The 101,496-nt window shown below is 38.2% G+C and overlaps 7 protein-coding genes across 14 annotated transcripts; 3 read left to right on the top strand and 4 right to left on the bottom strand.

The window, feature by feature from the left end:
* Window positions 1-227: 227 nt before the first annotated feature.
* tcf19l (transcription factor 19 (SC1), like) lies at window positions 228-6,871 on the bottom strand. The gene is made up of 4 exons (XM_084424751.1): window positions 6,734-6,871; window positions 5,191-5,806; window positions 2,455-3,385; window positions 228-1,507 (listed from the first exon to the last, which is right to left on the bottom strand). Exons 2-4 carry the CDS (start codon window positions 5,480-5,482, stop codon window positions 1,147-1,149), a joined length of 1,584 nt encoding a protein of 527 aa, XP_084280877.1. The 5' UTR covers window positions 5,483-5,806; window positions 6,734-6,871; the 3' UTR covers window positions 228-1,146.
* Window positions 6,872-10,012: 3,141 nt separating this feature from the next.
* LOC311300245 (uncharacterized protein) lies at window positions 10,013-23,766 on the bottom strand. The gene is made up of 9 exons (XM_084424407.1): window positions 23,555-23,766; window positions 21,332-21,390; window positions 20,381-20,401; window positions 19,973-20,248; window positions 19,118-19,420; window positions 18,104-18,391; window positions 17,814-17,992; window positions 11,820-11,912; window positions 10,013-11,642 (listed from the first exon to the last, which is right to left on the bottom strand). Exons 2-9 carry the CDS (start codon window positions 21,375-21,377, stop codon window positions 11,229-11,231), a joined length of 1,620 nt encoding a protein of 539 aa, XP_084280533.1. The 5' UTR covers window positions 21,378-21,390; window positions 23,555-23,766; the 3' UTR covers window positions 10,013-11,228.
* A 4,558-nt stretch (window positions 23,767-28,324) lies between these two features.
* Window positions 28,325-37,966, top strand: flot1a (flotillin 1a). 2 transcript variants are annotated; one of them, XM_084424167.1, is made up of 13 exons: window positions 28,325-28,472; window positions 29,723-29,806; window positions 29,901-29,976; window positions 30,087-30,177; window positions 30,349-30,492; window positions 31,252-31,371; window positions 31,450-31,545; window positions 31,662-31,814; window positions 32,541-32,722; window positions 34,729-34,774; window positions 34,877-35,014; window positions 36,111-36,275; window positions 36,409-37,966. In XM_084424167.1, exons 2-13 carry the CDS (start codon window positions 29,764-29,766, stop codon window positions 36,424-36,426), a joined length of 1,272 nt encoding a protein of 423 aa, XP_084280293.1. In that variant the 5' UTR covers window positions 28,325-28,472; window positions 29,723-29,763; the 3' UTR covers window positions 36,427-37,966. The 2 variants fall into 2 exon arrangements, with proteins under 2 accessions (XP_084280293.1, XP_084280292.1); XM_084424166.1 differs by having other exon boundaries at window positions 28,331-28,472; window positions 29,757-29,806.
* A 2,854-nt stretch (window positions 37,967-40,820) lies between these two features.
* znf384a (zinc finger protein 384 a) lies at window positions 40,821-55,781 on the bottom strand. 3 transcript variants are annotated; one of them, XM_084424163.1, is made up of 12 exons: window positions 55,641-55,781; window positions 52,212-52,279; window positions 51,576-51,879; window positions 51,361-51,483; window positions 49,835-49,873; window positions 48,912-49,078; window positions 48,590-48,666; window positions 47,594-47,818; window positions 45,402-45,569; window positions 45,114-45,192; window positions 43,923-44,081; window positions 40,821-43,781 (listed from the first exon to the last, which is right to left on the bottom strand). In XM_084424163.1, exons 2-12 carry the CDS (start codon window positions 52,272-52,274, stop codon window positions 43,386-43,388), a joined length of 1,800 nt encoding a protein of 599 aa, XP_084280289.1. In that variant the 5' UTR covers window positions 52,275-52,279; window positions 55,641-55,781; the 3' UTR covers window positions 40,821-43,385. The 3 variants fall into 3 exon arrangements, with proteins under 3 accessions (XP_084280289.1, XP_084280291.1, XP_084280290.1); XM_084424165.1 differs by lacking the exon at window positions 45,402-45,569; XM_084424164.1 differs by lacking the exon at window positions 49,835-49,873.
* Window positions 55,782-56,410: 629 nt separating this feature from the next.
* On the top strand, window positions 56,411-62,370 carry kifc1 (kinesin family member C1). Of its 2 annotated transcripts, none has more exons than XM_084424160.1 (17): window positions 56,411-56,526; window positions 56,846-56,872; window positions 57,144-57,227; window positions 57,340-57,433; window positions 57,520-57,573; window positions 58,087-58,122; window positions 58,238-58,442; window positions 58,531-58,696; window positions 58,792-58,959; window positions 59,481-59,600; window positions 59,900-60,184; window positions 60,332-60,496; window positions 60,785-60,923; window positions 61,093-61,232; window positions 61,500-61,573; window positions 61,699-61,774; window positions 61,862-62,370. In XM_084424160.1, the coding sequence occupies exons 2-17, from the start codon at window positions 56,861-56,863 to the stop codon at window positions 61,904-61,906; spliced, it is 1,863 nt and encodes a 620-aa protein (XP_084280286.1). In that variant the 5' UTR covers window positions 56,411-56,526; window positions 56,846-56,860; the 3' UTR covers window positions 61,907-62,370. The 2 variants fall into 2 exon arrangements, with proteins under 2 accessions (XP_084280286.1, XP_084280285.1); XM_084424159.1 differs by having other exon boundaries at window positions 56,446-56,526; window positions 56,848-56,872; window positions 57,337-57,433.
* Window positions 62,371-63,029: 659 nt separating this feature from the next.
* zbtb22b (zinc finger and BTB domain containing 22b) lies at window positions 63,030-75,283 on the top strand. Its single transcript, XM_084423557.1, has 4 exons — window positions 63,030-63,156; window positions 64,070-64,296; window positions 69,134-70,009; window positions 72,073-75,283. Exons 2-4 carry the CDS (start codon window positions 64,072-64,074, stop codon window positions 73,003-73,005), a joined length of 2,034 nt encoding a protein of 677 aa, XP_084279683.1. The 5' UTR covers window positions 63,030-63,156; window positions 64,070-64,071; the 3' UTR covers window positions 73,006-75,283.
* A 1,081-nt stretch (window positions 75,284-76,364) lies between these two features.
* Window positions 76,365-88,666, bottom strand: daxx (death-domain associated protein). Of its 4 annotated transcripts, none has more exons than XM_084423553.1 (12): window positions 88,575-88,666; window positions 87,801-87,869; window positions 87,340-87,579; window positions 86,754-87,122; window positions 85,884-86,015; window positions 85,462-85,578; window positions 83,636-83,867; window positions 83,279-83,448; window positions 81,909-82,101; window positions 81,296-81,800; window positions 79,755-79,884; window positions 76,365-77,579 (listed from the first exon to the last, which is right to left on the bottom strand). In XM_084423553.1, the coding sequence occupies exons 2-12, from the start codon at window positions 87,813-87,815 to the stop codon at window positions 77,520-77,522; spliced, it is 2,163 nt and encodes a 720-aa protein (XP_084279679.1). In that variant the 5' UTR covers window positions 87,816-87,869; window positions 88,575-88,666; the 3' UTR covers window positions 76,365-77,519. The 4 variants fall into 4 exon arrangements, with proteins under 4 accessions (XP_084279679.1, XP_084279681.1, XP_084279682.1 ...); XM_084423555.1 differs by having other exon boundaries at window positions 87,340-87,633; window positions 88,575-88,627; XM_084423556.1 differs by having other exon boundaries at window positions 87,340-87,633; window positions 88,362-88,580.
* Between the last annotated feature and the right edge of the window lie 12,830 nt (window positions 88,667-101,496).

Genomic DNA, 101,496 nt, shown 5'->3' with positions numbered 1-101,496 from the left:
ATTTAAAATAATAATAAAAATAAATACTAAATACAGCTGAAAAGTTAATATATCTTCATACATTTGTTCAAATTAGATCATGCAAGACAGCAAAATAGAGAAATGCATGTCATAGTATCTTATTGTACATTTATACTGACTAAGTTTTCTTATTATACAAAATGCACTGTCCCATGGTTACTAACAGCTCTTCACTGCACTCTATACATACTGACAAATCATATTTTAAATATAGAATTCTTTATTCAGCCCTTGATTCCCAACAAGACAAACATGGTGACAGAAGTCATTTGTCATTTTTAGAATGTTGAGTTAAAGTGAAGACAGTGAAAGTATCTTTTAACATTCATACCACAGAAATTCTATTCTTATAAACAGTTATACATCTACACAGGGTTAGTCCAGACCAGAATCAAAACTTGAGTTAATAAAAGGCCACATTACAAAAAAACAACTGACAATCGTGTGTGCGATGAAATTTCAAGGTTGAAATGTACATAGAAATGTTTGCACTTATGCATTCAATCAAAAGCTTCTGGAGTGATTTCAGGTTTAGCTGCTCTGATATTAATGCTTATGAAACTCTTGAATAAGACAGCACATCTTCATAACTGCATGCGTATATATTCTCATCACCCATTTAAAACCTTTCATACAGTATTTAATGATAACATATTACATACCAGCCATAATGTTGATAAAGTATGTTTAACCAACTGAATCTAGTTAAAGCCTATACAAGTCTTCCTAGATATTTTAATCAAAAGACCCAGTCTCTTTAATTCATCAATCCATACTTCTGAAAATATAAAATCCCACAAAAAAAGACAGAAATATATTCATACATATTTTTGATTTTTAGCTTTTAGGAGATTACATCCTTGAGTATGTGGAATACATGTATCATAAATTGTTAGAAAGCATCCAGTGTCGAGTTGTAATGGGATGCAGTGTGTATTGAAGCTGGTGTGCAGATCCAACACCCTCATTTGATCCAAATCAGATTAAATCACCATTCAAAGCAATTAGCACCACTGCAGAAAACATTAACTCGCCATCATTCACACGGTGAATGCCAAGAAGCAACATATCTGCCAGTCCCCATGAATTTGATGGTAATAACAACAATGTCTGAGAGCATGTGGTTTATTCCAGAGCTTTGAATGAGGAGGAGGGCGAGTGGCAGCCGCAGTGGAAGTCTGCATTGGGGTCGAACAGCAGCGAGTCTCTGTTGTGTTTGTGTGGCAGGCAGTCGAGGTGATACCAGGCGTCGCAGTCGTCACACTGGATCCACTGCACGGTGTCCTGCTGCGGGAGGCGACAGTGTGCCGCTGCGCACGGTTCCACGCCCTGAGCGACCCCCACGTCAGCGCCATCCTCGTCTTCAGAAGAGGAGGAGGAAGAGGAGGAGGAGGAAGAGGAGGAGCTAGAGGAAGATGATGATGAGGGAGATGGCAGGGAAGGCCGCGGTGGCAGCGGGTGTTTTCTAGGCCTTCCACGTCGTCGCCTGCAGAAAAAGAAATCAGTAAAATGATATATTAATAAATGCAATCAAGTCGTAAAATATACTATTGTTTAAAGAATTAAATCGCTTTATTTTCATAAAATATTTTTTAATTTTTTTAAATTGTAATATACTTGTTTTTATATTTTTAAAACTTATTTTAAAATAAAGATTTTTATTAATTTCCATACATTTTTCAGGCTTGGAAATCATAAATTCCCTGACATTTTACATTAATAAATGCAATTAATTAGAAAAGTATACTACTGACATTCAGAAATATTAATTACTTTATCTATATACAATCATTATGTTATAATAAAAAAAAAAATTCTATTTTCTATTTTATTATATTATTTTATTATAAAATATTTGATTTATTTCTCTCTCTCTCTCTCTCTCTCTATATATATATATATATATATATATATATATATATATATATATATATATAATATTCTCACCCTTAGAAATATTAATTTTATAAAAGACAGGCAGACAAGAATAACGATTTTAATCATTTTCATAAATTTTCTAGGCTTGGAAATTACAAATTGATTCCTGATATTTCATCCATCATATATAAAATGCTATATATTTCCAAGCCTAGAAAATCTATGGAAATTATTCAAATCTTTGTTCTTATCTTATCTATCTATCTATCTATCTATCTATCTATCTATCTATCTATCTATCTATCTATCTATCTATCTATCTATAATATAATTAATTAGATACTAAATAAATTCGAGAGATACTAAATTAGATACTAAAAAATATTAATGACTTTAATTTTAGAATATATATATATATATATATATATATATATATATGTACACTGTATATAAATTCCTATACGAATAGATTATAAATTCCTATATAAATTCCAGATTTTTTCAGGTTATTGATGATCGTGAGGCTCCTGTACGTGACTATCCAGTATCACTCACCCAGTTGAGGCCTGAAAGCGAGAAATCACCCCCCTCGCCTTCTCCGTCTTGCTCATCCTCGCTGATGGGGAGGTCAGGTTGTAATTCTCACTTCCCATCCTCTGGGAAGAGTATATCGGAGAGCTGTTTGCCCTTGGTCTCCTTCCAGGTCCAGACAAGCAGGGCTTCTGTTGGCGGAGGGGAGTCAAATTGATGCTGTTGCCTGTGGTGTGACTGATGTTCACAACATGATTGAACTGCCTGTTCTGTGCCGCATTGAAAATGCTGCCGGTGTGTTTCGACACATCAAACTGTGAGCGGCAACTCTGCTCCAGTTTGGGTAGATGGGGTTGAAACACCTCTGACTCTGATTTGTAAAGTCGTCGTCTTTTCTTTGCTTGTACTCTCCTCCCGTCCTCCAGGTCTCTGCGTCCCGCAGGATCATCTGAACTGTCGTCCTCCAGCAGAACCGTGTGGGCTGACTTGCGTCGGCTCTTTGAAGACGGCGGGACAGACTTGGATGAAATCTCGCCAACAGCCTGGAAAGGAGGCGGGGTTGTGGGCGGGGCCAAAGCGTTGAATGGCGGAGCATTCAAGCTGGTCGTTTTGTCGCTTTTCTTAAAAGTCCAGCAGCTGCCGTTCATCTTGCTCAGGCTGCCGATGGAGTTGAGGATGACCGTGGCTCTGTTGATGGACAGCTTTGAAATGTCCAGAGCGGGTTCCGGTTTACGGTCCGAGGACGTTCTGATCCGGTTCTTAATGTCAGATGAGAAGGAACCCGCTTTGGGCACAGTGATGGCGTCAAAGTCCAGAGGGCGAACCCGTACTTTCTGGAAGAGGAAGTAGAATTCTGGGCTAGCCCGTCCTGATTGGCCACCGATGGTGAGTGTGTCGCCATCAAAGATTTCCTTTAACACCCCTTGTTGGAGGCGTATGTCATTTACCCATGTGCCTGTGGAACAGAGAGAAACTTTTTAGAAAACATTTTACATCAGAGCTTGTAATAATCTACACTTGTCCCAGAATGCAATTGTGTAGGTCATGTTCACATAAAAATACAATTAGGCTATGCATTTAAAGCAAAATATTAAGAAACAAACAATAAATATTGCATTTGTAATATTTTACATATTGAAATCATCATTAACTCTTTCCCCGCCATTGTCAGAATTTTCCGTCATTTATGACAACGCTTCCGATGGAATTTTCCATGTTTTCACTGGTATACGGTAGGGGAAGCTATGACACAGAATCTCCTGATCATAAAAAAAAAAAAAAGCAGAAACAAGCAATAGCAGATGCATTTGTAAAATAACGCTATTATCAACATTAAACAGCATATAAATCAAAACTGCCTAATGTTACCGAATGAAATGTCCAGATTGAGATATAGGACTGTGAAGCTTTAGGGGTGTTGATGGACTCGATCTCGATCTGTGTTTTGACCATCCTTCTGAATCCAATCTGAATGTAGTCTTTGACAAACATGTGTTTTTCTCAGCTTTCTTTTTGCACAAAATGTTGCTTTTTTATAAAACGTACCCATACTCAATTGTTGATAAAAAAAAAGAAGAATGCATTAAGCTAGAATAAAACAGGGTTTTTTCATTTAAAAGCAGAGGCTCTGTTCTTTCCTTTGATATACTGTATGTTCAGATATTTATACAACTAAATATTCTGGAGGCCATGAAAATTTTGTGAAAATGAACAAAAAGACTAGCGGTCGCTGGCAGGCAAATAAAAAAAAAGAAATGCTGTCAAATAGATTAATCGCATCTGACATAAAAGTTTGCAATTTTATTATATATATACACACACACACACACACACACACACGTTAAATCGATTAATCGCATCAAACATAAAAGTTTGTAAACATGTGTGTGTATATATATATATGGGTCATTGACGAATAAGGTTTTTAGAAGTGTAAAAAAATAGAATGGAGATATAACTATATTTGAAACCATTTTTTAGTTTACCTAGGTGTTAACAATAAGATTTTGTGGTTTGTACAATCAGTTAACACTGTTTTTTGTCATTTTTTACAAGATGGAAAAAATTTGTCACCAAAAAAGTCATTCGGTTTAACCACTGATTTGAAAGTTAAACACTGATTTGACATTGATGTTGAGATAGTATATAATGTGTACCACAGAAGAAATATTAAATAAAATGATCACTGATCTTATAAATGTTTTATTGGACTACTCTAAACACTCCAACATATTCAAGTAAAACATTGCACAGGGAAAGGAGAAAAGGGGAAATGTAAAAAAAAAAAGAGCCTTATCTGCTTTATATTTGTATTATTGTAGTTCCTTAGTTATTAAAAACAATATAATTCCATTTAAATATTTACTATATCGGTTTTACCGAATGACCTTTTGACACTTCAAAATCTTTAAAATACCTTTATATGTAGTAAAATATAATTAAAACCTTTTGGATTCAGTAAAAGAGATCAAGTTGTACTACCTTACATACTTTGGATGTTATATATTAGTTTTTTTATTATTATTAAGGCCTTTGGACAAAAAAATTACCCGTCACGTCATTGACCCATATACATACACACACGTGTAGATTATACATATATATATATATAAATATATTTGTGTGTGTGTGTGTGTGTGTGTGTGTGTATGTGTATGTGTATGTATATATGTATGTATATATATATATATATATATATATATATATATATATATAGAGTATGTATGTATGTATATAAAAATTATATAGCACAACACCCACCATAGCTGCTGCGGTCCTTCACTTGAACTTTCCAGCCCTCTTCTCCAGAGGCATCAGTTTCTCTTTCCACATGGAGCTCAGCATGGATACGGGACACAATTGTTGACTCCAGAGTGACGTCACAGAGCTCTGTGGCCCGTCCCAGCCGAAACACACACTGGGCCAGAGCGGGGCGGAAAGTGTACAGGTCAGGCGCAGAGTCAGATGACTCATTTCCATGGGCGTTACTACTGTTTGTATGAGACAATCCAATCCTCAACAGTTGAAAACACGGCTGGACTCCTGACGACATTTTGACATCCCACAAATAAATGGGGAGAAAATCTGCAACACAGCCGGCAACAGCTGGGCCAATCACATAACACTGGGCTACACGTCCTCCATCAAAGACTCGCTACTCAGAAAGACTCTTTTGAGTGTGACCCTTATAAATAAATGATTACGCCCAGTAAATAACATCTGACACACTAGATATTATTAAAATATTTGGAGGACAAGCTAAAAAGTTGCAGCACGGATAGATAGACAGATTTCTGCGCAAAATGTCAAGGTATGTGAATTATTAAAAGTGGATATGCAGTGCCGGGCCAGATGCCGTCACCTGCAGGTCTTCATTCTGGAAAACAGAACAATACAGCGCTTTAGTGACATTACCAATATTAAATTCTTTATTGCACATTCTTTTTTAGCATTTCTACAGTGAAAATTAAAAAATCAAATCAAAGTTCTGATAATAATTAACATGATGCTTTCGTAGTTCTAATCATACACAGACAGACAGACACACACACACACACACACACACACACACACACACACACATATACATATATACAAATACACACACACACACACACACATATACATATATATACACACATACATACATACATACATATATATACATAATACACACATACATATACCATGCATAGTAGTATGCGTTTAAATATTTACATGTATATTTGTATATATAGTTTATTTTAATATACACAATGTTTAGAGATGCTGTATTGATCTTTATACAGAGTAATCCGTGAATAATGTAAGAAATAGCGTACTATTTTCATTATATTAAATACATTTACTATAAACTATTTAAAGAGTCGCTAGTCAACGTGGACCATCGCATTGCCCCACCAATACATTTATAAAAGCTGATAATGTATAGCTTGACCAAATGTCAAAGTTACTTGCGCTCGTCTACAGTATCACCGTCTGATTCTCTGATTTACACCATGCATTGTAGCCTATAGGTTTCTTTATGAAACTTAAAATCATATAGTTGTTCAAAAACGTTTCAAAGCAGTAGTTTATAAAACATGCGGCGTATTTACAAAGCGCAGACGTTTGTTTGATATACATATTTCGCTATAGCACCGTCGCATAAAGAAATGTTAGTGTTTGTGAAGGCTGAGCAGTGGATGGCTCGCGCATGAAGCACATTCACACAAAGCGAGTTGAAAACAGCTGTTTTATAAATACAACCATCTCATTTCGTCGAACATTACGACAATAAAACACTTACAAAAGCATGACATACCTAAATTATGAAGGTATATGTTTAGTAAAACGCTACATGTGTCTTTTATTTGTGCTCCGTGGTAAATCTTATCGCCTCCTCTCCCCAGGAAGTGCTTTGAAATTTGGCGCGCCAGGACCAGGACTCGCTTCCTTGCGCGAAAATCAACGCCACTTCCGTCGATGTTGTGAAGGAGACTGGTGTCACAGTGCAGTTGGTTTTTAATCACAGATGAGCTTTTGTTTTTTTGTTGTTGTTAACATAATCATAGCGATTAATTTATGTAATAACGACACACTTTGATGAATACGCTCATTATTAAAAAAAAATAATAATTCATAATTATACAAAGGAATTATATTTGTATTTAAATATATTCATTATATTTATATAAATACTTAAAAAATACAAATTTTATTTCTTTCATAGACTATTTCTATTTCCCGAGTTAATACCCATTACTGAATAACTGCATGCCTTTGTATATTAACGCTTAAGGATTCATACAGTTTATAGTGTTCATTTAATGTCTAAATAGTAGTAATTATGCATTATAGAAAAAACAAACAGACAAGAACATCAACCATGAGATTGTTAAAGGTCTTTTATTTTCATCTTTCATTCACGAGGAAAAAAACAAAGTTGTGCTTGAAGTCAAACTATGAAGCCACATGTAATACTAAATTAACAAAGCAGCCAAAAAAATATCTTCTGCACCCTACTTTGTACGTGACTGAAGTATTGTTAATATTCATGGTTCTATGGAAGTCAGTTATTTGCCTGTTATCTGGCTTAAAGCATACATCTGTGTGAGTTTCAATGCTCACCCGAAAGAGGAAAAATGCTATAATGATTTTCCAAGACAGCTGCAGATGAATAAAGCACTTTGAGAAACCTGTCTCCTGTCCTGAGAACTCTTAAGCTGACAAACGATCGATTTACCAACGAACTCAGCATAAGTCGATGAGGAAAGCACACACTCCTGAGCTCGTTTGATAATGTGATGCCGACATCTGTGTAAACCGCTGATCAAACCTGAGCAGACTTACAGGATGGACTTGTATTGCTATGGTTCCTTTACCCCAAAATACTGACAAATCTTTTTACCGTGCACTTTTCACTGCGATAAGTGCACTCTTAATTTGATTTATCCAGCTAAAACTGCTCAGGGTAAAGTTCAATTCACCAAACGCAAACGCAAATTTCAACATATTTAAAAGCAATGACCTTTGTAAATCTGACTCGTACTGAACATCGAGAGGTGAATGCATTTGTTCAAGTATAATCAAGTTTAACACCTGCTTATTCTGACTGAACACTAGCTTATCAGAAAAAAGTATTACCATTTCCTTAGCGAGTTTTGATTCTGTTGTGCCCAGTTATGTTTTCTGTTCATGACTGTATTGCATAATCCTAAATTTGACATCCATTATTTGCTAACATTGAAAACAACTTCATATTAGCTGCTAAAATAACATTGACATTAAGAATACTTCTCATCAGAGGCAAAGTAATGCAATGAAATCTCCTTTCTAGCAGGCAACCTCTAGTTTAGCATGCTTCTGTGATGCTTTTAATAGTGTATATAGACTATATCTATGACATCAGCGCATATATAAAGAGAGTATAATTAATAAATAGCAATAATAATAGTCTCAGTGAAATATATCTTGAGTTTTGCATTATCAAAATCATTCTCAAGTGCAAAGATAAAAAGCAGTCAAAGCATTTTGTTTCTTATTTTAGTAAAGCATGGAAGTGCTAAAGGTTTCTTGTTTTTTTTTTTACCTTATTTTAAGGGAAATGCATGAGAATCGAGCAATCATTGGAGTGAAAGAGTATTGATCATTGGCATGCAATATATTTATGTACAGAAGTGTGTCTTGCTTGTGTGTGTGTGGTCTCATTCGGGAAACATGAGCGGAACAAATGCGTGTAAATCAAGAATGAATACATTCTTACATAAAATGTTTCACTGAATTGAGTATAAGCATTATTGCAAAAATGGGTTTATGGACAATTTACAAATAAATCTGCTCTGCTCATGTTTGATAAATGAGGCCCAGTGCTTTCACACTAATATTGCTTCATAAGGCCCAATAACTGCACATTCAGTCATGTGACATAAGAACAAACTGTAACAATACAATTTCTGGAGTGAAGCGAAGGGCATTTAAAAGGCTTGCTAGTCAAAAATCTAGGGCTTGATCATGAAATATATCTAATAAGTATCAATGCAATATATAAAAGTTTTTTTTTACCTTTCATACAATGCTTTAAAATTACAATCTATACCTGTTCTGAATGCAGTTACTAAATCAAAGCAAACATTTAATTTGTAATTTGACCATGTTTTTTCCATATTTTTTTTGCAAACCACTCTATTTACATTAGTTCAAATTTAATTCACATCTTTGCAAGGATTTAGTCCTTTAATTGTGCTTTTTTTGACACCCTGTGTCTTTTTTTGCCAGTTTCCCTTTGTGTCATTCAGACATTAAAACATGAGGTAGCGATCTTACCAACAGACTAAGCCACGCCCCATGATGCAAGACTCCACCCACCGGCTACAGCTCATTTTAATATTGCATTATCATTTACCTGTATAAACACATTTATCCTGTAGAATCAAGTAGTGTTAACCTAAAAATCAAGTGCTGTGAGAAGAATAATGAAAGAGAATAAGAACTATACACTTTTAAAGTTTCCAAAAGGGGGTTTTCGCAGCAATGACAGAGAACCACCAATTTGGGTTTCCCAAGAACCTTTCAGTGAATAGTTCTGCATGGAACCATCGAAGAAAATAAAGATAAGAGTGTATGGTATGAAGAAGGATCAGATAGCTTTGCAAATAAGGTATTTGCAATTATTAAATCTGAAGTATGTGATCATTGTGTTTGAAGAGGATCTATTAGTCTTTTTTACATTTCAAAAGTCACTCCAAAGGGACTTATACTCTGTATCAGTAAGCATCCACTGTTTCTGAACTCCCTGAAACTCCTCCATTATAGTCTTGAGTTTTCTTCTAGAAACGTCACAATATCAATCATTTAAATAATTCCCACCCAAAGCATACGCTTTGGTTGAGTTGCATTAGTAGTGTGTTGAAACTCGCAGTTATTGTAAGCGCCGTGACATTCTCGAAACACACTCAAAGCAGTTGACCAATCACAACACACTGGTCCAACCGACCAATCAGAGCACATTGCGCTATTCAGAAGGAGGGGCTTCATAGAGAGAGGAACTAAACAGAGCATTACTGACAGACTGGGAAGAAATATATGTCAAATATGTGGGGTCCTAGTAGACCTTCCCCCCCAAAAATCCAAGACTTTGTAAAAGGCCATTATACTACCTCTTTAAGCAAAATAGTAATGTTTAACTAGCATGTTACAGCTAGATGTGTTCTATGCCGATTCAAGTGTACTGACAGAAATGCTTCAAACACAAATGATTCAAACCTACATAATAAAACCATAATGTTCCTGTACTCAGCTCCCCCTACACTCAGACATCTCACTAAGTTCATTGCTTCTTATTGCGAATCATTCTTGGTGAATAAATGTCAATGTATGTGATTCTCAAGCCAATTTCTGCAAAGCTCAAAGCAGCTAAAATGTATTCAAATGAGTGAGAATAAAGGATCGCATGAGAAGCGCGAGAAAAGAGATCACCGGAAAGGCCCAGGTTGTGGAGAAACCCCAGTGGAGTCAGCACCTGAAACTGCTGAGACAAGCCGTTTCTTCAGAGGAGTTCCTCTGAACCAGGGCCAAAACCCTCCACCACAGCTGATCCTATTTACAGTGTTAAGCCCCCGTATCAGATACCTGTCATCCATGCGGACCTGATTCTTCAAGGTGTTTAGTTTACCATTGGCAGGGATTATCAGCACAGCACTTCAAAGCCGGAGGCCAATGCAGACGGTCCAGAAGGGAGCATTCACACCAGGAGAAGCGCTGGGAAAGTTTGTTTGCCGGTGAGATGCATTCAGGTTTGGTCTTGAAATCTCAAAAAAGATTCTTTTGGCATTTTGTAGATGAACTGCTTGAAAAATATGTGAGTAAGATACCCATTTACAATCCACTTCAGGTGTTGCTTGAAGCGTCCTTTGAGTTTCAGGAAGTTTGACACTCTCGTAAAAGTTCTAGATAGTGGCATGGCTAAATAAAGTTAAAGAAAAGTATCGTCAAGACTCACAAGTGATGTGTTTTTTTCTTCTTCACATGCACTACATGGCCACTCTAATCTGGCACTTGGCTTTAAACTAGTCAAGAACTCCTCAGTAATTCAAACGCATGCATAGTGCAGGACCGTGTCTGTTCTTCAAAGTTTATTTTTTTATCTTTTTTTTGCTTCTCTTGGATTCTTCTTCTCTTTTTGCTTCTTCGACAAACCATTTGTTAAGCATCAGATGAGTCCAAGCAAGATGTGATTTTAGAAGTGTAAGATGTTGAGATGTTGAAAGTGGCCGCACTAGTGTAATAGATGTTGGTTAGTGTAACTTAATCTACAGTGCTCAGGTTGTGGTTCCATTAGTTGGATCCAATGTAGTGGCTTTCTCAGAATGTGGCGAAGCATCTTTGCTCATCTTTGCATCCAACTCGTTCACCATTTCCTCAGGCGTGGTTGCGCCGATCAAGTCGCCATCTGTCTGAGCCCCAGATTTGGCCGGGACAACAGGGCTGGCGCTCAGAATGGAATCAGGGGTGCGAGTGGCGCTATGGTCGCCCTCAGAAATGGTCGGGGGGACGCCAGCGAGAGTGTCAGGCTCAAGAAGGAGCTTGTGAGAGGTGAGATTGTCGGGGACGTCTGTGTCACTGTCCAGAGGAAGCGCAGACGAGGTGAACTCCACGCCTGAGTCGTTCATATCCAAGAAGTTTTTGTCAGATTGGAGGGCCTGGTACTGACCTGGTTTCGATACCTCAAGACCCTAAAAGTGAAGTTAAATGAGAACCGCAGAACTGTGAGATGAATGTCTGAACTATTCAAATAGTTGTAGAAAAAAACAAGAGAAAGACAACATGAGGGTGAGCAAATGATGACAGAATTACAATTTTTAGGTGAACTATCCCTTTAAGATCATGTTGGCGAAAAAAAAATCACCTACTTTGATCTCAACTTCTGTGCTCTCAGTGGTGTTCTCCCATGTGGACTGCACAGTGGACTCCTCTGTGAATCTAGTATAAACTTCATGAACCACCTGAAAAACATATGTCAAAAACAATCATACTGTGCTGTTGGTGGTCCCACAATAATATCAAAATCATAGCAAGGGCTTTTTCACACTAGAGCTTGTGGTTCGAACCAGAGTCCATGAAAGGCAAGTTTGGTTTGTTGGGTGTGAAAGCTATTTTTGAACTTGTTCCTTCACAAATCTACTTGAAAATGGGAGTATGATGGATGGTTTATGTGGAGTATGGTAGTCATTTTTGCAGAAGTGAACTGCTATTGATATAGTGAAGTGAATTGTCACTTTTTGACAGTCCAAAAAGTGGCCCAATTTACCTGCGTCTTATAATGAATCAGTCATTCCTGTTTGCCTGTAGGAATTGCCTCTGGCATTCTTTGCTTCTCTTGCCATGACAGGCGCAAGTGACGTTAAAATCTGCTAGTGAAAATCAAAGGGACTAAAATATGAATACAACAATAAATATTGAATTTTGCTTTCCATTTTGGCTCGTTCTCCAGAGCTATTATCTAGCTAGAGTGGCAGACAGCTGCTGTTGGCGATCACACTGAGCTGGTGATGCAAACGTATCACAGTTTGGAGCAAAATAATGAAATGTTGAAATGTTGTGTGAAGGCAGGGGGGGGGGGAGGGGGTGGAAATGAATTCAGGTTCAGACCAACCAAATCACACCAAGTGTGAAAACAGCCTGAGAAATCAGCAGATCCAGAATAAATATTCTGCACACACATTAGGGTTGTTGGAAATACTGTATACTGTAACATTGTGAAAACTGGATGAAGTTTGAATAATTTCAAACACACTGTTTAAAGCACAACAACTCTCCTGTATTTGGCCTTTCACAGTGTCACAAAATATATACAGTATGAACACATTGTAAAAACCCTGAGGCACAATAACCCATAATTTGAGGGTAAACACAATGATGTCACAGACAAACACATAGACAACATGAATTTCACTAGGCTGGCAAATGATTAATTACTGGAGTCTATAACTATGTTCAGAATAGCATACTAGCATACTATTACTCTTTCTGCAGTATGCAGGATTTTGTATATTGTGTGCAGAATGCTTGCCATGGTAAGGGACGATAGCAGTGTGAAATTTGATATCAAGTAAAAGAGGGAAATGATATTAACGAAGCAACAGCCTAACCTTATAGTCGCCTAATGAAGAGTTTGCAACTAATGGCAAATTAAATGAACGCATTGACAGCCAAATGTTTTTTACAGACATTTCAAAATTACAGCATACATTACCTTGACAGGAACTGTTGTTCGAAGGGCAGAACAAAAGTCAGTGGCTTATCTGGTTACACAACATACATCTTAATGAAGTGTGTAAAATATTAATACAGTAAACCGAACACCGCAAAGGAATCGTTTGCAAAGAAGTTGCATTTAGAAGTCAAGACCATTATGAGAATGACTGAACACGTGAAACGGATGAGGTTTGGTGAACAACACGCAATTGAATCTGATTGAACGTTCAGTTAAAAATAAGCAAATAAGTCTGAAATCAAGCTTGTAATTGTGAGTTGTTGCGCAACAAATATTTTCCCACATTTGACCACCTAGAATTCAACCAAGAGTATAACCGCGGATATATAGTGGGTTTAAACACGTTTGTGAAAATGAAAATTACGTCATTGTGGCAAGTCTAGGGTGAAGTATGCAATTTTTTACTTCCTTAGCTCATTATTTGATTGGTCTAGCAAGTTTTTAATGTTGTTTTACGCTTTGTCTATGTATGTGGTGTTTTTAATTTGCAGGAAGACAAACCATGTGCACATTCATAAGTCAACGTCATTGGGTGTAGAGTTACATTCAAGCTATTTTAAGGCATTAAGAAAAAAAATTTCACAGGAAAAAACTTTTAAATATGTAATTTTGGTGATCACAGATGAGTTTTAAGGGATAAAAGTATTGACTACAGGAGGACTTTAAACAAAATTTGACTAAAAATGCAAAACAAACGTTTTTATTTTCGATATTTCAAGAGGTCATAGAATAGTGACCAGTAGTATTGTTTTTACGCGTCACATAAATATGGAGTTTAAATGTAAAACAAAATGTAGAAAGTATATACTTTGTAGTATGCAGTATGCTAGTATTCTATTCTGAGCATAGCCTTATTTCTGTTCTGTATCTAATTTGCAAAGCTAAAAACATGAAATGTGAGAGGAAAAATGGTTAACAATTACAAAATCTGCAACAATGTCCAAAGTAATTCAATATAAACAGGATTTGAAGTGACTCCATTAATCACTGCCAACCATATGTACACACTCACACAGCAGCATATAAACAGAAGTCAGCACACATATACACACATACACATAGATTCATATTTACCTCTCCATATTTATTGCGTATGTGCATGTGTGTTTAAAGCACGGCAGAAGCTTTAACACACAGGTGTATGTACCTTTATACCTGTTTACATTAAGAGTTCAAATTAGGATCAGTGCAATACACCTGAAGTTACTCATCTCAGGAGATCTGAGAGGAAGACGAAGGGAACAATGGACAGGTACACAGTCACTACGAGTGACAGAAAGGCTTTTGGGACTCCTATTGCGCTACCACAACACCAATACAGATTCATCAACTCAGCAATATAAGAAAATACGACACCGGAACGCAAATCTCTCTCACCCAGCAGGGACTCCGTCAGATGATCCTTTAGGGGGGAGAAATGGAGTGTTAAGCTAACCACCACAAAACCTCTTTCAAATAACTGTGTTTGGGAGAAATACACACATTCAATCTCACTTTACACACCACAGACAAACAGACAGATTATATTTGTATTGACTGATGGGTGATAATAGATAAGACTGGCAAGATTGGATTGCTTTGTTGTTGGAAAAGGGATGAATTTGCCAGGTTTCTATGGGCTTGAAACAAAAGGAGACGTTTTCTTAAAGCTACAACAACATGCTACAGGAGGTTTTGTCTCGTACGGTAAAAACAGGGTAAAAGGAAACTACAAATTATTCAGTAATAGTCAAAATGATTCAAAATAAGCATTTAAAATTAATAAATAATTAAAAGGGGTTAATCAGAATGAACTGAAAGAATGGACAAAGACAAGAGAAGACACTTATAAACACACAGACACGTAGTTTTGTTCAATCACATTTGCTGAAACTGATTTAATTATCATTATATATTGTATAAACCTACAGTTACGTTTAAAAAAGTTTGGAGTCGGAAATACTTTTTAATGTCTTTGAAAGAAGTCACTTATGCTCACCAAAGCTGCATTTATTTGATACAGTAACAATAGTAATATTGTGAAATATTACTACTATTTAAAATAACTTTTATTTCTGTGATGGCAAAGCTGAATTTTTAGTAGCCATTACTCCAGTCTTCAATGCCACATGGTTATTCTAATAAGTGGATTTGATTCTCAATATATATTTCTTCTTGGTATTATTATCAATGCTAAAAACGGTTGTGCTTCTTAAAGGGGTCATATAATGGTACATGCACTTTTACAAGTTGATTGTACTGAAATGTGTGTTGGCAGTGCCTGTACACAACCATCATAAAATGATAAAAAATTTAAATAATAAAAAATTTGTGTTTTTTTTTTTAAATCTTCTTATATGTTTTCCCCCATCTTTTTTTTTATTATTATTGCAGAACTTACACATAATTACAAGCTTAGGGAAGTTAAGCAAGGTTGCATCTCTTACAATGAACAAACAATGATACGAAAAAATAAAATAAATAAATAATACAAATAAATGAATAAATAAATATCCTGGATTTGCATACAGCACATTATGTAATTATACATACAAAAAAAAGAGAAAAGAAAAGAAAAGAAAAGAAAAGCATAACAACAAGGTTAAGTCATATCTTTGAATAAATCATCATAATGCATCAAAAATTTTGCACTTTTTTTGTTATTTATAAGTCTAAGGGATGAAATAAAAGAATTAAGGTCAGCAAGAAAAAGAGGGAAGCTCAAAGGAGACTTAAGCCATTTTTGCTTGTGGATGAAGTATTTTGCATACAAGATAAGGAAATTAACAACATGCTCAAGGGACATCAGCTTTGGGTTTTTATAATAAAAGATGACCTCTTTGAGAATGAAGGTGTGGGTCACATTTGTAGGGCCAAAAACAAAAACACTCAATTCAGCCCAAAATCTATTGGTTACATTACATTCACAAAATAAATGGGTGACAGTTTCCTCCACAAAACCACAAAAAGAGCAAGTCTCATCAATATCAGAATATTTAGAGATGGATGAGTTAACAGGATAGATTTTATGAAGGATTTTATAATGAATTTCCTTAACTTTGTTGGATACACAAAATGTACTAGGCAAAAGCCAGGCCTTTCTCCAAATTACGTTTGTTACAAGGGATCCCCAATAGAATTTACCCCTTGGAGTAACCTTCCTCTTCATTTGAAAGATTGTGCGAATATATCTGTTGTTGCATTTTCGATCTAAAAAATCTATCTCGCCCAAGCGTAAAGCCGGATAAACACTATTACCTTTACTGAAGTTAAGGTGATTTTTAATTAATCGAATTAAGCCTGCTGGGATAGCTTTTATCAAGGTATTATATTCCTTTGGTGGAACTGGAAAGTTATGGAGATTCAAAAATTGCTTATAAGTTAGAATATGACCAGAATTGTTTCCCCCGTCTCAAATCAAGCCGTTCGATTTTGTGACGTCACAAAATCGACGCCCCTCTCACGATTGTTGATTGACAGCAGCGTTTCAACACAGACCCGCCCTCGCTCGTCCTCGCTCTCAATATTCCCCACGATCAACGTCAATGCTTTCATGTTTGCGCGAATCATTTCACCAGACAGCTTTATAAACGAGAACATTGAAAAAGGTATTAGCTCCTGTCTGAGTATGTGTTGTTTATGTGCCTAATGACTGTCATAGTCTCACAGACTGCTTATTTTTTAAACAGATCAGTAAAATGTGAGTGCTTCAGCCCTGACAGTTGTACCTAACACTGCATAGATAACGTTACGCATCACGGACAAGCCTACATTTGCCGAAAAAAAGTTTTTCATGACCATTAGCTGTAACATCAATCTGTCAATGAACTAACTTATACATCAGTAAACACATAGCGTTCGTATCTCACTGCTCTACCCTGCCAGTACACACAAAGATAGATCAAAGTGACATTACGTTAACCAACCATTCAGAAACGTCCTGTTTTCCGACTCCGGTTCAAATTGAAATGGTTGCACAGTGTCCTCAGAGACTCCCGCTGCCATTCCTCAAAATATAACGTTACCCTCAACTGTTGTCAAGGCAACACTACACGTGTGTTGTTGTGGCAAAACGCCCACAGAACAGAGGGGCGGGGTGAGCAAAGCTCATTATCATTTAAAGACACATGCACTTAAACGGCGTGCTGAAAACAGAGCTGTTTTTGACCAGGTAAAATGAGTGTTTTCTTACAATACTAATGAGAGTTTTTAATTAAAGTATATTACAAACTTTTAATTTAGACCCTAAAGAATCATATTAGCTTGTACAAAAATGGCATTATATGACCCCTTTAATATTTCTGTGGAAATTTTTCAGGATTCTCTGATGAATAAAAAGAACTTGAAGCATTTATTTGAAATGGATTTTTGTAACAATGTCTTTACTTTCACTTTTGACATATTTATTGCATCATTTCTGATTGAAGGTATTCATTTTATAATTATAATTAATTAATAATTAATTAATTTTTTTACACATTTTTAACTGCCCTCAAGCTATTGAGCGACAGAGTATTTTGCAACCTTTAATATACTGTCCAAATGTAGAGGAGCAGCATCCAACATTTATGTGTTTTTATTGAATTTTATTTTGTTCAAAGTAAGTACATTTTACAATGCGTCTGGGGTGTCTGAAGTTGTTTGGTTTTACCTGTCTGAAAGCATCACCGTCGCCCTTGCCCGCCTGCTGAGCGATTAGGGAGAGCTTACGTGCTCTATCTGCCCGGCGGTGAACCTTGATCAGACAGGACAGCAGACACACCAACAGCAGGAACGCCAGCAGAGACACCAAGGAGATGATCGCCACATAGAGCTGTGGAAGCTTATAGGCTGTTATGAGAGAGGAGAGGATCATGGGTACAGGTAATAGACCTCAATTTGTTAGTTATTAAACTCTGATCCAAACGCATTGAGCAGTACGTTCTCAAATTCTCTACTCACGCTCCACGTTAAGGTAGACGTCAGCTATACGGAAGCCTGAGAAGTCCATCACTCGAAAGACACCCATGTCACTGACTTTGACCTTCTTCAGGTAGAATACGGATCCTTCCACAGACGCTCGACCATCAAAAAGAGACTCAACAGACACCGCCAGCTCTCCCTGGTCCATGATGAGTCGTTCTTTGTGGTCAGAGTCCGGGATGTAGACCATTTTGACTTTGGCGTGGTCCACGTAAAGCTTGATCTTCAAGGTTTCAGCATAATTCAAGTGCTCAAAGATATGATGATCTGTGAAATGGAAAAAAGCAATGATAGCTCACACTCAAAATTCTGACTGGATATACACTGATACTGAATGTTGAATTCAATATTAATGCACCAAATTTCTATGTACCTGAAAACAGCTGAGAATATAATCAGAATTATCTGATTAATAATAATAATAATAGTATTATTAAAAATATTATTGGCAATAATAAATGTAATTAAAGTAAAGAAATAAAAGTATGAGTAAATAAATATTTTTTACTAAATATTTTAAATAAAGTTTTTTTTAAAACATTGATGTCCTTTATCATCTCATGCCAAAGAACAACCATTATCTAGGCTATGTTAAAAATAATAATAATAATTGTGGCAAAAGTGACAAAATATTCATTTGTAAGACTCAAGTAATATTTAGATTAGAGCAAAAATAGCATGTCAAAACTAATATCACCATCTTTGTGCTAGTATGGCATTTCTGTATGTTCAGCTTTGTTTTCAGAGTTGATTTTGGATTTATGCAAACTGTTTTAAGAATAAGCAGCAATGTGAACCAAAATTATTACTGATAGTCTAAAGTTTGAGTCTTTTGTGCTTACATGTCCTATTTTTTGCTCCTTTATTCTCGCTTTCCTTCCCTCTTTGTATTTTTACACAATTTTAAGGCTTTGACACATGTAAGGCTTTCTCTTTTATCAAGTGCTGAAACTGTCTCTTCATATAATGCTCACACAAACATTGATTTTGCACCTTTCACGTTGAGGCAGGCCCTCAGTCTGACTTTTTCATCCCTGTCCACGATGGTGTAGCTGCCCTCATCGGTCCCAGTAACCAGAAGGAGGTTGACCCTCTTCTCGCTCATGGTGAGGCGGTTCTCGTACTGTTCCGTGGGGAAGCCGGTCTGATTGAGGAGAACCACAGGTGGTTCCTCTGTGGTCTGGTTAACTGGAGTCAGAGCTCCAGGCCTGAACTCAAGGGTGTATGGACCGATCGCAGGGTTGATCGGGATATGATACGTTTCTCCATATTTCACCACAGTCTCTAGTGCACAGTCTAGAAGAACAACAGAACTGAAGTACATCAACACACCTATGAGGACATTCTTTTTGACTACACACTGTAAAAAAATGGAAGTATATATAGATATATATAGTCTTATAAGATAAGACTGGAGTAATGATAATGAAAATTCAGCTTTGATCACAGGAATAAATTACATTTTATATATATATATATATATATATATATAGAATCATTATGCCAGTCTTCAGATGATCCTTCAGAAATCAGAAATCTTTTTTTGGGAAATCATGATACGGTACCATTCTAAAATTTGGGGTCAGTTATCTTTTCATTACATTTATCAAAGGTGATGGTAAAGATATGTTATAATATTACAGAAGTTTACTATATCAAACGAATGCTGGTCTTTTGCACTTCAGAATCATAACACGCAGCAATTACAGCAATCACTGTTTATATAAAACATGTACCGACCATAACTTTTAATCATCTAAAAAAGCATTTTGCTTATTGAATCCTTTCCTGTCATCTATCAGATAACCAACAGAGGAAGAACTTATTTAGTGGTATTCTAACTTTTACCTCTAACAACGAGAATGATTCGTCTGACATCAGCTGGGGCCGCAGAATTCTTCACCACGTATGTGCCCTCATCCTCCTCGCCCACATCCTCCAGGATCAAATGGCTGATGTGAACGTTCAATTTGGCTCTTTGATCCAGAATTGTCCCGTTCCGCAGGAGAACCCGCTCCAACACCGGCTCCACCCTCGGCTTGAACAACACCTCTGATGTGTCTAAAGCCGACACGGGAATATGAACATCCTCTCCAAAGAAAGCAGTGCGGTGTTCATCTTTAGCTGCATGGTGACAAGAAAGACAGAAAGTCAGACAAAAAAAAATTGAGAAACATATATTAAAAACCAAATTTATATATAAGAGATAAGTAAGTTGCTTTGTAATTAGGCCTATAATAATATCAGAATCATTACCTTTAATGGTTGATGACCAAGCTGGAAAAAAGAGAGAGAAAAAAGGTAAATACAAGTATAATCGAGGCAGACAAGCCATTTCAAACAAGTGTTGTTTTCATTTATGCTACAATAAACTTAAATTCCTGAGTCACCCTCTTGGATTTATTGTGCAAAAAGTATCATTTTAACATCTTTTTTCACTCATTGATACTGTTTTGATTTAATTTTAATTAATGCAGGTGTTTAATAATTGCTCATATCTACGTGCAAATAGAGTTAAAAGAAAACAGTACATCCTATTCAATGATCTAAACTGTTCAGAATGCCACTGGCAATATGAGAGTATATATTTGCTCAGGTGACAGATCAAATTTCTATTAGATCAAATTTAGCTTATCTACAGTATATAACTGCTGCAAAATAGCAATGAATTTGCCCTTATGCTCTCAACAACTAAATCACTTTGGACTTGGAAATCAGCAGTTATGAAGGAGAATAACAAGGAGACAAAGTCTCTCTCTCTTTATGTATATGTATGTAACTCTTAAATATTAACAAAATCTTAAAACCCTGACTGACAAACTACTGTTGAAGCAATTCACTCCTAACTCAAAAGACAAAACAAAGAAAAATGCAAGCATTTCGTGCTTTTAAAAACCCAATGGCCTGAATATACAGGCTCTAAAAATATATGGCTTTTTGCTGACGATAAAAATACACCTATCTGAGAAAAGAGTTTCCCTTCTCTGCAGCATGAACAATATGAAAGGACTATTAGGAATTCTGCCGCGTCAAAACCGCCAACTGTGCACTTTCAGTTCAGCATCTTATGATAAATGATGCTGCAAATGTTGCCCTTGTGAAATAAAGCCATTGCAAATGAAAGGCTAAGTCTAGTATTTGTTGTAGCAACATTTATTTCTATACTTCCTTCAGAAATGTGTTTTAAAGAAGTTTTCAATCAGTTACCTGAGCACATGAGGGTGCTAAAGACGGCCACACAGGTGATGATCATTTCGGCTGGATATCTGTGTAAATAAATGCAACTGTGAAACAACATAAACAAGCACAACTTATTTCCAGCAAGTTATGGGAAGAAATAACAATTAATGATACCTTATATGGCATATATATAAAAAAAAAATGTTGTTCACTGAATTAGAATATGGTGTCTCAAGCTATGCATTTAAAATGAAACCGAATTTTCAATTATTTTCAAAAAAGGATTTCCTAAATTCATGATGCTACAAGATGACACTAAAGAGGCTTTAAAGAGATGCTTGTCATAGTCTAATAGCACTAGTTATTTAACTAAAGGCCTGAATCATTAATGCTAACTGAATTCCCTCTTGTACATCAAGAGACCACTACTGCTTTTAGGTCAAACTCTACAGCAGCGTGACAGTTTGATCAGTGTCTCTTTTGATTGTAGATCTGACTAAGGGAGGAGATTGGTTGGCTGTCTCTCAAACAGTAGCTTTGTAATGGATGCTGACCATAATGCCATGACATCCGGTTTCTGACAGTATACTGTACTTGTTCAGACTGAAGGTGACAGTGCCACTTCTTCCAAAAGCTCTATCTTTCCCTTATAAGATTTAAGGTTTACCTTTCATAGCCTAGCCCTAGACAATCATTCTTAATCTTAACCAGTAGGTTGAGCCTAAAGGTAGCCTAATTATTTCCAGTAGGCTAATAAAAAGTGTTCACTAGTTTCCTACACTAGAATTTTTTTCCACTAACACACTTATTGTGGCAAAATATGGTCCAAAATTGTGAGAGCGAAAGAGAAAAATACAATCTTCTTTGTTCAAGTCCTTTGCCAAAGTAGGCCTACTCTTTGGCCTCATATTATTGAATCAGAACTGAGCGCCTCAGCGTGAAAACGAACTGCATCTGCTCCACTTCCACTTGATTAACAATCGATTTCAGAACACTGCATATTTAGAATAAATCTGCTTGGTTTTTAAGTGCACTTTACCCGAAAGCACGCTCATTTCTAGTTCTTAATAGCGTAAGATATAACGCTAAGACGTTGGCCTTAAAAAATAAAATAAAAATTCAATGGAGTGAGGAGACGCTTTGACTGACGGGTCATGTTTCAGCGCGTGCCTTTTAAATCGCTGACTCAGTGAGATTATTCAAATGACTGTGACTGTAGCCATCTAATTAAACGATCAATAATTATCTTTCATACAGGATTACTTCTGTATAAACACGAAAGTCGCTGTCGCTTTGAAATGGTTAGGCTACACAGCTTATATCGTGGTTTTCAGTCGTGAGGGAACGTTGCGCTTTAGCCGCCTTTTCTCCGTTAACCACACGGGCCCGCGGATGCGACAAGGGTGTGTCACACTCACGGTCTTCTGCTGGACCTGTCCCATCAAAAGGATTCTGAGGACCCCATTTAACCAGAAATATTTTCTTATGCATACAGCCTAAGCTTGAACAAAGCAGGTTATGTATAGAAATGAGAACACGCACGATGTGACGATCTGTTGTCTTATTGAGATGAAGAACAGACATTCAAATAGACTACCGTAATGTCTGTCGGTTCTATTATATAAAAGAGCTGGTGCGTCGCGAAAAAAAATGTGGTTATACAGTAACGCTCAGCGGCGTGGCGATAATAAAGTCACTATAGCTTTGTGTCCACTAGCCTTTGAGAGCAGCATGTCATGGGTAGACAGTAGGCTATTTGATGTCCCATTCAAGAGGAAGCTGCATCAATCTACAATGAACTATGAATCAATATTTTTTCGTGTAACCAATACGGCCACTTCAACTGACAGGCGCTACAACCAAAGGCGCTATAATTATATAAGAATTTATTTTGATACAAACGAGCAATAGGCTATAAATTAGCCTACAGTCACGTCGCTATAAAACTAAAAACTGCGTATAAATAGGCTACAACGTTCAAATAATTGTGCCAAAAGGTTTTACATGTCCACATAGTTCTGCATTTTGCCTAATAACGATTAGCCTACAATGTAAAAAATGTCCCGATGCGAACCGTTTCTTGTTTGATAGTAGGCTATCAATAGAAACGCCCTAAATCATGTTATCATCACTGCATCTAAGAAAGTTATAAAGCAGTAAACGACAAAACGGCATCATTTAACCCTATTATTTATTTTGCCTTATGTGAAAGCATCATTCTTAAATATGATAAAGAAGTGGTGTAGTTACCTTTGGCTATATGAAATCCAAATCTGCAAAAGGATTGGTAGCCTACGCTATATGAAATAAATATGGTTTAAAAGGTTGTTTTTCTTCCTCCTATTTCGCAACCCTTCTTTATCGCCCCCAAACTGCCAAAGAAAGACACTTCCGTTTTTCAAATCGGCGTTATCCAGACTGGAAGACTTCGGCTTATTTCGTTTTAGAGGCAATTTAAGCTCGGCTTTGCTCGGATGTTGTCGTTAATTTCCGGAAAATCACTCTCGCCTATGCTCTACCAGAGCAATCACATTTATAAAGCCTAATATATACGCGTAAATCCGTAGGCTACAGCTCTTGGCAAAGTGAACTTAACAACTGTTATCTCAATTAAATTCAAATAGCTTTATTAGCTTTATATATAATATTGCAAAGGTTTGGAGTAGCCTATTTGCACACACAAGTCTTCATGTATAGGAAATGCAATGATGCCTAAATGGTGCCTTATACTGTATAGTGTATGATCACAATAGTTGATGGACAATATTGTGTGTGTGTGTGTGTGTGTGTGTAAAACAAAGAAAGAGGAAATGTTTTCATATTGTCTTATTCCAAAACCCTGTATATAATAGCCTAATAACAGCACTCCAAAACAATCCAGTCTTTGTGCTCCTGCTCTGCTCACTGCTAAGAGCTGAAGTAGCTTCTGTAAAATATGAGCTGTCAGCATCTTACATTAAAGTACTAAATGATTTAATCTTCTCTAGATCTCAAGAGGAATTAGAAGGGATGGGGAGGGAAAGGAGGACAAAAAGCTATAGGCCTAGCTATTATGTGCATAAGTCCTAATGCACAGAAATAATAATAATAAATAATAGATCATTTTTACCAGTTTCTAGATAGATAGATAGCACGCTGGAGGAATACATTGTGGAGTTTCTTGATCTCTACAATGAGGCGCGCTGGGATGATGATACCCTTGAACAGAATGGACAACATTCTTGGACAGATGCTGCTGATGAGGGAGGAGCACTGTCCCTTTGCAGAGTTCATGGAGTTTGCCTTATGGGTTTGCGGATCCTCCCTCACCATGGAAGTTGCGGAGGACGACGCTATCAACTCCGACTCCCCGGGACTTTCAACACATTTCAAGCAGCCATCTCCTTGTCCACTCCAGATAGGGCTTGTTGTCCCAGCCGGGAGAGTCCCGGACAGCAAGAGAAAACCTCCGCCACAGACCTGATGATGATGCCTGAGGCCGCCACAGAACCAGAGCCTGAGCCCCCTCCAACCACGGAGTCAGAGCCATATCCAGTTGCCATATCCATAGTGCATATCGCTCTGTCCATCACGGACACAGTGCCGTTCAAACAGTTTAACCCAGGGCCAGGGGCGGAGCCAGACGATGTAAACATTCGGGGCTTAGCCTAAACCTAGGGGTGTCCAGGGGCATACTCCCCCGGGGAGATTTTTTCCCCCATTTACGTCAACTAAATGCACTGGTTTTCAGGCTGTTTGAGATAATAGAATGCCTCAAAATCTATACACTATCTGGGAAAATGATGATAGTTGACCCAGTAGAGCCTACAACCTATTTTGTATTTAATTGTTCTCCAGCTGTAGTGAATCCAAAACACCAAAATTGTTAAGGATGACTCATTTTCACCCCTGGCAACTAAAAAGAGGCAACCATTATCTGACTATTTTTAAAGGTGGGGTATGTGATTTGCAAAACGGCCGGCAGATTTTGAAAATACACAACTCAAATGGTCCTACCTTCTTTCCTTTGACTCCACCCATTAGAAGAACATGGACATGGATGGGGAGGGGGGTATGGTACGACCGTTTGATTGACGCACTTACTGTCCAATGATTCTAGGTGGTCTTGGAAATGATTGGCTGGAGTTTTTCGAGTCCTGCCCGTTCCACAGATGATTAAATTGCTTAATTTTCATTTCAGTGCTTCTAACTCAGTGGCTGTAAGTGGGTTAGGAATAGGATTTCAAGTGATTTTGAAAAAATGGCCAAAAAAGAGAATCACATACCCCACCTTTAAGTTAGCCTACATAGGTAAAATTGGAATTTGGTGTAAACATCATTACTAATCTTAAGAGTTCAGTTCTGTTTAGTTTGTGCTTAGCTGACAAATTTGCTACATCAGAATCCATGCCATAATAATTTAGGCTGCTCTACTAGCAAACAGAAAATGCTGCAGTGCCAAGTAAATGTGCTCTTCAATACTCTGAATCGAATATCAGGCCAACAGAAGACCATTTACTAAAATCATATTTCTTTGGGAAATAGCACAGTATGATTAACAACATGACCATTATATTATTGTTACGGTACTTTATTTGTTTGACTACTGCTTCTGAATCTCTCGCCGGCTGGTGAGGTTTACTGTTAGTGTTCCGTATAAAAAACTTTGTTATGGCCATATTAACTTCAGCCGGTTAGCCAGTAAGCCCGCCACGACGCTGGTGAAACATACAACAGCCCGCCAGCCCCTGATGACAACAACGAAGAAGAAGATTTATATTCTTCTTCGTTAGTTTTAATTGGCAGTTGGCAAACAAGCTGAGTGATGCGCGATGCATTACCGTCTGCCACCACGCACGGTAATAGAGCTTTTGTTTCATTTTTTGCCGCTCCAGTCAGAAAGACTGAGAGGAAAGGTAACAAAGTTGAAGTTATTTTAAAAAACCTAAAAGATTCGGGGCTTTTGACAAAACATTCGGGGCTTCAGCCCAATTAGCCACCCCCCCCGCTCCGCCCCTGCCCAGGGCCAGATGAGGATCACTGGCTGGCTCAATAATTTTACAGAGGAGCAAACTCCCACTCTCTCACGCACCCTCGAACTCTCTCCTCCTGGTTAAGCTAGCTATGATTCTGGATATCCCACTCACATTATTCCTGTATTCTATGCTGGCTCCGTTCAGTCCCCTGGACTTGGTCTGTCCTGCAGGTGCCTCGCAGCTCCTTGTCTCCGCCCTCGCTGATGACTCCTGCAAGCTCTTTGGCTCCGCCTTGCAGCTCCTTCACCACCAGCACGACTCTATGAAGTGGATAGAGTCCTTTGGTCTGTGCTCCTCAGGTACACCGTGGTCCGCCATCACTCAGGCTCCACTGGGCTCTGCTCTCCCTCAGGCTCCACCGGGCTCCCTTGTCCCTCCGGCTCCACCTTGGTCACTCATTATCCTCGTTTCGCCACGGACTTCCAGACCTCTGGCTGTGCCTTAGCCTCCACCCCTTCGGCTCCACAGAGTTCCTCCTTCCCACCGGTTCTGCTTTGGTCCTTCCTCCATCAGGTGTCGCCCCGTTCTGCCAAGCCCCCGCCACGATGTCACCTCGGCCCTCCAGGCCTACAATGTCGTCCTCACAGTTTCGCTTGGGTCTCCACCTCGTCCTGTTCCACCGCCGTCGGTCGGTGGTTCGCCCAGGATGACCATCAGAAACATTTCACCTGCCCTCAATGCGAAAAGATTTTTAGAGCAAAAGAAAATCTTAAACGTCACATGAGAATTCACACTGGAGAGAAGCCTTTCAGCTGTCCTCAGTGTGAAAAGTGTTTCGGAGTAAAAGAAAAGCTTAAACGTCACATGAGAATTCACACTGGAGAGAAGCTTTTCTACTCTCTCAGTGCAGAAAGAGTTTCACGCGACAAGGAAATCTTAGGCATCACATGAGAATTTACAGAATTGTAGGCCTGGAGGGCCGAGGTGACATCGTGGCGGGGGCTTGGCAGAACGGGGCGACACCTGATGGAGGAAGGACCAAAGCAGAACCGGTGGGAAAAAATCCTTTCAAGCCTTTCAGTGTGGAAACAGTTTCACGCAACAAGGAAGCCTAAAAGTCACAAGAGAATTCACACTGGAGAGAATTTTATCACTGGAGAGAATGATTCTTGTCATGTTTTTCCAATGCTGGTCATAACCTTATGTTGTGGAAAGAATAACATGCTTCATGCGCAATGCTGAACTGTAACAGATGAAAATAATAACTGCATCATATCCACAATCTTAAGATGAAGAGGTCTCTGTGGTATCCTTACCTTCAAGGACTTCAAGGCACTTTTACGAAGCAGAAAATTCCCATAATTTTTTGTTAAAAGAACGCGTATGTTTCTGTTTATATGCAGTTAGACTCAGAGCTATACGAGTTACACAAAAAAGACTGCTTTTTGTATTAGTTCATTTTCTGCCTCTTGCTCTTCCCCTGCATCGGTCTAATGAAGAGTTAAATTGAAAAAAGTATGAATAACTTAATTGAATATCAGATACAAAATTGTATTCGGCAGAACACCTCTGTATGACAAGACTGTTCACAACTAGCAGCTGCAAAACAGAAAGGCAGTGTGAGTAAATGATAGCTTTAAATAAATAAATTCAAAATGTACCTTGCCATTGTGTCACAGGATTTTCAATAGGATAAGTTTAAACTGAAAGACGATGTGCCTGTTTTTTTAAGTTTTTTTGTTTTTAAGTTGAACTTTAGAAGCTGCGAGCGCAAAGGATAAACAATGGAAAAGCAGCAGGTGGGGTAACGTTAGGCCTACAACAGCAGGAGGTTTGATGATAGGCCTATTCAAAAACGCGTTCCGTGTGAAAACTGAAAACCACTTATTTTAATAATTCAATGCTCATATGTTCCTTCCGATACGCTGGGGCAAACTGCATCGATAACATAATTTTCAAATTATTCATTTAGTCTAGGCCACACTATTCGAAGAACGGCTCTAATTAAGTCTCACCGTGAGATGGCGCCAGTAAGTCTGTGTGACTGGGATCCGGGAGGGGCGCCATCGTCATCATCATCATCATCACTATCATACACTGATGCTAGTTACAGCCTGCTGGATTACTGCGTCTTTATTTTACACCATTTAGAAAATAACCCAATATCGTGCTATTATCAACTCGATTAATATTTACTAACCATTCACCCAACGGTAAGAGTTTTTCCTGATAATTATTTTCCTGTTTTCTATATGCAGTCTGTTCCGAGAGCTTATAACGCTGTCGTGACGTGCTGGATGTAAACACTGGATTAATATCCCTTCTGCCGCCCAATAAAATATTGCGCGATTATAGGCGCAGTTGTTGTTTTTACTTTCAGTCTAGCTGGAAAATACAGTTTAGTGTTGGTGTAATAGGTAAGATAAGGCTATATTTATTTGGATTTAAAACTGTTACACTAATGTGATTATACTAATATGATTATTAAGGCACTCCTAGTCCACCGCAACCGGGATCATATTCAATATTTAAAAAAATATACCATAATTCAAACACACAAAATAAAATAATAATAATATATATAGGCACTATATATATATTGTGAATAAACACTATATATATATTGCGCTAAATTGTGATAAATAACGAGATGTTCGTATTTTACTATCTGTCACGCATAGCACCCTTTAATAAGCTATTAATTTATATGTAATGCTATGGTATTATAAATGCTCTGCAGACGTTTATTTAATAAGCAACCAAGCCAAGCCCACCATTTCCGAGAAGCAAAATCGCATGAGTCGATCGATAACCTAATGCATGGCCAGGTTTATGCAGATTGCAAGATAGGCTATTGTGTGCGTTATTGTACGCTATAAGTACATATAATTCGTTAAATATTTAAGAGTTAAATAGAGTTGTTGTTTAAGAGTTTAATAGAGTTGTTTTTTAAGTGCTCTGTTTGTGGTTTTTGCGGGTCTAATTTGACCTATATTTAAATGAGTTGTTTTCACTTTTGGCGGTTAATGTATGCCATGTAACGTTAGCCTACTAAAATATATGTATAATTCTAATGAATCATGGATCCAAATGATCTCACACATACTGTTCCCTATGATAAAATACAAATGGTCCCTATGTGGGTAAAAAAAATATGTATTTGATGTATTTTTGTTTTCCTATAAAACACTAGGCTACATGGCAGAAAAAAATACCACAGCACTTTCTTAAACACCTGTATTACTGCAGGAATTTGTTTTGCATAAGTACAACAGAACTGATTTATTGTTATGTTTATGCATATAGTGTGTCATAGAATGTTGCAATTACAAAAAATAAATACTCCTTTACTAAAGTGTAAATTACTAAGAGCATAATAATACAGTTGTTGTTATAAAGTATGTGTGAGATATTAGGGAATGAATCCAATTTTCAGAATACTTTTTCCTTTGAATATTTCCAGAATATTTTACCCGCATTCTGCTGTTTTCCCATAGTGTGGAAATGTTTTACACTTGCGGTCCCAATGAGGCAATGGTGGTGTCGGGTAAGACTAAACATCACAGGAATGTGTTTATATAGAGATATATTATCAGTAGAAATCATGAAAACATGTTCTCATGTGTTATTGGACTCCTCAGGTTTCTGCCGCTCTCCACCGCTCATGATATCTGGTGGGAGAGTGTTTGTTGTCCCATGCGTTCAGCAGATTCAAAGGTATTATTCACTCTGTGTGTTTTTGTGTGTAACTGTATATGTACAGTATATGTGTGTGTGTGTGGTTTTGCATAAACAAATCTTAGCTTTTTCTCTCTCTTCCATCACAGGATCTCTCTGAACACTCTGACGCTAAATGTAAAGAGTGATAAAGTCTACACACGTCATGGAGTGCCCATCTCTGTCACTGGAATTGCACAGGTTAACACACACTCTCTAATAAGCTATAAACATCATTTCATATGGGTTTTGGAAATCAGAACCTGTTTTTGTCACAAATGATAAAAGGCTTCATCCGTCTTTAATAACTTTTCTGTAGAAAGTCATTCTTGTTGATTATGTGGCTAAACAGATAATGTGTCTCTCCTACAGATGAAGATTCAGGGCCAGAATAAGCAGATGTTGGCTGCAGCGTGCCAGATGTTCATGGGAAAGTCGGAGGGTGAGATTGCTCACATTGCCTTGGAAACACTGGAGGGCCACCAGAGAGCCATCATTGCTCACCTGACCGTGGAGGTAAATAGATAAAGTGCACAAATAGTTCTCACCTTGCAAATGTATGGCACTCTGCAACATTACAAACAGTAAAACTAGATATAGGGCCAGACTTACTAACAGCTTGCACCAGGGCAAACCCTCTTTTGGTGATAAAAAAAAAAAACAGGATTTACTAAAGAAACAGCGAGAAATTAGCAATGAAAAAGGCATTGGATATTTGTTTTGCTGATGCTTTTGTAGGAGTTTCCCATTCAGACACATCATTTATGGGAGGGAGAGTATTTAAATGAATCTTGCAATGTGTTTTACTAAGGTTTGCGCCATTATTTAACACCCAACAAAAGAATGTCTTAAAGGGGTGGTTGATTATGATTTGACTTTTCTAACTTTAGTTAGTGTGTAATGTTTGTGCATAAACAACATCTGCAAAGTTACGAAGCTCAAAGTTCAAAGCAAAGGGAGATATTTTATTTTACAGAAATCTATTTTTAAGGACTATAACAAATGGCTGGTAGGGACTACAATGAGCTTATCATCTACATCACTAACCCTAGAATGTACATAAACCCCGCCCCCTTGAACGTGAACACGCCCCCTCAGCAGCTCATTTGCATTTAAAGGGACACACACAAAAAAACTGTCCCTATTTTGTAAACCTGGCCCCTAGTATTCAAAATCTGCACTTTCAGTCCTCAGCTTAGTGAAACCTTGATTTCATTTAGCATGATGACATACAAGTAAAGAACTAAGTAAGTGGGTTGTGTGTTTGTTCTTTAGGAGATCTACAAAGACCGCAAGAAGTTCTCCGAACAGGTGTTCAAGGTGGCTTCATCCGACCTTGTCAACATGGGCATCAGTGTGGTCAGCTACACACTCAAGGATGTTCACGATGACCAGGTCTGTTAGTCTGTTTAAATGCTTTAAAACTGTAAAAATGATACTGTGTGAGTGGTGAATCAAGCCCTTTTCTTTCAGGATTACCTGCACTCTTTGGGAAAAGCCCGTACAGCACAAGTGCAGAAGGATGCACGTATTGGGGAAGCCAAGAACAAAAGAGATGCAGTGATCAGGGTGAACCTTTCCTGAACTTTATTTCAAATACAGCCTACTTTCTAAATATCACTGAGGATTTCTGTTAAAATGTTCTCATGTTACGCCTCTCTCATTTGCTCTCTTGCTCTCTGTAGGAGGCCCATGCTATGCAGGAGAAGATATCTGCTCAGTACTTGAATGAGATCGAGATGGCTAAGGCGCAGAGAGACTACGAGCTAAAGAAGGCTGTCTACGACATTGAGGTCTTCACCAAAAAAGCTGAGTCTGAGATGGCCTATCAGCTCCAGGTAAAAAAAACTACAACCAAACATTTTGGTAACCATCAACGATGTGAAAGACTTTCTTGTGCTTCAATGCATCTTTGGGGTTCTTGTTAACTCTTTCCCGCCATTGACAAGTTTTTCCGGCGATCCGTGCACTGTTAGACGGTAGGGGGCGCTGTTACGGATCTTCTGAAATAGTACAGCATCTCTGGATCCAAAAACAAGAGATGTAAAAGATCTGCATAAACAAGAAGGAGCAGATAAAGTTGTTTACGCACAAGTAAGCTAACATGATCACCAATCATTCAACAGCATAAAAATCAAAACTGCCTAACGTTACAGGTGAAAATGTTGAACCCAGGACGAGGACGGTGAAGCTTTGGGGGAGTTGATGGACTCGATCTACGTTTTGATAATCATTCTGAATCCAGACAAAGTCTTTGACAAAAACGCAAATTTCTCAGCTTTTTGTTCGAAACGTTGTTTTTTATGAAATTTAATCACATTCGAGTGTGAATGAAGCTAGACTAAAATTTTTATTTTGTTGTTTGAAAGCAGAAGCTCTGTTCTTTCTTTTTATATGTTGACTGTTTACATATTCATAGGAGAAAATGTTCTAGGTGCCATGAAAGTTTGTGAATATGATCAAAAATGCTGGTGGTGGCTGGCGACTTAAAAATAAAATGCTGGAGTTGTTATCTATTTCTAGGTCTAGGTAATCTTCATCCTGCTGTGTAATTGTCGCATTAGGTGGCGAAGACGAAGCAGCAGATCGAGGAGCAGAAGATGCAGGTGCAAGTGGTGGAGCGCTCGCAACAAATCATGCTTCAGGAACAGGAGATCACACGCAAGGAGAAAGAGCTGGAGGCCAAAGTCATGAAACCAGCCGATGCCGAGCGATACCGGCTGGAGAAACTGGCACATGCCGAGCGGTGAGCTGGATGTGCCTTCAGTTCAGATATCTGTTTGTTTTAAAGGGGTCATTGGATGCCCATTTTCCACAAGTTGGTATGATTCTTTAGGGTCTTCATGTAAAGTTTGTAACATACTTTGGTTAAAATTCCTCAATGGTTGCGTAAAACAACACCCTTTTTACCTCCTCAAAAACAGCGACCCGTTTCGGTGCATGTCTCTTTAAATGATAATGAGCAACTGCTCACCCCACCCCTCTCTTCCATGGGGGGTGTCGACACAAGACACGTAAAGTGCTGCTTTGTCGGACCGTATACAGATGGCTTAAATATACATGGCATAAATATGCTAATACGGGACAGTCCGTCAGTGGTCGTGGGCGGAGCATGAGCAATATGACATCATATTGCTCAGAAAATCCAAACTGCTTGATTACTGAGAGTGTTTAGACTTTTTGAGGATTAAAAAAAGGAGTGAATGGATTTGTTTCATTATATGGGGGTTGTGTCCACACACTGCAAAGACACATTTATATGCAAACACCATATACAAGTAGCCTGGCTAACGTCAGACCTCGTCTCATTGAGACGTGGTCTGGGAACCACATGTTCATTTTCTCGTATTTGAGGCGTGGTTTACGAATGCCCAGAGCCGTTTATTGGGTGCTACGAATGTCTATCAAATGCGCCTGTACGTAGCTCATAGCCAATCGTTTCAATTATACCAGATGACGTATGTAGAGCGACAGAAATTCGACGAGGAAGAAGACGAAATAAACTTGCGTTCTAAACTACTTAGAACACTTTCTAAGGCTGCATCGAAAGGTAACTTCGCGTCTAATGCCATGTTGGATCCATAGGTATAAACAAACTGCTTCGGTGTGTCGCATAGACGTCGTCATCGTCTTGCTGCTCCCTCCTCGTTCTGTGATTGGTTCCCTTTTTGAGGGGAAAATCTGGTCCATGGTGTCCAGGCTGCCTAGCAGCGTGAATAAAATCGCGCTGCACGCAAGGCAGCATGGGGAAACCCAGGCTAATATACAAGTGAATTTTGCATCCGATGACCCCTTTAACATATATTAAGTGAAGGTCAATTTCCACAAACATTTACCAATTACTTTTGTGTGTACTAGTGTGTAATTTCTGCACTAGTGTCATACAAAATAGCAAAAAGACTATTTTAGCATAGAAGTGCCCCTACTATGCTTGTTCAGATTTTACCTTACATGTAGTGTGTATTATAGCTGTTTGTAAATGAAAAAGGTCTGCACATTTCCAAAGGTCAAAGAACATGACAAATATTGTCTCCTAAAAGAAATAATCAAGTCTGAACTGCCTGAAACGTCAATTTCAGTGCAGGTTTGTAACAAATTTACGTAATGCTTGCTTATGTTCTCCATTGATTGCTTGCGAATATCATCTACTTTGGCCTGGTTTCAAACACTGTAGATTTAGCTGAGACCTGGAAAAGTTTGGTTTGTGCTGTTGAAATGTTGAGAAGATGCTCAACTTTGCATGTGCTTCCAACAGATGAGGACTTGAGTTCATATGGTAAAATTACACCATTGTTACTGTTTGTATCACTGTATATATAAGTGCTGAAGAAGCCCTCAGAGCTGTAATTCAGATGTGCTGTTAGCAGTAGATCAATCATAACAGACTGGGCCATCTGACCAATCAGAGCAGAGTAGCTCGCGGAAAGGAGGGATTTAGACTGAATCCTTTATCGATCCATTTCAGACAGTGTCAGAAAAGAGGAGATATTGCAATGTATATTTTGAGAAAATGTGAGTGTTTCTTAACCTTGGATGCATGTAAACCTATTGTAGGAGACCTTCAAAATTAGGAACCTTTAAAATAGCATAAAAGGGACACTTCACAAGCATTAAAACCGCATATATTAATAACAGTAGTTTTTAATTAGTTAATAAGTTAGGTTAATATAGGTAAATATATTGAATGTGTAAGTTATGACTGTAAAGTGTTCTCTCTCTGACATCATCTGGCCTTTTTATGCTCTCCACCAGTCTTCAGCTAATCATGGAGGCAGAAGCTGAGGCCGAATCCATCAAAGTAAGTGATCCGCCATCTCTAATAATAAGACCCTATATTTAAAACAAAACTTTTTGTGTTTGTAAATTAAGATATGTTAGCTCACACACTTGCTCTGATCAGGTGAGAGGAGAGGCCGAAGCGTACGCCGTGGAGGCTAAAGGTCGTGCCGAGGCCGAGCAGATGGCGAAGAAGGCTGAGGCCTTCCAGCAATACAAAGAAGGAGCTATGGTGGACATGCTGCTGGAGAAACTGCCACTGGTGAGAGGGTGTTGTAGAGGGAATTACATTTTTAGTGTGTATGCAAATGCAATACACAGAAATATATAGCATTTACTGCAAGAAAGGGAATCATCCTGGGTTACACTTTATTTTGATGGTCCACTTTAGATATTCTACTAACTATAAGTAACTTTGCATCTACATTATGCAAAGTTAACTGTTCGGGTTAGATGTTCGGGTTCGGGTTAGTAGAATTAGTTGGCATTTAGTTGCAAAGTTAGGGTGTGTTCACACTTGTAGTTCGGTTCGCTTGGTTAGTTTGGTCTGGACCCATTTTCCAAAACCCATTTAGTTCTAGTCTGCTTAGCGTTCACATTGGCATTTTAACACTGAACCTAAAGATGCCAAAACTAAAGGCATAGGGATACGTTCACAACCTGATTGGTCAGCTTCTATGATGTATATTTTGAGACGGGACTTACCGAACATTCAAAACAATGCTGTGTTCTGGGCTAAATGCGCTCGCTGTATGTGCGTAGCCTACATATGATGGTGTTTTGACCAGCTGAGAACTCGTGAAGAGCTTATAAAATGTGTAAAGGAGTCAAAACAGCGACAGGAATCCCTCTGTCACACACACAAATGAAGATCTGCTGCGAGGAGACGCGGTTCTGACGCCTGTACCGAACTGTGATGGGCAACATCTCGACTATGACCAGAAAAAAAACAGGTATTCTTGAGCATTCTGTCCTTTTTAGGGTCGCATCTTGTGACATCATGTCCTGTTTTTGGTTCGTTTGCATGTCTTTGGTCCTTGTTGCATTAGTATTTCAGGAAATGGATCGAGACCCATCTTATCAGCGGTCTCGGTCCACTTGTTTGATGCACACTAGGGTTCAGATGGCAGCGTTCACACTTATTCAAATGAACCGCACTAACAGAGCAATCGCACCAGGGTTTCGTTTTAATTGAACCAAACATACCAAGTGCGTAAGTCATAGCTAGTATGTCTAAAGTGGACCATCGAAATAAAGTGTTACCTCATCCTGCAAGGACTACAAATCCACATCGAGCAGAAAGCAGTTTGAGCTGACGTTGCGTATTGATGGCGAATTGTGTTTTTTCTATCCATTAGATGGCCGAGGAAATCAGTAAGCCTCTGTCAGCTGCCAATAAAGTCACCATGGTTTCCAGCGGAGGTGCAGAGATTGGCGCGGCCAAGCTGACAGGTGAAGTGCTCGACATCATGACCAAACTGCCTGAAACCATCGAGAAACTGACCGGCATCAGTATTTCCCAGGTGAAAACCGCATTTCAGATAATCCAAATACAAAAGTTGCTTTCATGCAAATGATCATGACTTTATTTTGTTCATCATGTCATTTGTGCATATTTTTGCAAGTATAATAGACAGAATTTCTCTTCTCCTTTAGGTGGCCCGAACCGGTTGAACCCAACGTGACATCACTGTATGCATGCTTTATGGATCTTTCCTTTTATAATTCTCTCACTTTTCTCTGTTTCTTTCTTAAACTCACCTCTTTCTGTAACAATGTATTGCTCCTTGTATCGTTCTTGTCTTCTACTCCGCATCTCCTTTGTTTACTCTTTCTCATGTTTCTCTCTCTCGAGTCTCGACTTACACTTCCTGTCTGTCTTGCCTTGCTGCCAAAACCCAAAGTGCATTTTAATCTAAAACTCCAGGGAAGAATGCTGTTCTTTGTATTTTTAATGCAATCATCATAAGAAGAACGTGAAGTCCAGGGATCTGTTGAACGGCATTAGACACTGCAGCTTTTGACATTTTGAAATGTTACATTCACCTTCAGTTTTTCGTATAGGTATGTGCACATTATACTTGAGCTTTCCATTAGTTAACCTTTTGGAAGCCAAAGTAACATGAAGGGAAACATATTTATTATGACTGATGCTGTTGTCACTTGTTTCTGTGGGTTTCACTCTCACTTTACCTCAACGGTGTGTTTTAGCTGTATTAGATGGACATTATTGTGTAGGAATTCTAGCTTCAAATGGTACTGTGCTTTGAAATCTGAAAATACTGCCAATAATCTCAGATCATCATTATATACGTTTAAGTGTTTATTCAAATGAACAATCAAATGTCGTTATATGTAATGCTGAAGTATAGGTCAGTAAATATTCTGTTTGTAACTTATTTCACAAATATTATTTGTAGGATTTTTGTATTTGAAGTGTTTTCATTGCACGATTCAAGGGTACGATCAGATATTATACATTTCATCTTAAAGGAGACCATATTGTGTTCATCAAATCCTTATGAAAATAGTTTCAATACCCCTTTTAACTTGTTTCATTAAAAAAAGGGATGTTAAGGAGTTTAGTAAAAAAACAGAACTCCAGAATGTTTTTTTGTGTGATTATACAGTATTTAATTTACAAACATTATTGTGATGAATGTTCTTTTTTCAAATGTTTAAATGTCAGTACAATATGTTGACACTTGACTTTTCATTAGATAAGCTTTCACAATTCATAAACAGTAATGACAATTTGTCCCTTACATTTAATAATTACTAACAGTATGACTGATGTGTAAACACTGTTATGGTACTATAGATGTTGTATGTAATGCAGACTGAACTAACCACACATTATCACACTTTTGTATTTGTTTCTACAATCTTCATGACTAATATTTTTGAAGTAGAGAGCATTACTTGAAGGCTTTATTATTGGTGGGCAGATATTAGCTAAGCCTATACAGTAATATTTGGATTGATGTAGTATGCAGGGCATTAGGTAGACTACTGTTATGCTGTAGGCTAGGGCTGCTATGTTAGTGTGCTGAAAGAAAAGTATTTTTTGTCAATAGAAACTTTTTCTATTCTATACAATTATCTAAACAAATCTCCAATTTCATCTGTTTCAGCATGCATGCAAAGACTAACAAACCAAAACCTTTGTGTTGTCTGTTTGTGCTTATGATGCCTTAAAGTAACAAGTAACATGCCTACTAAAATAAACATTTAACTATTTGTTCAGGCTAAATCAATTCATTTCAACACACGTTCCCTGCAGGAGAACGCCAAACCCTAGTAAACGTGAACTTGGTAAAGTGATTGATGGCCTAAGCTTGCGGCCCAAAGTTTACTGAAACCTTTTCAACCACATTAAATCTAGTTAATTGAATGCCACCATATTAAACTCAATTACCTAGCCATATTGAGGTCTCATTGCTTGACAAACTAGAACACCCGTGCATATACACTCACCTAAAGGATTATTAGGAACACCATACTAATACTGTGTTTGACCCCCTTTCGCCTTCAGAACTGCCTTAATTCTTCGTGGCATTGATTCAACAAGGTGCTGAAAGCATTCTTTAGAAATGTTGGCCCATATTGATAGGATAGCATCTTGCAGTTGATGGAGATTTGTGGGATGCACATCCAGGGCACGAAGCTCCCGTTCCACCACATCCCAAAGATGCTCTATTGGGTTGAGATCTGGTGACTGTGGGGGCCATTTTAGTACAGTGAACTCATTGTCATGTTCAAGAAACCAATTTGAAATGATTCGAGCTTCGTGACATGGTGCATTATCCTGCTGGAAGTAGCCATCAGAGGATGGGTACATGGTGGTCATAAAGGGATGGACATGGTCAGAAACAATGCTCATTTAAACGATGCCCAATTGGCACTAAGGGGTCTAAAGTGTGCCAAGAAAACATCTCCCACACCATTACACCACCACCACCAGCCTGCACAGTGGTAACAAGGCATGATGGATCCATGTTCTCATTCTGTTTACGCCAAATTCTGACTCTACCATCTGAATGTCTCAACAGAAATCGAGACTCATCAGACCAGGCAACATTTTTCCAGTCTTCAACTGTCCAATTTTGGTGAGCTCGTGCAAATTGTAGCCTCTTTTTCCTATTTGTAGTGGAGATGAGTGGTACCCGGTGGGGTCTTCTGCTGTTGTAGCCATTCCGCCTCAAGGTTGTGTTGTGGCTTCACAAATGCTTTGCTGCATACCTCGGTTGAAACGAGTGGTTATTTCAGTCAACGTTGCTCTTCTATCAGCTTGAATCAGTCGGCCCATTCTCCTCTGACCTCTAGCATCAACAAGGCATTTTCGCCCACAGGACTGCCGCATACTGGATGTTTTTCCCTTTTCACACCATTCTTTGTAAACCCTAGAAATGGTTGTGCGTGAAAATCCCAGTAACTGAGCAGATTGTGAAATACTCAGACCGGCCCGTCTGGCACCAACAACCATGCCACGCTCAAAATTGCTTAAATCACCTTTCTTTCCCATTCTGACATTCAGTTTGGAGTTCAGGAGATTGTCTCGACCAGGACCACACCCCTAAATGCATTGAAGCAACTGCCATGTGATTGGTTGATTAGATAATTGCATTAATGAGAAATTGAACAGGTGTTCCTAATTATCCTTTAGGTGAGTGTATAGGCTCCAGTTGCCCCACATCCACCAAACACTGCATGGACAACAAATCCACAGATTCTCAGACACTTGTAATTGTAATGCATTACTGATAATATACTAAGCCTACTAGTCGTATAAATAGTTCCAAACAAAGTCAAAGCAGAAACAACCGTAGAGTCTCTGAGCAACATGTAATTGTTAGTTCATTCGTTCCTGAAATATCAGTGTTTTGAACAAATCAGCTGAGTGAATGATTCAATCACTCATTTGTTTCTGAATGAATCGGATCCTCTAATGCACAGACTGACACGATAAAACCTTTTCATTAACAAAAAAACCCAAATTCTTCAAGATAATTTTAATGCGAATATGTTCTTATTACAAAAACATTGTTAAGCACTATAGATAAAAACAGCACTTTTTTTTAAAAACAAGTGTTTTATGTTCTGAATACAGCACTATAAATATTATATCCCAATTGCTAATCCCTAAAATGTTCATCTTTGTAAATACCCACACAAGTTCTAACCTAAACGCCGTATGAAATATGTTACAATTTTATCTGAGAACTGCAATTACAACAAATCAGGACTTTTTTTTTTCTTTCAGAGGGGAGCAAAACGAGTATGGAAATAATTTAAAATATGTGCATGCAAAAGACATTTTCCAAGCTCTTAAAAAATCTAATAGAAAAGTCAAACAGCAAATTGGAATTTTTATCCAAATTGCATTGGACAATAATATGACTATTCCAAATAAAATGTGTTTATCTTTTTTTATTGTTCATATTAGGAGAAACAGTTACGTCAGATGAATGAGTGTTGATCTATACAGCAAAGTCATCTTAAAGAGTAGTTAATAATAAGTATTAGGAGTGACAGAAGTAACATTAATAATAATATTGAGAACCGTGTTATTTTCCAAAGACATATATGGATACAACGAGGATTATACGTGGAGGACTAGCCAATCACCTGGCTGCTTACTGGACACAGATGGCATCATGTAGGTCAGTGATCGGATGGTTTAGCAATATGTTAACATCCCGTACTCTGATCTCTAATGTTGCCTTTAATACATTTTTTAAAAATCATATTTCAGCTGGACCAGAAAGACAATCCTTCCCTTTTAGAATGAACACGTCATCTCTATATATATATACACACACACAGAGAGTAACTCCCAATGGATAATGATGATGATAGTAATAATTGCATAAAAAATAACAGGTAATATAATAATAACTAGTATTAAAGGTTTTTAAAAAAACACTACTAAATAGTACCTGGTAACCAAATTGTTGTCTGCACAATATTTTTTCCCCTTTCCTTCCTTTCTGAAAAACAAAAAACAAAAACTCTTTGTAAGGAAGGTCAAGAAAATATAAAATGACTAAACTTAAGGTTTTAAAAAAAAGAAATCTGACAACTTTATAGATGTTTTCACACATTCATCTCCTTCTTAAAAATGTTCTCTTACATGCTTTCAACCAACCCTTCACACTCAAACACATACAAACATACATACACAAGGACAATAGAAAAATACATATGATAAAATGGCTAAAATGTAACGACGAAAACAGAAACTATGAATTAAAAAAAGTTCATTTAAGTGCCATCTCCCATAAACCATTAGCTTCTGTCCCTTTAGTGCAGTCTTGGCCTCCTCTTTCCAACAGGTCTCAGCTGGCAGTGACAAACCAGTTGCACGTTTACTTGACATGTCAATCAGCAGGCCTGCAAAGCAGTGTCATAAAAGGCATTAACACTCCAGAAGTGCTTACAAAGTCATACGGATTTGGAACAACATAAGGGACAATAAATTAAATTGAATTATTGGGTGAACCATTGGTATTGACCTGTTTAAATGCCGCAGGTGTGTGTGCATCTTCCTGCAAAATATTTACTGTAAACTAGATGCAGTTCTGTACAATCCATTTATCGGATCCTTTGGTTTTTGTCCATTTTGTTTACCAGCATTTGTAACATTTAGAAATTAGAAAAAAGTAAACTTGCTGGTTTTCACAGCTTGATAAAAGCATATGGTTGTCTTTGTTAACTGCTAACTCATGAAGTTGCGATCATGATGTGTATCGGAGTGTTTTTATTCATACTCGCACAATCCCTGAAGCAAATTCATTTTGTTTTAGGTTTGTGTTCATCTAGGTAGTGATGGAAAAAATGTGACAAATTTGATCACCAACATAAAATAAATTTGCTCAATTATCCCTTTTCCACTAACAAAGTGCTTTATTCTCTGAAATGGAATCCTTTGAAAACATATGTACGAACTGACACTATCAATTTAATTTATGTAGACCATAAAATCAAACTAGCTCGCGGTGGTATAAAGAAGCCAAACGAAATTACTTATGAAAATATGTTCTCAAAATTAGGTGTAAGACCATGATGTGTTTATAGGAAGGTTTTGAAGTCAGTTATGTCAATCTTTGGCTCTTAAATCATTGGAAACTCTTTGAGAGGTTCACAGATCCCTATTTCATTTCTTTTGATAACCCATGGTTCTTGCGGAGTAACTTTTTCAATGGCCTTGGTGTTCTGAAGTATTTTTCCCATAGGGATTTAAAAATATATGTTTTCATTAAAGTTATAAACCATGAACCAAACCAACTAGCTGTAGGGTGCATCATCATTAAAAACTTTGATTTTGAAGAAAAAAAGTATTTGAAAGTCGGACAAAAACACAAAGGTTCTAGTGCTTGGTGCAATTAGCTTGTTGAGATTAGCTTATTGAAGATGTCTTTGCAGAATCATGGCTAATGTAGTTTTTCATCAGGAATTCCACTATTAAACATGCTTATTTAATTGATGGCTTCAACAGAAGCACATCTGGTCTGTTTTGAATGTCTATAAGGGTGTGTTCACACTTGCAGTTCAGTTCGCTTGGATGGTTTGGTCCGGACCAAGAAGAAAAAAAAATGTTAGTCCTGTCTTCTTAGCGTTCACATTGGCATTTTTATCACCGAACCTAAAGATGCCAAACCCAAAGGCATAGGGATACGTTCACAACCTGATTGGTCAGCTTTTATGATGTATATTTTGAGACGGAACTTACCGAACATTCAAAACAATGCTGTGTTCTGGGCTAAATGCGCTCGCTGTATGTGCGTAGACTACATATGATGGTGTTTTGACCAGCTGAGAACTCGTGAAGAGCTTATAAAATGTGTAAACGAGTCAAAACAAATGAAGATCTGCTGCGAGGAGACACGGTTCTGACGCCTGTACCGAACTGTGATGGGCTACATCTCGACTATGACCAGAAAAAAAACAGGTATGCTTGAGCATTCTGTCCTTTTTAGGGTTGAATCTTGTGACATCATGTCCTGTTTTTGGTTCGTTTACATGTCTTTGGTCCGTGTTGCATTAGTATTTCATTCAAACCACACAAGAGCTTGTTTGGAAGCGTATCGAGACACATCTTATCAGCGGTCTCAGTCCGCTTGTTTGATGCACACTAGGGGTTCAGATGGCAGCGTTCACACTTATTCAAATGAACCGCACTAACAGAGCAATCGCACCAGGGTTCGTTTTAATCGAACCAAACATGCCAAGTGTGAACACACCCTAAGATATTGTTAAAAAATCAATTACCCTATGGAGAAAATGAATGGGATTTTTACTTCCAGAAGCCGACTGTTGCACTTTATAGTGGCAAAAGGGGTTGAGTATTGAATATATTGAAATAGTTGCTAACTGAAAATAGTCATCATGACAGCTTAAGGCCTTTTTTGTGACACTGCAAAGCAAGTCTAAAGAAAGACAACTCAAAGAGTTAATTAGCTCCTCCTTCATCTCTTCGTTTCTCCTCCATCTGCCATCCTTCCCTCCCCTCGTCCTACCAGTCTGAATTTGGAAATCCTCCTCTGTCCCAAGGCAGTGTTTTTATTTCCTTCCCAACTCATGGTCCATTTCTCCTCGCCCCACCTCCTCGCTCTCATCCTCCTCGAGTTGCTCTACGAGTTCATGTGCTCCACCTGGATGGCAGAGGTGGAGACGGTGAGGCAGAGGTCTTTGTGGGCCGTCAGGTCGGCCACGCTGACAGGCTTGTACTGGATCTCTCCAGCCGACACGGTCTTGTACTGGTGCAGGTCGAAAGGGCAGGGCATTCCCTCCGTAACAGAGTAACTGGTTGGCGGGTTGGGATTGGGCTGGTTCTGGGCTTGAGCCGCTGGTCCCGCTCTGGCTCCCGCAGCTCCGCCGCCCCTTCCTCGCCCGCGACCCCTGCCGGTTCCTCCACCCGAGGGCTGAGCCGGGTTCTGGCCCTGCTGGGCTTGCTGGGCAGCCACTGCAGCCGCCACTGTCAGAGGGTCTGGGTTGTGTTTCCGCATGTGTTTCATCAGGTACGTCTCCTAGAAAAGTAAGAAAAAAATAGAAAAATGCATCGAACTCAAACATCTCTGACTAACTCCTATCTATAATTGTAGGAGAATAAAACTGAAGAATGATAAGACAGTCAATAAAGGATTCAGGCATTGTGGGAGAGATCTTACAGATGTGTATGCGCGGTTGCAGAGGCCACAGGAGTAGAGTTTGGCGTGTTTCACCGTATGTGTAGACAAGTGAACCTCCAAGCTGGTCGCATCTGTATAACCGCGGTTACAGTTGTGACATTTGTATGGCTTGTCCTTGTTGTGCTGTCTTCGATGAGACTGAAAAAACAGTCTGAATTAATAAAAAATACATACACAATTGTATTTGGAAATTATTTATGTAAGTTTAGTGTTAGTTAGGGACGGAAATCATAATGAGTGCAATCCCAATGTAATGCATTTACTGCCCTCTGTTGCCAAATTAAGAGAATTTCAGATTTGATAAATCAGAAAAGAATTCAAATCCAATTCTTGCAAAAGGCACACTTTAAAAAACCTTTTAATGACATAAATAAAATCCAATATTTGGACCCAACTACACCACAGTTCAAAAGTTTTGGGTCAGTACGTTTTTTTTTTTTAAAGAAATTAATTATTTTATTCAGCAAGGACACATTCAACTGATCAAAAGTGACAGTTAAGTCTAATTAAAGTCATTTAAAGCATTTAAAGTCATTTCAAATAAAAGCTGTTCTTTTGAACTTTCTATTTTCAAATAATCCTGAAAAAATGCATCAGTTTCCTCAAAAATATTAAGCAGCACACCTGTTTTCAACTGATAATAATAATAAATATTTATTGAGCACCAAATCAGCATATAAGAATGACTTATGAAGGATCATGTGACACTGAGGACTGGAGTAATGATGCTGAAAACTCAGCTTTGCATCACACAGAAAGAAAAATGTGTATTTACACACATATAAACCAGTTACTAAACTGATTTAGGTCTCAAGTGACAAAATAGTTGATTTATGGTTCAGTAAATGAGTCAGATAATGCAATAACCACTCATACGTATTCATAAGTGTTTTTGATTCACTAAAACGAACCGAAGAGTCAATAATTTTGGAACTGAAGTGGGCTTTCATATGCATATGGACTTCTTGAATAGTAATTTTCAGTGTACTTTAGTACAGTGTTCAGTCCGCAGTGGAACCAAAGCTCATGAAAAATCATTTGGTACAAGTATCTTATTAAAAACAAACTCTGTTCACAACCCTAGTGTCAGTTTATGCTGATCAGATACACCACAGGTCCAGGATTTCAGTCACTTCAGCAGAAATCTATAAATCAGGTGGAGATGGTTACCTGGAGGTTGGATAGTTGGGTGAAAGCTTTCTCACAGCCGGGATGGACACACTTGTACGGCCGATCACCAGTGTGAATCCTTCAACAACAACAAAAAACAGAAGCATTTAATTAGAAATCTAGTATCTAAATTTCAAGATCACATGAATACATTCTGGAGTGTCTAGACTACACAATCCTCAAAACTACAGCATGACAGATGACAGACAACAGAGGAGTAAGGAAAGAGGAAAAGGATGCGAGGAGCTGTATATAGTCCAGTACTGCTTCTCTCTCCCTGTCTGTTACCTGTTATGCTGCTGTAAGTGACTGAGCTGTCTGAAGGTTTTCTGGCAGTAGGAGCAGGTGTAGGGTTTGGCGCCGCTGTGGATGCGGATGTGCTGGGACAGGTAGCTGGAGTTGGCAAACGATTTGGAGCAGTGAGGACACTTGTGCGGTTTGCCCTCTGTGTGGTTTCTAACAAGGGATGAAGGGAAGGGGATGAAAAGAGAGAAAAAAAACAGAGAGAGATTCACCAATAAATCAATAAATGACCCCTATGTGGATCAAATCATGACTGTATCATAAAGATTTGCTGTAGGTTTCATGCTTTTAGCAATGTGACGGTGCTCTTTGTGGTGTCTGGGTTACGAAACGCAGCACACAAAAACACAAGGCACTTCATCTTATCCTCTCTCTCTCTCATTCTCTCTCTCACCAGCATCCTTTCCCCCTCCCTAACTATAGGTTTATATAAAACCACCCCAGAGCCTTTAAACCACAGCAGAATGATGCAGATGAAACAGATATGATGAAGATAAAGTGAGATGAAATTCAATTAAAGACTCATTCTTGTTAATAGCATAAAAATGACATGGAAATGAGAGGAAAAGGACATGACAAGCCAAATAATGTAGAAAGTAATACAGAAGCAAACAAAGACTAACTGACGCTTTATATTCTTCAGGCCAGCTAGGCGCCCATTTAAGTGTATTTACTGTCAATATGGTTCCAATTAGTTTTTACACACTAAAGGGACTAAAGTAAAAAATTATTAAGGCTGCCCCCAATAGTCGACTAAGCGTTAGTCTGCGAGAAGAGGCTTGGTCTATTAAATTTTAATTAGTCAATCAGTCAGTCAAGGAAAAAAAAAACTCCACAGGAACTGGCCTAGTCACGCAGTGACAGATCATAAACACGGCTGGTCCATGCCGTAATATGGTAAAGAATGAACACAAAAAGGTGATGTGTGACCTCAAACATGACTTCATCATTCAAAACATATAACATTAGCAACTTCACATGGCCACTCGCTCTAACGTTAAAGGGATAGTTGACACAAAAATTCTCTCTCTCACTCACTCTCACGTTGTTCCAAACCTGTATAAATTTCTTTGTTGTGCTGAACACAAAAGAAGATTTATTGAAGAACCAACAAGTTGGTTCAAGTTATTGGGCACCATAGACTTCAATAGTAAAATATCTTTCTTTGTGTTCAGCAGATAAAAGAAATTCATACAGGTTTGGAACAACTTGAGGGTGAGTAAATTATGACAGAATTTTCATTTTTGGGTGACCAATCCCTTTAACATTAACCTGGATAAATGTGCACTAATATTAGGCTAATTTCTAAGTGTAAATGCCGACTGTGGAAGCTAAATAAGTGTAGCGCTTACTGCACAGCATGTTTAACTTAACTTCTACGTCCACGCCATCGGAGTGAGTCTTCTCAAAGGCCGACTTCATTAGCTATGTTTACATCCAAAGTTGTGAATTTAACTTATGCGCAAAATTGGAATATTCCATAAAACATTTGTGAATAAAGCACCGTTTCCATCCCATGTGTTCAAGAGAAAAAAACTCAATTTCTGGTAAATTGGCACAAAAGTATCTGTAAAAATGGAAGTTGCTGCAATTGGGTAAGCCACTGTTTTCTCCATCAGAAATTACTTGCGTCTCAGAGCGCACAAACAAAACGCAATAAACGCTGTCGTATGTTATCTTGCATGTAAGTCACGTGTTTTTTTTATATATGACGTGAATTAAAAAAAATTAAATAAATAAAAACTTTGTGAAAGTGCATAATGAAGAATACAATGTCAGTATAAATGGCAACAGGACACTGACAAACTTAAAGTGTACCAAATGAAGAAAATGAAACAAAAGAAAGTTAGTCATCGTGGTGTAAAATAAGACAAGCAGATGAGCGATGATATTAGCATGAGACCTGCTTCAGTCTTCAGAGAATATATTGTCCTGTTTAAATTAGAAGTGTGCGCAAGCTCAAATGTCACAGCATCAGGGTAGGAAAGGGCAGGGAGGTATAAAGAGAAAGAGAGAATGGAAAAAGATAAAGATAAACATGCTTATCCTAATCAAAAGCACAACTAGGTCAACTAAACAATGCCCTGGCTAGACGTGGGTCCATTCTGTAGGAGGTGTAGTAGTACATACTTTAGCTAGGTACACACACACACACACACACACACACACACATATACCGTGTATGTTGCTGTAGGTGGCTGAGCTGTCTGAAGGTTTTCTGGCAGTAGGAGCAGGTGTAAGGTTTGGCGCCGCTGTGGATGCGGATGTGCTGCGCCAGATAGCTGGAGTTGGCAAACGATTTAGAGCAGTGAGGACACTTGTGCGGCTTCGCCTCTGTGTGTGACTTGGCATGAATCTGCATGTCTGATTTGCTGAAGAACGTCACCGCACACATCCGGCACCTACAGAGAAAAATCAGCAGTGCGTTTGCATTAGAAATCCAAATTGCATTAGAAAGTGATAGAAGCTTCTTAATGGGACACCATTAACCATACTTCAGGAGGGGAATTACCTCAAAGTATTGTATTGTATTGTATGTATTTGGGAAGGGAATTAACCTGAAATACTATAGTATTATATTGTATTTTATTGGGGATGGGAATTACCCCGAGTACTGTAGTTAATATTATACTATATTGACAACCGGAGGTTGTCCGAATTGTCCGTGGCGAAGTCAGATTAGTTTTGTATTAAGTAGGCTGCATTTGTATTGAGAATTTCCACAACAACACTTTCAAGACCTTTAGTGAAGTTTTTACTTGAAATACTGAATCAGTGACAAAAATGTATCACAATACATCTCATAAATTCTAAATAATGCATTACATTTATCATCTAGATATATAGATGCTTTCTTAATGAAAACAACAATTTTCCCGGTCAAAATGTCATGAAATTAAACTTATTAGAATAAAGTTCAAATAAAAGTTCTAATAGACATGCAAACAGTGTTGGTGTGACCGTACAGACCAAAGAAACTTACTGTTAAACGCTTTCACAGTTGCATTTTAGTCTTTTACTGTTAAAAGTACTATGATTTTTTTTATAGTCTTCTAAATACACACTAAAACCAATCAAATCAGATAATAGAGTAAAAAAAAAAAAAAAAAAAAAAGATAATAGCAAATATTTAAATGTTTAAATTAAGATATTCCATAACCAATAATAGGTACCTATAGGACTTGTTTCCATCTTTGCTTTGATGATCATCCTCATCGTTGGAGAGGTCATACGGGTCACTTGTGTTGTGCTGTAATACAGTGAGCAGCTTAACATAAGTAAACTTTTATTTACTTACCCCTACCTTTAGTAGAGAAGCGTGTTTTGAGAGTCTTTTAAACAAATAACAACACCACAATAACAAACTTGTCTATTTCTCACAATTTTAATGTTTTTAAAATAAGAATTTGACCCCTTTTCATAGTTGACTAACTTATTATAAACAAGAACTTCTTTATATAAAGGTAAAATTATGACACCTCAGCAACACCTCACCTGTCCCCCAGCGGCCAGGTGCGCAAGAATCAGCGCATCATTTCCTGTGGCGAGTGTGTGGGCTGAAACGGGACCTGCCCTTTGCATCATGGACTTCTTCTTTCTCCCCCGCTTCGCAGGAACTGGCATGACTACAGCAGGTGGGATACTGCCATCCTCTTTCTTGTCTGTTCATGTCAGGAGGGCAAAAAAACAAGAGTAATGTAATATTGATTATAAAACATAATGTGCATGATTTCTTCCTGCAACTACATTCAGAAGATAAAGCCAATGAGGAGTTTTAAACTTGTGACAGAAACTCTTTACTGCACTTTTCAACAAAATGTCCTACAAACATTAAGTCAATTATTTAGTAAACCTTTCAGATAAATTTCAATAAAACTGACCTAAATGTGTGCTAAAAACCTTATGCAACGTTGTAATGCCCCAACTTTTAAAGGTCTACCTTGGCAAAACATTGTGGTTTCCTAAACCAATGATCTTATTATGCCTGAGTACAAAGATTTCTGACCCAAATTTTAAAGCTAAATGACTGTATTATATGAAATAATGTTGGTCTTATATGAATTTATCAATTTAACTGAAATCTTATCACAGCAAAAGGTGGTTGCTGACAGGTTATGTAAATACTATTAGTCAATAGCCATCACATTGCTAATCCATGTATTAAAGGGATAGTTCACCCAAATTAAAAGTATGTCATCATTTACTCACCCAAAGAAACTCATACAGGTCTGGAACAACTTTCGGTTGAGTAAATGATGACTGAATTTTCTGTTTTGGGTGAGCTATCCCTTTAAAACCACTAAATGAATACACAGGGTAAATAAAATGTCATTTCATTGCAATAACTGCTTTAGTGATGTGTGAGTGAGTGTCATTGCAGGTTTCTGGTAGAGATGTACATGTGCTATTATACTTACAGTGGCTGTGGAAATAGAGGGAAGGAGACCGGACAGCCTCTGACAGGAAAAAGCAGAACATACTCAACATATAGAGCTCCCTGTCCCTCCCTCTCTCCATCCATCATCCATCCCTTCTCACTACCTCCCACAGTCACTATCACTTTCACTTCCTACAGCTTCTTTGGCTCTGAGATGGCTGCGTAAGCAAGCATATCTGTGTGTGTGTCTAGTGTTTTAGACCGTGAAAGTGAAATAAAAAACAAAAATGATAGGGTATCAGCAGGTTCAGCACTTCCAATTTAAAGGTGCAGTAGGTGATCTGGGAAATGCTAACGTTAGCCTGCTAGCATTGAAAGCATACGATCCCACCCTCCCTGCAAATCGCCGTCCAAAGCCACACCTCCTCGAAAACACATGATTGCACACAGCTCTCTGCAAGTGCAAAGTGTCACGAGAGACGGCGTTAAACTACCTCATGTCTCGAAGCATAATTCTGAGTCTGAGGAACAGCTCAGGTTAGAACGACACGGGTTGCCATCTCTTAATTACAGTAGTTATGGAGTGAACGCAGCATAAGCTCATTGTTTTGATTTGTTAGGAACTGCTGTTTATTTGCGGTGCTCCGTGACTGAGGTCTGTCTGTATAAACTCTGCATAGCATGATACGTGCTGATGACGTATGATGTCTGTGCGAAAAGGAGCGCGAGGGAATGTAAAAAACATACGTTGACAGGCAGTTAGGTCGCTGTATTATTTCATTCGGACAGAAAATAATAATTAGTTGAACATTTTATGGTCCTAAGCCTTCCACAGACGATATGTATATATAATACATTTAGACCATTTAACATAGTGATTGCTATCAGGATACGAGGAGGCTATTAACAATTATAACAAAAAAAAATTCAGTAGAGAATCACCTATTGCACCTTTAACACTTTTTAATAAAATTTTTAAGATCTTAATTTAATTTTAGACCTGCACATCAATTCCATCGACTTCTATGCAAACATATGAAATCACGAAGCTCAACAAGGGTATACGAATGAACAATGGACATTTCTGGGTTTAAATGAACTATAGCACGGTAAATGTCTATAGAGGTATCTAAGGAGACCACAGCAAATATAATTTTAGCATTAACATTTCCTCCAAAGGTGAAAGAAAAAAAATCCACTATTGACTTTCCAATAGATGAAAATGATATCGAGAGACGGATCATGGCAGTCAGACAGAAAGATGTTAAATTTACTATCACTCCCTCAGCAGCTGTATTAGAAACACTTTTTTTTTCTTTTTTTACTATCTATATATATATATACCGTACACGTGTGTGTGTGTGTGTGTTTATACAGTATACATACAAAAAAACATTAATTATGTATGTTACAATGAATAAATGCAAGTTTAATACTATTTATTGAAGTTCTATGCATAATTCATATTCTATACATAATAACAATCTTATTTCTAACCTTATACTTTTGGTTTTACCACTATGAATTTATGATGGAAGGGTCTGAATGGTCAGTTAAATTGTTTACCTGTGTTTGTTGGGTGCAGAGCGGACACAATCATGGTAGTTGTTTGTGGTCCAGAAACAAAAGACTGAGAGGAAGCAGGAGGAGTGACCAGTGCGCCCTGAGGAGTCGTGATCACTAACCCCGCTGAGAGACAGAAGGGAAACACATGATTTTGACCAAATTTCTGTAACTTTTAGTTAATATCTCTTCACTTTGAGATAACTTTGAACACCCACCTGCAGTCATGATGCCAGTAGTTGGTACGGGCACCACTGTGATGTTCTGGGACGTGTGAGGTGGGTGCAGGTGTGCTCCAACGGCAGTCATTTGCGGCCCTGCTGTCCCGGCTCCTCCTCCTCCTCCTCCTCCACCACCCTCCTGTTTCGGCACCCTCCCGATGGCTCCCGTGTCCATGGCGACCGAGCCTGGCACCGTCAGCACCGCCGTAGGGTAGTGCGCCGCGGACGAGTGCGGGAAAGAAGCGCCCTTGTCCGGTCCCAGCTGCTCTTTCATCTTGTTCAGGAACATGGCGTTCTCAATCTAAAATCGCAGGGGGGAACGAATGGGAAAAAACAAGGGAAAAAAGGAAAGGAGGAAAGAGAAAAGGACGATGGATTGAGAGATAACACAGATGAAGGATGAAGGGGAAAAAGGAGAGAGCAGCGAGGGAAGGGTTACTTTTTCTCAATGCTTGTGCTGGGCTTCCAGTGTGTAACTTTCACATGGATCAGTGCGAGGCTGGTGTTAGCCATCCCGGACTGGTATGCTTGTTTTGTTTTTTTGATTTACTAAATTGTGCTCAATAAGCATGGCGTGTCTGTTAAAGACACAACGATGTACTGTACAAGAGAGTCCAATAATAAGGTGTCTACCTGTCCTTGTACTGTTGGTACGGGAGACCAAAAGTATGATGAGTTGAAATGGGAATCTTCCATTATTTCTGCAATTGAAAAGCAACATAACTTGTAAAACACCCACTCTGCCTTTGGCAACAGTTCTGAAATGACACCTCGCCCTTATGTTTCTCGTGTGGCCTGAAGATTTATTCACTTAACTTGGACGAGACTTATTCATTTTGGCACCCAAGTACCTTGCATTACATTTATTTCCTTAATTTCTTTGAAACATCTGTCAAATGTCATGCATTTTTACTCTCTTGACTTTATTTATTTTTAGGCAAAGGATAAAGAAGCATCTTTCCGGTGGATGGCAAAGAGGCGTGTTGGGTTAGGAATCACAATACATGCACAACCCAATGTGTAAAACATAACTGACACAAATTAATAACATAAAAAGGCATGCATGCCCACTCAGCCTGCATATTACCTCCCTGCAGGAAAAACAGCTTGAACCAGGCAACCAGCCAACCAGCCAAAGATGGTTTGTTGGTCTCTCAGTTGCTGGTGCTCAGCTGGTTTAAAGTTGGCATGAAACAGAATTTGCGCAAGTCTTTTCTTCTCTATTGTGATGTATATCAGAGTGAAACGTCTTCTCAAGCAAGAAAAAATGTAGGACGGGACTTGGTTTAATACATGGGGAATTGATTTGATGTTTGGATGGTTGTGGTTTGCTGTTGCTGTGATGTCATTTGAGTGACAGGTTGTCCCGCCCCTACACCAAACACCGTCATCAGAGAAGAGGACTGCATCCGAAATCGCATACTCTCTTCTTGAATAGGTACTTATTTTGAATAAGTAATTACCGCTAAAAAAGTATGTTCTATATAGTATGAATGTAACCTTGACATACTACATACAGTCAGTTAGGTTGCTTCACTGCCATTTACAAATCCTCTCCCATGGCCTTCTGGGACAGTAAAGCGTTCATCATATGCACACTTCAGAATCTCGGAAGTAGTAGGTCATCCGGGTACTTTTTGTCTACTCTTTTATGAGTACCCTGATTTCAGACATACTTCTTTTGACACATACAGTTGTTTTGCCTACTATAGTAGAGAAGTATGTGATTTCGGATGCAGCCGAGATGTCGCTGATATAGAGGGTATGCGCGTGACGTCACCGTCGGCCAGGGTGACTGCGCTTAAGTGGCAAAAAGATTGAACGGCAGCATTTGTTTTCAGCGTGAATGCCGCGAAAAACACATCTAAAACTGGAAAGAGCTTTGAGATTGACTGTACAACTAGATTTGACAAGAAATCTGAGGTATATTTTTACTGACTGCCGAAAGCTACAGAACAGAGAAGCAAATGGATCGCTGCAATTCATAGAAACAACTGGACTCCAGGCAGCAAAAGATGGATTTGCAGTTATCATTCTGTGTCAATATGCTGAATTTAGGGGTAAAACCATACCCTATATATTGTATTGTTATATATTGTATTGACAACTCATCAATTAAATAATTACCATTGTATATTCTGCATAATTGGACGTTTTTAAATAAACACTGACAAAAAACGTAAAAGTTTTAAGGCTGGACGATATGACGATATATATAACATTGATTTAAGTGATCACATGGCTTTAGACCTACCTATATTGTATTTATAGAAAGCGTTCACAGGCAAATTTGCTTTATGTATTTCCCCGGGGTGGAAATCAGGCACATATAATGTCAGGAAACACAATTCCTGGCTGCATGTCAATATCCATGATCACTGGATCTTTGGTAAGTTGTAAGGAACACTATATCAAGTCCAACGTTTAGTTTAAACTGATTATTGTTTGTTTTATTTGAGTTTTCGCAGTTTCCCCCTATTAACTCCAGTCATGCAGCAGCTCTTTTGCCACTCAGTCCAGCCGAGGGGGGCGTGTTCCGATGGGAAAGTGACGTCAATGCATACCCTCTATTGGGGTGGGTGGGAGGGAGATTGATTAAAGATAACAAAGGCACATGAATTTTAAAACAATTATGTGCATGGATAAATCTTTTATAAAAAAAAAATACTGCAATATTCCATTAAAAAATACTTTTTGAATGATTTCATGGTTTAAAAGTTTTGGCAAACAAGTCTACCAGCTAAAACCAGTCAAGTCCATACTGTGACATTCGTCTGAGTGTAACAAATTATTGAAAAAAACATGTAGGGCGGGGCATTTTGAGATGTGGGCATTGTATTTAAAAGAGGCGGCAGATGAACATGAGCCTGCAGGGGCGGAGTTTAAGCAAACTAATTGATTGGAGAAGTCCTGCATACATCACCAGAGAGAAGCCTGTCGTTTTCACTGGAAAATCCAGTTATGACATTTTCGTTAAACATTACGAGGTCAAATAAATGGAGCAATTCCCACACCTTTGGTGCTCGGGCCCTAAACATTAAACATGTTTATATGCACAATAAAATCATCACATACATTTAGAAAATATGGTGAACTTTAAACCAGCCAAAAAACTACAGTGACCAAGCTGGGAGACCAGCGAACTAGTTTAGGCTGGTTAAAAAAAAGAAGAATTCAGCAGGGCTATATTAGTGACAGTTTTATAAAAGTTGTAAAACAAATAGGTAAACACTTCGACTTTTTTTATATTAGATTTTTTTTTTTTTTTTTTTTACAAACAAACAACCACACAATTTGTTGTTGTCTGTGGCAACTGCACCGCAAATTGTTTAATTGCACGAGAGATACAGAACTTGCATTGAGAATCGCGCGCGCTATAAATAGGCATCAAAACAAAAGCATCGATCCTGCGCCAAATCTGTGTGCGACCGATGATCGTAAGGGAAAACCAGATCAAATGTACAAGTCAACCTCCAAGTCAACTTTTGTGCATATCTGACCGTCTTTCATTTCATACACATGCCAAAATAAAACCAAGGGAGGTGAACAATGTCGCGTTTTATTCGTTTTGCAAGGGTTGCATGCGTGTTTTTCTGCAATGACAGCTCATTTAGCATGTTTCCATCTAGTGGGACAAGGTTAATGACATATGCATGAACAATCTAAAGGAAATGTAGCTGGAAAGGCACAAAACCATCTATTAATGATATCAGGGCTTCCTCAACCAGCCTCCATTAAAATGTCAGCTTTTGTTATGCACGCAAAGAAAGCAGCACTATCCAAAAGCTATGCAACATGTAAACTTCCGCTTGCAAACAATAATGTCCCTATGCCTCCATCCCATCTCTCGGTTAGTCTCACTGAGAAAATAAAAAAGAAAAAAAACTCGAGGATAAAAAAAAAACCGAAGAGAGGAAAAAAAAAAAAACGTCGACGCCAATGCGAGAGAGACGCAGCTTCATGCAGACTTCCGGCTGGCGAGACAGGGGGAGAAGCGCCCGCGTGAGTTGCTCAAATTTGGAGAAATAATTCACAATTGACTCATAACTCTGTGTTAATTACCGGTGCTGGCGATTCCCTTTCAACCCCCAGGGCTCCTCCGGGCCGGGACAGTTCGGAAACTTCGTCCAAATCCGCCCGAACCCCTTGGATTCACCGATTTTTTTCCCTTAAATTTTTTTCTATTTTTTTCTCTCTCGAAGGGTTGTCCGACTCCGCTCGACTACACTTCCTGTGAATGAGGTCAAAATTACAAAAAGCTTACCGCCAAATTCACTTCCGCCATGTGAGGTCGTTTTTTTTTTTTTTTTTTTTTAAATGTTAAAACGATGTTCGAAAATCATCATGTATTTGTATATCATGCATATTAATAAGAATAATTATGTGAAGAAATATGAACACGCTGCAACCAGGTTAATATGTATGGAAATATGATTTTTGTACATGTATGTTGCAATAACATTGTACTTTTTTATTTTTTATTTTATTTATTGTATAGCTTTATATTTGTAATACAGCCTGTTCTTTTACGTATGTAAGTACTCATTCTATATAATGTATTTATTTATTCATTGTATGATAAGATGTTTACTTAACATTTAATTGTCAACAAGTACTATCTTTTTGCACATTTGACAAATAAACATTTATAAACTATATTTAAATAGCAAAAACAGTCCTCTGTTATTCACAAAAATAATTTGTGTCCATGAAAAGGCTGAAAACTGTCTGGCTGAAATCTGTTTGGTGCCGAAGGGCCGTTTCCCTCCCCATGTGGGCGGGGTTATTGTATGCTTTGTATTGATTGGTTCCGATTCGACCAATGACAGCTCAGCGGGAAAAGCGACTACACACACACATTTTCAATTTGAAATCCAAACGGCTACGAAAGATTATTGCGCTGGGGTGTGTTTTCAGTCATTGTAATTACTAGATAGGTTTATAAAAGGTTAGTGGTTTTTAAATATATATACCTCAACTGTAAGTATGATAATTTATATGTTAACTTTTATGTGGATTTGAAGATATATAGGAATGAATTGTATAAATATGTGCGATGTTTTGTAAAGTTACGCGAATGACGTCGGCTAGGTTGCGATGTTTTTAGCCATTGTTTGTTTTCGTTAATAAACATTAAACCTTTTTATAAGTAACTTGTAGTTTGCTGATTTCAGCTCTTAATGTATACGTTTACCTTGCTGACTAACGTTAACTAACCTTTTTAATGTTTTGGGCTTTGTATTTACTTTGTGCTTGACTTCATGAAGAGCTGATCAAGATCCATGAGCAAAGAGGTGAGATTATAAACATTAAAAATCAACTGGCATGCATGCATACGGAGCCCAACCTACTTGTCATTGCTGTTTAGTTTAAAAGATACAGTATATATGCACTAATATATATCAATATGAAATATTATGCACTGTTACATCAGCAATTTAGTTTTGAAAGCATTATTCTTAAACTACAACTTCTTTGTTTTGATTTTCATATCTCTGAAATAGCTCTGCTGTCATGTGTACCTTTTGAAAGTCTGTTCATGTCATTCTCTTGGTTCTTTTGCAGACTGCAATATCCCGTCTCCCTGTAATGTCTGGGAAACGGGCTCACGCCAGCAGCATGGATGTGGAGTACCAACAGCCTGCGCAAGTGAGTTTGTAGTTCATTCAGATTTCGCATGCTTAAATACAAATTTTCACTATTGGATGGGAATCCATATTTGAATATATGTAATGAAAAACATCCTCGTTTGTTGCAGAAGAAGATGCGCAAGGTGGACACTGAGCCATCTCAAAGGTTTAGACCCGCAGCTAGTGTTGCTCCCCCGAGACGGCCTGTGCCAGTCAAAGCTCCTGGTAAGTTATGTTCAAAAAAAAAAAAAAATAGTTTTAGCTTTTGGGTTGTATTTGGCTAAAATAGCATGTTGTGTCTCTTCTTTCAGCCAAACCTATTCGTCCGACTGGAGCCGCAACAGTGGCCGTTGCCCCCTCAAGAGGTATTGCAAAACATGTAGCTTTTGGGGGCATCCTTTTTTAAATTCATATGCCATTCTAATCTTTAATCAAAATTACTTCCCCTTTCTCTTGCAATGACATCTTTTGTGATGATGTGTTTACTGGCACGAGGGCGGGGCAACCTGTCACTCACATGAGATCACAGCATTAGTAAACAACGATCCAATCAATTCCCCATGGACAAAATCAAGTCCCGCCCTACTTTTTTTCTTCTTCTTTTTTCGAGAAGCCATTTCACTTAAATCTACAGCACAATAGGAAAGAAAAGACAGCTTCCATTTCATTCTGATTTGTCATAAGCACAAACACACACACACACACAAAAACTTGTATAACACTACTAAAACCAGGTAATTAGTACAAAAATATGAGTCAAACTATATACCTGTCTTCATGTCCATTTGTATATCAATGAACTTGGATATTTATAGTTGCAAAGAAATATCAGAAGTTGGAATATGTCAACATAACATCAATTTTGTCTTTCCATCAAGGTGACCAAAGAAGACCAGTTGCAGCAGTTGCCAAAGGTAATATAACATGTGTGAATATGCTTTGAAATATTTTCCTATGTTTCCATTTTTAAATATGTTTGAATTTACAAAACTTTAACATAATACATTTGGTTAATTTATCCACTTTCAGCAACTGCAGGTTCAAGTATGTCACGAAGGCCAGGATGGGACCTGAAGGGCAAAGTCAGTGATATGGAGACTAAAGTCCAGAGCTACCAGAGCAAAGTAAAATCTGTAAATCAGGAAAACGAGTGTCTAAAAGAGTCAATAAACAATGCCCAAAAGTGTAAGGCTGAAATCGAAGAGGAGAATATTGGTCTCAAAAAGCGTCTCAGGTAAGTGTGTTAAAAATAACTCCATAACAAATCAGAACTTGGTGGTCCTTCATTGATTTGTCTGATAATATTCCTGATTCTGTTGTAGGGATTGTGAAGAGGAGCTGGTAAAGCTAGCTACTGTGAAAGATGACCTGGCGCAAGCCTCTAAAGAGAGAGATGTACTTAAGAAAGACCTCAGCAAGCTAACCGAGGAGCATAAGGTTTTGGAAGGACTCAGGGATCATTTGGAGTCTGAGCTGCGCAATGTACAGGTATACATCTACACGGCCCCATTTAACCCTGGTGTTCATATCTGTCTCAAGGGATCTGATACTATCAAACTGTAACATCCTTGTGTTTGTCTCAGACTCAGCTCTCCATTCAGACCTCTGCACTGGGCCGGTGTCAAGACAGTTTGAAGGAGAGCCAAGAGCTGGTCAGGAACCTTGAGGAAACAGTGGCCCGTCAACGAGAAGAGCTCCACTTTGGAGAAATGGAGCGAAGGAAACTCCACAATACCATTCAAGAGCTCAAGGTAAGCTGTGATGAAGACCTATGTGTGTTTTTTGAAGAACAATATAGAACTGTGTTGTTGTGGTGGTGTTTTTTATGTATGACAAGTGATAGATCCTATTCATACATGACGAAATGCATTCTGTTGTTCGCTGGGTTTCAATGTTTCACATTGTCTGTGTCTGAAATCACATACTCTCTGAGTAGGTACTTCTTTTGAATAAGTAATTACTTCACCATGTGACCTATCAGTGTCAGTTGTCACTTCTCTGCCATGCACAAATCCTCTCCCGTGGCCCGTAGTAAAGTGTCCATCTCACCAGAAGTAGTAGGTCTGTAGTTTTGCCTGCTCTGCTGTGAATTCAGACAAACTGCTCATCACACTGTTTTTTGCGTACTGTATCGTAAAGAAGTATGCAATTTTTGGATGCAGCCATTATACTGGGCAGTTTTGCACTAAGTCAGATGTCATTGGTCCAAAAGTATTTAGTCACGTATGTGCATATATGCATTAATTAATCACACTTTTCTTTTTTCTTTTAGGGCAACATCCGAGTGTTTTGTAGAGTCCGCCCACTGCTGACTGGAAATCAGTCTGACATTCTGCACATCCAGCTGCCAGCCAATGACAACAAGGCTCTCACGCTTGCCAAAATGGAAGAGGTAAATTCTTCTCATCATGCTTCTGGTTTTATGGATGTTTCTTCTTGGTATAACCTAAAGCAGGGGTTCTCAACACTGGCCATCGAGGTCCATTTTCCTGCAGAGTTTTGCTCCAACCCTAATCAAACACCTGAACAAGTTAATCAAGGTCCTCAGGATTACTGTAAAGTTACAGACGGGTGAGTTAGGTCAAGGCTGGAGCAAAACTCTGCTGGAAAGTGGACCTAAGGGATCAGAGTTGAGAACCCCTGAAAGTATGTGACAAAGAACCCCTCCGATTTTCCACTTCTCTTCCTCAGTCGCACACAGGTCGCACTGCTGACACACAGAAGAGCTACAACTTCAGCTTCGACCGCGTGTTCGGGCCACGTTCCTCACAGTGTGAGGTTTTCGAAGAGATTTCCCTTCTGGTGCAGTCTGCTCTGGATGGGTACAATGTTTGCTGCTTTGCTTATGGCCAAACTGGCAGCGGGAAGACCTTCACTATGGAAGGGGGTGATCTGGAGGATTTGTCGGGGGTCATCCCACGTGCTGTCCAGCAAATCTTTAAGTCTGCCAAAGCACTCCAAGAGCAAGGGTGGCAGGTAAGGGCTTCATAGAATTTCATCCGTTGTCCAAAAGAGGTTAAATATGTTGTGAAGTATCTTTTCAGGGCATCCACTGAGTGTTATTGCTTTTGCCCTCATCATGGTTTGTTTATTAATGGAGTGTTCTTGGGTTGGTATTTTTAGTACACCTTCACCGCCAGCTTTGTGGAGATCTATAATGAGACCCTTCGAGATCTTCTCTTCAAGGGAAAACCAAACAAGAGACCTGAGCATGAGATCAGGAAGATCTCCAACAATGAGATCACTGTTACCAACCTAACCTACCAAAAAGTTAACAATGAGGATGAGGTACTGCTGGTTTAAAGCGCATTTATTATAAGTGATTTATCAGTGCACAGTATTTTATCTTTTTTTTTTTTAATGTGTCTTTTCTTCCTCCTTTCATTCAATAAGCAGTTTAACTTTTGATATGACACAAAAGGAAAGAAAAGATGGTCACAATTTCCTGCAATAAATTTTCTCCCTAAAGCTTTGTTAAAATTCAGAGTAATCCCAGTTATAATTGATTTGTTTATATTGTTTGATACATGCTTGTTGTAGTTTATTAATGTGCCTCTTTCTTTCCTCATGTCTCAGGTGCAGAACTTGATCATGTTGGCAAACCAGAACCGGTCCACTGCCCGCACAGGCATGAACGATCACTCGTCACGTTCTCACTCTGTGTTCCAGCTAGACATAGAGGGGGAGAACTCTGCTCGAGAATCCAAGTGCAAGTGTAAGGATCACATTCTACCTGCGTCTATAGATAAACTTCTCTTCTTAAAGGGGTGTAGATGTCCAATTTAGAGTAGTGTTCATGTGTTATATTGAGTTTGTCCACACTTTTAAAGTCAGATATATTTCACATTGTCTGATTTTTAACTGTGTATTGATTTGCTTTTCAGCCACGCTGTGTCTAGTGGATTTGGCCGGCAGTGAGAGAGTACAGAAGAGTCAGTCTCAAGGTGAGCGCTTCAAGGAAATGACCGCCATCAACTCTTCCCTCACCAACCTGGGAATTGTGATCGCTGCTTTGGCCAACAAGGTACATTTTTAGCTAAATATATGGAACCTAATGCCCGTTCACACGAAAACAATTATGATGAAGATAACTATATTAGCGTCCACACCAGCGGACGATATTGTTCTGCTTATTCTAAGCACGTGCTTGTCTGTCACTTTAAATGCTTGAGCTTGTTACTGCAGGATGGATTCTGATTGGCTGTCAATGTTTTTATGCATCAGCTGGATATATATGTGTATGCTGTGCAATAATGATATCACGCACTCAATTTCTTACTCAACTTTTCAGGAGAGCTTTGTTCCCTACCGTAACTCAAAGCTCACGTACCTCCTCCAGAACTGCCTCGGAGGCAACAGCAAAACGTAAGCAAAATGCTCAAGTACATGTTTTATAGCCTGTGATGTAGTTTTCTTTGAGGTTTTGCTGAATATAATTCTTTCATTGTTGTTTTATGGAACATGTGACTTATTTCTTTACCTCTGTACAGTTTGATGTTTGTGAATATATCACCTGAGGAAGAGAGTTTCAGTGAATCACTTAATTCGCTGCGTTTTGCCAGCAAGGTGAGTGATCTTTTGTGATCACATGTAAATGTTTTATTTTATGAGAATATAGAGCACAGTCTATAACTCATGCTTGCTGTGTTGCAGGTGAACGACTGTGTCATCGGAACAGCCTCGGCCAATCGGAAGTAGTTTAGCTGTCATTTCTGAACATCCACTGGTCATTTTTAAATGTTTTTAACTTCAGTTATTTTATGTTTATCCTAATCTCTCCTGTCTTTGGCATCTTTTTCTACTTCTGTGATGAATTTTATATTTCTATGATGCATTAATGTACAATCTTACTGGCAGACAATTATTTTTATTATTGTTTTACAACCATTAAATGCATATTGTGCTTCAGAGAGATCAATAAATTTTCCATTTTGGCCAAATGGAAGTGCACTTGTGAGCCTGAATATGACGCCAAATGGACAAAGTTTGGACAATTTTGTTCTTGGAAAGCTTATTTTGCTTGCTGTGAAAATACAAAGGAGTTGTTTCCCTTACAAACTAATTACCATAGTAAACATGGTTTGTCAAAATACTTGTTACTATAATAAAACGGTTAATTTAGTCACTGTTATCATTCGAAATAAAATTTCACAGGCTGTCAATGTTTGAAAGAGATTCTGTGTTAATATGTTACACCCTCAGGGGGATTTTGATAAAACCATATTAAGAGCCCTTATTGATACCAATAATGATTTCTGAAGGGCGTGACACCGAAGATTGGAGTAATGGCTGTTGAGAATTGCATCACAGGAATAAATTATTATAAAAATATATGCAAGTAGAAAAGTTACCAAACAATTAAACGTAATATACATGGAGAAAATAGCACAAGTTTATGGACTGGGAAACTGAAGCGAAAAATAAACCAACGAAGGAAATGGTTGTGGCACTTCAAATAAAATGTCCTGACGGTTTACGAATTTAACGTTAGTCCCTTTTCCCAGTTAAATGCGCTTAAAAAGTACACAATTTATTTGTAATAATTACATGAGGCAAATATATAAAGTCTTTAGACAAAATCTAGGTAAAATAGTTTTAGATTAAGTATAGCTACAGTGACGTGTCATATAAACTACTCGAATGTTGCTAAAAGAAAATATGGTTATCACGGCAATTTTTTGTATGGTTATAAATTCTATCGATTCAGAAACCGCTTTGAAACAGCAGCACTTGTTGCCATGACAATAGAGAATGGGCTCCAGTGTTTGTTTGGTTCCTTTTTTGTCGGCCGAGTCTAGAGCAGCTGTCTGGGATTTCTTAAAGGTAAAACCAGACTCCAAACCAGATGTCAGTCCACCATTACGCTCGGCATTCCCGAACGGTGGGAAACATCGACTTATCATAATGAAAACCCCCCTTTTGAGTGCCTGACGGAGATATTTAAATCGGTAAGATATCTTGCTCGATAAAAAGAGACTGATTTATGAGACGATCCTCATCCGTGCTTCTTAAGGCCACACGGATTCGTTAGGCAGCGGCTGGCTAACGTAAATAACAGTAGTCCGCGAACCCTCTGATTTCTGACGCGATCACTTCTAAACGGATGTGCGAATTTATACGTGACGAATTTCATTTTAATACACGCTGACAGCGAGCTTGCAAAAGCACGGAGTGTTTGTTGATCTTCAAACACCAATGCAACTTTCATAGCAAAATATCCACGTCATTTTAACCGGGTCTGAGAAAACTATATTCATGGAAATTGTCATTGTTAGAAAACGGAAAGGCTTCTTGACACGCCAATAAAGTGAATAAATAAAGTGTTCATGCAGTGCCTGGTCAATGCCCCTTGTTCTTTGGACCTACATTATCATTTGCTGGGTCCAAAGAGAATTAAAGCATACTTGATCTAAATGAATGTTGTATTATGTCTGTGGGAAATCAAAACTTCAATTTTTCAGCAGCTGTTCTTTTAAATATATACTTATGAACTTGCTTTAGTCCTATATATACATATTATATAAAACAAGAATAACATCTTTACAATATACATAGCATAGAATTAATATATACATCGATTTAACATGTCAACATGACTGGAAGTCATTCATTTTCAATGTAAATTTCAATTTTATGCAAATGAACTAAAATTCAGTGAGTCCAGAATGTTTAAGGGAATCTGTTAGATTGTGTAATGCAGTTGTCACTCCGGTTTACAACTAAACTGTGTGAATGCAAATATTCAGCACTTTAAAACAGAACTGACAACCATATGCAGGTTCTATGTAGCCTGTGTAATGTAATTTTTGCATTGACAAATTATTATGTGATGGTTATTTTGTGATGCTCATTGTCTTGTAGGAATGCAGTCGGCCACAGCGGACCAAGGCTATGGTGACTCTGTGGGTTCAGCCACTGGTTCAGTGGTGCAGGTGTGCTTCCCCAGTGTGCAGACATCAGTGCTGGACAGCCTGAATCGGCAGCGTGAAGAAGGCCATCTCTGCGACCTCTCCATCCATGTTCAGGGCCAGGTGTTCAAGGCCCACCGGTGTGTGCTGGCTGCATCGTCACCATACTTTCATGACCAGGTATGTCTTTATCTAAATGCTGTAAAAAAGTGATGTCCTGTTTGCTGACATTTTTGAAGTTCATTGAAATTCTAAATGGCCCAACCCCTTGGTTACTGTTGTGTGGTGTTTTAAAATGAGGAGACATAAAGACATATCTAAGTGGCTGAGTTGTTTACTTACTTTTTAATTAGTCTTTCCATTAACGGCATCATTAACTTCATTCAGGCCGATTTGAGAACTTGCACGAAAACAAGAGGCGGGATTTATCACACAAACCAATCATATCCAGTCATAACCGATTACCGTCTCACGTGACTTTCCACCATTCATTCTGAATTACCCGCACGCTTTAGGGGGTCTGTTAAAACTCAATGGACTTAGAGGAGGAGGCAAGAGAGATGCTGAGACTCCCGCTATAACTTTAATCGAGGGTGTCGCTGTTGGACAGTGTTACTTTATAAAAACAAATGACTTTTACACTTTTTAATGTCACATTTTGACATTATGAAATGTCAAAATGTTGCATTTTATGTTGCATGTTTATGTTGCATGATCCAAGATGGCGGCGCGAGTACATCGCGAGGCTCGCGGTCTCTCCAGATTCTGTAATTTAGCAGTATTTTTCTTGCTCATTTCGGGTCTGTTCGTCCAGAACAGTTGTGCCTTAACATCGTACACCCAAGGTGAGCTTTTGGATATTGGTTTGCGAATTTCCGACAGTTTTATGGACAACCTTCGACTCCTTCCTGAGATCGCCAGATCACCCGAGGCTATGCACTCTGCCCGGCCGGGCGGAAGTGCTCGCAGGCGCCGGCGAGATCGTAAACAAAGGCGGGGGAAGCGCGGAGGACTAAGAGCTAAGCTAAAGCTAACACCACACCGGCTCTCTTTACCCAGCATTTTCCTTGCCAATGTACGGTCGCTGTTGAACAAAATGGAGGAGATTCGACTCAACATCACATACAGCAAGAGACTTTTGAACTGTAATGTTCTAATTTTCACGGAAACATGGTTAAACAGCGGAATACCGGACAACGCTATTGAGCTAGCGGGACGCCATACATTCCGGGCGGATAGAACATTACATGGCTCCGGTAAGACCAGAGGTGGTGGATTGTGCATTTACATTAACAAAGCTTGGTGCACAAACTCTGCTATTGTTGGGAGACATTGTTCAGCTAACCTTGAGTTTCTCATGGTTAAATGTAGACCGTTTTATCTAACGCGGGAGTTCACTTCCACTATTATAACTGCAGCCTATATTCCCCCGGATGCTGATGCCAAGTTTGCTATGAAAGAACTTCACGCAGCCATCAGTAAACAACAGACCGTTCACCCGGAAGCTGCGTTTATTGTTGCGGGTGATTTTAATCATTCAAACTTAAAGTCAGTGCTACCGAAATTTCACCAGCATGTTTCCTGTCACACCAGAGGAAACAAAACCTTAGACCATGTTTACACAAACATGGCTGAAGCTTACGTCGCGACACCCCTCCCCCACTTGGGACAGTCAGATCACCTTTCTTTGTTCCTCACCCCCAAATATGCACCTCTGATCAATCGCGTGAAGCCATCAGTGAAGACCATCAAGGTGTGGCCTGCGGGGGCAGATTTCTCACTCCAGGAAAGGTTTCTACACACAGACTGGAGTATGTTTGCTTCTCAAGCCACCAGTGGCTCTCACACGGACATTGACTGCTACACCTCCTCTGTACTGGATTATATTAATACCACCATTGACAGTGTTACAACCCAGAAGCAGATCACCACATACCCAAATCAGAAGCCATGGATGAACAGGGAAGTGCGACTCCTATTGAAGACACGCAATACTGCCTTCAGATCAGGAGATGCACAAGCCTATAGCACATCCAGAGCAAATCTGAAAAGGGGCATCAAAGAGGCCAAGCACTGCTACAAGCTTAAGATAGAGGGACACTTTTCCAACGCTGACCCTCGGCGCATGTGGCAGGGCATTCAGGCCATCAGTGACTACAAACCCTCTCACTCCACCCCCGCAGCCACTGATGTCAACTTCCTGAACGAGCTAAATGACTTTTATGCTCGCTTTGAAAGAGACAACAGAGAAACTGCCACCAAGCTCAAATCCTCAGCTGACCACCCACCGATCACACTCTCCTCCACAGATGTCTGCAATGCACTGAGCAGGATCAGCGCGCACAAGGCTGCTGGACCAGACAACATCCCTGGACGCGTACTCAGGGCATGTGCGGAGCAGCTCGCTGGGGTTTTTACAGACATTTTCAACCTGTCTCTTGCCCAAGCAACTGTACCAACATGCTTTAAATGCACTTCCATTGTGCCAGTGCCAAAACACTCCAGCCCGAAGTGCCTTAATGACTACCGCCCTGTAGCACTCACACCCATCGTAATGAAGTGCTTTGAGCGGCTGGTCCTGGCACACCTAAAAGACTCTCTACCATCCACATTGGACTCACACCAGTTTGCCTACCGCAGCAATAGGAGCACAGAGGATGCAGTCTCCATGGCACTGCACTCTGTGCTCACACATCTGGACAATAAGAACACTTATGCACGCATGCTGTTTGTTGACTTCAGCTCAGCATTCAACACTGTCATCCCAACTAAGTTAATAGCCAAACTTGGAGACCTGGGCTTCAACACCTCCATGTGCAACTGGATTTTGGACTTCTTGACCAACAGACCCCAGAATGTTCGATCAGGCTCCAACTGCTCCACATCCATCACACTCAACACTGGTGTACCACAGGGCTGTGTGCTAAGCCCGTTCCTCTACTCCCTCTTCACCTCCGACTGCAAGCCTGTGTACGGATCTAATTCCATCGTCAAGTTTGCGGACGACACTACGGTGATTGGTCTCATCAGCAACAACGATGAGACTGCCTATAGGGAGGAGATCAAGCACCTGGCCACATGGTGCACCGAAAATAACCAGCTCCTCAACACCACCAAAACGAAGGAGCTCATCGTGGACTTCAGGAAAGTGTCAAGAGGCACACACGACACCATCCACATCAATGGAATGGCTGTTGAGCGTGTCTCCAGTTTCAAGTTCCTGGGGACCCACATCTCGGCGGACATGACCTGGACAACCAACACCTCCAGCCTGGTCAAGAAGGCTCACCAGCGCCTCTTCTTCCTGAGGACACTGAGGAAGAATCAGCTTTCCTCCACTATCCTGGTGAACTTCTATCGCTGTGCAATAGAAAGCATCCTGACCAACTGTGCTACAGTGTGGTATGGGAGCTGTTCTGTTGCAGAGCGCAAGGCACTGCAGCGGGTGGTGAAAACCGCCCAGCGCATCACTGGGACTCCACTACCTGCCATCGAGCACATCCAGAGGAAACGCTGTCTGCATCGAGCTCGCAGCATCCTTAAGGACTCCTCTCACCCAGCCCACAGACTGTTTTCTCTCCTGCCTTCCGGCAGGCGTTTCAGGTGCCTCCGGACCAGGACCAGCAGACTAAAGAACAGTTTTTTCCCCAGAGCTGTCTCTTTATTAAACTCTAACCCTCATTGATCCCACTCCCCTTATATACTGATTGACTCTCCTCTCCCTCCTCACACCTGCCTCCATTTTGTTATTTGCAATACTATAATGTTCATTTGCACTGCTGACTGTTATTACAGTAACAACTGTTTACATATGCATCTTGCACTACTACCTTGACTGGAATATGCTCATTTGCACTGCCGACTGTTTATTTACAGTACCGACTGTTATATATACATTGCAATATCGTACCTTAACTGTAATATGCAATTACTTTCCACTGCACTCACTCGGATAGCTTCTGTCCAAACTTTATTTGCACTACTTTAAATCCATTGTTATACTGCTCATTAGCCTAACTTATACATATATCTATTTGTAAAATTCTGTTTATAGTAATATCCATCTGTATATTATGCTCACATTCTGTTTATAGTAACAGCCATCTGTATATATATTCATAGTACATATCTATCTGTAAAATTATGTTTATAGTAACAGCCATCTGTATATTATATTCAGTACATATCTATCTGTAAACATTCTGTTTATAGTAATAGCCATCTGTATATTATTATATTCAGTACATATCTAGCTGTAAATTCTGTTCACAGTAATAGTTATCTGTATATTATATTCATAGGACAATCTATCTGTAAATTTTTGTTTATAATAGTATTCAACTCTATATTTATTCAGTACATATCCATGTTCTGCACTTATGAACCACTGTATATCCTGCACTTGCTGCTATTGCACTTCTGGTTAGACCTAAACTGCATTTCGTTGCCTTGTACCTGTACTTGTGTAATGACAATAAAGTTGAATCTAATCTAATCTAATCTAATTTTGTAACATTTGCATTGTTTATTTTTGTAATATCGATTATTTTCTCATCCAGTTTTTTTGAGGAGACACTGCCTCACTTGCCGCCTCTGAGGAAACGCCCCAATGTGTATTTTATAACATCTCGTTTTATAACATCTCATTTCTTGTCTCATTTTTTTCATTGAGTCAAATGAAAATGATTGTTTATATGTTTAAGGAAAAATATCTATTTATTAAATATAAAGAAGTACCAGAAAGTAGTACATCAAGTTTGTCACATTATGTCACTATTATAAGCGTGTCACCAGCAACATTTTATCATATTTTTAGGTCATTTCTAAAATGCATTCAAACTATTCAACCATTACACACATCCTTCAATAGACATTAAACAAGAGCAAAAACTTGTCAGACACTACGATGACAGCAGCAGTTTCCAAGGTGGGATTGGCCTGTAATGGTTTTTAAGGCACAAATTAACAATTAGCCAATATTAGAATAATCTCTGCAACTTCATTTCTTGTTTGCAAGGTGCTGCTGAAGAACATGTCCACCGTCTCCATCCCGGCCGTCATGGACCCCCTGGCCTTTGAGAGCGTCCTCAGTTGTGCGTACACTGGCCAGCTGCGAATGCTCCGCGAAGACATTGTTAACTACCTCACCGTTGGCAGTGTGCTTCAAATGTGGCACATTGTGGACAAATGCACTGAGCTTCTCAAAGAGGGCAGGGGAGGTTCCAGTGGACATCAGGGATCCGGAGACAAGGAGAATACAGGACACAGCGGCGGAGGGAACAAGGTCGCCCAAGCTGACGGAGGAGACGCACCTTCTACTCCTCAACCTCCCAGTCGACCCTCCTTCAGCGAGAGCCAGTCTCCGAGCAGCACCAATTACTTCAGTCCTAGAGACGCAAACTTTGGCGGGGCCATGGTGACAACAGGAGCTGTAGGAGAGGGTGCCATACACTCCACCCCGACCTACTGCATGCCCTCCGGTGGAGAGGAAGGTTTCATGATTGAAGATGAAGACGACGACGACGATGAGCTCTTGTTTCCCAGGAAAAGTGATCGGGGAGGCAAGCGTAAGGGCTCGACCTCTGTCTCCGATCAAGAGGTTGGGGTTAGCGACAGCTTCGGAGTTTCGTCGTATCAAGACGGAGATTCCTCACCGACCCAGAAGCGGCCGTCGTACAGTCAGCCGAGCATCATGCCCAGAAAACAGTGGGTGGTGGTGAAGACGGAGCACTCGAGAGACGACGACCTGATCGTGGTGTCGGGGGGAGAGGAAGGAGGCGACGATGAAGAGGAACGAGAGATGGAGATGGTCAGAGAGAGGGACAGGACATTTAACATATCGAACGTTAGGACCCTCTCTGGATTTAGAGAAAATGCTGAAGTGGAGGCACAGGTGAGTCAGGAGTTTTCCTAAAATTGCACATGGTTTGCAACTAGGGCTGAACAATATATTGAATATTATCGATACATTCTATATGAATTTGCCTTCAATATAAAATAGTGAGAGCATTAAGATGGCGGGAGGTGCTATACTAAATGGCATACTCAATGGCTACATCTAAGCAACACAGGTGTGGAGAAAAAATGCACAATAATTGGCAATATTTGGTTTAGTCCAAATTATGATTTTCCTGACAGAAAATATACCCTAAATAGAATAGAATATTGTCAAAAATTGGGATTTTTTTGGCTATATATTGCCCAGGCCTACATGCAACAAGAACAATACACTCATATAGTGGTCCCAAAAAGCATTTGGACAATTAATCACACTTAAAATGTCTGAATGTCATTGCATTAGGTACAAAATATCAAACCAAGTTGCTTCTGTAAAAAACTGGAAAAAAAACTACATTTTGTGTCCTAACAGAATAACCACCAGTGTAGTTTATCACATCAACAAATGTACATACTCCGAGACTTTTTGTCTTTATTTTTAACAATATGTCTACTGCTTCATATTTTGAAACCAAATATTTTAAAAACAAACTTAATTTTGTGAAATGCTTTTATTGAAAATGTGCTTGTGTTACTTGTTTTGATAAATGTTGTAGGTATTGGCATTTAATGCAACAAAGTGGATTTATAATTGAAGAGTTCAGATGCAAAAGCCTCTAATTGCCAGCTGAAATTTTCTTCTAGAATGATAATTTTTTATCAAGCTCGTATATTTAAGTTCAGTATTTCACTTAAATGACAATTAATAGGTAATTTTCATTGCAATTTAAGTGAAATTACTGAACTTAAAGGGATACTCCACTTTTTTTGGAAATAGGCTCATTTTACAACTCCCCCAGAGTTAAACAGTTGAGTTTTACCGTTTTTGAATCCATTCAGCCGATCTCCGGTTCTGGCGGTACCACTTTTAGCATAGCTTAGCATACATCATTGAAGTGGACAAGACCATTAGCATTTCTCTCCAAAAAATGACCAAAGAGTTTCGATATTTTTCCTATTTAAAACTTGACTCTTCTGTAGTTACATCGTGCACTAAAGACCGACGGAAAATGTAAAGTTGCGATTTTCTAGGCTGATATGGCTAGGAACTATACTCTCATTCCTGCGTAATAATCAAGAAACTTTACTGCCGTACCATGAGTGCAGCAGGCGTAATGATATGACGCAGCGCCTGAAAATAGGCTACCTTCCGTCAACATAACCAACGTGACAACCTGCTTGCACAGGGAACGTTGGAAGTTACCGAGCTGGGGACTATTTTCAGGCACTGCGTCATATCATTACGCCTGCTGCACTCATGGTACGGCAGTAAAGTTTCTTGATTATTACGCAGGAATGAGAGTATAGTTCCTAGCCATATCAGCCTAGAAAATCGCAACTTTACATTTTCCGTCGGTCTTTAGTGCACGATGTAACTACAGAAGAGTCAAGTTTTAAATAGGAAAAATATCGAAACTCTTTGGTAATTTTTTTGAGAGAAATGCTAATGGTCTTGTCCACTTCAATGATGTATGCTAAGCTATGCTAAAAGTGGTACCGCCAGAACCAGAGATCGGCTGAATGGATTCAAAAACGGTAAAACTCAACTGTTTAACTCTGGGGGAGTTGTAAAATGAGCCCATTTCCAAAAAAAGTGGAGTATCCCTTTAAATATACAAGCTTGATAAAAATTATCAATTGATACATTTTTTATTGTGGCTTAAGTGTCCAAATAATTTTGTACGTGAAATGTGACCAAGAATGTGGAGGAAAAAAGAGTCACCTAGTGTTATTTGCCACATACAATAATAAAAGTCTAGTACACACATATAGACAAATACAAAAAGCTTATAGACAACTGACAGATTATCATCAAATCAGTGATTGAGATTGTAGTACACCCATAGATAAAATTGGATTAGAATAGATGCAAAGATAATAAGACAAAGTGCACAGCTTATTAGGTGCACCATCAACACCTGAACTTTTTCCATTACTCAAATGTCTTTTTCCCTGTAGGTTGACTATTGCCAGTCCTCGGAAGACTACCTCAAGTTTGAGAGGGGTTTGATTGACCAGACATCCTCTCAACATCCTCCTGAGAATCCCGGTCAATGCCCCAACAGGGCCGTATCCGCCCTGCTCAGCTCGGTTCAGTCGACGGCCGCCAGAGCTCAGCTCTTCCCTCTGGATATGCAAGGAAACCAGATTCTTCTGTACAATCAAGCCGCCATGGAGTCTACATCTCCATTAGGGCTAGCAGGAGGCATGTCCGGGGTGTCTCTAAAAGGAAGCCTCGAACACGGAGCGGTCCACTTACCCGGCCAAGGTGCGCTGGGTAGCGGGATGGAAGGATTAGACGGCGGCATGGCTGGCAATTCAGGAAAGGTCTTCATGTGTCATTGCGGGAAGACGTTCACACACAAAAGCATGCGGGACCGCCACATCAACATGCACCTGGACTTGCGGCCCTTCCACTGCCCCGTCTGCGCCAAGAAGTTCAAGATGAAGCATCACCTCACAGAACACATGAAGACCCACACGGGTCTGAAACCCTACGACTGCCACGGCTGCGGGAAGAAGTTCATGTGGCGCGACAGCTTCATGAGGCATCGCTCACATTGCGAGAGACGCAGCAAGGCCGACGGAAGAGCGGGATCTGAAAGGTCGGTCATCTCTCCGCCTCATCACCTGAAGTACCCATCGGCCAGCGAGCCCAGTCAAGGTAGCGTTGGCAACAGAAGTGGGATTCCTGTTTTGTCTCCGCAACATTCCATTAGCAGCAACGGCGTCTCGTGTCTCAGCATGGCACCACCTGGCTCTCTTCTAGGAATCAGTTCTCAAAGTGGACCGCACAGCCATGGGTCTGGCGTTCTGGGCATTGGTGGTAATCGTAGTGGGGGAGTAGAGGAAGTCTGTGAGGGTAACGTTGACGAAAGCAGCGTCACATAGGCTCTTTCCTCCCAAGTCCACTGTCCCACAAAACCTGAACACTTGTCTTTGGTTACAGAGGGACCATGTGCACAATTGTCTGATTCTTTACCTCATGTCGGTGAGTGCGCCATACAAGATGTCCCATGTGTGCAACGACCAAGTGCCCATTGCTAGCTCACGTATGTATCTACTTAAAGACCAGGCTGCTATGGCGACTGTCAAAACCGTATTCCGGCCAGGAATATGGTTCAGTCGCGATCACGTTCAAGCTGCCTCACTAGCACAGAACATTTGTTCACGGTTGCTCTGAAGTGCCATTCTGTTATGTTGTACGATATTATGTTGTACAGAGTTGTACATTACTGTAACTCATTTGGTCCGTCTTGATGTGAAGTTTTATTGTACTCACTCAACTATATAAAGTATATTCATTTTCAAAGGTTGGTAGCACTTTATTTTAGTGTCATTGTTACATATGTTACATGTAGTTACTATAGTAATAACTATAAATTATGCATAATTACATGCAACTTACCCCCAAACCAATCCCAAATCCTAACCCTATAGTAAGTACATGTAGTTACTTCATATTTCTCAGTACTTAAATGTATAATTACATTGTAACAAAGACACCTTAAAGTAAAGTGTAACCCAAAGGTTTAATGTTTTGATTTCTAAAATAAGAGACAAGAATATACCTTCCTGTGCACTTTGGTATCTTACGACCCCTTCACACCAAGGACTATAAGTAACTATACACACCAAGTAACTATAACAATTACTCCCTATGAAGTTTTAATAATTGCTCTAAGAGAATAGCAAAGTTCACACAACAATTATAATGATAACGAAACGAGAAACAATATAATTGGAATCACTTTCAGAATACCTTTTTACAGCTGATGAACCATAAAAACATTGACAGCCAATTGGAATCCAACCAGTTTTAAAGAGTGTTAGGATTTCACGAGTTCACACTTACAAATAATCAGATAGAGTAAAGAGTATGTGTATTTGGCTTGCTGTCCGATGGAAGGCTCCAAGCTTGGAATTTAGCCCGAACTCAGAGTACTCCCTCAGTATCCCTGGTTAGGATAGTACCCAGTTGAGGAGTCGGGGCGGCGGAGGGATGCAGAAACTGTTGAGGAACGTAGGTGAGTCGGCCATGTATACATATGGGCCTCCTCTCGTGATGATTGGATAGGTCATTTGAACGTGTTCCTCCCGAACTTTGTTAAAGGTATAGTGGAGGATCTTTCCGAATTTTAGGTAAGACCCGCCCTCTCCACTTTTTGAATAAGTTTGATTGATTCACCAGAATGATTGACAATTAGGAGGACCAATAGTATAGGTGATCCACCCGGAAGTAAAAAATCCTCCGCTATACCTTTAATAAAACACCATTTAAAGTGGCAGATGATTAAACTTCAACACACTTATAATAAACAACACTATATTGTTATTATTATAGTTAGCGTTTTTGGTGTGAACTGGCCTTGAAGCCTGAAGTCCACACCACAACTATAACAATAACGGCAAAGAGGAACGATACCTTTGGAATCACTTTCAGAACAATTTTTTCCAGTTGATGAATAAAATGTTGACAGCCAATCAGAATCCACCCGACATTGAAGAGTCGAGCATTTTAAGTAGGAGACGAAACTGCAGCGCATGCTTATAATAAATAGAACATTATTGTGTGTTGGACACTAATATAGTTATGGTTCTTGGTGTGATTGGGCCTTTACTGCTTGCAGGGCAGGGATGTGCAGGATTTTGTAGGTAGTTGGATCACACAATGAATCAACTCACCCCTGTCAGTTTGGCTTTACTGTATGTCCTTTTACCCATAAAGCCACCATAAACCCTGAGGTGGACTCGTCCTCCCCATATTCAGATTATTGGTCAACACGACATAAGCACCTAGCATCCAACTACTGAACTCCTGCGGTATTTTTGATGTAGCCTGTAGTGTGCCAGTAGTGATAGTTTACATGTTTGCCTTCCATGAAGGCTGAGACCTGATTTGCAATGTTTTAAATATAGAAACGGATAGATGAAAAGCTTGAATGATGTATGCAAATGACATGCCAAATTAGCATGAATGTCTGCAACTGTCAAGACCGTTTAAGACATGAAGGTGATTCAGTGGATCCATTAAGACTGTTTGGATACGTAAATGCAGTGAACAGTAGTTGCCTTGTACCACAGATGAATATGTTGACCATGAAAACCGCATACCTCAAATGTTTGTGCAACTATTCAGTATATTACAATAAATAAACCGGGATCTTGTGAGCTAGAAGGAATCACATATCTGTTGCTTATCCACACGTTCATACTACTTTATATCAAAACCTGTGTGCATTTCAGAATAGTGAGAACAATGAAGTAGAGAACATTCGGAATTTAATTTAAAAATAACCAGTAGGTATAAGCATGATTCAGACTGCTCACTTGATGAGTAATCTGGTTAGACATCTGTATTTTGTACTGATAAATAAAAAACGTTTGTTCCGTCTACATCTGTTGTGGTGAATCTGAGCTAAATATGCGATGGCCGGAAGCAAACTAACCAGTTTCCTGGTGTGGACAGAGTACGTCAAAGGTTCACAAGATTCAACATCTCAAAATGAAAGAAATAAAGTACCTTGTGCACAAATTATGACTCGTACATTTCTTATTATTACTGTTGCCGATTTCAAATTGAGGTGTCAGTCAGTTTTAGAATGTTTAACTTGTGTCCTTTATGGATATTTTAGTTTACCCTGGGGCCGATTTCACAAAGCTATTTTAAAATTTCTAAAATTTGCTCATAGACTAGTCTAATGCAAGTTAGACTGTTTCACAAAAATAAAGACTGACTAATATTTAGACCAAAAAAATTAGACACCTTACCCCCAGGCTAACTTAGGTCTAAGACTCTATGTTACCTTGGCAACCAGCAGTAACAATCAGTTACATTACAAACAGCCAAAAGAAAAGGGAAAATGGCTCATAATTTAAACATTTCTTCTTGTTACTACATTCTCCGCAAAATTTCCCAAGTAAAATGTCCTTGTAACTGTTATACTCCTCCAACAAACACATAATTTCCACTGGGGTAAATGCACTGAGCGGTTGAATGTTCTTACTCGATCTGCCATGTTTTTTGTTTTGAAAAGTGTCTTATTTTACCCAGAATGCATTGCAGTGTAGTCCTACTTAAGAGAGACTTAAGTGCTTTGTGCAACGGTCTGATTTAGATGTCTATCTGAAGTCTGACTATCTACTATATCTAAGCCATAGTCAAAGTCTATCTTTGTGAAACCGGCCCCTGAATGTTTTAAAGTCATAGTTCACTCAAAAAAATGAATTCTGCCATGTTCTGTCATATAGAGTAAACAAATTTTTACTTTTATTGGAAAAAAAATCTTAAAATGATCTTCTCTTGTGTTCTGCAGAAGAAACAGTGCCATACAGGTTTAGAACAACATGACAAAAATGTCATTTTTGGGTGAAATATACCTTTAAGTACAGAATAAAAAAACAATTATCGTTATAAAAAAAGGCATTGTTTAATATGCCTTATTCCACCAGTGTGGTATAAATTAACATCTTAGAATGATATGAACAAACTGTTATTAATATAAAAAGTAGAACTTTCTACAACAGATTTAATATGTTCTCTTGATGTACCTTGTCTTTTCTCATGCCAGCTCAATTCTCAATTAGTTAGGCAACGCAATTCAAAATAATTTTTAATATGATAATATTGATCAATTTAATAGATCAATCATCAGCAGTTTACAGAAATCACTTTAATATCAAACGTCAAGTGTAGGAAGACACTTAACTTTTTGTGCTTTGTCACCTGAGGCCCTTAAAGGGATAGTTCACCCAAAAAGACATTCACTAAAGTCATTCCAAATCTATATATTTTATTCTGTATTCCACAGAAGAAGCAAAAAAAAACATAAGGGGAAGTTATTAATGTCTTAATTTTTATTTTTTGGGTAAACTATTCATTTAAGACATCTGAAAACAAACATTCCTATGCTTGTGAGTTGGAGCATATCAAGTAGCTTGAAAATTATTTCTACAGCTGCTTCAAAAAATCCACAGTGCACTGTACAAAGTAATCAACATGTAAGTCAAACACTACACAAAATGAGAGCATTTATTGACTTGAGGAGGGAAAGCTCACTTCCCCTAATGACTCTTGGCACAAATGAGGATTGCATCTAAACCCTCAAACTAAAACCATAAATACAATACAAGATAAACCCTCGGAGTAAGAATGTTTAGAGGCAAGACCCATTTACATTTTACCAAAATACCTCTAAAAAGCCAGAATGAATAACGGCATGCCATTTTCCCTTGTATAAAAAGTAAACAGTGGCATCGTGGAAAAGGGGCGGTGATTCAAAAGCTGATTGAACCAGTCCAAAGTAAAATAAAACATTTTTGTTTTAAGTTCACATTAGCAGGCACTATTGGAGCAGGAAGCTGTCTGAGATGCCAGTTCGGTACCCTGTGGCGGACGGCAGAGTTCACTCTGAATCCGAGAGAACGATCACTTCCTCTGGGTCGCACTGAGTCGCCACGTTCACCTGTCAACACATCCACCACAGGAGTTAGTTCTGTGTGTAATGGGCCTGTGATGCTGTGTCGTTATTAACTAAAACTAATAAAAAACATGGTAATTGAAACAAATTTTGATTGAAATAAAAACTTTCAGGTATACTTTTAGTAAATATTTCAGTTAGTTGCCAAAGCAACATTGGTAATTTTTCGTTTGGTTTAAGTTGAAGTACTCAGGCATGTGATTGGCTAAGGACAAAAAAGCAGGAAAATATACTTAGCCAGTAATTTTATCAAATCTAAACATGTTAATAAAAACAAATTACTATTAGTACTCTTATAAAATTCAATCAGGCAATCATACATTTCACAATTTTATATTTATATATGAATGTCAAGAATTCAGAAGTGTGTATATTTATATAGCCTACACTACACAGAAATAACATACAATTAAATTAAGCTTATTTTAAATGTATTGTGCAGGCTAGGTATACAAAAATATAGGCTTTTAATAATCTTTCAGTGCGCAAAACCATGAAAATATGAAACGCTTCAAAACAGAGCGCACAAAGCGCGTATGCCCATCGCGCGTGCAGAATGATGTGCTCAAAGCAACATGGAGTCACAGTGTGCAGCGCTGCACAAGTGCGCATTTAAAAGTTCACGGCACAAAGCGAAGAAATGTCGAGCACACAAATCCTAGTGTCTATCTGTCCAACAGTTTATTGATCATTTGTTTCTTCACAGTTTTAAATTCCAGTTATTGTGCGTTTGATGCCGATTTAGTCCTTGTGATGTGTGATCTAACAGGCACACGGTAGCGAGTCGTTTAAAAATAGCAACAAACTCCAACAAAATAAAGTCATTTTATGCAAATCCACAGCCTTTTCTCTACAGATCAAGCATTATAATGTGAATATCATATTGGAGAGAGTTTTACCGTGCATGTATGCTGCTGTAACCGGAAGAGGCGCGCGCGCTGTTTGAATACTGAATGGAGAATGATTGACAGCTGCAGAGGAGGGAAAACCAGTTTTCGTAAACTTTAATGATGTAAATAGACGTGACGTGCCGCCCGGTGTGGCCCTGTTGCGCGGGGACGGCGATTGTGGTTCCGTCCTGTGAGACGGCTGTTTTTTTTTTTGTTTTTTTTTACAGATCTGCATGATTCACGTAGGTCACATTTTCAGGTCGGAAAATCCGGAATTCCGGATTAATCCGGAAAAATCACATCCCTGAGTACTAATTACTAAAATAAATATAAAAATGACATGAAAATGAAAAATAAACTAATAAAATCAACAAATATAAAAAATAAAAACTAATCCAAAATATAAAAAATACTAATACTAAAATATCTTGCTCTTTCATTGGCTGTAAGTCATCGCCGATGTAGTTTTCAGTCAATACACATTCACACAGCAGGGTTTTGGATCGCCGACAGGTCCAGATATTTAGCATGCCAAATATCTCACAGGCGTCGGCGACTCGTCCACGACTTTCTCAGATCGCGTCTTTGATCATTTACACTGCATGATTGTCACTCATGTGAACGAGCACCGATTTGCCTATGATTTCGGGCATTTGTCGGCGATCTCACAAAACCTGTCGGCGAGCGAAAATCGGGCCTAAAATCGTTCAGTGTGAACTCGGCATAATACGAATGTGCATGACGTCATCGTTTTCAGAGATTTGCGTTTTTCATGTTTACATGGACCGTTTTAAAAACTTGCACTTTGAAACCCGTTTTCAAAAGTCTGCGTTTTCAGGCGGCGAAAATGCTGTTGTTGTGTAAACGAACGGCCAAAACGCATTAAAAGTTTTATGTTTTTGGTTAAAAACGGTGTTGTGTAAACAGCCCCTCAGATAAGTCATTTCACTCCACTCGGCGGCCATCTTTGAAACTCCTCTCGAGCATGCAAGTGCAGCTCCAATCTTTTTGAACGGGGAAACATCAAATTCTCCAAAACAATATGAATAACGCATCTTGTGTTATTCTATAGTCTTTGGCTTCAGGACAGTGTCCCTCCAGGAGAAGGATTGGACACCCCTAGTCTATACAGTCATGCTAAAACATTTCTGAGCTGTTAATATGCCTTTTTGCTGCTGGAATAGTGTAATAACATGCAAATGCAATTCAACAGATTCAAATGGATTTACTGAAGTTTTCCAATGCAAGCTAAAACCAAACACACGGTCACCTTATTTCTCTTCGGCGGGGGTGTGGCTCTTGAGCTCCTGACCATGGCCTTCGTCGGAGTCCTTGTCCTCTTCCTGGTTGAGTCTTCCTGCTCAGAGCAGCAGATCACTCCCAGATCCAGAGGAATATCACTGAGGTACACATGAGAAAAACAGCACTGCATAAACAAGTAAAACCAGTTCCAAAACAGTCTGGCTTTCTTTCTTCTGAGGAACACAGGAGGAGAAAAATTGAACATCCACAGATCAGCATTTTGACATCCGCAGAACAGCACGTTCTCGAGAGACATGGCAATGCCAAAAACACGAACAAGTCATTCTTTTGAATCAGTTCTTTTTAGTGAAATCACATGATCTGCTTTGCAAAAACAGTCTGAATGATTTGGTTCTCAAGTTCAACTCACACAATGATCCAGTTCAATGGCTCGCTGAATGTGACTGACTGATATATTAGTCTGTTTCTCACAGGAAACTATTGAATGGTTTCAAATGACTCTGAATATAATGTATGAGTTGTGTGGACCTCAATGACATTTATGGTGCTTTTGAATTCATTTTTTAATTGTATGAAGAGAAAAAATGGACAAAAAAAATGGTCTTCAGAAACTCTCCTATTGTGTTCCAGAAAAAAATATTTTGTTCAAAAATAATCATCATATTTTATATAGAAAATGTAGATAAATATTGCAGTTTATTACTAATATTGTTATATTGGTGCCTGTAAATAAAAACAATAACACAATTAGGATTTTTTTTGTTTGTTTGTTTTTTTGTACTTGGCCAGGTTTGGGCAAAAAATATAATCTTCTGATAAAAGAAAAAAGTAACTCAAAAGCAAAAATATTTATCACTGCAAATAAATAAATATTAATGATGATAAAAATATTAATGTGAAAAAAAAATTCTATAGAAAATAATAATTAAAAAGTTAGCAGCTTAAATAGTCATTTAAATGGGACATTTTCAAAGTCTTGATTTTGTTTTTGGGCTCTACAAGAATATGTTTTCATGCTTGAATGTTCAAAAAAAGCATTATTTTTCCCATATATTACCTTGTTGCAGCACCTCTCTTCCCAGTCTGTCAGTAATGCTCTGTTTAGTTTGTTTCAATGAAGCCCCTCCTCCTGAAAAGCGCCATGTGCTCTGATTGGTCGGCTGGACCAGTGTGTTGTGATTGGTCACTGAGTGTGTTTTGAAAATGTCACACCCCTTACCTAAACTGCAAGTTTCAACACACTACTAACGCAACTCAACGAGGCCTCGCCCATTTTTTGCCCTATACCTTGGGCGGGAATTATTTAAACGAGGAACATTGTGACGTTTGTTCCCGGAAGAGAACTCATGACTACAATCGAGGCGTTTCAGGAGTTCAGACACAGTGCACACTGATACAGAGAATAACTCCTTTTGGAGTGACTGTGCTTTGTAACTTTTTAAATCCTCAAACAGCAACATTACACACTAAAGAAAGAAGCATAAAAGAACCCCTTTAATAGTAAGTGATTAAACAAACAAATTGTCGTTACATTTCCTTCAGTTTTACCTGTCCCGTGTGCATTTCCCATTGTAGGCGGCAGTTTGTTTTTCAGTCGAGGTGCGTTTTCTTTTCCTGTAGTTGCCCGTCTCGTCGATCAGTAAAGGGCTTGTTGGAGGTAGTGGGCTGCAGTTGGCTGATCTCATGGGGGCTGGCGATGAGCCCCGATTGGTGGAGACAGTCTCAGTGCAGATACTGGTGCTTTTAGAAACAGGTTTACTGTGATTAGTGGAAACAGGTTCTGCATTGACGGTAGGCAAAGAGTCCATTGTCTCTGTCTGACTGATGTCCTCTGTGGAGAGAGGGCTTGGTTTATCGAGTGTGCCGTTGGTGTGTGTTTCCACAGTTCCTGCCTCATGTGTGCTGCTGGCTGGAGACTGCTGGTCCTCGTCGCCCGGATCTTCCTCTGTATCCTGTATGGATGATTTGATTGACAGAGGAGAGTTCTCATTGATTGGCTGTTCATTGTCACTGTTGTTCAACTGCTCCTCTTCAATGTCCTCTTCGTCATCATCTGAAACACGTCAGCAAAGGAGAAATTAGTTTTCTCACCATGAAGTGGACACATTGAATATAAGCAATGGTTTTAGATGACGGAGATGAAGATTTATTCACTTCATACCTGGACCAACTTGTTCTTGACTGGCTTGGATCTCCTCTTCAATATCAGGATCAGAGGAATCGTCCGTTTCTTCATCTTCTTCCTCCTCTTCTTCCTCTTTTACTTCCTGTTCTTCTTTTTCTTCCGTTTCCTCTTTTTCTTCCGTTTCCTCTTTTTCTTTTTCTTTGCTGTCACCCTGTTGCCCGTTTAGTGCCTGCAAACGTGAGGGAAGGAAAAACAGATTTAAAATTGCTCATAGTTTCAATGCTGCTACAGGCTGCTACTTTCAATCAAATTGTGGTTATTTTATTTTATTGGCTTGTTTTTTTTTTAAATCAGTATCATTAAAAGTATTGAATTTAATTAAAAAGTCTAATATTAATACAATTATACAAGAAAGAGCTCATTTAAAACAATAAATAAAATAAATAAATATATTTTAAAAAGCATTTTCAGCCCAAAATTTTCATTTTGGTGCATCCCTTGTTTATATTTTAAATAGTCATTATATATTTTTAAATAGAATCAACAACATAGCAAAATTTGCATGAAGAAACAAGTTAATTAAACAATATTATTATTATTATATATAATAATATTATTGTATTAATATTATATTTATTTATTTAATGTGTTAATTAAAATAGAATATTTTAACTTTTTCAAATTATATACATTTTATATTGTTCACAATATGTAGATAAATATTGCTGTTTATTACTTATATTGTTATATCATATGAATAAAAATGATTCAATATTTATTAAAAACCCATGGCAAGCCTGCCTTGATTGAAAAATTACTATTTTACTTATTGCTTTAAACATTTTCATTGTACTTGGTAATTTAGGTCAAGTTTGGTAAAAAGAAAAAGATTTTTCCGATTAAATAACTTGGAGCAAAAAAAAGGTAAATAGATTTATATCAATCTTAATAATAAAAATATTAATGGTGCAATATCACTAATATTTCTGATATACTAATATTACTAAAATGAATGATTTTAATTACATTAAATATTTAAAATCATTATTTAATTTATGAATTATCTATTATTAGAATCTTTTTCGCTTTTTTCATAAATAAGATAATTAAATAACTTCTAAAAAGTGAAAAAGAATTGAATTAACTAATGAATCTTTCACTTTTTAAAAGTAATTTAATTAATATCTTATTTATAAAATTAAACAATATCTTTGCATCAAGAAAGAATTGAACTTTATTTTTTATTACATTTTGATATTTTTAAATATTTAAAATCATATTTAATTTATTACAGTGCATTTCATTACATTTTAAGCATAACATTTCAGTGTGGTTTTATAACTGAAGCAGTAATATTCTTCTAGTTCTCGGTAGATTTTAAAACAAAATGAACAATAAGAATGTACCTCTTTTTTCAGTCTCTCTCGCTCTTGTCTTTTCCTCATTTCCTCGACCTCCATGTCTTCCTGTTTATTGGCGTATTTGTTGATCACCTCCTCCAGGCTGCTGATGGCCGTGTCTCTATTGGAGCGTAGTCTGCGATGTAGTGTTGGGTCAACGAGTGCAGGATCTAACGCTGGAAAAATAAATTTGTAACTTACAATCACTAAATATTACCGGGGTCCATCCATTATCACATCAATCCAGAAATGTACATAAAACACTGATGAGTTTGAAGCAACAAAGAAGCAGGGCATCAGACTAACACAATATGACTTCCTTATCTTCTCAAGCTGAACTGGATAGTCATTAAATTGAATTACTAGGTTTGTATGAATCCGTAAGGTGGGAGCCGAAGTTGTAGACCATGTCAAGGTGTCGTCTCTCCTGCAGTTTGTTGCCCGTCTCTCGGAAGGCTTCTTGGGCGATCTGGGTCATCTGTTTGCGGGCGAGCTGGAGACTGTAGCGTTCGTTGGCGCGCTGCACAATCTTCAGGATATCAGTGTAGTCCGGTGGATTGTGAAAAGCTTCTGAACTGTTAATGTAGCGTTCGATCTACAAACCAAAGAGAAAAGAAGACAGTAATAAATATTCATTCTTTTATGAATATATCCCCTGGGATTTCATTCCAGTGCATGAGCAATTTTTACCTTTATGAGGGTGTCTTTCATCTAGCCATATAAAAACCACACTTCGAGATAAAAAAAGAAATCTCGATCTGAATAAAATGTAGGAAAATATTACAATAAAAAGATACTTTTATAAATGTAATGTATTAATAACATTTTAATAAATAGACATTTTTGTCACTTTCTTTGGCATTTTTGCCTCAAGTTTGTCAGTTCACCTTTTAGGCCACGTTCACCCAGCAATGGCTTATCAGTCCGGTATTTGAGTCCTTAATACGGTTACGTTCACACACAATATGGTTATTTACAGGAGTGACAACCGCATTCTAGTACCGAACTCACACCTGTACATTTTCAGGACTCACAACTGCATTCTCGGAAAACCCGCGAGAGTGAGAACGGACCTGGAAAACTAGTTGTCTGTCCCGTCATACAGTGTGAGAGACCCAACGACTGTGTGTACAGCGACGGAGATATGAACTGTGTCATCTGAAGGTTTTAAATGCAGTCACTATTCTCCATCCTGAGTGGCTTCGGTCAGTTTTGTGTTCTAAGCGCGAGTGTAGAGATACAGATATACAGTAAAAGCTGCTGTCGGTTAATGAAGATTTTACGGATGAACTATTACTTTGGTCACTGTTGTGGTTACTGGTTAGAGAATACAGGCTTGACTCTTGTTGCACGTTCACAAACAGTATTCAAGGCACTACTGTAAGTTTCTGTGTGAACAGGACATTTCAAGACTCACACCTGTAAGTAAATGCAGTTGTCAATCGCAAAAACGAACAGTGTGAACGTAGACTTAGTGCTTAATACTGTTCTGTACACACACGGTTCAGTAATTTACAGGAGTGACAACCGCATTCTACAACCGAATTAACTACGCAGTGTGTACAGAACCGAACCGAACAACTACTTGTGTATGACGTAGTTTAACGTGCATCAGAAATGTTTCTCTCTTCTGTATGTGCGGTGCAAGAAATCACAGGGAAAGCGGAGCGAACCTCGACTCAATCGTGTTGCCAGACTTTGCAAGAAAAACAGCGAACAAGAATAAGCTCACAATAAACCAAAGTAAATCCAAATGCTCTAATGCTGAAAACAAGACCAACATATTGCGTAACTCCGTAAACTCGATAGCTTTATGAGCCAAGCTTAAACAACAAGCACAAAAATGCTTATAAGTGCACCTCTAAGAAGCCTTTCCAAGCAAAACACGACACCACTGTCGACTGTGCTTTAGTTAAAATTGCTGAAGATAAAGAGTCTTTTGTCACTGTAATATTTCTTTGGTCAGAACAGGGGATGCCAAACACGCGAGACGACAGAACATTGCTATGGTTACCACCACAGTGTCAATCATCACAGTTTTGGGAGCGACTCATATACACACATGGAATGATTCTTTAGGGGACTCACTCCCGCTTTAGATACAGCTTTTACTTTTGAAACTTTTCAGTGTGTACGTGGCCTTTGAGAACTGATCTTGAGGGACGTGACTTCACAAGCAAAAGAAGAACCTTTTTGTTGATTTCTGGGTAGCGTGTCCCACTGTAGGCAATCTTCTGCTCGATCACTCGACCCGTCAGCGTGTTGCAGCCCTTCAGCTCGCACAGTTTTTCATAGATCTTCATCATCTGAGACCACAGAAAGAGCATTAAAGATAATGATTAGAACAAGACCATATAAAAACCCAATAAAATCTCATTATTTCAATGCAATTTGACTGCATTAAAACATATCATGAGGAATCAAATTGTCCTTGATCTTTTGATATAAGTTTGATTTACTATGATAACATACTGTAATTTCCAGAACTCAAAACTTCCTGTCTATTCCAATAATACCATTTATTGAAAAACAAGCTACAACTTCCGCAATGGATTTATTCGAGCTAAATCAGCGAGACGAAGAATTATAAAGCTAGAAGAAACAGACTCACCTTGCGTTTGAGCTTGTGCTCCTGAATATAGCTGGAGTCTTCCTTCTCCAGGTCGTCCACAGTCAACTCCCTCTCCTGAAGCCGTCGGATCTCCTCATTATACACCTTCAACAGGTTTTCCAGGTACGCTATCTGAAACAGAACATGAGAGGCACACAGATTACATGTACTAAATCCCTCAAATAATTTCGCAAGTATAGAAATGTGCAAGTATAGAAAACAAAAGTTGTGTTTCCAGAAGTAAATCCCATTCATTTTGTATTATTTGTTATTTTTAGCAATAACAAATAAACTGTTCAACAGGCCAAACATGAACATACATTTTTAAGTAGATATATGATACATGATACTAAAGCCTACTTATGTATTTGCATAAATGGAATATTTTTTATATTGTACTGTCATTTTTGATTTAGTTACATGCTTCATTAGATGAATAGTACATTCCCTAATAAAATACAGTCTTGTGCATTTGTTCTTTACACTTTTCAAATACTTTTTTTGCTTTAAATCGAAGTTTGAATGATTGGTTTGTTTCATGACTTATTCTGCATTCTATTTACCTTCTTTTTTCTATGCAATTCATGCAATAAAAAACACTTTTACGTTCAGAGATTGTTGATTTCACATAGGAATATCTCACATCCCACTGTAACTGGAACACAGCATGCACACTCTTCACTGAATACTTTTTTTAAATGGAGAAAATTAAAATTCCCTAAGGAGAAAATTTATGGAAAAATGATTCCAGAACCAAGGCCGGCTGAAAACCAACAGTGTCCGTATATAATATCCAAGACCACTGTCATATTGACCTTAACAACATATAAAATTAGTGTATCTGTGAGTTATGATGGATTGCTACAGTACCTGTCTCCTTGAAGCCCTTTTCGTTTTCTTCGATTCCTCATTCTCCTCTTGCTTTTCCTCTTCTCCTTGAACCTGCACCTGCTCCTTCACATCTGTCCCATTGCTCTTCTCCTCAGGTTTTGGCTGAGAAGGGAGAGACTGTATGGAGCTCCGCTTCCGAGCCGTGTGCTGTTTAAGAACGGTGCAGAGTTCGTTAATGTAGACGAAGGTTTTCCCCGTGTTGGCCTGGGCTCGTGTGAGGCAGCGGCCCAGAGTGTTTCGAAACTCCACCGACGACAGGAAGGTCGGCAGGGCCTTAGAGTGCCTGGTCTGCAGGTAAGTCACGACTTCCGGATGATCTTGCGAGTGTTTGGAGCAATGTTCCACAAACTGGACCATGGGACCATTCGGTTGGATTAGAAGTGGGACAGGAAAGGAATAATTTCAATGGGATTACAGGACGAACCCCCCCAGAATGTAATGTACATATTAAAGTTTCTAAACTGGTGTCTGGTTAGACATTTTTGCAATATGTAGTTAGTGTAATATGCTCATTTTCTGCATGAAATATATAATAACTCTTGGTAAATATTCATAAAAAACATACCTCTGCAAACAGTTTTTCGTTCTCCACTTGCAGGACATGAACCTCCTTCTTTGCAGATGCAAACGGAGACTGTGTGATGTGTGTTGGACGCGGCAGCTGATTCTTCAGAGGCGTTTTCGACTGGCAGGTCGTCGCATACGAACAGGATGCAGATGTGGAAGCTTCTTCATCGTCATCATCAAGGATCACAATGCTGTCCATCACTGCTCCGGCCATCCGGAAGGGAGGAGAACGAATTTGCTGGGGAGTAACGAATGTGGAGGTGTCAAGCCTGCATTTCAACTACACCAATACCTGGAAACACACCAGTTACTCTTTAAGATTTCACTCTGTGCGCAAGTGTCTCAGTAAACAGAGTTACATTTAACACTCTCTCTGTAAATGTACCATGAATGTCCAAAGTGCTTTCATATTTAGCATATAGTACTTCAAATTAACTTGTTTAGCTTTTCTGTACTTACTTGAGCACTGAGCATTGAACTGGCCAAGAGCGTCAAAGTCCAAACTGAGATCCCAAAATCTGTATGTTCCTGTAGAACAACATTTTCATCAGTGCAATATTTCTACATGTATGAGACAATTGTGTGTAATTAAATGTAATATCATGGCCAAATAATTTAAATATTCTCAAAGACCTGGAGAAGCCATAAACAAATAGCAAAATGCTCTTTAAAATAGTTTTGGATAGGATGTAATTATGCAGGACATGACAACAATGCAATGACTGACACTGTCAATCGACTTGATTTACCTTACATACATTTTACATGTTTTCCATCAAAGTCATATTAAAAACTACAATTTATAGTCACCACTGTAAAAAAAAAGAAACGAAACTACATTCGATAATGATAAGAGCAGTAACTATGGTATTTTGGCGGTAACCATGCCTACCATGGTACAATTTTGTAATGGACTTTAAGGGTTTAATTCCCTAGGAACCATATTTAGTCAGTGAGATCTGGACACTGTAATAATTTTATATTATGTGGATATAAATATAATAATTTAGGTTAGATTGCCTGCTGGTCTGGAGACTGTAAGTTAGCTCTTTAATTCGGTCATTCAGTACAGCTCACTTCCGTTTATTTGTTAAAAGCCTTCAAACATCGATCATAAAGAGTAACTTCCCAACATTTCAAGTTCCTCACAATCTTCACAAACGCATCATAAAATACTTTCCATAAAAGCTCGTTATTAATCAATCAATAAGAGGACAATTAGAAACAACTTACGCGCTCGGATCCTGAAACTCAGCGCTGGATGTATGTACAGCTCAACAAGAGACGCGCTGGTTCGCTGACGGCCAGTAATCTCAGCGCTGATTGGCTGAGCGCGTCGTGTTTCTTCGGCGATTTGTTTTCAACGTTGTTCATTTGATGCTTATCAGCGCCGCTCAGGGAGCAGGAGATCATAACAGAAACTCAGTGTATATTTCTTAAATTTTTAGTAATATGGTGTTGCGTCACACAAAATTGTATTGACCAGAGGCGTAGTCAGATGTGCATCTTGTGTTTTGGTTCTCCAAAAACGGAACTGAGACAGGTGCACACTATAGCCTCTGTATTTAATTGTATTATATATATTAATATATATATATAACTTTTCTTCAAAAAAAAAAAAAAAGTGATTCTTTTTGGGGTATTGCTTTTCTTTTGAGGTGTGACTTTTTTGGTCATCAAAACCAAAGTGTAAATTGTCATCTTTTCATAGTCAGGTGGCCTATTATTATATTGGAAACCGATCCAAACACATTTTTTACCCACATAGTTGTTCTTTAATTAATGTATATCCTTAATTAATAGGAAATCTGTTCTTTCAGGACTGGATGGATAAAGGCGCCTGGTCCATTGTACACATTATGGATGGGGAAGGAAATTTCCTTAGTTATGATGATTTTTGTTAGAAAATACAATATTATTTGTACTCGGAAATGATATGTGTCTTTGAACATGAGAAGACCTCATTCCTGATGTCATTCCTGACCTTTGTTCCTGATGGTTTGGTTCAGCTGGTAAAATGTGCATTGTGTTATTCACCTGTGTTTCCAAGAGTAATTTAAACATTTCTGGTCTTAATTTTACAAAGGAGAGCTGTAAGATTAAAGTTTTACGAACATTAGTAAATACAAAGAGTTTCCCTTCTAAAGTTAGTAAGAGATATCTTGTTTTTGATTTTCTTAAAGAAAAAAGTGGTTCAAATCAGAACAAAATTTCTCACTTTCCCACAGTTTAAAATTATTAATTATATTTATCCCTGTAATGAGTTCTTCAGACACATATTTCATTTGGGTTGTAATGAGTGCACCTTTTGTGAAGCAAACATAGAGTTGTTGGAACATACATTTTTTTCAAGCAAAATTCTGGGATGACCTTTACGTTTGGTTAAGTTTGAAATATGTAATACCTGACTTTGATTTTAAAACTATTTGTATTTTTCTTTGAATTCTGATGGTGAATTTTTGGTTAACAATATTGTACTGTTGGCCAGTTGCTTCATAATGCAGATTCTTTAAGAACCCTCCCATGTTCTTACATTTCCATTAAGATTTAATTAACTTTTTCAAATCCTTAAAACTCACGCGTAACAACATTTTTTTTTAAATAATGTCATCTTTTGAAGGTATTTTTGTATGATAACCCCTTTGTGTAGTATTTTATCCATGTATTTAATTTATTTTTATTTTTTTAATGTTTCTTTAGTTGTATGTTGTTTATTTATTCTTTGTTTGCTGCTATTTGGACTTCTTGGAATTGTATTAAGCTTTGTTATTTTAACGTTTGTTTGGTATATCAAGCAATAAAAATTAAAAAAAATATTCACAAATTAAACTAAATCTGTAGCCTTATAGCCTTTTGAGAGTCAAGAGCAAGAAAACAGGCAGGAAGGATCCCTATATTATTTTCCAAACACTGGCCTTTTTGAACCATCTACAGTTGATATCTCACTTCAGTGACCAGCTAATGGTGTCACAAATTCTGCCTAATGATGACTAATTGAAATCCTCTTGCGTGAAGGAAAAATCTATTACTGGTCTTCATACTCAGATAACTTTACAACGTAAGAAAAATAGAAATATTAAATTAAAAACAAAAACAAACTTTCCATTTTGCTTTTTTATTTAACATATTTGTATTTCCCCAACTATTTATTTTTGTTTTTTTATATTTATTTTCGCAAATGTATTATTATATATATTTATTCATGCACAAATAGATTAATTAATTTATTATATATTTTCACATTTGTTTAATTATTATTTTTGCCAAATTCGTCCTTCATATTTACAATAGTTCTATAATGTCTAATGACAATTTTATTTAGTTTTCACATTCATCAATCCAATCCAGAGGTGTCAAAAGTATTCACATTCATTACTCAGGTAGAAGTATACTAGGGTTTAAAAAGACTTCTGTAGAAGTTGAAGTATCAACTCAAGCTTTTTACTCAAGTAAAAGTATAAAAGTACTTGTTTCAAAACTACTTAAAGTATAAAAGTAACAACCAAATGTGACTACAGCCTCTCACAAGTTAGAAAGAAAACACAACGCCAATCAGTTTAGCGATGTGTATTCAGGAGGCGGGACTCAGATCTAAACCGTTTGTGTAATTGGCCAAATTTTATTTATTTTTTTAACGACGACAAGCCGGAATGAAAACAAGCCGAAATTAAATAGGAGTAACGAGGCTATTTTTAAAATGTAAGGAGTAGAAAGTACAGATAATTGCGTGAAAATGTAAGGAGTAGAAGTAAAAAGTCGTCTGAAAAATAATTACTCCAGTAAAATATAGGCCTAGATACCCCAAATTTCTACTTAAGTAAGGTAACGAAGTATTTGTACTTCGTTACTTGACACCTCTGATCCAATCTAAGAAAACCTCATAATGACTGATGATGTTCCACTTGTCCTAAAAATCTATTGGCTGCCATTTTAAAGCCTTGACGTGAGAAAACATTTCAGGCTCAATTCTGAAGAAGAATTTTTCAGTCGAAGTCTAAACATGCAGACTGTTGTTCTTCTGTGTCTCGGAGCTCGTCTCACCTGTGCATGTGAGAAGATGTGAATACTATGTACTATAAATTAACTGTATGATTTGATATTTCAAAATATGCTCACACAGACAAAAAAAAAACAAAAACAAAAAAACACATAGTAGCTGCAGAGTCCACATCAACTTTCTTCTGCTATGGAAAGAAAGTAAGTTCTTTTTGTTTTGGACCTTCTTACTTTCATTATACAAAACATTTTTAAAATATTTAAATAATTCTAAATGTATTAAATTAATAAACTCTTTTTTTTGTCCACAGAAACACACTCTCTGAAATACTTCTACACTGCTGTGTGTGGAGACATTGACTTCCCAGAGTTCACTGTTGTTGGTCTGGTCTATGAAGGGCAGTTTATGTACTTTGCCAACAACACAATGAAAGTAGTGTGAGTGAATGAGACAGAAAGGAGAAGCAGAACACTGGGACACATAAACACAACTTGCAGCTGGAACTCATCTGGCATTCAGACACAACATCCAAGTGCAAAAGAACGGTTGTATTCAACAGATTTCAATTAGAACTCAACAGATATCTTCATCATGAACACACTTACACACAACATACTGTACCAGGATACAGTAGTACATTTACTTCTTCATGTGCACTCATTATTTTTAATCAAAATACCCCTCAAAATACTCTTCTCTTCTCTGATGATGTGTTTACTGGCATGAGGGCGGGACAACCTGTCCCTCACATGAGATCGACCAATAGCCAACCACAACCATTCCACCTCTTCCCTGATGGACAGAATCAAGTCCCATCCTACATTTTTTCTTGTTTGAGAAGCCATTTCACTAGGGAACAATAATAGGGAAAAGACTATCGCAACTTATGTTTCATGCTGATTATATATTAAGTATAGCTGACATAAAAAAAAAGAAATCTCACTAAAATCTGACATTAATGGTACATAATTGCTGTTTCTTAACCTCAAAACACTAAAAATTATATTTCAGGTTGGTCTAGCCAATGCGCAAGTGCAGTGTAGAGCAAAGGTTGAGCATAAAGACCAGGCAGTGACTTTGCAAACTCAATAGGTTAATAGATTAAGCTGTACTATAATTCAGTCACCAAACTATGCGTATAGAAAATATTTATGATCACATTTGAATTATGAATCAAAGTCGATCAAACAAGTTGCTTTGCTAATAAACCCTAACCCTTGCTTTGATAATAATTTTATATTGGCTGCTCTAAAACGATTGAATCTGTTATGCTAAAAGGAGTGATGGCTGATCTTCTCATTATTTTCTTACTCTGACTTTAAACAAAAAAAAGATAAAAGCATTTATCAGCAATTTAAGTGATTTTTTTTTGACTGATGATTTTATTCTGACTGTATGAATTTACTTTTCATTCAATATACATAGATTGTCTCTTATCTTCAGGTGTGCACACATTCCAGAAAATGTACGGCTGTGAGTGGAACGATCAGAATAATGCGAGAAATGTGTTATGCCAGAAAGGAGACTTTCTGTCTCTAGATTTGAAGGAGATGAGATGGATTTCCTCAGTGCTGCAAGGATTCAGCACTCAGAACAAGTGAAATAATAACAGAGCTTCTTTTGAGGGCAGAAAACATTACTTGAGCACTGTGTGCATTGAGTAGTTGAAGAACTATGTGGAGTATGGAAAGAGCAGCCTACAGAAAACAGTTACTTCAGGTCTTATCCAGCACTGAGCATGTGAGCACCATCCTTCAGATGAGACCTTAAACCAAGGTCATGATTCTCTTTGGTCATTAAAAATGCTATGGCACTTCTCATAGGAGAGGTGTAAGAGGGTGTAACCCCGGCGTCCTTGCTAAATTCCTTCTATTGGCCTTTATCAGTCATGGCCTCCTAATAATCCCCATTCACTGAAGTGGCTCGATTTTAAAACCCTTTACCAGTCAGGGATCACTGGTGTTGTGGAAAAAATTTATCTTTTCTTTGTATTTTATTTTCAATGATTTAGCAAATGAATGCCATGCGTTCTTTGGATGTATTTTGAGTTTCTTTTATGATGCTGATACAGCTGGAAGATGTGTGTGAGACTTCAGAGGTGAGAAGACCCCCGGGCTGAGGAGGGTTCAAGGGGGGGGTCCCTTTTGTTATTTTGTTTAGTGGGGGCTGTAAGAGATAGCCTTTGAATAGAACACTATAAAGTAGCTGGTCAACCTCTGCTCTGGGTCTCACTCTGCCTGCAGCTGGACTGTGGGTAGACTGGGAACATTTCTTGCAAGAAATAAATATCTTTTAAGGACAATTTGAATCCTGATGTCTCTTATGCCTGATGCTGTTTTGTTAGTTATTGTTTTTGCCACAACAATTGGTGTCAGAAGTCGGACTCCATGAGGTTTCTTCTGGTCCTGAGAAAGCGAATTGACGGACTGATCACCCTAAAGCACAAAAGGCTTTAGTCTTACCTCGCCGAATTGAGAGAGAAGAGCCAAAACTGCTATCAGGGCCAGGAGGAACCCACTGGAATCAGAAAGAACTCGGTGGCAGTAAAAGCATCTCGGGTAAGAGACAGTAAAATTATTTTAATTTGTGTGGTGTAATTTGATATAACTGTGGGTGAACCATAGTGGCTGGAACTATCTCTTTGGTACGGGCAGAGAAGGTTTTCGAGGGGGAGATTGTCAAATCAAGTCAAGTCAAGTATATTTGTATAGCGCTTTTCATAATACAGATTGTATCAAAGCAGCTTCACAAACACAAAAGTCAAGTCAAATTTTATGCCGAAAACTAGCTCGTAAACGTGGACGGAAGAGCCACACGGACGGAAGAGCCACACCTGATTAATTAGTTTTACTCAAAATCTCTGTAACCTGAGGAAGTCTTGTAAAAGTGGACGGAAGAGCCACACCTGATTAATTAGGTGAACCAGAATTAATCGAGCGCTAGAAAGTGCTCACGGAAAGATTGAGTAGACCGTAATTACAGGAAGCATATTTGCTAAACCTTGCCGATTTGAGGTGACAAAATCGGATCTGTTGAAGACGTTTAACAGATTATTAGACGCGCGTCGAAGGAAAATCCAGGAGAGATAGAAATCAGCCAATATGGGGTCATCTCAAAGCAAGCTTGAACAAAATTTTATAGGCTACACCAGTTTTTCTGTAAAATGGGGAAAAAATTACAGCCAGAAATGCATGCAAGAAATTGGGAAACGGAAAATTGTTAAACAAAGGGTTGTTGTAGTTTTTGTTCATGAGTGTAAAACTGTGAACAGACAGTAGTTTGTTGAACTGAAGAAGATAGAAGAAAACGAAAATAAATGCAGAAAGGATTAGCATTTAGGGAAAGATAGAATGTTTTTAGAACGTTTTTCTTGATAGAATTTACAAACAGTGAATTGTTGAATGGAAAAGAAGCAGATAAAAAGAGAACAGAGTCGATGCAGAAAGAACTGGCATGTACTGTAAGAGATAGAATTCATGGAACTATTTATGAACGCCTGTTAAGGTAAATTAAGTTGAAATGGTATGAAAAGTGAGTTTTAGATAAAAATAAGGCATTGAGTATGATTAACAGGGATTAACATGATATAAAGATAAGGAATGTTTCATTAAGTAAAACGATTGTCTTTTGAACCTAAAGGGTCCAGCTATGCTGGGAGTACAGCAACAGCGCTTGCTTGTTCAAACCAGCTTCTGAATGTTAAATGTATACTTGTTTTGTAATCAGTGTTGTTGATGATAATATCAAATTAGAAAATGTCCAAAGATTGGATATTTTGTTGATATTAAGCCATTTAAGGAAATATATTGTTTTATAAAGGAAATTATGGGTTGGAGATAATTTCCCTAGACACGTGTGACTAAAGTTAATCAGAAACTTTGTGAAACCCATTTAGAATATTTAGATTTTCCGTGTCGCTTATGAAAATTAATGTTCTGCCAAAAATGACGATGTGAATGCTTTATTGTATTAATGTTATGAAAACAAGAGTATTGAAGAATAGACTGCCATATTTTTGTAACAAGAGTTGAAGGTGCAAGCGGCTAAGATAGCTGTCTGTGTAATTTAGAGACTGAGAAGATTTAGAGAATCTTGTGGTTTCTGTGAAACAATAGAATAAGTGGGACTGAATAATTGTACAATCTTGTGATTTAAGTTGAATCTGCAAACTAACCATTTGATAGAAGAATAAGCTTTTAAAACCAGTGTTGATGAAATTAATGACACGTTGAAGTTTTAATACTGTATTGTTGGATTACAAATTTATTAAATGTTTAATTTAGTTTGCAACAGTAAAAGTTGAGTACATTGAAGTTAGCATTTTAAGGTTAGGTTAGGATAATGGTATCAACAGTTTCTGCCAGGCTGTTTTCTCTATTATAATTCACCCTATTGTCGTTAATGGCTCGAGCCAGTAGCCCCAAGACACACCTTTTGTCTTTAATGGCTCTTCGAGTCCCAGTATCACTCAGACTGATGGGATTAGCACACGAATGATTCGTCTATGCAATTTGCAATGCAATAGACTGTTATGCTGACTGAATTAGGATAGGCCAGACATTCAGTCTAGGGTGGTAACTGAACAGTCCTGATAAATAGTGAGATAAAAGAGAGCAAATGCTGTAAGCAGCTGCAGAGATTTGCAGATGATGTTTTGTAAAAGTTTGATTGTGATTGGAAAGATAAACAATAACTTGACTGGCTCCAAACAAAGAAAGTGCCAAAATGACACAAATTTAGAGAAAAGTCTGTGTTAATATGGGTTAGAAAGTAGATCAATGTTAATATGATGAAGATTGTTTCAGCTATTGAAATTGAATTTGCAACTGGGACTGTAAAAGAAAAGACAGAGAACTGCTTATCAATGGGTCTGTTTGCATTTCCTGAATACAACACAATGTTTCAGAAGTGCAAAATAGGGTGAAGCTGTTAGAAAGATAAAAGGCAGAACAACAGAGAGTGTTTTATTGCGGTCAGCTGGGTCATTCAGTGACTGTATGCGCACTGTATGACTGTAAAAGTAAATGAGGGAGAAATAAAGTTGATAGTTGGAACTTTTGAAAGTTGTAAGAAGATTGAAAGATTTAAGTGTAAGGAATTCCTTTTGAAAGGAAAGAACTATAAAAAGTACCGGTTGACATAAAATTACGGATAAGACTAAATGAGTTGCAAAATATTTTAAAAGTACCGGTCACTAAAAGGATGATTGTGTTTTGAATGAAACGCTTTGATAAGGTTTTAGATGGTATGGAGAGACAAATCTAATGAATGATTTATAATGATAATCAAAAAAAAAAATGTATCACAAGCAGGGAGCGCAGCCTCAAAAGTTGAATCATAGAAGCAGATTGATAAACTCCTAGAGAAAACATTGAAGTCAGGTATTAAATTATGGCAATTGAAAACCTGACAACTAAAATTGAAATGAAATTTTAAACGTTATTAAGAACTAGAATAATTCTTATTATTTTCTTTAAGATAAAATAAACAGAAGCAGTGTTACAGGATTAACAGTTGCTAAATGTAAAATGTGTAAAAGGCATTTGATTAAACAAAGGCTTGTTAATGTTGATTTTAAAAGATAAGAATGTGATTTGGCCAAATCAGGTTTGCTTATCTGAATCTGGCATGTGCTGTGACTGAAACTGCCACAGTTTCAGTGCAACAGAGACTCATTCTGAGTGGATATTTGTAATGTCTAAATTACAATACATGTAATTTATGGAAAAGATGCCTTAAGATGGGCTACAGTTGAAAAAGATGGTAGATAAAGTCTGAAGTTAAAGGTTTATGAGAATGCAGTGTACCAGTCCTGATGCCTCAAGACTCTCTCTCTCTCATTCGATATCAGCTGAAAGCTGTTGTCTGAGCCTGTGTAAAGCACAGTGTTTCAGTTGAAAATCATAGACACAGAGATGTTAAAGGAAATCGTTGCCATTCAAAGGGCAATTTGTACTAAATGTTCTAGAAGTAAAACTGAATGACTTTAAAGAAGTCTTTAAAATAATACTGTTTAGGACTTGTTTATTTTAGGACCAGAGACTTTTAGCTCTCATTTTAGCTTCCACCATAAAACAGGGCCGATGGCTCCGGCTACAGAAGTAACAGTACACTGAATGTACGGTTGTGATCTAAATTCACTGACTATAATCTAAGCAGCTAGGTTGCTACCTTTAAGATGATTAATGAATTTAAGTGATTAAATACTGTTGTTATTAACTTGTCTCCCTGTGAACACTATTAGGTCCGAATGGCTCTGATGACTCTTGAATGCGCCTTTTCCTAAGCTCCAGAAAACAACAGATTATGTTGAAGAAAACGGTCACAGATTCTGTGATGGTAAAGAGCGGTAACCACGTGTGTACGAAGTGTTTACCCCAGAGACAGGTAAGACCCTCTGGCCAAAAGGGCAACCTAAGACAGGGGAATTCACGCCACAAACACTGGGCATCTCCTGATGGAGGTGTTTTTTTTTTATGTGAGAAAGGTATTAGAGTTGAGCGGTGACTGTGAGGCCAGCAGCATCAGCAAATCATTGAGAGGCGAGATGAGCTGTAAGAAGTTACGGCCGTCTGACCCAGAAAATGTGAGTTCCTCTATATACCACTCACCAGAAACCGTGTTGATTGAATGGCTTGTTTTTCTGACAAGTGTCTGCAACTATGCCAGGGGACAACACCCTGAAGAAAAGACAATTATAGGTTAAGAGCTGATCTGAATGGGCATTCAGGAGCCAGCAGAGACCATTGAACTAATGGTTATCTGTTGTAGAGACAGTTAAAAAAAAAATAATAATAAAAAAAAAAGTTGTAATGTTAGTTGCCTGATGGGCAAGGAAAACACAGAGATTTGTGTCGATGCTGAACTAATGTGTCAGTTCTGACTCCTGTAGATCATTTAGACATGACAAAGGACCACTATAAGACATGGTGGTGGCTAAAGATGACTCAAGAGAATTTTCTGGAAAACAAAGGTTAGGTAAATTGAGTATTTAAACTAAAGATAACCTTAGAAAAGATCATAGAACGATTGAATATGACTATGATTATTTTAGTTACAGTCCTAGGAGGCTGTTGAAAAGATTATTTGCTTATAGTGAGAGAGAAAGAGACTGCTTGGGATGGTACTCTGTCTGTTCTTCTGTTATCAGTCAGCCAAAGAAAGCTGAAGCAAAGTAATAATTATGCACCAAAACAATCCAGCTGACTTTTCTAAAATCAGATGGATAATGAACAGACATGCTTTGAAACTGGTTAAGAGGCCATAAAAACATTAGATAAAAGATACAGGAAAATGTAAGGTTAAAATGTCATTTAAAATTTAAATCTTTTTAGAGAAAAGATATGAATAAGAAATATGAGCAGTTCATAGTCAGGGATGAGTGTGAGTGTTAATTCATGTTTGTACAGTATGTGTTAGTTTAGGACAACTATTCTGTCTGAATAGTGTGTATAAATTTGTCATTAACCTCTGGAAAGAGTGTTTTAGCATTATAGATGGGTTAAGGCAAATGACAAATTTGAAAATAAGCTGAGGATTGTGAGTCAATCTGATGAGAAGGCAACACAGAACATAGGATGAGCTTTAAGTTGATTGATCATCGAGCTCTGTCTATTAATTATTATTTTGGTCATTTATGATGTGCAGTAGATTTGAATTACTTTCTGGACAGGTTTAAGTATTGATGTGTAAATTAGAATTGTGAAGTCGTAGATAGCCGTCAGTCATGTGTTGAGAAAAAGTTATAGATTTGACAGCAACAAACACGTAGGCTAAATAAATATCAGATTATCCAGAGAGCCCTTAACAGTTATGTATTGTAAAAAGGGGAGATTGTTATTCGACTGACGTTGACGAAGTGTACACGACCTGACCTGACCAATTGATGACCTGGAGAATGTTCGTAGATGACAGTTGATTAAGAGACCAAACAATAGGCCTGAAAATCAAGAAACGCTGTGAGACTAGGGGCCGTTGCCTTAAAAAACAATTTGATAAGAAGATGAAATTGTGGCTTTAAGTAATATTTTTATTTCAGAGGCAGAGAAAGATGGGAAATTTGGCTGAAGGACAACGTTTGGGTTAGCAAACTTTATCCAAACAAATGTTACCAAATAAATATGAACAAATATTGCAGTTTTCCTTTAGCTCAAACATTAGAGTTTGGCACCTGTAACGCCAAGATCATGGGTTTGATTTCCGAGGGAAAGCAAGAACTAATAAGAATGTAAATGTGTACCTTGAAATGTGGGTCGCTTTGGATAAAAGCGTCTGATAAAAGCAAGAGAATTGTATTTTGATGCACGAGATGGGTCGTGCATCAAGAGGAGGATGATAACAGTTGCCAAATATGGTTTACTAAGGGGTTCAGATTTGCTAAAAGCAACCGCACAGGTGGGATCTGTCTGTAAGTGTGCAAATAACAAAGATTGTTTCAACAGGAAACGCCAGGGCAGATGTGGCAACAAAGGCCACGGCATGACAGCCGACAAAATCAGGGCAGAATGTGCCCAATAAAATAATGGCTACAGCTAAACATCCTAGCCTGGGCTATTATTGTGGCAGAAAGAAACAGTGCCTAACCTTGCGCAGCGCTTAACTTAAAATTTTAATTTTGCAGGATGTCAGGATGGATTGAATCAAACAGAACTGATTCTGTATTGTTTTGTTAACATGAGCAATGTGGGTTGAGTGTTTTTTTCAGGGGAAAAGGACCCTGAGTGCTATTCAATGAGCAAGAAATTATCAGATGATATGTTTCAGGTTGAAAATTCCACAGGTCACAACCAAAAGGGACGACAAGACAAGCGGTCACTAACAAAATCACTTAAGGTCTGCTTTCACAGGTGACAGCAGACAGTAAATGACTCATTCCAGTGGGGGTGCGATCGTGATCTAAGGGAAAATCTTGTAAGGATTTGAAAATGATTGAAGAGTGTTAGACCTAAGTCCAAGCATCTCACCTTAAACTACAAAACCAACGTCAGCAACCCCACACGCCAACGCAAAGAATAAAGTGGGGGGGGATCAATGATATGTGCTAGAAACATATCTCCCCTGCCTACGGTGGAAAATCCTCTCTACGGCATGCAAAGTGTCATATTGGTGAAAACGGAACATCCATGGGGCAACGAGATGATCAACATATCTGGAGAAAATGTTGACCAATTAATGGTTGAAGAAAAGTTTTGTGATTTTATTTGATTGAATCAAATTAGGGCTTAGTATTGATATAAATCTAATAATTTGACTTGTGCAAAGAAAAATGTGTTTTCAGGTAGAAGATCTATTAATTAATGTGAAGTATGGTGATTAGAAAAAAGACGGTATGTAATGGAAAAGTCAGGGATAATTTCAAACAACGAATGATCAAATTATAAAACTTTTCTGGTTAGATTTTATTAAATAGATTTTAATTAAATATAGCTTTAGAAGTAAAACCATTTCCTGACAAAATATTGTGATTAATTGAAAAAGGCTGAATACATAGTGTTATGATTGTATGTGTTATTCTGATAATTTTGTTATCAATGGGTACGGTCTATCCTAAGGGTGAACAAAATTATGCAGATCGTACGAGTAACAGAAGTTGAAATTATAATCATTTATGTTTTTTCGGTATTATAATATCCTTTATTCTTACTATACTTTAAGTTATACTGGAGTGACTGAGGGTCCGATTTATCGGGAATGCGGTAGCAGTGCTTATCCATTTAGCCCGGCTTCAGATAAAATGTTTACTTGCTTGCTGCTAATTTTTTTATTTTTTATTTTTATTATTTCTTCCAAGGTTCAAGTAGAGTGATCAGGTATATGAAAATCAGATATGAAAGGTAACTGTGATGTAAAGACTTGAAACAACTCTTATCATTTATGGGTTTGATGCAGAATTAGAAACAATCGTTTTTTTTAATTTTGAAAAAAAAAAAAAAAAAAAAAAAAAAAATTAAGTTGTTATGACCAAACCTAATGTTAATGAAACCAAATTGTTTATCAGAGAATGATAAAGAGGAGGAATTGTTGTGGAAAAAATTTATCTTTTCTTTGTATTTTATTTTCAATGATTTAGCAAATGAATGCCATGCGTTCTTTGGATGTATTTTGAGTTTCTTTTATGATGCTGATACAGCTGGAAGATGTGTGTGAGACTTCAGAGGT

This window comes from Rutilus rutilus, assembly GCF_951802725.1.
Source record: "Rutilus rutilus genome assembly, chromosome: 11".
In the NCBI taxonomy this organism is placed as follows: domain Eukaryota; kingdom Metazoa; phylum Chordata; class Actinopteri; order Cypriniformes; family Leuciscidae; genus Rutilus; species Rutilus rutilus.
The sequence above is the reverse complement of the archived record's forward strand: the minus strand, read 5'-3'. Positions and strand labels throughout refer to the sequence as shown.

Coding starts and splice junctions, on each gene's coding strand:
- tcf19l (XM_084424751.1), bottom strand. CDS start 5,482: ATGTCGTCAGGAGTCCAGCCGTGTTTTCAACTGTTGAGGATTGGATTG. Junction 3,386..5,190: donor GAAGGACCGCAGCAGCTATG/GTGGGTGTTGTG, acceptor TCTGTTCCACAG/GCACATGGGTAAATGACATA. Junction 1,508..2,454: donor CGCTTTCAGGCCTCAACTGG/GTGAGTGATACT, acceptor CTTTTTCTGCAG/GCGACGACGTGGAAGGCCTA.
- LOC311300245 (XM_084424407.1), bottom strand. CDS start 21,377: ATGATCATCACCTGTGTGGCCGTCTTTAGCACCCTCATGTGCTCAG. Junction 19,421..19,972: donor AATCATTCTCGTTGTTAGAG/GTAAAAGTTAGA, acceptor TTGTTCTTCTAG/ACTGTGCACTAGAGACTGTG. Junction 18,392..19,117: donor GGCCTGCCTCAACGTGAAAG/GTGCAAAATCAA, acceptor TCCATTTCACAG/ATCATCATATCTTTGAGCAC.
- flot1a (XM_084424167.1), top strand. CDS start 29,764: ATGTTTTACACTTGCGGTCCCAATGAGGCAATGGTGGTGTCGG. Junction 30,493..31,251: donor TTGCTCACCTGACCGTGGAG/GTAAATAGATAA, acceptor TTTGTTCTTTAG/GAGATCTACAAAGACCGCAA. Junction 31,546..31,661: donor AAAGAGATGCAGTGATCAGG/GTGAACCTTTCC, acceptor TGCTCTCTGTAG/GAGGCCCATGCTATGCAGGA.
- znf384a (XM_084424163.1), bottom strand. CDS start 52,274: ATGGAAGATTCCCATTTCAACTCATCATACTTTTGGTCTCCCGTACCA. Junction 49,079..49,834: donor CCTCTATTTCCACAGCCACT/GTAAGTATAATA, acceptor TGACATGAACAG/ACAAGAAAGAGGATGGCAGT. Junction 44,082..45,113: donor CCCAACTATCCAACCTCCAG/GTAACCATCTCC, acceptor CTGTTTTTTCAG/TCTCATCGAAGACAGCACAA.
- kifc1 (XM_084424159.1), top strand. Junction 58,697..58,791: donor CTGAGCTGCGCAATGTACAG/GTATACATCTAC, acceptor TGTTTGTCTCAG/ACTCAGCTCTCCATTCAGAC. Junction 61,775..61,861: donor CGCTGCGTTTTGCCAGCAAG/GTGAGTGATCTT, acceptor GCTGTGTTGCAG/GTGAACGACTGTGTCATCGG.
- zbtb22b (XM_084423557.1), top strand. CDS start 64,072: ATGCAGTCGGCCACAGCGGACCAAGGCTATGGTGACTCTGTGGGTTCA. Junction 64,297..69,133: donor CACCATACTTTCATGACCAG/GTATGTCTTTAT, acceptor CTTGTTTGCAAG/GTGCTGCTGAAGAACATGTC. Junction 70,010..72,072: donor ATGCTGAAGTGGAGGCACAG/GTGAGTCAGGAG, acceptor TTTTCCCTGTAG/GTTGACTATTGCCAGTCCTC.
- daxx (XM_084423553.1), bottom strand. Junction 86,016..86,753: donor AAAGGGCTTCAAGGAGACAG/GTACTGTAGCAA, acceptor GTTCTGTTTCAG/ATAGCGTACCTGGAAAACCT. Junction 82,102..83,278: donor GAGAGAGACTGAAAAAAGAG/GTACATTCTTAT, acceptor TCACGTTTGCAG/GCACTAAACGGGCAACAGGG.